At 30.7% G+C, this 144,179-nt stretch overlaps 1 protein-coding gene across 1 annotated transcript in view; it reads right to left on the bottom strand.

Moving 5' to 3' along the window:
• Nucleotides 1-140,315: 140,315 nt before the first annotated feature.
• Nucleotides 140,316-144,179, bottom strand: part of LOC140359131 (dnaJ homolog subfamily C member 10-like) — an 18,439-nt gene continuing 14,575 nt past the window's right edge. The window contains exons 6-7 of the mRNA XM_072443999.1: nt 141,742-141,852; nt 140,316-140,511 (exon numbers count right to left, since the gene is read on the bottom strand). Of these exons, the coding sequence (XP_072300100.1) occupies nt 140,500-140,511; nt 141,742-141,852 (123 nt within the window). The 3' untranslated portion in view covers nt 140,316-140,499. The remainder of the gene's footprint in view (nt 140,512-141,741; nt 141,853-144,179) is intronic.

Genomic DNA, 144,179 nt, shown 5'->3' with positions numbered 1-144,179 from the left:
TTATGTGTAATAATGTCATGTGTAATAATGTCAAATTCATGTGTAATAATGTCACATTCATGTGCAATAATGTCAAATTCATGTGTAATAATGTCACATTCATGTGCAATAATGTCATGTGTAATAATGTCACATTCATGTGCAATAATGTCACATTCATGTGCAATAATGTCACATTCATGTGTAATAATGTCACATTCATGTGCAATAATGTCATGTGTAATAATGTCACATTCATGTGCAATAATGTCATGTGTAATAATGTCACATTCATGTGCAATAATGTCACATTCATGTGTAATAATGTCACATTCATGTGTAATAATGTCACATTCATGTGCAATAATGTCACATTCATGTGCAATAATGTCACATTCATGTGTAATAATGTCACATTCATGTCCAATAATGTCACATTCTTGTTCAATAATGTCACATTTATGTGTAATAATGTCATGTGTAATAATGTCATATTCATGTGTAATAATGTCACATTCATGTGCAATAATGTCAAATTCATGTGTAATAATGTCACATTCATGTGCAATAATGTCATGTGTAATAATGTCACATTCATGTGCAATAATGTCATTCATGTGTAATAATGTCACATTCATGTGTAATAATGTCACATTCATGTGCAATAATGTCATGTGTAATAATGTCACATTCATGTGCAATAATGTCATTCATTTGTAATAATGTCACATTCATGTGTAATAATGTCACATTCATGTGCAATAATGTCACATTCATGTGCAATAATGTCAAATTCATGTGTAATAATGTCACATTCATGTGCAATAATGTCATGTGTAATAATGTCACATTCATGTGTAATAATGTCACATTCATGTGCAATAATGTCACATTCATGTGTAATAATGTCACATTCATGTGTAATAATGTCACATTCATGTGTAATAATGTCACATTCATGTGCAATAATGTCACATTCATGTGCAATAATGTCATATTCATGTGTAATAATGTCACATTCATGTGCAATAATGTCACATTCATGTGTAATAACGTCACATTCATGTGCAATAATGTCACATTCATGTGTAATAATGTCACATTCATGTGTAATAATGTCACATTAATGTGTAATAATGTCACATTCATGTGCAATAATGTCACATTCATGTGCAATAATGTCACATTCATGTGTAATAATGTCACATTAATGTGTAATAATGTCACATTCATGTGCAATAATGTCACATTCATGTGCAATAATGTCACATTAATGTGTAATAATGTCACATTCATGTGCAATAATGTCACATTCATGTGCAATAATGTCACATTCATGTGCAATAATGTCACATTCATGTGCAATAATGTCATATTCATGTGTAATAATGTCACATTCATGTGCAATAATGTCACATTCATGTGCAATAATGTCACATTCATGTGTAATAATGTCACATTAATGTGTAATAATGTCACATTCATGTGCAATAATGTCACATTCATGTGCAATAATGTCACATTAATGTGTAATAATGTCACATTCATGTGCAATAATGTCACATTCATGTGCAATAATGTCACATTCATGTGCAATAATGTCATATTCATGTGTAATAATGTCACATTCATGTGCAATAATGTCACATTCATGTGTAATAACGTCACATTCATGTGCAATAATGTCACATTCATGTGTAATAATGTCACATTCATGTGTAATAATGTCACATTAATGTGTAATAATGTCACATTCATGTGCAATAATGTCACATTCATGTGCAATAATGTCACATTCATGTGCAATAATGTCACATTCATGTCCAATAATGTCACATTCTTGTTCAATAATGTCACATTCATGTGCAATAATGTCATATTCATGTGTAATAATGTCTCATTCATGTGCAATAATGTCACATTCATGTGTAATAACGTCACATTCATGTGCAATAATGTCACATTCATGTGTAATAATGTCACATTCATGTGTAATAATGTCACATTAATGTGTAATAATGTCACATTCATGTGCAATAATGTCACATTCATGTGCAATAATGTCACATTCATGTGCAATAATGTCACATTCATGTCCAATAATGTCACATTCTTGTTCAATAATGTCATATTCATGTGCAATAATGTCATATTCATGTGTAATAATGTCACATTCATGTGCAATAATATCACATTCATGTGCAATAATGTCATATTCATGTGCAATAATGTCACATTCATGTGCAATGTCACATTCATGTGTAATAAAGTCACATTCATGTGCAATAATATCACATTCATGTGCAATAATGTCATATTCATGTGCAATAATGTCATATTCATGTGTAATAATGTCACATTCATGTGCAATAATATCACATTCATGTGCAATAATGTCATATTCATGTGCAATAATGTCACATTCATGTGCAATGTCACATTCATGTGTAATAAAGTCACATTCATGTGCAATAATATCACATTCATGTGCAATAATATCACATTCATGTGCAATAATGTCATATTCATGTGCAATAATGTCACATTCATGTGCAATGTCACATTCATGTGTAATAAAGTCACATTCATGTGTAATAATGTCACATTCATGTGCAATAATGTCACATTCATGTGCAATAATGTCATATTCATGTGTAATAATGTCACATTCATGTGCAATAATGTCATTCATGTGTAATAAGGTCACATTCATGTGTAATAATGTCACATTCATGTGTAATAATGTCACATTCATGTGCAATAATGTCACATTCATGTGTAATAATGCCACATTCATGTGCAATAATGTCACATTCATGAGCAATAATGTCACATTCATGTGCAATAATGTCACATTCATGTGTAATAATGTCACATTCATGTGTAATAATGTCACATTTATGTGCAATAATGTCACATTCATGTGTAATAATGTCACATTCATGTCCAATAATTTCACATTCTTGTTCAATAATGTCACATTTATGTGTAATAATGTCATGTGTAATAATGTCATATTCATGTGTAATAATGTCACATTCATGTGCAATAATGTCATTCATGTGTAATAATGTCACATTCATGTGTAATAATGTCACATTCATGTGCAATAATGTCACATTCATGTGCAATAATGTCAAATTCATGTGTAATAATGTCACATTCATGTGCAATAATGTCATGTGTAATAATGTCACATTCATGTGTAATAATGTCACATTCATGTGTAATAATGTCACATTCATGTGTAATAATGTCACATTCATGTGTAATAATGTCACATTCATGTGTAATAATGTCACATTCATGTGCAATAATGTCACATTCATGTGCAATGTCACATTCATGTGTAATAATGTCACATTCATGTGCAATAATATCACATTCATGTGCAACAATGTCACATTCATGTGCAATAATGTCACATTCATGTGTAATAATGTCACATTCATGTGTAATAATGTCAAATTCATGTGCAATAATGTCACATTCATGTGCAATAATGTCACATTCATGTGCAATAATGTCACATTCATGTGCAATAATGTCACATTCATGTGTAATAATGTCACATTCATGTGCAATAATGTCACATTCATGTGTAATAATGTCACATTAATGTGTAATAATGTAATATTCATGTGTAATAATGTCACATTCATGTGCAATAATGTCACATTCATGTGCAATAATGTCACATTCATGTGTAATAATGTCACATTCATGTGCAATAATGTCATATTCATGTGCAATAATGTCACATTCATGTGCAATAATGTCACATTCATGTGCAATGTCACATTCATGTGTAATAATGTCACATTCATGTGCAATAATATCACATTCATGTGCAATAATGTCATATTCATGTGCAATAATGTCATATTCATGTGTAATAATGTCACATTCATGTGTAATAATGTCATGTGTAATAATGTCACATTCATGTGTAATAATGTCACATTCATGGTTAATAATGTCACATTCATGTGCAATAATGTCACATTCATGTGCAATAATGTCATATTCATGTGTAATAATGTCACATTCATGTGCAATAATGTCATTCATGTGTAATAAGGTCACATTCATGTGTAATAATGTCACATTCATGTGTAATAATGTCACATTCATGTGTAATAATGTCACATTAATGTGTAATAATGTCACATTCATGTGCAATAATGTCACATTCATGTGTAATAATGCCACATTCATGTGCAATAATGTCACATTCATGAGCAATAATGTCACATTCATGTGTAATAATGTCACATTCATGTGCAATAATGTCATGTGTAATAATGTCACATTCATGTGCAATAATGTCAAATTCATGTGTAATAATGTCACATACATGTGCAATAATGTCATGTGTAATAATGTCACATTCATGTGTAATAATGTCACATTCATGTGCAATAATATCACATTCATGTGTAATAATGTCACATTCATGTGTAATAATGTCACATTCATGTGTAATAATGTCACATTCATGTGTAATAATGTCACATTCATGTGCAATAATGTCACATTCATGTGCAATGTCACATTCATGTGTAATAATGTCACATTCATGTGCAATAATATCACATTCATGTGCAACAATGTCACATTCATGTGCAATAATGTCACATTCATGTGTAATAATGTCACATTCATGTGTAATAATGTCAAATTCATGTGCAATAATGTCACATTCATGTGCAATAATGTCACATTCATGTGCAATAATGTCACATTCATGTGCAATAATGTCACATTCATGTGTAATAATGTCACATTCATGTGCAATAATGTCACATTCATGTGTAATAATGTCACATTAATGTGTAATAATGTAATATTCATGTGTAATAATGTCACATTCATGTGCAATAATGTCACATTCATGTGCAATAATGTCACATTCATGTGTAATAATGTCACATTCATGTGCAATAATGTCATATTCATGTGCAATAATGTCACATTCATGTGCAATAATGTCACATTCATGTGCAATGTCACATTCATGTGTAATAATGTCACATTCATGTGCAATAATATCACATTCATGTGCAATAATGTCATATTCATGTGCAATAATGTCATATTCATGTGTAATAATGTCACATTCATGTGTAATAATGTCATGTGTAATAATGTCACATTCATGTGTAATAATGTCACATTCATGGTTAATAATGTCACATTCATGTGCAATAATGTCACATTCATGTGCAATAATGTCATATTCATGTGTAATAATGTCACATTCATGTGTAATAATGTCACATTCATGTGCAATAATGTCACATTCATGTGTAATAATGTCACATTAATGTGTAATAATGTAATATTCATGTGTAATAATGTCACATTCATGTGCAATAATGTCACATTCATGTGCAATAATGTCACATTCATGTGTAATAATGTCACATTCATGTGCAATAATGTCATATTCATGTGCAATAATGTCACATTCATGTGCAATAATGTCACATTCATGTGCAATGTCACATTCATGTGTAATAATGTCACATTCATGTGCAATAATATCACATTCATGTGCAATAATGTCATATTCATGTGCAATAATGTCATATTCATGTGTAATAATGTCACATTCATGTGTAATAATGTCATGTGTAATAATGTCACATTCATGTGTAATAATTTCACATTCATGGTTAATAATGTCACATTCATGTGCAATAATGTCACATTCATGTGCAATAATGTCATATTCATGTGTAATAATGTCACATTCATGTGCAATAATGTCATTCATGTGTAATAAGGTCACATTCATGTGTAATAATGTCACATTCATGTGTAATAATGTCACATTAATGTGTAATAATGTCACATTCATGTGCAATAATGTCACATTCATGTGTAATAATGCCACATTCATGTGCAATAATGTCACATTCATGAGCAATAATGTCACATTCATGTGTAATAATGTCACATTCATGTGCAATAATGTCATGTGTAATAATGTCACATTCATGTGCAATAATGTCAAATTCATGTGTAATAATGTCACATACATGTGCAATAATGTCATGTGTAATAATGTCACATTCATGTGTAATAATGTCACATTCATGTGCAATAATATCACATTCATGTGTAATAATGTCACATTCATGTGTAATAATGTCACATTCATGTGTAATAATGTCACATTCATGTGTAATAATGTCACATTCATGTGCAATAATGTCACATTCATGTGCAATGTCACATTCATGTGTAATAATGTCACATTCATGTGCAATAATATCACATTCATGTGCAACAATGTCACATTCATGTGCAATAATGTCACATTCATGTGTAATAATGTCACATTCATGTGTAATAATGTCAAATTCATGTGCAATAATGTCACATTCATGTGCAATAATGTCACATTCATGTGCAATAATGTCACATTCATGTGCAATAATGTCACATTCATGTGTAATAATGTCACATTCATGTGCAATAATGTCACATTCATGTGTAATAATGTCACATTAATGTGTAATAATGTAATATTCATGTGTAATAATGTCACATTCATGTGCAATAATGTCACATTCATGTGCAATAATGTCACATTCATGTGTAATAATGTCACATTCATGTGCAATAATGTCATATTCATGTGCAATAATGTCACATTCATGTGCAATAATGTCACATTCATGTGCAATGTCACATTCATGTGTAATAATGTCACATTCATGTGCAATAATATCACATTCATGTGCAATAATGTCATATTCATGTGCAATAATGTCATATTCATGTGTAATAATGTCACATTCATGTGTAATAATGTCATGTGTAATAATGTCACATTCATGTGTAATAATGTCACATTCATGGTTAATAATGTCACATTCATGTGCAATAATGTCACATTCATGTGCAATAATGTCATATTCATGTGTAATAATGTCACATTCATGTGTAATAATGTCACATTCATGTGCAATAATGTCACATTCATGTGTAATAATGTCACATTAATGTGTAATAATGTAATATTCATGTGTAATAATGTCACATTCATGTGCAATAATGTCACATTCATGTGCAATAATGTCACATTCATGTGTAATAATGTCACATTCATGTGCAATAATGTCATATTCATGTGCAATAATGTCACATTCATGTGCAATAATGTCACATTCATGTGCACTGTCACATTCATGTGTAATAATGTCACATTCATGTGCAATAATATCACATTCATGTGCAATAATGTCATATTCATGTGCAATAATGTCATATTCATGTGTAATAATGTCACATTCATGTGTAATAATGTCATGTGTAATAATGTCACATTCATGTGTAATAATGTCACATTCATGGTTAATAATGTCACATTCATGTGCAATAATGTCACATTCATGTGTAATAATGTCACATTAATGTGTAATAATGTAATATTCATGTGTAATAATGTCACATTCATGTGTAATAATGTCACATTCATGGTTAATAATGTCACATTCATGTGCAATAATGTCACATTCATGTGTAATAATGTCACATTAATGTGTAATAATGTCACATTCATGTGCAATAATGTCACATTCATGTGCAATAATGTCACATTCATGTGCAATAATGTCACATTCATGTCCAATAATGTCACATTCTTGTTCAATAATGTCACATTCATGTGCAATAATGTCATATTCATGTGTAATAATGTCTCATTCATGTGCAATAATGTCACATTCATGTGTAATAACGTCACATTCATGTGCAATAATGTCACATTCATGTGTAATAATGTCACATTCATGTGTAATAATGTCACATTAATGTGTAATAATGTCACATTCATGTGCAATAATGTCACATTCATGTGCAATAATGTCACATTCATGTGCAATAATGTCACATTCATGTCCAATAATGTCACATTCTTGTTCAATAATGTCATATTCATGTGCAATAATGTCATATTCATGTGTAATAATGTCACATTCATGTGCAATAATATCACATTCATGTGCAATAATGTCATATTCATGTGCAATAATGTCACATTCATGTGCAATGTCACATTCATGTGTAATAAAGTCACATTCATGTGCAATAATATCACATTCATGTGCAATAATGTCATATTCATGTGCAATAATGTCATATTCATGTGTAATAATGTCACATTCATGTGCAATAATATCACATTCATGTGCAATAATGTCATATTCATGTGCAATAATGTCACATTCATGTGCAATGTCACATTCATGTGTAATAAAGTCACATTCATGTGCAATAATATCACATTCATGTGCAATAATATCACATTCATGTGCAATAATGTCATATTCATGTGCAATTATGTCACATTCATGTGCAATGTCACATTCATGTGTAATAAAGTCACATTCATGTGTAATAATGTCACATTCATGTGCAATAATGTCACATTCATGTGCAATAATGTCATATTCATGTGTAATAATGTCACATTCATGTGCAATAATGTCATTCATGTGTAATAAGGTCACATTCATGTGTAATAATGTCACATTCATGTGTAATAATGTCACATTCATGTGCAATAATGTCACATTCATGTGTAATAATGCCACATTCATGTGCAATAATGTCACATTCATGAGCAATAATGTCACATTCATGTGCAATAATGTCACATTCATGTGTAATAATGTCACATTCATGTGTAATAATGTCACATTTATGTGCAATAATGTCACATTCATGTGTAATAATGTCACATTCATGTCCAATAATTTCACATTCTTGTTCAATAATGTCACATTTATGTGTAATAATGTCATGTGTAATAATGTCATATTCATGTGTAATAATGTCACATTCATGTGCAATAATGTCATTCATGTGTAATAATGTCACATTCATGTGTAATAATGTCACATTCATGTGCAATAATGTCACATTCATGTGCAATAATGTCAAATTCATGTGTAATAATGTCACATTCATGTGCAATAATGTCATGTGTAATAATGTCACATTCATGTGTAATAATGTCACATTCATGTGCAATAATGTCACATTCATGTGTAATAATGTCACATTCATGTGTAATAATGTCACATTCATGTGTAATAATGTCACATTCATGTGTAATAATGTCACATTCATGTGCAATAATGTCACATTCATGTGCAATGTCACATTCATGTGTAATAATGTCACATTCATGTGCAATAATATCACATTCATGTGCAACAATGTCACATTCATGTGCAATAATGTCACATTCATGTGTAATAATGTCACATTCATGTGTAATAATGTCAAATTCATGTGCAATAATGTCACATTCATGTGCAATAATGTCACATTCATGTGCAATAATGTCACATTCATGTGCAATAATGTCACATTCATGTGTAATAATGTCACATTCATGTGCAATAATGTCACATTCATGTGTAATAATGTCACATTAATGTGTAATAATGTAATATTCATGTGTAATAATGTCACATTCATGTGCAATAATGTCACATTCATGTGCAATAATGTCACATTCATGTGTAATAATGTCACATTCATGTGCAATAATGTCATATTCATGTGCAATAATGTCACATTCATGTGCAATAATGTCACATTCATGTGCAATGTCACATTCATGTGTAATAATGTCACATTCATGTGCAATAATATCACATTCATGTGCAATAATGTCATATTCATGTGCAATAATGTCATATTCATGTGTAATAATGTCACATTCATGTGTAATAATGTCATGTGTAATAATGTCACATTCATGTGTAATAATGTCACATTCATGGTTAATAATGTCACATTCATGTGCAATAATGTCACATTCATGTGCAATAATGTCATATTCATGTGTAATAATGTCACATTCATGTGCAATAATGTCATTCATGTGTAATAAGGTCACATTCATGTGTAATAATGTCACATTCATGTGTAATAATGTCACATTAATGTGTAATAATGTCACATTCATGTGCAATAATGTCACATTCATGTGTAATAATGCCACATTCATGTGCAATAATGTCACATTCATGAGCAATAATGTCACATTCATGTGTAATAATGTCACATTCATGTGCAATAATGTCATGTGTAATAATGTCACATTCATGTGCAATAATGTCAAATTCATGTGTAATAATGTCACATACATGTGCAATAATGTCATGTGTAATAATGTCACATTCATGTGTAATAATGTCACATTCATGTGCAATAATATCACATTCATGTGTAATAATGTCACATTCATGTGTAATAATGTCACATTCATGTGTAATAATGTCACATTCATGTGTAATAATGTCACATTCATGTGCAATAATGTCACATTCATGTGCAATGTCACATTCATGTGTAATAATGTCACATTCATGTGCAATAATATCACATTCATGTGCAACAATGTCACATTCATGTGCAATAATGTCACATTCATGTGTAATAATGTCACATTCATGTGTAATAATGTCAAATTCATGTGCAATAATGTCACATTCATGTGCAATAATGTCACATTCATGTGCAATAATGTCACATTCATGTGCAATAATGTCACATTCATGTGTAATAATGTCACATTCATGTGCAATAATGTCACATTCATGTGTAATAATGTCACATTAATGTGTAATAATGTAATATTCATGTGTAATAATGTCACATTCATGTGCAATAATGTCACATTCATGTGCAATAATGTCACATTCATGTGTAATAATGTCACATTCATGTGCAATAATGTCATATTCATGTGCAATAATGTCACATTCATGTGCAATAATGTCACATTCATGTGCAATGTCACATTCATGTGTAATAATGTCACATTCATGTGCAATAATATCACATTCATGTGCAATAATGTCATATTCATGTGCAATAATGTCATATTCATGTGTAATAATGTCACATTCATGTGTAATAATGTCATGTGTAATAATGTCACATTCATGTGTAATAATGTCACATTCATGGTTAATAATGTCACATTCATGTGCAATAATGTCACATTCATGTGCAATAATGTCATATTCATGTGTAATAATGTCACATTCATGTGCAATAATGTCATTCATGTGTAATAAGGTCACATTCATGTGTAATAATGTCACATTCATGTGTAATAATGTCACATTAATGTGTAATAATGTCACATTCATGTGCAATAATGTCACATTCATGTGTAATAATGCCACATTCATGTGCAATAATGTCACATTCATGAGCAATAATGTCACATTCATGTGTAATAATGTCACATTCATGTGCAATAATGTCATGTGTAATAATGTCACATTCATGTGTAATAATGTCACATTCATGTGTAATAATGTCACATTCATGTGCAATAATGTCACATTCATGTGCAATAATGTCATATTCATGTGTAATAATGTCACATTCATGTGCAATAATGTCACATTCATGTGTAATAACGTCACATTCATGTGCAATAATGTCACATTCATGTGTAATAATGTCACATTCATGTGTAATATTGTCACATTAATGTGTAATAATGTCACATTCATGTGCAATAATGTCACATTCATGTGCAATAATGTCACATTCATGTGTAATAATGTCACATTCATGTGTAATATTGTCACATTAATGTGTAATAATGTCACATTCATGTCCAATAATGTCACATTCTTGTTCAATAATGTCACATTTATGTGTAATAATGTCATGTGTAATAATGTCATATTCATGTGTAATAATGTCACATTCATGTGCAATAATGTCATTCATGTGTAATAATGTAACATTCATGTGTAATAATGTCACATTCATGTGCAATAATGTCACATTCATGTGTAATAATGTCACATTCATGTGCAATAACGTCACATTCATGTGTAATAATGTCACATTCATGTGTAATAATGTCACATTAATGTGTAATAATGTCACATTCATGTGCAATAATGTCACATTCATGTGCAATAATGTCAAATTCATGTGTAATAATGTCACATTCATGTGCAATAATGTCACATTCTTGTGCAATAATGTCATGTGTAATAATGTCATATTCATGTGTAATAATGTCACATTCATGTGCAATAATGTCACATTCATGTGCAATAATGTCATATTCATGTGTAATAATGTCACATTCATGTGCAATAATGTCACATTCATGTGTAAGAATGTCACATTCATGTGCAATAATGTCACATTCATGTGCAATAATGTCATATTCATGTGCAATAATGTCATATTCATGTGCAATAATGTCAAATTCATGTGTAATAATGTCACATTCATGTGCAATAATGTCATGTGTAATAATGTCACATTCATGTGTAATAATGTCACATTCATGTGTAATAATGTCACATTCATGTGCAATAATGTCACATTCATGTGCAATAATGTCATATTCATGTGTAATAACGTCACATTCATGTGCAATAATGTCACATTCATGTGTAATAATGTCACATTCATGTGTAATATTGTCACATTAATGTGTAATAATGTCACATTCATGTGCAATAATGTCACATTAATGTGTAATAATGTCACATTCATGTGCAATAATGTCACATTCATGTGTAATAATGCCACATTCATGTGCAATAATGTCACATTCATGAGCAATAATGTCACATTCATGTGTAATAATGTCACATTCATGTGCAATAATGTCATGTGTAATAATGTCACATTCATGTGTAATAATGTCACATTCATGTGTAATAATGTCACATTCATGTGCAATAATGTCACATTCATGTGCAATAATGTCATATTCATGTGTAATAATGTCACATTCATGTGCAATAATGTCACATTCATGTGTAATAACGTCACATTCATGTGCAATAATGTCACATTCATGTGCAATAATGTCACATTCATGTGTAATAATGTCACATTCATGTGCAATAATGTCACATTCATGTGTAATAATGTCACATTAATGTGTAATAATGTAATATTCATGTGTAATAATGTCACATTCATGTGCAATAATGTCACATTCATGTGCAATAATGTCACATTCATGTGTAATAATGTCACATTCATGTGCAATAATGTCATATTCATGTGCAATAATGTCACATTCATGTGCAATAATGTCACATTCATGTGCAATGTCACATTCATGTGTAATAATGTCACATTCATGTGCAATAATATCACATTCATGTGCAATAATGTCATATTCATGTGCAATAATGTCATATTCATGTGTAATAATGTCACATTCATGTGTAATAATGTCATGTGTAATAATGTCACATTCATGTGTAATAATGTCACATTCATGGTTAATAATGTCACATTCATGTGCAATAATGTCACATTCATGTGCAATAATGTCATATTCATGTGTAATAATGTCACATTCATGTGCAATAATGTCATTCATGTGTAATAAGGTCACATTCATGTGTAATAATGTCACATTCATGTGTAATAATGTCACATTAATGTGTAATAATGTCACATTCATGTGCAATAATGTCACATTCATGTGTAATAATGCCACATTCATGTGCAATAATGTCACATTCATGAGCAATAATGTCACATTCATGTGTAATAATGTCACATTCATGTGCAATAATGTCATGTGTAATAATGTCACATTCATGTGTAATAATGTCACATTCATGTGTAATAATGTCACATTCATGTGCAATAATGTCACATTCATGTGCAATAATGTCATATTCATGTGTAATAATGTCACATTCATGTGCAATAATGTCACATTCATGTGTAATAACGTCACATTCATGTGCAATAATGTCACATTCATGTGTAATAATGTCACATTCATGTGTAATATTGTCACATTAATGTGTAATAATGTCACATTCATGTGCAATAATGTCACATTCATGTGCAATAATGTCACATTCATGTGTAATAATGTCACATTCATGTGTAATATTGTCACATTAATGTGTAATAATGTCACATTCATGTCCAATAATGTCACATTCTTGTTCAATAATGTCACATTTATGTGTAATAATGTCATGTGTAATAATGTCATATTCATGTGTAATAATGTCACATTCATGTGCAATAATGTCATTCATGTGTAATAATGTAACATTCATGTGTAATAATGTCACATTCATGTGCAATAATGTCACATTCATGTGTAATAATGTCACATTCATGTGCAATAACGTCACATTCATGTGTAATAATGTCACATTCATGTGTAATAATGTCATGTGTAATAATGTCATATTCATGTGTAATAATGTCACATTCATGTGCAATAATGTCACATTCATGTGTAATAATGTCACATTCATGTGCAATAATGTCACATTCATGTGTAACAATGTCACATTCATGTGTAATAATGTCACATTAATGTGTAATAATGTCACATTCATGTGCAATAATGTCACATTCATGTGCAATAATGTCAAATTCATGTGTAATAATGTCACATTCATGTGCAATAATGTCACATTCTTGTGCAATAATGTCATGTGTAATAATGTCATATTCATGTGTAATAATGTCACATTCATGTGCAATAATGTCACATTCATGTGCAATAATGTCATATTCATGTGTAATAATGTCACATTCATGTGCAATAATGTCACATTCATGTGTAAGAATGTCACATTCATGTGCAATAATGTCACATTCATGTGCAATAATGTCATATTCATGTGCAATAATGTCATATTCATGTGCAATAATGTCAAATTCATGTGTAATAATGTCACATTCATGTGCAATAATGTCATGTGTAATAATGTCACATTCATGTGTAATAATGTCACATTCATGTGTAATAATGTCACATTCATGTGCAATAATGTCACATTCATGTGCAATAATGTCATATTCATGTGTAATAACGTCACATTCATGTGCAATAATGTCACATTTATGTGTAATAATGTCACATTCATGTGTAATATTGTCACATTAATGTGTAATAATGTCACATTCATGTGCAATAATGTCACATTCATGTGCAATAATGTCACATTCATGTGTAATAATGTCACATTCATGTGTAATAACGTCACATTCATGTGCAATAATGTCACATTCATGTGTAATAATGTCACATTCATGTGTAATATTGTCACATTAATGTGTAATAATGTCACATTCATGTGCAATAATGTCACATTCATGTGCAATAATGTCACATTCATGTGTAATAATGTCACATTCATGTGTAATATTGTCACATTAATGTGTAATAATGTCACATTCATGTCCAATAATGTCACATTCTTGTTCAATAATGTCACATTTATGTGTAATAATGTCATGTGTAATAATGTCATATTCATGTGTAATAATGTCACATTCATGTGCAATAATGTCATTCATGTGTAATAATGTAACATTCATGTGTAATAATGTCACATTCATGTGCAATAATGTCACATTCATGTGTAATAATGTCACATTCATGTGCAATAACGTCACATTCATGTGTAATAATGTCACATTCATGTGTAATAATGTCATGTGTAATAATGTCATATTCATGTGTAATAATGTCACATTCATGTGCAATAATGTCACATTCATGTGTAATAATGTCACATTCATGTGCAATAATGTCACATTCATGTGTAACAATGTCACATTCATGTGTAATAATGTCACATTAATGTGTAATAATGTCACATTCATGTGCAATAATGTCACATTCATGTGCAATAATGTCAAATTCATGTGTAATAATGTCACATTCATGTGCAATAATGTCACATTCTTGTGCAATAATGTCATGTGTAATAATGTCATATTCATGTGTAATAATGTCACATTCATGTGCAATAATGTCACATTCATGTGCAATAATGTCATATTCATGTGTAATAATGTCACATTCATGTGCAATAATGTCACATTCATGTGTAAGAATGTCACATTCATGTGCAATAATGTCACATTCATGTGCAATAATGTCATATTCATGTGCAATAATGTCACATTCATGTGTAATAATGTCACATTCATGTGCAATAATGTCACATTCATGTGTAATAATGTCACATTAATGTGTAATAATGTAATATTCATGTGTAATAATGTCACATTCATGTGCAATAATGTCACATTCATGTGCAATAATGTCACATTCATGTGTAATAATGTCACATTCATGTGCAATAATGTCATATTCATGTGCAATAATGTCACATTCATGTGCAATAATGTCACATTCATGTGCAATGTCACATTCATGTGTAATAATGTCACATTCATGTGCAATAATATCACATTCATGTGCAATAATGTCATATTCATGTGCAATAATGTCATATTCATGTGTAATAATGTCACATTCATGTGTAATAATGTCATGTGTAATAATGTCACATTCATGTGTAATAATGTCACATTCATGGTTAATAATGTCACATTCATGTGCAATAATGTCACATTCATGTGCAATAATGTCATATTCATGTGTAATAATGTCACATTCATGTGCAATAATGTCATTCATGTGTAATAAGGTCACATTCATGTGTAATAATGTCACATTCATGTGTAATAATGTCACATTAATGTGTAATAATGTCACATTCATGTGCAATAATGTCACATTCATGTGTAATAATGCCACATTCATGTGCAATAATGTCACATTCATGAGCAATAATGTCACATTCATGTGTAATAATGTCACATTCATGTGCAATAATGTCATGTGTAATAATGTCACATTCATGTGTAATAATGTCACATTCATGTGTAATAATGTCACATTCATGTGCAATAATGTCACATTCATGTGCAATAATGTCATATTCATGTGTAATAATGTCACATTCATGTGCAATAATGTCACATTCATGTGTAATAACGTCACATTCATGTGCAATAATGTCACATTCATGTGTAATAATGTCACATTCATGTGTAATATTGTCACATTAATGTGTAATAATGTCACATTCATGTGCAATAATGTCACATTCATGTGCAATAATGTCACATTCATGTGTAATAATGTCACATTCATGTGTAATATTGTCACATTAATGTGTAATAATGTCACATTCATGTCCAATATTGTCACATTCTTGTTCAATAATGTCACATTTATGTGTAATAATGTCATGTGTAATAATGTCATATTCATGTGTAATAATGTCACATTCATGTGCAATAATGTCATTCATGTGTAATAATGTAACATTCATGTGTAATAATGTCACATTCATGTGCAATAATGTCACATTCATGTGTAATAATGTCACATTCATGTGCAATAACGTCACATTCATGTGTAATAATGTCACTTTCATGTGTAATAATGTCATGTGTAATAATGTCATATTCATGTGTAATAATGTCACATTCATGTGCAATAATGTCACATTCATGTGTAATAATGTCACATTCATGTGCAATAATGTCACATTCATGTGTAACAATGTCACATTCATGTGTAATAATGTCACATTAATGTGTAATAATGTCACATTCATGTGCAATAATGTCACATTCATGTGCAATAATGTCAAATTCATGTGTAATAATGTCACATTCATGTGCAATAATGTCACATTCTTGTGCAATAATGTCATGTGTAATAATGTCATATTCATGTGTAATAATGTCACATTCATGTGCAATAATGTCACATTCATGTGCAATAATGTCATATTCATGTGTAATAATGTCACATTCATGTGCAATAATGTCACATTCATGTGTAAGAATGTCACATTCATGTGCAATAATGTCACATTCATGTGCAATAATGTCATATTCATGTGCAATAATGTCATATTCATGTGCAATAATGTCAAATTCATGTGTAATAATGTCACATTCATGTGCAATAATGTCATGTGTAATAATGTCACATTCATGTGTAATAATGTCACATTCATGTGTAATAATGTCACATTCATGTGCAATAATGTCACATTCATGTGCAATAATGTCATATTCATGTGTAATAATGTCACATTCATGTGCAATAATGTCACATTCATGTGTAATAACGTCACATTCATGTGCAATAATGTCACATTCATGTGTAATAATGTCACATTCATGTGTAATATTGTCACATTAATGTGTAATAATGTCACATTCATGTGCAATAATGTCACATTCATGTGCAATAATGTCACATTCATGTGTAATAATGTCACATTCATGTGTAATATTGTCACATTAATGTGTAATAATGTCACATTCATGTCCAATAATGTCACATTCTTGTTCAATAATGTCACATTTATGTGTAATAATGTCATGTGTAATAATGTCATATTCATGTGTAATAATGTCACATTCATGTGCAATAATGTCATTCATGTGTAATAATGTAACATTCATGTGTAATAATGTCACATTCATGTGCAATAATGTCACATTCATGTGTAATAATGTCACATTCATGTGCAATAACGTCACATTCATGTGTAATAATGTCACATTCATGTGTAATAATGTCATGTGTAATAATGTCATATTCATGTGTAATAATGTCACATTCATGTGCAATAATGTCACATTCATGTGTAATAATGTCACATTCATGTGCAATAATGTCACATTCATGTGTAACAATGTCACATTCATGTGTAATAATGTCACATTAATGTGTAATAATGTCACATTCATGTGCAATAATGTCACATTCATGTGCAATAATGTCAAATTCATGTGTAATAATGTCACATTCATGTGCAATAATGTCACATTCTTGTGCAATAATGTCATGTGTAATAATGTCATATTCATGTGTAATAATGTCACATTCATGTGCAATAATGTCACATTCATGTGCAATAATGTCATATTCATGTGTAATAATGTCACATTCATGTGCAATAATGTCACATTCATGTGTAAGAATGTCACATTCATGTGCAATAATGTCACATTCATGTGCAATAATGTCATATTCATGTGCAATAATGTCATATTCATGTGCAATAATGTCAAATTCATGTGTAATAATGTCACATTCATGTGCAATAATGTCATGTGTAATAATGTCACATTCATGTGTAATAATGTCACATTCATGTGCAATAATGTCACATTCATGTTCAATGTCACATTAATGTGTAATAATGTCACATTCCTGTGCAATAATGTCACATTCATGTGCAATAATGTCACATTCATGTGTAATAATGTCACATTCATGTCCAATAATGTCACATTCTTGTTCAATAATGTCACATTTATGTGTAATAATGTCATGTGTAATAATGTCATATTCATGTGTAATAATGTCACATTCATGTGCAATAATGTCATTCATGTGTAATAATGTCACATTCATGTGTAATAATGTCACATTCATGTGCAATAATGTCACATTCATGTGTAATAATGTCACATTCATGTGTAATAATGTCACATTCATGTGCAATAATGTCACATTCATGTGTAATAATGTCACATTCATGTCCAATAATGTCACATTCTTGTTCAATAATGTCACATTCATGTGTAATAATGTCATATTCATGTGTAATAATGTCACATTCATGTGCAATAATGTCATTCATGTGTAATAATGTCACATTCATGTGTAATAATGTCACATTCATGTGCAATAATGTCACATTCATGTGCAATAATGTCAAATTCATGTGTAATAATGTCACATTCATGTGCAATAATGTCATGTGTAATAATGTCACATTCATGTGTAATAATGTCACATTCATGTGTAATAATGTCACATTAATGTGTAATAATGTCACATTCATGTGCAATAATGTCACATTCATGTGTAATAATGCCACATTCATGTGTAATAATGTCACATTAATGTGTAATAATGTCACATTCATGTGCAATAATGTCACATTCATGTGTAATAATGCCACATTCATGTGCAATAATGTCACATTCATGAGCAATAATGTCACATTCATGTGTAATAATGTCACATTCATGTGCAATAATGTCATGTGTAATAATGTCACATTCATGTGTAATAATGTCACATTCATGTGTAATAATGTCACATTCATGTGCAATAATGTCACATTCATGTGCAATAATGTCATATTCATGTGTAATAATGTCACATTCATGTGCAATAATGTCACATTCATGTGTAATAACGTCACATTCATGTGCAATAATGTCACATTCATGTGTAATAATGTCACATTCATGTGTAATATTGTCACATTAATGTGTAATAATGTCACATTCATGTGCAATAATGTCACATTCATGTGCAATAATGTCACATTCATGTGTAATAATGTCACATTCATGTGTAATATTGTCACATTAATGTGTAATAATGTCACATTCATGTCCAATAATGTCACATTCTTGTTCAATAATGTCACATTTATGTGTAATAATGTCATGTGTAATAATGTCATATTCATGTGTAATAATGTCACATTCATGTGCAATAATGTCATTCATGTGTAATAATGTAACATTCATGTGTAATAATGTCACATTCATGTGCAATAATGTCACATTCATGTGTAATAATGTCACATTCATGTGCAATAACGTCACATTCATGTGTAATAATGTCACATTCATGTGTAATAATGCCATGTGTAATAATGTCATATTCATGTGTAATAATGTCACATTCATGTGCAATAATGTCACATTCATGTGTAATAATGTCACATTCATGTGCAATAATGTCACATTCATGTGTAACAATGTCACATTCATGTGTAATAATGTCACATTAATGTGTAATAATGTCACATTCATGTGCAATAATGTCACATTCATGTGCAATAATGTCAAATTCATGTGTAATAATGTCACATTCATGTGCAATAATGTCACATTCTTGTGCAATAATGTCATGTGTAATAATGTCATATTCATGTGTAATAATGTCACATTCATGTGCAATAATGTCACATTCATGTGCAATAATGTCATATTAATGTGTAATAATGTCACATTCATGTGCAATAATGTCACATTCATGTGTAAGAATGTCACATTCATGTGCAATAATGTCACATTCATGTGCAATAATGTCATATTCATGTGCAATAATGTCATATTCATGTGCAATAATGTCAAATTCATGTGTAATAATGTCACATTCATGTGCAATAATGTCATGTGTAATAATGTCACATTCATGTGTAATAATGTCACATTCATGTGCAATAATGTCACATTCATGTTCAATGTCACATTAATGTGTAATAATGTCACATTCATGTGCAATAATGTCACATTCATGTGCAATAATGTCACATTCATGTGTAATAATGTCACATTCATGTCCAATAATGTCACATTCTTGTTCAATAATGTCACATTTATGTGTAATAATGTCATGTGTAATAATGTCATATTCATGTGTAATAATGTCACATTCATGTGCAATAATGTCATTCATGTGTAATAATGTCACATTCATGTGTAATAATGTCACATTCATGTGCAATAATGTCACATTCATGTGTAATAATGTCACATTCATGTGTAATAATGTCACATTCATGTGCAATAATGTCACATTCATGTGTAATAATGTCACATTCATGTCCAATAATGTCACATTCTTGTTCAATAATGTCACATTCATGTGTAATAATGTCATATTCATGTGTAATAATGTCACATTCATGTGCAATAATGTCATTCATGTGTAATAATGTCACATTCATGTGTAATAATGTCACATTCATGTGCAATAATGTCACATTCATGTGCAATAATGTCAAATTCATGTGTAATAATGTCACATTCATGTGCAATAATGTCATGTGTAATAATGTCACATTCATGTGTAATAATGTCACATTCATGTGCAATAATGTCACATTCATGTGTAATAATGTCACATTCATGTGTAATAATGTCACATTCATGTGTAATAATGTCACATTCATGTGTAATAATGTCACATTCATGTGTAATAATGTCACATTCATGTGCAATAGTGTCACATTCATGTGCAATGTCACATTCATGTGTAATAATGTCACATTCATGTGCAATAATATCACATTCATGTGCAATAATGTCACATTCATGTGCAATAATGTCACATTCATGTGTAATAATGTCACATTCATGTGTAATAATGTCAAATTCATGTGCAATAATGTCACATTCATGTGCAATAATGTCACATTCATGTGCAATAATGTCACTTTCATGTGTAATAATGTCACATTCATGTGCAATAATGTCACATTCATGTGTAATAATGTCACATTCATGTGCAATAATGTCACATTCATGTGTAATAATGTCACATTAATGTGTAATAATGTAATATTCATGTGTAATAATGTCACATTCATGTGCAATAATGTCACATTCATGTGCAATAATGTCACATTCATGTGTAATAATGTCACATTCATGTGCAATAATGTCATATTCATGTGCAATAATGTCACATTCATGTGCAATAATGTCACATTAATGTGTAATAATGTCACATTCATGTGCAATAATGTCACATTCATGTGCAATAATGTCACATTCATGTGTAATAATGTCACATTCATGTCCAATAATGTCACATTCTTGTTCAATAATGTCACATTCATGTGCAATGTCACATTCATGTGTAATAATGTCACATTCATGTGCAATAATATCACATTCATGTGCAATAATGTCATATTCATGTGCAATAATGTCACATTCATGTGCAATGTCACATTCATGTGTAATAATGTCACATTCATGTGCAATAATATCACATTCATGTGCAATAATGTGATATTCATGTGCAATAATGTCATATTCATGTATAATAATGTCACATTCATGTGTAATAATGTCATGTGTAATAATGTCACATTCATGTGTAATAATGTCACATTCATGTGTAATAATGTCACATTCATGTGCAATAATGTCACATTCATGTGCAATAATGTCATATTCATGTGTAATAATGTCACATTCATGTGCAATAATGTCATTCATGTGTAATAAGGTCACATTCATGTGTAATAATGTCACATTCATGTGTAATAATGTCACATTAATGTGTAATAATGTCACATTCATGTGCAATAATGTCACATTCATGTGTAATAATGCCACATTCATGTGCAATAATGTCACATTCATGAGCAATAATGTCACATTCATGTGCAATAATGTCACATTCATGTGTAATAATGTCACATTCATGTGTAATAATGTCACATTCATGTGCAATAATGTCACATTCTTGTTCAATAATGTCACATTCATGTGCAATGTCACATTCATGTGTAATAATGTCACATTCATGTGCAATAATATCACATTCATGTGCAATAATGTCATATTCATGTGCAATAATGTCACATTCATGTGCAATGTCACATTCATGTGTAATAATGTCACATTCATGTGCAATAATATCACATTCATGTGCAATAATGTCATATTCATGTGCAATAATGTCATATTCATGTGTAATAATGTCACATTTATGTGTAATAATGTCATGTGTAATAATGTCACATTCATGTGTAATAATGTCACATTCATGTGTAATAATGTCACATTCATGTGCAATAATGTCACATTCATGTGCAATAATGTCATATTCATGTGTAATAATGTCACATTCATGTGCAATAATGTCATTCATGTGTAATAAGGTCACATTCATGTGTAATAATGTCACATTCATGTGTAATAATTTCACATTAATGTGTAATAATGTCACATTCATGTGCAATAATGTCACATTCATGTGTAATAATGCCACATTCATGTGCAATAATGTCACATTCATGAGCAATAATGTCACATTCATGTGCAATAATGTCACATTCATGTGTAATAATGTCACATTCATGTGTAATAATGTCACATTCATGTGCAATAATGTCACATTCATGTGTAATAATGTCATATTCATGTGTAATAATGTCACATTCATGTGCAATAATGTCACATTCATGTGTAATAATGTCACATTCATGTGCAATAATGTCACATTCATGTGTAACAATGTCACATTCATGTGTAATAATGTCACATTAATGTGTAATAATGTCACATTCATGTGCAATAATGTCACATTCATGTGCAATAATGTCAAATTCATGTGTAATAATGTCACATTCATGTGCAATAATGTCACATTCTTGTGCAATAATGTCATGTGTAATAATGTCATATTCATGTGTAATAATGTCACATTCATGTGCAATAATGTCACATTCATGTGCAATAATGTCATATTCATGTGTAATAATGTCACATTCATGTGCAATAATGTCACATTCATGTGTAAGAATGTCACATTCATGTGCAATAATGTCACATTCATGTGCAATAATGTCATATTCATGTGCAATAATGTCAAATTCATGTGTAATAATGTCACATTCATGTGCAATAATGTCATGTGTAATAATGTCACATTCATGTGTAATAATGTCACATTCATGTGCAATAATGTCACATTCATGTGCAATGTCACATTAATGTGTAATAATGTCACATTCATGTGCAATAATGTCACATTCATGTGCAATAATGTCACATTCATGTGTAATAATGTCACATTCATGTCCAATACTGTCACATTCTTGTTCAATAATGTCACATTTATGTGTAATAATGTCATGTGTAATAATGTCATATTCATGTGTAATAATGTCACATTCATGTGCAATAATGTCATTCATGTGTAATAATGTCACATTCATGTGTAATAATGTCACATTAATGTGTAATAATGTCACATTCATGTGCAATAATGTCACATTCATGTGCAATAATGTCAAATTCATGTGTAATAATGTCACATTCATGTGCAATAATGTCACATTCTTGTGCAATAATGTCATGTGTAATAACGTCATATTCATGTGTAATAATGTCACATTCATGTGCAATAATGTCACATTCATGTGCAATAATGTCATATTCATGTGTAATAATGTCACATTCATGTGCAATAATGTCACATTCATGTGTAAGAATGTCACATTCATGTGCAATAATGTCACATTCATGTGCAATAATGTCATATTCATGTGCAATAATGTCAAATTCATGTGTAATAATGTCACATTCATGTGCAATAATGTCATGTGTAATAATGTCACATTCATGTGTAATAATGTCACATTCATGTGCAATAATGTCACATTCATGTGCAATGTCACATTAATGTGTAATAATGTCACATTCATGTGCAATAATGTCACATTCATGTGCAATAATGTCACATTCATGTGTAATAATGTCACATTCATGTCCAATACTGTCACATTCTTGTTCAATAATGTCACATTTATGTGTAATAATGTCATGTGTAATAATGTCATATTCATGTGTAATAATGTCACATTCATGTGCAATAATGTCATTCATGTGTAATAATGTCACATTCATGTGTAATAATGTCACATTCATGTGCAATAATGTCACATTCATGTGTAATAATGTCACATTCATGTGTAATAATGTCACATTCATGTGCAATAATGTCACATTCATGTGTAATAATGTCACATTCATGTCCAATAATGTCACATTCTTGTTCAATAATGTCACATTCATGTGTAATGATGTCATATTCATGTGTAATAATGTCACATTCATGTGCAATAATGTCATTCATGTGTAATAATGTCACATTCATGTGTAATAATGTCACATTCATGTGCAATAATGTCACATTCATGTGCAATAATGTCAAATTCATGTGCAATAATGTCACATTCATGTGCAATAATGTCATGTGTAATAATGTCACATTCATGTGTAATAATGTCACATTCATGTGCAATAATGTCACATTCATGTGTAATAATGTCACATTCATGTGTAATAATGTCACATTCATGTGTAATAATGTCACATTCATGTGTAATAATGTCACATTCATGTGCAATAGTGTCACATTCATGTGCAATGTCACATTCATGTGTAATAATGTCACATTCATGTGCAATAATATCACATTCATGTGCAATAATGTCACATTCATGTGCAATAATGTCACATTCATGTGTAATAATGTCACATTCATGTGTAATAATGTCAAATTCATGTGCAATAATGTCACATTCATGTGCAATAATGTCACATTCATGTGCAATAATGTCACTTTCATGTGTAATAATGTCACATTCATGTGCAATAATGTCACATTCATGTGTAATAATGTCACATTCATGTGCAATAATGTCACATTCATGTGTAATAATGTCACATTAATGTGTAATAATGTAATATTCATGTGTAATAATGTCACATTCATGTGCAATAATGTCACATTCATGTGCAATAATGTCACATTCATGTGTAATAATGTCACATTCATGTGCAATAATGTCATATTCATGTGCAATAATGTCACATTCATGTGCAATAATGTCACATTCATGTGTAATAATGTCACATTCATGTGCAATAATGTCACATTCATGTGCAATAATGTCACATTCATGTGTAATAATGTCACATTCATGTCCAATAATGTCACATTCTTGTTCAATAATGTCACATTCATGTGCAATGTCACATTCATGTGTAATAATGTCACATTCATGTGCAATAATATCACATTTATGTGCAATAATGTCATATTCATGTGCAAAATGTCATATTAATGTGTAATAATGTCACATTCATGTGTAATAATGTCATGTGTAATAATGTCACATTCATGTGTAATAATGTCACATTCATGTGTAATAATGTCACATTCATGTGCAATAATGTCACATTCATGTGCAATAATGTCATATTCATGTGTAATAATGTCACATTCATGTGCAATAATGTCATTCATGTGTAATAAGGTCACATTCATGTGTAATAATGTCACATTCATGTGTAATAATGTCACATTAATGTGTAATAATGTCACATTCATGTGCAATAATGTCACATTCATGTGTAATAATGCCACATTCATGTGCAATAATGTCACATTCATGAGCAATAATGTCACATTCATGTGCAATAATGTCACATTCATGTGTAATAATGTCACATTCATGTGTAATAATGTCACATTCATGTGCAATAATGTCACATTCTTTTTCAATAATGTCACATTCATGTGCAATGTCACATTCATGTGTAATAATGTCACATTCATGTGCAATAATATCACATTCATGTGCAATAATGTCATATTCATGTGCAATAATGTCACATTCATGTGCAATGTCACATTCATGTGTAATAATGTCACATTCATGTGCAATAATATCACATTCATGTGCAATAATGTCATATTCATGTGCAATAATGTCATATTCATGTGTAATAATGTCACATGCATGTGTAATAATGTCATGTGTAATAATGTCACATTCATGTGTAATAATGTCACATTCATGTGTAATAATGTCACATTCATGTGCAATAATGTCACATTCATGTGCAATAATGTCATATTCATGTGTAATAATGTCACATTCATGTGCAATAATGTCATTCATGTGTAATAAGGTCACATTCATGTGTAATAATGTCACATTCATGTGTAATAATGTCACATTAATGTGTAATAATGTCACATTCATGTGCAATAATGTCACATTCATGTGTAATAATGCCACATTCATGTGCAATAATGTCACATTCATGAGCAATAATGTCACATTCATGTGCAATAATGTCACATTCATGTGTAATAATGTCACATTCATGTGTAATAATGTCACATGCATGTGCAATAATGTCACATTCATGTGTAATAATGTCATATTCATGTGTAATAATGTCACATTCATGTGCAATAATGTCACATTCATGTGTAATAACGTCACATTAATGTGCAATAATGTCACATTCATGTGTAATAATGTCACATTCATGTGTAATAATGTCACATTAATGTGTAATAATGTCACATTCATGTGTAATAATGTCACATTCATGTCCAATAATTTCACATTCTTGTTCAATAATGTCACATTTATGTGTAATAATATCATGTGTAATAATGTCATATTCATGTGTAATAATGTCACATTCATGTGCAATAATGTCATTCATGTGTAATAATGTCACATTCATGTGTAATAATGTCACATTCATGTGCAATAATGTCACATTCATGTGTAATAATGCCACATTCATGTGTAATAATGTCACATTCATGTGCAATAATGTCACATTCATGTGCAATAATGTCACATTCATGTGTAATAATGTCACATTCATGTCCAATAATGTCACATTCTTGTTCAATAATGTCACATTTATGTGTAATAATGTCATGTGTAATAATGTCACATTAATGTGTAATAATGTCACATTCATGTGCAATAATGTCACATTCATGTGTAATAATGCCACATTCATGTGCAATAATGTCACATTCATGAGCAATAATGTCACATTCATGTGCAATAATGTCACATTCATGTGTAATAATGTCACATTCATGTGTAATAATGTCACATTCATGTGCAATAATGTCACATTCTTGTTCAATAATGTCACATTCATGTGCAATGTCACATTCATGTGTAATAATGTCACATTCATGTGCAATAATATCACATTCATGTGCAATAATGTCATATTCATGTGCAATAATGTCACATTCATGTGCAATGTCACATTCATGTGTAATAATGTCACATTCATGTGCAATAATATCACTTTCATGTGCAATAATGTCATATTCATGTGCAATAATGTCATATTCATGTGTAATAATGTCACATTCATGTGTAATAATGTCATGTGTAATAATGTCACATTCATGTGTAATAATGTCACATTCATGTGTAATAATGTCACATTCATGTGCAATAATGTCACATTCATGTGCAATAATGTCATATTCATGTGTAATAATGTCACATTCATGTGCAATAATGTCATTCATGTGTAATAAGGTCACATTCATGTGTAATAATGTCACATTCATGTGTAATAATGTCACATTAATGTGTAATAATGTCACATTCATGTGCAATAATGTCACATTCATGTGTAATAATGCCACATTCATGTGCAATAATGTCACATTCATGAGCAATAATGTCACATTCATGTGCAATAATGTCACATTCATGTGTAATAATGTCACATTCATGTGTAATAATGTCACATTCATGTGCAATAATGTCACATTCATGTGTAATAATGTCATATTCATGTGTAATAATGTCACATTCATGTGCAATAATGTCACATTCATGTGTAATAACGTCACATTCATGTGCAATAATGTCACATTCATGTGTAATAATGTCACATTCATGTGTAATAATGTCACATTAATGTGTAATAATGTCACATTCATGTGTAATAATGTCACATTCATGTCCAATAATTTCACATTCTTGTTCAATAATGTCACATTTATGTGTAATAATGTCATGTGTAATAATGTCATATTCATGTGTAATAATGTCACATTCATGTGCAATAATGTCATTCATGTGTAATAATGTCACATTCATGTGTAATAATGTCACATTCATGTGCAATAATGTCACATTCATGTGTAATAATGCCACATTCATGTGTAATAATGTCACATTCATGTGCAATAATGTCACATTCATGTGCAATAATGTCACATTCATGTGTAATAATGTCACATTCATGTCCAATAATGTCACATTCTTGTTCAATAATGTCACATTTATGTGTAATAATGTCATGTGTAATAATGTCATATTCATGTGTAATAATGTCACATTCATGTGCAATAATGTCATTCATGTGTAATAATGTCAAATTCATGTGTAATAATGTCACATTCATGTGCAATAATGTCATGTGTAATAATGTCACATTCATGTGTAATAATGTCACATTCATGTGCAATAATGTCACATTCATGTGTAATAATGTCACATTCATGTGTAATAATGTCACATTCATGTGTAATAATGTCACATTCATGTGTAATAATGTCACATTCATGTGCTATAATGTCACATTCATGTGCAATAATGTCAAATTCATGTGTAATAATGTCACATTCATGTGTAATAATGTCACATTCATGTGTAATAATGTCACATTCATGTGCAATAATGTCACATTCATGTGTAATAATGTCACATTCATGTGTAATAATGTCACATTCATGTGTAATAATGTCACATTCATGTGTAATAATGTCACATTCATGTGCAATAATGTCACATTCATGTGCAATGTCACATTCATGTGTAATAATGTCACATTCATGTGCAATAATATCACATTCATGTGCAATAATGTCACATTCATGTGCAATAATGTCACATTCATGTGTAATAATGTCACATTCATGTGTAATAATGTCAAATTCATGTGCAATAATGTCACATTCATGTGCAATAATGTCACATTCATGTGCAATAATGTCACTTTCATGTGTAATAATGTCACATTCATGTGCAATAATGTCACATTCATGTGTAATAATGTCACATTCATGTGTAATAATGTCACATTAATGTGTAATAATGTAATATTCATGTGTAATAATGTCACATTCATGTGCAATAATGTCACATTCATGTGCAATAATGTCACATTCATGTGTAATAATGTCACATTCATGTGCAATAATGTCATATTCATGTGCAATAATGTCACATTCATGTGCAATAATGTCACATTAATGTGTAATAATGTCACATTCATGTGCAATAATGTCACATTCATGTGCAATAATGTCACATTCATGTGTAATAATGTCACATTCATGTCCAATAATGTCACATTCTTGTTCAATAATGTCACATTCATGTGCAATGTCACATTCATGTGTAATAATGTCACATTCATGTGCAATAATATCACATTCATGTGCAATAATGTCATATTCATGTGCAATAATGTCACATTCATGTGCAATGTCACATTCATGTGCAATAATATCACATTCATGTGCAATAATGTGATATTCATGTGCAATAATGTCATATTCATGTGTAATAATGTCACATTCATGTGTAATAATGTCATGTGTAATAATGTCACATTCATGTGTAATAATGTCACATTCATGTGTAATAATGTCACATTCATGTGCAATAATGTCACATTCATGTGCAATAATGTCATATTCATGTGTAATAATCTCACATTCATGTGCAATAATGTCATTCATGTGTAATAAGGTCACATTCATGTGTAATAATGTCACATTCATGTGTAATAATGTCACATTAATGTGTAATAATGTCACATTCATGTGCAATAATGTCACATTCATGTGTAATAATGCCACATTCATGTGCAATAATGTCACATTCATGAGCAATAATGTCACATTCATGTGCAATAATGTCACATTCATGTGTAATAATGTCACATTCATGTGTAATAATGTCACATTCATGTGCAATAATGTCACATTCTTGTTCAATAATGTCACATTCATGTGCAATGTCACATTCATGTGTAATTATGTCACATTCATGTGCAATAATATCACATTCATGTGCAATAATGTCATATTCATGTGCAATAATGTCACATTCATGTGCAATGTCACATTCATGTGTAATAATGTCACATTCATGTGCAATAATATCACATTCATGTGCAATAATGTCATATTCATGTGCAATAATGTCATATTCATGTGTAATAATGTCACATTCATGTGTAATAATGTCATGTGTAATAATGTCACATTCATGTGTAATAATGTCACATTAATGTGTAATAATGTCACATTCATGTGTAATAATGTCACATTCATGTCCAATAATTTCACATTCTTGTTCAATAATGTCACATTTATGTGTAATAATGTCATGTGTAATAATGTCATATTCATGTGTAATAATGTCACATTCATGTGCAATAATGTCATTCATGTGTAATAATGTCACATTCATGTGTAATAATGTCACATTCATGTGCAATAATGTCACATTCATGTGTAATAATGCCACATTCATGTGTAATAATGTCACATTCATGTGCAATAATGTCACATTCATGTGCAATAATGTCACATTCATGTGTAATAATGTCACATTCATGTCCAATAATGTCACATTCTTGTTCAATAATGTCACATTTATGTGTAATAATGTCATGTGTAATAATGTCATATTCATGTGTAATAATGTCACATTCATGTGCAATAATGTCATTCATGTGTAATAATGTCAAATTCATGTGTAATAATGTCACATTCATGTGCAATAATGTCATGTGTAATAATGTCACATTCATGTGTAATAATGTCACATTCATGTGCAATAATGTCACATTCATGTGTAATAATGTCACATTCATGTGTAATAATGTCACATTCATGTGTAATAATGTCACATTCATGTGTAATAATGTCACATTCATGTGCTATAATGTCACATTCATGTGCAATAATGTCAAATTCATGTGTAATAATGTCACATTCATGTGCAATAATGTCATGTGTAATAATGTCACATTCATGTGTAATAATGTCACATTCATGTGCAATAATGTCACATTCATGTGTAATAATGTCACATTCATGTGTAATAATGTCACATTCATGTGTAATAATGTCACATTCATGTGTAATAATGTCACATTCATGTGCAATAATGTCACATTCATGTGCAATGTCACATTCATGTGTAATAATGTCACATTCATGTGCAATAATATCACATTCATGTGCAATAATGTCACATTCATGTGCAATAATGTCACATTCATGTGTAATAATGTCACATTCATGTGTAATAATGTCAAATTCATGTGCAATAATGTCACATTCATGTGCAATAATGTCACATTCATGTGTAATAATGTCACATTCATGTGCAATAATGTCACATTCATGTAAAATAATGTCACATTCATGTGTAATAATGTCACATTAATGTGTAATAATGTAATATTCATGTGTAATAATGTCACATTCATGTGCAATAATGTCACATTCATGTGCAATAATGTCACATTCATGTGTAATAATGTCACATTCATGTGCAATAATGTCATATTCATGTGCAATAATGTCACATTCATGTGCAATAATGTCACATTAATGTGTAATAATGTCACATTCATGTGCAATAATGTCACATTCATGTGCAATAATGTCACATTCATGTGTAATAATGTCACATTCATGTCCAATAATGTCACATTCTTGTTCAATAATGTCACATTCATGTGCAATGTCACATTCATGTGTAATAATGTCACATTCATGTGCAATAATATCACATTCATGTGCAATAATGTCATATTCATGTGCAATAATGTCACATTCATGTGCAATGTCACATTCATGTGCAATAATATCACATTCATGTGCAATAATGTGATATTCATGTGCAATAATGTCATATTCATGTGTAATAATGTCACATTCATGTGTAATAATGTCATGTGTAATAATGTCACATTCATGTGTAATAATGTCACATTCATGTGTAATAATGTCACATTCATGTGCAATAATGTCACATTCATGTGCAATAATGTCATATTCATGTGTAATAATCTCACATTCATGTGCAATAATGTCATTCATGTGTAATAAGGTCACATTCATGTGTAATAATGTCACATTCATGTGTAATAATGTCACATTAATGTGTAATAATGTCACATTCATGTGCAATAATGTCACATTCATGTGTAATAATGCCACATTCATGTGCAATAATGTCACATTCATGAGCAATAATGTCACATTCATGTGCAATAATGTCACATTCATGTGTAATAATGTCACATTCATGTGTAATAATGTCACATTCATGTGCAATAATGTCACATTCTTGTTCAATAATGTCACATTCATGTGCAATGTCACATTCATGTGTAATAATGTCACATTCATGTGCAATAATATCACATTCATGTGCAATAATGTCATATTCATGTGCAATAATGTCACATTCATGTGCAATGTCACATTCATGTGTAATAATGTCACATTCATGTGCAATAATATCACATTCATGTGCAATAATGTCATATTCATGTGCAATAATGTCATATTCATGTGTAATAATGTCACATTCATGTGTAATAATGTCATGTGTAATAATGTCACATTCATGTGTAATAATGTCACATTCATGTGTAATAATGTCACATTCATGTGCAATAATGTCACATTCATGTGCAATAATGTCATATTCATGTGTAATAATGTCACATTCATGTGCAATAATGTCATTCATGTGTAATAAGGTCACATTCATGTGTAATAATGTCACATTCATGTGTAATAATTTCACATTAATGTGTAATAATGTCACATTCATGTGCAATAATGTCACATTCATGTGTAATAATGCCACATTCATGTGCAATAATGTCACATTCATGAGCAATAATGTCACATTCATGTGCAATAATGTCACATTCATGTGTAATAATGTCACATTCATGTGTAATAATGTCACATTCATGTGCAATAATGTCACATTCATGTGTAATAATGTCATATTCATGTGTAATAATGTCACATTCATGTGCAATAATGTCACATTCATGTGTAATAATGTCACATTCATGTGCAATAATGTCACATTCATGTGTAACAATGTCACATTCATGTGTAATAATGTCACATTAATGTGTAATAATGTCACATTCATGTGCAATAATGTCACATTCATGTGCAATAATGTCAAATTCATGTGTAATAATGTCACATTCATGTGCAATAATGTCAAATTCTTGTGCAATAATGTCATGTGTAATAATTTCATATTCATGTGTAATAATGTCACATTCATGTGCAATAATGTCACATTCATGTGCAATAATGTCATATTCATGTGTAATAATGTCACATTCATGTGCAATAATGTCACATTCATGTGTAAGAATGTCACATTCATGTGCAATAATGTCACATTCATGTGCAATAATGTCATATTCATGTGCAATAATGTCAAATTCATGTGTAATAATGTCACATTCATGTGCAATAATGTCATGTGTAATAATGTCATATTCATGTGTAATAATGTCACATTCATGTGCAATAATGTCATTCATGTGTAATAATGTCAAATTCATGTGTAATAATGTCACATTCATGTGCAATAATGTCATGTGTAATAATGTCACATTCATGTGTAATAATGTCACATTCATGTGCAATAATGTCACATTCATGTGTAATAATGTCACATTCATGTGTAATAATGTCACATTCATGTGTAATAATGTCACATTCATGTGTAATAATGTCACATTCATGTGCTATAATGTCACATTCATGTGCAATAATGTCAAATTCATGTGTAATAATGTCACATTCATGTGCAATAATGTCATGTGTAATAATGTCACATTCATGTGTAATAATGTCACATTCATGTGTAATAATGTCACATTCATGTGCAATAATGTCACATTCATGTGTAATAATGTCACATTCATGTGTAATAATGTCACATTCATGTGTAATAATGTCACATTCATGTGTAATAATGTCACATTCATGTGCAATAATGTCACATTCATGTGCAATGTCACATTCATGTGTAATAATGTCACATTCATGTGCAATAATATCACATTCATGTGCAATAATGTCACATTCATGTGCAATAATGTCACATTCATGTGTAATAATGTCACATTCATGTGTAATAATGTCAAATTCATGTGCAATAATGTCACATTCATGTGCAATAATGTCACATTCATGTGCAATAATGTCACTTTCATGTGTAATAATGTCACATTCATGTGCAATAATGTCACATTCATGTGTAATAATGTCACATTCATGTGTAATAATGTCACATTCATGTGTAATAATGTCACATTCATGTGTAATAATGTCACATTCATGTGCTATAATGTCACATTCATGTGCAATAATGTCAAATTCATGTGTAATAATGTCACATTCATGTGCAATAATGTCATGTGTAATAATGTCACATTCATGTGTAATAATGTCACATTCATGTGCAATAATGTCACATTCATGTGTAATAATGTCACATTCATGTGTAATAATGTCACATTCATGTGTAATAATGTCACATTCATGTGTAATAATGTCACATTCATGTGCAATAATGTCACATTCATGTGCAATGTCACATTCATGTGTAATAATGTCACATTCATGTGCAATAATATCACATTCATGTGCAATAATGTCACATTCATGTGCAATAATGTCACATTCATGTGTAATAATGTCACATTCATGTGTAATAATGTCAAATTCATGTGCAATAATGTCACATTCATGTGCAATAATGTCACATTCATGTGCAATAATGTCACTTTCATGTGTAATAATGTCACATTCATGTGCAATAATGTCACATTCATGTGTAATAATGTCACATTCATGTGTAATAATGTCACATTAATGTGTAATAATGTAATATTCATGTGTAATAATGTCACATTCATGTGCAATAATGTGACATTCATGTGCAATAATGTCACATTCATGTGTAATAATGTCACATTCATGTGCAATAATGTCATATTCATGTGCAATAATGTCACATTCATGTGCAATAATGTCACATTAATGTGTAATAATGTCACATTCATGTGCAATAATGTCACATTCATGTGCAATAATGTCACATTCATGTGTAATAATGTCACATTCATGTCCAATAATGTCACATTCTTGTTCAATAATGTCACATTCATGTGCAATGTCACATTCATGTGTAATAATGTCACATTCATGTGCAATAATATCACATTCATGTGTAATAATGTCACATTCATGTGCAATAATATCACATTCATGTGCAATAATGTCATATTCATGTGCAATAATGTCACATTCATGTGCAATGTCACATTCATGTGCAATAATATCACATTCATGTGCAATAATGTGATATTCATGTGCAATAATGTCATATTCATGTGTAATAATGTCACATTCATGTGTAATAATGTCATGTGTAATAATGTCACATTCATGTGTAATAATGTCACATTCATGTGTAATAATGTCACATTCATGTGCAATAATGTCACATTCATGTGCAATAATGTCATATTCATGTGTAATAATCTCACATTCATGTGCAATAATGTCATTCATGTGTAATAAGGTCACATTCATGTGTAATAATGTCACATTCATGTGTAATAATGTCACATTAATGTGTAATAATGTCACATTCATGTGCAATAATGTCACATTCATGTGTAATAATGCCACATTCATGTGCAATAATGTCACATTCATGAGCAATAATGTCACATTCATGTGCAATAATGTCACATTCATGTGTAATAATGTCACATTCATGTGTAATAATGTCACATTCATGTGCAATAATGTCACATTCTTGTTCAATAATGTCACATTCATGTGCAATGTCACATTCATGTGTAATAATGTCACATTCATGTGCAATAATATCACATTCATGTGCAATAATGTCATATTCATGTGCAATAATGTCACATTCATGTGCAATGTCACATTCATGTGTAATAATGTCACATTCATGTGCAATAGTATCACATTCATGTGCAATAATGTCATATTCATGTGCAATAATGTCATATTCATGTGTAATAATGTCACATTCATGTGTAATAATGTCATGTGTAATAATGTCACATTCATGTGTAATAATGTCACATTCATGTGTAATAATGTCACATTCATGTGCAATAATGTCACATTCATGTGCAATAATGTCATATTCATGTGTAATAATGTCACATTCATGTGCAATAATGTCATTCATGTGTAATAAGGTCACATTCATGTGTAATAATGTCACATTCATGTGTAATAATTTCACATTAATGTGTAATAATGTCACATTCATGTGCAATAATGTCACATTCATGTGTAATAATGCCACATTCATGTGCAATAATGTCACATTCATGAGCAATAATGTCACATTCATGTGCAATAATGTCACATTCATGTGTAATAATGTCACATTCATGTGTAATAATGTCACATTCATGTGCAATAATGTCACATTCATGTGTAATAATGTCATATTCATGTGTAATAATGTCACATTCATGTGCAATAATGTCACATTCATGTGTAATAATGTCACATTCATGTGCAATAATGTCACATTCATGTGTAACAATGTCACATTCATGTGTAATAATGTCACATTAATGTGTAATAATGTCACATTCATGTGCAATAATGTCACATTCATGTGCAATAATGTCAAATTCATGTGTAATAATGTCACATTCATGTGCAATAATGTCACATTCTTGTGCAATAATGTCATGTGTAATAATGTCATATTCATGTGTAATAATGTCACATTCATGTGCAATAATGTCACATTCATGTGCAATAATGTCATATTCATGTGTAATAATGTCACATTCATGTGCAATAATGTCACATTCATGTGTAAGAATGTCACATTCATGTGCAATAATGTCACATTCATGTGCAATAATGTCATATTCATGTGCAATAATGTCAAATTCATGTGTAATAATGTCACATTCATGTGCAATAATGTCATGTGTAATAATGTCACATTCATGTGTAATAATGTCACATTCATGTGCAATAATGTCACATTCATGTGCAATGTCACATTAATGTGTAATAATGTCACATTCATGTGCAATAATGTCACATTCATGTGCAATAATGTCACATTCATGTGTAATAATGTCACATTCATGTCCAATACTGTCACATTCTTGTTCAATAATGTCACATTTATGTGTAATAATGTCATGTGTAATAATGTCATATTCATGTGTAATAATGTCACATTCATGTGCAATAATGTCATTCATGTGTAATAATGTCACATTCATGTGTAATAATGTCACATTCATGTGCAATAATGTCACATTCATGTGTAATAATGTCACATTCATGTGTAATAATGTCACATTCATGTGCAATAATGTCACATTCATGTGTAATAATGTCACATTCATGTCCAATAATGTCACATTCTTGTTCAATAATGTCACATTCATGTGTAATGATGTCATATTCATGTGTAATAATGTCACATTCATGTGCAATAATGTCATTCATGTGTAATAATGTCACATTCATGTGTAATAATGTCACATTCATGTGCAATAATGTCACATTCATGTGCAATAATGTCAAATTCATGTGCAATAATGTCACATTCATGTGCAATAATGTCATGTGTAATAATGTCACATTCATGTGTAATAATGTCACATTCATGTGCAATAATGTCACATTCATGTGTAATAATGTCACATTCATGTGTAATAATGTCACATTCATGTGTAATAATGTCACATTCATGTGTAATAATGTCACATTCATGTGCAATAGTGTCACATTCATGTGCAATGTCACATTCATGTGTAATAATGTCACATTCATGTGCAATAATATCACATTCATGTGCAATAATGTCACATTCATGTGCAATAATGTCACATTTATGTGTAATAATGTCACATTCATGTGTAATAATGTCAAATTCATGTGCAATAATGTCACATTCATGTGCAATAATGTCACATTCATGTGCAATAATGTCACTTTCATGTGTAATAATGTCACATTCATGTGCAATAATGTCACATTCATGTGTAATAATGTCACATTCATGTGCAATAATGTCACATTCATGTGTAATAATGTCACATTAATGTGTAATAATGTAATATTCATGTGTAATAATGTCACATTCATGTGCAATAATGTCACATTCATGTGCAATAATGTCACATTCATGTGTAATAATGTCACATTCATGTGCAATAATGTCATATTCATGTGCAATAATGTCACATTCATGTGCAATAATGTCACATTCATGTGTAATAATGTCACATTCATGTGCAATAATGTCACATTCATGTGCAATAATGTCACATTCATGTGTAATAATGTCACATTCATGTCCAATAATGTCACATTCTTGTTCAATAATGTCACATTCATGTGCAATGTCACATTCATGTGTAATAATGTCACATTCATGTGCAATAATATCACATTTATGTGCAATAATGTCATATTCATGTGCAATAATGTCATATTAATGTGTAATAATGTCACATTCATGTGTAATAATGTCATGTGTAATAATGTCACATTCATGTGTAATAATGTCACATTCATGTGTAATAATGTCACATTCATGTGCAATAATGTCACATTCATGTGCAATAATGTCATATTCATGTGTAATAATGTCACATTCATGTGCAATAATGTCATTCATGTGTAATAAGGTCACATTCATGTGTAATAATGTCACATTCATGTGTAATAATGTCACATTAATGTGTAATAATGTCACATTCATGTGCAATAATGTCACATTCATGTGTAATAATGCCACATTCATGTGCAATAATGTCACATTCATGAGCAATAATGTCACATTCATGTGCAATAATGTCACATTCATGTGTAATAATGTCACATTCATGTGTAATAATGTCACATTCATGTGCAATAATGTCACATTCTTTTTCAATAATGTCACATTCATGTGCAATGTCACATTCATGTGTAATAATGTCACATTCATGTGCAATAATATCACATTCATGTGCAATAATGTCATATTCATGTGCAATAATGTCACATTCATGTGCAATGTCACATTCATGTGTAATAATGTCACATTCATGTGCAATAATATCACATTCATGTGCAATAATGTCATATTCATGTGCAATAATGTCATAATCATGTGTAATAATGTCACATTCATGTGTAATAATGTCATGTGTAATAATGTCACATTCATGTGTAATAATGTCACATTCATGTGTAATAATGTCACATTCATGTGCAATAATGTCACATTCATGTGCAATAATGTCATATTCATGTGTAATAATGTCACATTCATGTGCAATAATGTCATTCATGTGTAATAAGGTCACATTCATGTGTAATAATGTCACATTCATGTGTAATAATGTCACATTAATGTGTAATAATGTCACATTCATGTGCAATAATGTCACATTCATGTGTAATAATGCCACATTCATGTGCAATAATGTCACATTCATGAGCAATAATGTCACATTCATGTGCAATAATGTCACATTCATGTGTAATAATGTCACATTCATGTGTAATAATGTCACATTCATGTGCAATAATGTCACATTCATGTGTAATAATGTCATATTCATGTGTAATAATGTCACATTCATGTGCAATAATGTCACATTCATGTGTAATAACGTCACATTCATGTGCAATAATGTCACATTCATGTGTAATAATGTCACATTCATGTGTAATAATGTCACATTAATGTGTAATAATGTCACCTTCATGTGTAATAATGTCACATTCATGTCCAATAATTTCACATTCTTGTTCAATAATGTCACATTTATGTGTAATAATGTCATGTGTAATAATGTCATATTCATGTGTAATAATGTCACATTCATGTGCAATAATGTCATTCATGTGTAATAATGTCACATTCATGTGTAATAATGTCACATTCATGTGCAATAATGTCACATTCATGTGTAATAATGCCACATTCATGTGTAATAATGTCACATTCATGTGCAATAATGTCACATTCATGTGCAATAATGTCACATTCATGTGTAATAATGTCACATTCATGTCCAATAATGTCACATTCTTGTTCAATAATGTCACATTTATGTGTAATAATGTCATGTGTAATAATGTCATATTCATGTGTAATAATGTCACATTCATGTGCAATAATGTCATTCATGTGTAATAATGTCAAATTCATGTGTAATAATGTCACATTCATGTGCAATAATGTCATGTGTAATAATGTCACATTCATGTGTAATAATGTCACATTCATGTGCAATAATGTCACATTCATGTGTAATAATGTCACATTCATGTGTAATAATGTCACATTCATGTGTAATAATGTCACATTCATGTGTAATAATGTCACATTCATGTGCTATAATGTCACATTCATGTGCAATAATGTCAAATTCATGTGTAATAATGTCACATTCATGTGCAATAATGTCATGTGTAATAATGTCACATTCATGTGTAATAATGTCACATTCATGTGCAATAATGTCACATTCATGTGTAATAATGTCACATTCATGTGTAATAATGTCACATTCATGTGTAATAATGTCACATTCATGTGTAATAATGTCACATTCATGTGCAATAATGTCACATTCATGTGCAATGTCACATTCATGTGTAATAATGTCACATTCATGTGCAATAATATCACATTCATGTGCAATAATGTCACATTCATGTGCAATAATGTCACATTCATGTGTAATAATGTCACATTCATGTGTAATAATGTCAAATTCATGTGCAATAATGTCACATTCATGTGCAATAATGTCACATTCATGTGCAATAATGTCACTTTCATGTGTAATAATGTCACATTCATGTGCAATAATGTCACATTCATGTGTAATAATGTCACATTCATGTGCAATAATGTCACATTCATGTGTAATAATGTCACATTAATGTGTAATAATGTAATATTCATGTGTAATAATGTCACATTCATGTGCAATAATGTCACATTCATGTGCAATAATGTCACATTCATGTGTAATAATGTCATATTCATGTGCAATAATGTCATTCATGTGCAATAATGTCACATTCATGTGCAATAATGTCACATTCATGTGCAATGTCACATTCATGTGTAATAATGTCACATTCATGTGCAATAATATCACATTCATGTGCAATAATGTCATATTCATGTGCAATAATGTCATATTCATGTGTAATAATGTCACATTCATGTGTAATAATGTCATGTGTAATAATGTCACATTCATGTGTAATAATGTCACATTCATGTGTAATAATGTCACATTCATGTGCAATAATGTCACATTCATGTGCAATAATGTCATATTCATGTGTAATAATGTCACATTGTTGTGCAATAATGTCATTCATGTGTAATAAGGTCACATTCATGTGTAATAATGTCACATTAATGTGTAATAATGTCACATTAATGTGTAATAATGTCACATTCATGTGCAATAATGTCACATTCATGTGTAATAATGCCACATTCATGTGCAATAATGTCACATTCATGAGCAATAATGTCACATTCATGTGTAATAATGTCACATTCATGTGCAATAATGTCATGTGTAATAATGTCACATTCATGTGTAATAATGTCACATTAATGTGTAATAATGTCACATTCATGTGCAATAATGTCACATTCATGTGCAATAATGTCAAATTCATGTGTAATAATGTCACATTCATGTGTAATAATGTCACATTCATGTGCAATAATGTCACATTCATGTGTAATAATGTCACATTCATGTGCAATAATTTCATTCATGTGTAATAATGTAACATTCATGTGTAATAATGTCACATTCATGTGCAATAATGTCACATTCATGTGTAATAATGTCACATTCATGTGCAATAATGTCATATTCATGTGTAATAATGTCACATTCATGTGTAATAATGTCATGTGTAATAATGTCATATTCATGTGTAATAATGTCACATTCATGTGCAATAATGTCACATTCATGTGTAATAATGTCACATTCATGTGCAATAATGTCACATTCATGTGTAACAATGTCACATTCATGTGTAATAATGTCACATTAATGTGTAATAATGTCACATTCATGTGCAATAATGTCACATTCATGTGCAATAATGTCAAATTCATGTGTAATAATGTCACATTCATGTGCAATAATGTCACATTCTTGTGCAATAATGTCATGTGTAATAATGTCATATTCATGTGTAATAATGTCACATTCATGTGCAATAATGTCACATTCATGTGCAATAATGTCATATTCATGTGTAATAATGTCACATTCATGTGCAATAATGTCACATTCATGTGTAAGAATGTCACATTCATGTGCAATAATGTCACATTCATGTGCAATAATGTCATATTCATGTGCAATAATGTCATATTCATGTGCAATAATGTCAAATTCATGTGTAATAATGTCACATTCATGTGCAATAATGTCATGTGTAATAATGTCACATTCATGTGTAATAATGTCACATTCATGTGCAATAATGTCACATTCATGTGCAATGTCACATTAATGTGTAATAATGTCACATTCATGTGCAATAATGTCACATTCATGTGCAATAATGTCACATTCATGTGTAATAATGTCACATTCATGTCCAATAATGTCACATTCTTGTTCAATAATGTCACATTTATGTGTAATAATGTCATGTGTAATAATGTCATATTCATGTGTAATAATGTCACATTCATGTGCAATAATGTCATTCATGTGTAATAATGTCACATTCATGTGTAATAATGTCACATTCATGTGCAATAATGTCACATTCATGTGCAATAATGTCAAATTCATGTGTAATAATGTCACATTCATGTGCAATAATGTCATGTGTAATAATGTCATATTCATGTGTAATAATGTCACATTCATGTGTAATAATGTCACATTCATGTGCAATAATGTCACATTCATGTGTAATAATGTCACATTCATGTGTAATAATGTCACATTCATGTGTAATAATGTCACATTCATGTGCAATAATGTCACATTCATGTGTAATAATGTCACATTCATGTGTAATAATGTCACATTCATGTGTAATAATGTCACATTCATGTGCAATAGTGTCACATTCCTGTGCAATGTCACATTCATGTGTAATAATGTCACATTCATGTGCAATAATATCACATTCATGTGCAATAATGTCACATTCATGTGCAATAATGTCACATTCATGTGTAATAATGTCACATTCATGTGTAATAATGTCAAATTCATGTGTAATAATGTCACATTCATGTGCAATAATGTCACATTCATGTGCAATAATGTCACTTTCATGTGTAATAATGTCACATTCATGTGCAATAATGTCACATTCATGTGTAATAATGTCACATTCATGTGCAATAATGTCACATTCATGTGTAATAATGTCACATTAATGTGTAATAATGTAATATTCATGTGTAATAATGTCACATTCATGTGCAATAATGTCACATTCATGTGCAATAATGTCACATTCATGTGTAATAATGTCACATTCATGTGCAATAATGTCATATTCATGTGCAATAATGTCACATTCATGTGCAATAATGTCACATTCATATGCAATGTCACATTCATGTGTAATAATGTCACATTCATGTGCAATAATATCACATTCATGTGCAATAATGTCATATTCATGTGCAATAATGTCATATTCATGTTTAATAATGTCACATTCATGTGTAATAATGTCATGTGTAATAATGTCACATTCATGTGCAATAATGTCACATTCATGTGCAATAATGTCATATTCATGTGTAATAATGTCACATTCATGTGCAATAATGTCATTCATGTGTAATAAGGTCACATTCATGTGCAATAATGTCACATTCATGTGTAATAATGTCACATTCATGTGCAATAATGTCACATTCATGAGCAATAATGTCACATTCATGTGTAATAATGTCACATTCATGTGTAATAATGTCACATTCATGTGCAATAATGTCACATTCATGTGCAATAATGTCATATTCATGTGTAATAATGTCACATTCATGTGCAATAATGTCACATTCATGTGTAATAACGTCACATTCATGTGCAATAATGTCACATTCATGTGTAATAATGTCACATTCATGTGTAATAATGTCACATTAATGTGGAATAATGTCACATTCATGTGCAATAATGTCACATTCATGTGCAATAATGTCACATTCATGTGTAATAATGTCACATTCATGTCCAATAATGTCACATTCTTGTTCAATAATGTCACATTTATGTGTAATAATGTCATGTGTAATAATGTCACATTCATGTGTAATAATGTCACATTCATGTGCAATAATGTCACATTCATGTGCAATAATGTCACATTCATGTGCAATAATGTCACATTCATGTGCAATAATGTCAAATTCATGTGTAATAATGTCACATTCATGTGCAATAATGTCACATTCTTGTGCAATAATGTCATGTGTAATAATGTCATATTCATGTGTAATAATGTCACATTCATGTGCAATAATGTCACATTCATGTGCAATAATGTCATATTCATGTGTAATAATGTCACATTCATGTGCAATAATGTCACATTCATGTGTAATAATGTCACATTCATGTGCAATAATGTCACATTCATGTGCAATAATGTCATATTCATGTGCAATAATGTCAAATTCATGTGTAATAATGTCATGTGTAATAATGTCACATTCATGTGTAATAATGTCACATTCATGTGCAATAATGTCATGTGTAATAATGTCACATTCATGTGTAATAATGTCACATTCATGTGCAATAATGTCACATTCATGTGTAATAATGTCACATTCATGTGTAATAATGTCACATTCATGTGTAATAATGTCAAATTCATGTGTAATAATGTCACATTCATGTGCAATAATGTCATGTGTAATAATGTCACATTCATGTGTAATAATGTCACATTCATGTGCAATAATGTCACATTCATGTGTAATAATGTCACATTCATGTGTAATAATGTCACATTCATGTGTAATAATGTCACAATCATGTGTAATAATGTCACATTCATGTGCAATAATGTCACATTCATGTGCAATGTCACATTCATGTGTAATAATGTCACATTCATGTGCAATAATGTCACATTCATGTGCAATAATGTCACATTCATGTGCATTAATGTCACATTCATGTGCAATAATGTCACATTCATGTGTAATAATGTCACATTCATGTGCAATAATGTCACATTCATGTGCAATGTCACATTCATGTGTAATAATGTCACATTCATGTGCAATAATATCACATTCATGTGGAATAATGTCACATTCATGTGTAATAATGTCACATTCATCTGTAATAATGTCAAATTCATGTGCAATAATGTCACATTCATGTGCAATAATGTCACATTCATGTGCAATAATGTCACATTCATGTGTAATAATGTCACATTCATGTGTAATAATGTCACATTCATGTGCAATAATGTCACATTCATGTGCAATGTCACATTCATGTGTAATAATGTCACATTCATGTGCAATAATATCACATTCATGTGTAATAATGTCACATTCATGTGTAATAATGTCAAATTCATGTGCAATAATGTCACATTCATGTGCAATAATGTCACATTCATGTGCAATAATGTCACATTCATGTGTAATAATGTCACATTAATGTGTAATAATGTCATATTCATGTGTAATAATGTCACATTCATGTGCAATAATGTCACATTCATGTGTAATAATGTCACATTCATGTGCAATAATGTCATATTCATGTGCAATAATGTCACATTCATGTGCAATAATGTCACATTCATGTGCAATGTCACATTCATGTGTAATAATGTCACATTCATGTGCAATAATATCACATTCATGTGCAATAATGTCACATTCATGTGCAATAATGTCACATTCATGTGTAATAATGTCACATTCATGTGCAATAATGTCATATTCATGTGCAATAATGTCACATTCATGTGCAATAATGTCACATTCATGTGCAATGTCACATTCATGTGTAATAATGTCACATTCATGTGCAATAATATCACATTCATGTGCAATAATGTCATTCATGTGCAATAATGTCATATTCATGTGTAATAATGTCACATTCATGTGTAATAATGTCACATTCATCTGTAATAATGTCACATTCATGTGTAATAATGTCACATTCATGTGCAATAATGTCACATTCATGTGTAATAATGTCACATTCATGTGTAATAATGTCACATTCATGTGTAATAATGTCATGTGTAATAATGTCACATTCATGTGCAATAATGTCACATTCATGTGTAATAATGTCATATTCATGTGTAATAATGTCACATTCATGTGCAATAATGTCATTCATGTGTAATAATGTCACATTCATGTGTAATAATGTCACATTCATGTGCAATAATGTCACATTCATGTGTAATAATGTCACATTCATGTGTAATAATGTCACATTCATGTGCAATAATGTCACATTCATGTGCAATAATGTCACATTCATGTGTAATAATGTCACATTCATGTCCAATAATGTCACATTCTTGTTCAATAATGTCACATTCATGTGTAATAATGTCATATTCATGTGTAATAATGTCACATTCATGTGCAATAATGTCATTCATGTGTAATAATGTCACATTCATGTGTAATAATGTCACATTCATGTGCAATAATGTCACATTCATGTGCAATAATGTCAAATTCATGTGTAATAATGTCACATTCATGTGTAATAATGTCACATTCATGTGCAATAATGTCACATTCATGTGTAATAATGTCACATTCATGTGTAATAATGTCACATTCATGTGTAATAATGTCACATTCATGTGTAATAATGTCACATTCATGTGCAATAGTGTCACATTCATGTGCAATGTCACATTCATGTGTAATAATGTCACATTCATGTGCAATAATATCACATTCATGTGCAATAATGTCACATTCATGTGCAATAATGTCACATTCATGTGTAATAATGTCACATTCATGTGTAATAATGTCAAATTCATGTGCAATAATGTCACATTCATGTGCAATAATGTCACATTCATGTGCAATAATGTCACTTTCATGTGTAATAATGTCACATTCATGTGCAATAATATCACATTCATGTGTAATAATGTCACATTCATGTGCAATAATGTCACATTCATGTGTAATAATGTCACATTAATGTGTAATAATGTAATATTCATGTGTAATAATGTCACATTCATGTGCAATAATGTCACATTCATGTGCAATAATGTCACATTCATGTGTAATAATGTCACATTCATGTGCAATAATGTCATATTCATGTGCAATAATGTCACATTCATGTGCAATAATGTCACATTCATGTGCAATGTCACATTCATGTGTAATAATGTCACATTCATGTGCAATAATGTCATATTCATGTGTAATAATGTCACATTCATGTGTAATAATGTCATGTGTAATAATGTCACATTCATGTGCAATAATGTCACATTCATGTGCAATAATGTCTTTCATGTGTAATAAGGTCACATTCATGTGTAATAATGTCACATTCATGTGTAATAATGTCACATTCATGTGTAATAATGTCATGTGTAATAATGTCATATTCATGTGTAATAATGTCACATTCATGTGCAATAATGTCATTCATGTGTAATAAGGTCACATTCATGTGTAATAATGTCACATTCATGTGTAATAATGTCACATTAATGTGTAATAATGTCACATTCATGTGCAATAATGTCACATTCATGTGTAATAATGCCACATTCATGTGCAATAATGTCACATTCATGAGCAATAATGTCACATTCATGTGTAATAATGTCACATTCATGTGCAATAATGTCATGTGTAATAATGTCACATTCATGTGTAATAATGTCACATTCATGTGCAATAATGTCACATTCATGTGCAATAATGTCACATTCATGTGTAATAATGTCACATTCATGTGCAATAATGTCATATTCATGTGTAATAATGTCACATTCATGTGTAATAATGTCACATTAATGTGTAATAATGTCACATTAATGTGCAATAATGTCACATTCATGTGCAATAATGTCACATTCATGTGTAATAATGTCACATTCATGTCCAATAATGTCACATTCTTGTTCAATAATGTCACATTTATGTGTAATAATGTCATGTGTAATAATGTCACATTCATGTGTAATAATGTCACATTCATGTGCAATAATGTCATTCATGTGTAATAATGTCACATTCATGTGTAATAATGTCACATTCATGTGCAATAATGTCACATTCATGTGTAATAATGTCACATTCATGTGCAATAATGTCACATTCATGTGCAATAATGTCACATTCATGTGCAATAATGTCAAATTCATGTGTAATAATGTCACATTCATGTGCAATAATGTCACATTCATGTGCAATAATGTCATGTGTAATAATGTCACATTCATGTGTAATAATGTCACATTCATGTGCAATAATGTCACATTCATGTGTAATAATGTCACATTCATGTGTAATAATGTCACATTCATGTGTAATAATGTCACATTCATGTGCAATAATGTCACATTCATGTGCAATGTCACATTCATGTGTAATAATGTCACATTCATGTGCAATAATATCACATTCATGTGCAATAATGTCACATTCATGTGCAATAATGTCACATTCATGTGTAATAATGTCACATTCATGTGTAATAATGTCAAATTCATGTGCAATAATGTCACATTCATGTGCAATAATGTCACATTCATGTGCAATAATGTCACTTTCATGTGTAATAATGTCACATTCATGTGCAATAATGTCACATTCATGTGTAATAATGTCACATTCATGTGCAATAATGTCACATTCATGTGTAATAATGTCACATTAATGTGTAATAATGTAATATTCATGTGTAATAATGTCATGTGTAATAATGTCATATTCATGTGTAATAATGTCACATTCATGTGCAATAATGTCATTCATGTGTAATAAGGTCACATTCATGTGTAATAATGTCACATTCATGTGTAATAATGTCACATTAATGTGTAATAATGTCACATTCATGTGCAATAATGTCACATTCATGTGTAATAATGCCACATTCATGTGCAATAATGTCACATTCATGAGCAATAATGTCACATTCATGTGTAATAATGTCACATTCATGTGCAATAATGTCATGTGTAATAATGTCACATTCATGTGTAATAATGTCACATTCATGTGCAATAATGTCACATTCATGTGCAATAATGTCACATTCATGTGTAATAATGTCACATTCATGTGCAATAATGTCATATTCATGTGTAATAATGTCACATTCATGTGTAATAATGTCACATTAATGTGTAATAATGTCACATTAATGTGCAATAATGTCACATTCATGTGCAATAATGTCACATTCATGTGTAATAATGTCACATTCATGTCCAATAATGTCACATTCTTGTTCAATAATGTCACATTTATGTGTAATAATGTCATGTGTAATAATGTCATATTCATGTGTAATAATGTCATTCATGTGTAATAATGTCACATTCATGTGTAATAATGTCACATTCATGTGCAATAATGTCACATTCATGTGTAATAATGTCACATTCATGTGCAATAATGTCAAATTCATGTGCAATAATGTCACATTCATGTGCAATAATGTCAAATTCATGTGTAATAATGTCACATTCATGTGCAATAATGTCACATTCATGTGCAATAATGTCATGTGTAATAATGTCACATTCATGTGTAATAATGTCACATTCATGTGCAATAATGTCACATTCATGTGTAATAATGTCACATTCATGTGTAATAATGTCACATTCATGTGTAATAATGTCACATTCATGTGTAATAATGTCACATTCATGTGCAATAATGTCACATTCATGTGCAATGTCACATTCATGTGTAATAATGTCACATTCATGTGCAATAATGTCACATTCATGTGTAATAATGTCACATTCATGTGCAATAATGTCACATTCATGTGCAATAATGTCACATTCATGTGCAATAATGTCAAATTCATGTGTAATAATGTCACATTCATGTGCAATAATGTCACATTCATGTGCAATAATGTCATGTGTAATAATGTCACATTCATGTGTAATAATGTCACATTCATGTGCAATAATGTCTCATTCATGTGTAATAATGTCACATTCATGTGTAATAATGTCACATTCATGTGTAATAATGTCACATTCATGTGTAATAATGTCACATTCATGTGCAATAATGTCACATTCATGTGCAATGTCACATTCATGTGTAATAATGTCACATTCATGTGCAATAATATCACATTCATGTGCAATAATGTCACATTCATGTGCAATAATGTCACATTCATGTGTAATAATGTCACATTCATGTGTAATAATGTCAAATTCATGTGCAATAATGTCACATTCATGTGCAATAATGTCACATTCATGTGCAATAATGTCACTTTCATGTGTAATAATGTCACATTCATGTGCAATAATGTCACATTCATGTGTAATAATGTCACATTCATGTGTAATAATGTCATATTCATGTGTAATAATGTCACATTCATGTGCAATAATGTCATTCATGTGTAATAAGGTCACATTCATGTGTAATAATGTCACATTCATGTGTAATAATGTCACATTAATGTGTAATAATGTCACATTCATGTGCAATAATGTCACATTCATGTGTAATAATGCCACATTCATGTGCAATAATGTCACATTCATGAGCAATAATGTCACATTCATGTGTAATAATGTCACATTCATGTGCAATAATGTCATGTGTAATAATGTCACATTCATGTGTAATAATGTCACATTCATGTGCAATAATGTCACATTCATGTGCAATAATGTCACATTCATGTGTAATAATGTCACATTCATGTGCAATAATGTCATATTCATGTGTAATAATGTCACATTCATGTGTAATAATGTCACATTAATGTGTAATAATGTCACATTAATGTGCAATAATGTCACATTCATGTGCAATAATGTCACATTCATGTGTAATAATGTCACATTCATGTCCAATAATGTCACATTCTTGTTCAATAATGTCACATTTATGTGTAATAATGTCATGTGTAATAATGTCACATTCATGTGTAATAATGTCACATTCATGTGCAATAATGTCATTCATGTGTAATAATGTCACATTCATGTGTAATAATGTCACATTCATGTGCAATAATGTCACATTCATGTGTAATAATGTCACATTCATGTGCAATAATGTCACATTCATGTGCAATAATGTCACATTCATGTGCAATAATGTCAAATTCATGTGTAATAATGTCACATTCATGTGCAATAATGTCACATTCATGTGCAATAATGTCATGTGTAATAATGTCACATTCATGTGTAATAATGTCACATTCATGTGCAATAATGTCACATTCATGTGTAATAATGTCACATTCATGTGTAATAATGTCACATTCATGTGTAATAATGTCACATTCATGTGTAATAATGTCACATTCATGTGCAATAATGTCACATTCATGTGCAATGTCACATTCATGTGTAATAATGTCACATTCATGTGCAATAATATCACATTCATGTGCAATAATGTCACATTCATGTGCAATAATGTCACATTCATGTGTAATAATGTCACATTCATGTGTAATAATGTCAAATTCATGTGCAATAATGTCACATTCATGTGCAATAATGTCACATTCATGTGCAATAATGTCACTTTCATGTGTAATAATGTCACATTCATGTGCAATAATGTCACATTCATGTGTAATAATGTCACATTCATGTGCAATAATGTCACATTCATGTGTAATAATGTCACATTAATGTGTAATAATGTAATATTCATGTGTAATAATGTCATGTGTAATAATGTCATATTCATGTGTAATAATGTCACATTCATGTGCAATAATGTCATTCATGTGTAATAAGGTCACATTCATGTGTAATAATGTCACATTCATGTGTAATAATGTCACATTAATGTGTAATAATGTCACATTCATGTGCAATAATGTCACATTCATGTGTAATAATGCCACATTCATGTGCAATAATGTCACATTCATGAGCAATAATGTCACATTCATGTGTAATAATGTCACATTCATGTGCAATAATGTCATGTGTAATAATGTCACATTCATGTGTAATAATGTCACATTCATGTGCAATAATGTCACATTCATGTGCAATAATGTCACATTCATGTGTAATAATGTCACATTCATGTGCAATAATGTCATATTCATGTGTAATAATGTCACATTCATGTGTAATAATGTCACATTAATGTGTAATAATGTCACATTAATGTGCAATAATGTCACATTCATGTGCAATAATGTCACATTCATGTGTAATAATGTCACATTCATGTCCAATAATGTCACATTCTTGTTCAATAATGTCACATTTATGTGTAATAATGTCATGTGTAATAATGTCATATTCATGTGTAATAATGTCATTCATGTGTAATAATGTCACATTCATGTGTAATAATGTCACATTCATGTGCAATAATGTCACATTCATGTGTAATAATGTCACATTCATGTGCAATAATGTCACATTCATGTGCAATAATGTCACATTCATGTGCAATAATGTCAAATTCATGTGTAATAATGTCACATTCATGTGCAATAATGTCACATTCATGTGCAATAATGTCATGTGTAATAATGTCACATTCATGTGTAATAATGTCACATTCATGTGCAATAATGTCACATTCATGTGTAATAATGTCACATTCATGTGTAATAATGTCACATTCATGTGTAATAATGTCACATTCATGTGTAATAATGTCACATTCATGTGCAATAATGTCACATTCATGTGCAATGTCACATTCATGTGCAATAATGTCACATTCATGTGCAATAATGTCACATTCATGTGTAATAATGTCACATTCATGTGCAATAATGTCACATTCATGTGCAATAATGTCACATTCATGTGCAATAATGTCAAATTCATGTGTAATAATGTCACATTCATGTGCAATAATGTCACATTCATGTGCAATAATGTCATGTGTAATAATGTCACATTCATGTGTAATAATGTCACATTCATGTGCAATAATGTCTCATTCATGTGTAATAATGTCACATTCATGTGTAATAATGTCACATTCATGTGTAATAATGTCACATTCATGTGTAATAATGTCACATTCATGTGCAATAATGTCACATTCATGTGCAATGTCACATTCATGTGTAATAATGTCACATTCATGTGCAATAATATCACATTCATGTGCAATAATGTCACATTCATGTGCAATAATGTCACATTCATGTGTAATAATGTCACATTCATGTGTAATAATGTCAAATTCATGTGCAATAATGTCACATTCATGTGCAATAATGTCACATTCATGTGCAATAATGTCACTTTCATGTGTAATAATGTCACATTCATGTGCAATAATGTCACATTCATGTGTAATAATGTCACATTCATGTGCAATAATGTCACATTCATGTGTAATAATGTCACATTAATGTGTAATAATGTAATATTCATGTGTAATAATGTCACATTCATGTGCAATAATGTCACATTCATGTGCAATAATGTCACATTCATGTGTAATAATGTCATATTCATGTGCAATAATGTCATATTCATGTGCAATAATGTCATATTCATGTGTAATAATGTCACATTCATGTGTAATAATGTCATGTGTAATAATGTCACATTCATGTGTAATAATGTCACATTCATGTGTAATAATGTCACATTCATGTGCAATAATGTCACATTCATGTGCAATAATGTCATATTCATGTGTAATAATGTCACATTCATGTGCAATAATGTCATTAATGTGTAATAAGGTCACATTCATGTGTAATAATGTCACATTAATGTGTAATAATGTCACATTAATGTGTAATAATGTCACATTCATGTGCAATAATGTCACATTTATGTGTAATAATGCCACATTCATGTGCAATAATGTCACATTCATGAGCAATAATGTCACATTCATGTGTAATAATGTCACATTCATGTGCAATAATGTCATGTGTAATAATGTCACATTCATGTGTAATAATGTCACATTCATGTGCAATAATGTCACATTCATGTGCAATAATGTCAAATTCATGTGTAATAATGTCACATTCATGTGTAATAATGTCACATTCATGTGCAATAATGTCACATTCTTGTTCAATAATGTCACATTCATGTGTAATAATGTCATATTCATGTGTAATAATGTCACATTCATGTGCAATAATGTCATTCATGTGTAATAATGTAACATTCATGTGTAATAATGTCACATTCATGTGCAATAATGTCACATTCATGTGTAATAATGTCACATTCATGTGCAATAATGTCACATTCATGTGTAATAATGTCACATTCATGTGTAATAATGTCATGTGTAATAATGTCATATTCATGTGTAATAATGTCACATTCATGTGCAATAATGTCACATTAATGTGTAATAATGTCACATTCATGTGCAATAATGTCACATTCATGTGCAATAATGTCAAATTCATGTGTAATAATGTCACATTCATGTGCAATAATGTCACATTCTTGTGCAATAATGTCATGTGTAATAATGTCATATTCATGTGTAATAATGTCACATTCATGTGCAATAATGTCACATTCATGTGCAATAATGTCATATTCATGTGTAATAATGTCACATTCATGTGCAATAATGTCACATTCATGTGTAAGAATGTCACATTCATGTGCAATAATGTCACATTCATGTGCAATAATGTCATATTCATGTGCAATAATGTCATATTCATGTGCAATAATGTCAAATTCATGTGTAATAATGTCACATTCATGTGCAATAATGTCATGTGTAATAATGTCACATTCATGTGTAATAATGTCACATTCATGTGCAATAATGTCACATTCATGTGCAATGTCACATTAATGTGTAATAATGTCACATTCATGTGCAATAATGTCACATTCATGTGCAATAATGTCACATTCATGTGTAATAATGTCACATTCATGTCCAATAATGTCACATTCTTGTTCAATAATGTCACATTTATGTGTAATAATGTCATGTGTAATAATGTCATATTCATGTGTAATAATGTCACATTCATGTGCAATAATGTCATTCATGTGTAATAATGTCACATTCATGTGTAATAATGTCACATTCATGTGCAATAATGTCACATTCATGTGTAATAATGTCACATTCATGTGTAATAATGTCACATTCATGTGCAATAATGTCACATTCATGTGCAATAATGTCACATTCATGTGCAATAATGTCACATTCATGTCCAATAATGTCACATTCATGTGTAATAATGTCACATTCATGTGCAATAATGTCACATTCATGTGCAATAATGTCATATTCATGTGCAATAATGTCAAATTCATGTGTAATAATGTCATGTGTAATAATGTCACATTCATGTGTAATAATGTCACATTCATGTGCAATAATGTCATGTGTAATAATGTCACATTCATGTGTAATAATGTCACATTCATGTGCAATAATGTCACATTCATGTGTAATAATGTCACATTCATGTGTAATAATGTCACATTCATGTGTAATAATGTCAAATTCATGTGTAATAATGTCACATTCATGTGCAATAATGTCATGTGTAATAATGTCACATTCATGTGTAATAATGTCACATTCATGTTTAATAATGTCACATTCATGTGTAATAATGTCACATTCATGTGTAATAATGTCACATTCATGTGTAATAATGTCACAATCATGTGTAATAATGTCACATTCATGTGCAATAATGTCACATTCATGTGCAATGTCACATTCATGTGTAATAATGTCACATTCATGTGCAATAATGTCACATTCATGTGCAATAATGTCACATTCATGTGCATTAATGTCACATTCATGTGCAATAATGTCACATTCATGTGTAATAATGTCACATTCATGTGCAATAATGTCACATTCATGTGCAATGTCACATTCATGTGTAATAATGTCACATTCATGTGCAATAATATCACATTCATGTGGAATAATGTCACATTCATGTGTAATAATGTCACATTCATCTGTAATAATGTCAAATTCATGTGCAATAATGTCACATTCATGTGCAATAATGTCACATTCATGTGCAATAATGTCACATTCATGTGTAATAATGTCACATTCATGTGTAATAATGTCACATTCATGTGCAATAATGTCACATTCATGTGCAATGTCACATTCATGTGTAATAATGTCACATTCATGTGCAATAATATCACATTCATGTGTAATAATGTCACATTCATGTGTAATAATGTCAAATTCATGTGCAATAATGTCACATTCATGTGCAATAATGTCACATTCATGTGCAATAATGTCACATTCATGTGTAATAATGTCACATTAATGTGTAATAATGTCATATTCATGTGTAATAATGTCACATTCATGTGCAATAATGTCACATTCATGTGTAATAATGTCACATTCATGTGCAATAATGTCATATTCATGTGCAATAATGTCACATTCATGTGCAATAATGTCACATTCATGTGCAATGTCACATTCATGTGTAATAATGTCACATTCATGTGCAATAATATCACATTCATGTGCAATAATGTCACATTCATGTGCAATAATGTCACATTCATGTGTAATAATGTCACATTCATGTGCAATAATGTCATATTCATGTGCAATAATGTCACATTCATGTGCAATAATGTCACATTCATGTGCAATGTCACATTCATGTGTAATAATGTCACATTCATGTGCAATAATATCACATTCATGTGCAATAATGTCATTCATGTGCAATAATGTCATATTCATGTGTAATAATGTCACATTCATGTGTAATAATGTCACATTCATCTGTAATAATGTCACATTCATGTGTAATAATGTCACATTCATGTGCAATAATGTCACATTCATGTGTAATAATGTCACATTCATGTGTAATAATGTCACATTCATGTGTAATAATGTCATGTGTAATAATGTCACATTCATGTGCAATAATGTCACATTCATGTGTAATAATGTCATATTCATGTGTAATAATGTCACATTCATGTGCAATAATGTCATTCATGTGTAATAATGTCACATTCATGTGTAATAATGTCACATTCATGTGCAATAATATCACATTCATGTGCAATAATGTCACATTCATGTGCAATAATGTCACATTCATGTGTAATAATGTCACATTCATGTGTAATAATGTCACATTCATGTGCAATAATGTCACATTCATGTGCAATAATGTCACATTCATGTGTAATAATGTCACATTCATGTCCAATAATGTCACATTCTTGTTCAATAATGTCACATTCATGTGTAATAATGTCATATTCATGTGTAATAATGTCACATTCATGTGCAATAATGTCATTCATGTGTAATAATGTCACATTCATGTGTAATAATGTCACATTCATGTGCAATAATGTCACATTCATGTGCAATAATGTCAAATTCATGTGTAATAATGTCACATTCATGTGTAATAATGTCACATTCATGTGCAATAATGTCACATTCATGTGTAATAATGTCACATTCATGTGTAATAATGTCACATTCATGTGTAATAATGTCACATTCATGTGTAATAATGTCACATTCATGTGCAATAGTGTCACATTCATGTGCAATGTCACATTCATGTGTAATAATGTCACATTCATGTGCAATAATATCACATTCATGTGCAATAATGTCACATTCATGTGCAATAATGTCACATTCATGTGTAATAATGTCACATTCATGTGTAATAATGTCAAATTCATGTGCAATAATGTCACATTCATGTGCAATAATGTCACATTCATGTGCAATAATGTCACTTTCATGTGTAATAATGTCACATTCATGTGCAATAATGTCACATTCATGTGTAATAATGTCACATTCATGTGCAATAATGTCACATTCATGTGTAATAATGTCACATTAATGTGTAATAATGTAATATTCATGTGTAATAATGTCACATTCATGTGCAATAATGTCACATTCATGTGCAATAATGTCACATTCATGTGTAATAATGTCACATTCATGTGCAATAATGTCATATTCATGTGCAATAATGTCACATTCATGTGCAATAATGTCACATTCATGTGCAATGTCACATTCATGTGTAATAATGTCACATTCATGTGCAATAATGTCATATTCATGTGTAATAATGTCACATTCATGTGTAATAATGTCATGTGTAATAATGTCACATTCATGTGCAATAATGTCACATTCATGTGCAATAATGTCTTTCATGTGTAATAAGGTCACATTCATGTGTAATAATGTCACATTCATGTGTAATAATGTCACATTCATGTGTAATAATGTCATGTGTAATAATGTCATATTCATGTGTAATAATGTCACATTCATGTGCAATAATGTCATTCATGTGTAATAAGGTCACATTCATGTGTAATAATGTCACATTCATGTGTAATAATGTCACATTAATGTGTAATAATGTCACATTCATGTGCAATAATGTCACATTCATGTGTAATAATGCCACATTCATGTGCAATAATGTCACATTCATGAGCAATAATGTCACATTCATGTGTAATAATGTCACATTCATGTGCAATAATGTCATGTGTAATAATGTCACATTCATGTGTAATAATGTCACATTCATGTGCAATAATGTCACATTCATGTGCAATAATGTCACATTCATGTGTAATAATGTCACATTCATGTGCAATAATGTCATATTCATGTGTAATAATGTCACATTCATGTGTAATAATGTCACATTAATGTGTAATAATGTCACATTAATGTGCAATAATGTCACATTCATGTGCAATAATGTCACATTCATGTGTAATAATGTCACATTCATGTCCAATAATGTCACATTCTTGTTCAATAATGTCACATTTATGTGTAATAATGTCATGTGTAATAATGTCACATTCATGTGTAATAATGTCACATTCATGTGCAATAATGTCATTCATGTGTAATAATGTCACATTCATGTGTAATAATGTCACATTCATGTGCAATAATGTCACATTCATGTGTAATAATGTCACATTCATGTGCAATAATGTCACATTCATGTGCAATAATGTCACATTCATGTGCAATAATGTCAAATTCATGTGTAATAATGTCACATTCATGTGCAATAATGTCACATTCATGTGCAATAATGTCATGTGTAATAATGTCACATTCATGTGCAATAATGTCACATTCATGTGTAATAATGTCACATTCATGTGCAATAATATCACATTCATGTGCAATAATGTCACATTCATGTGCAATAATGTCACATTCATGTGTAATAATGTCACATTCATGTGTAATAATGTCAAATTCATGTGCAATAATGTCACATTCATGTGCAATAATGTCACATTCATGTGCAATAATGTCACTTTCATGTGTAATAATGTCACATTCATGTGCAATAATGTCACATTCATGTGTAATAATGTCACATTCATGTGCAATAATGTCACATTCATGTGTAATAATGTCACATTAATGTGTAATAATGTAATATTCATGTGTAATAATGTCATGTGTAATAATGTCATATTCATGTGTAATAATGTCACATTCATGTGCAATAATGTCATTCATGTGTAATAAGGTCACATTCATGTGTAATAATGTCACATTCATGTGTAATAATGTCACATTAATGTGTAATAATGTCACATTCATGTGCAATAATGTCACATTCATGTGTAATAATGCCACATTCATGTGCAATAATGTCACATTCATGAGCAATAATGTCACATTCATGTGTAATAATGTCACATTCATGTGCAATAATGTCATGTGTAATAATGTCACATTCATGTGTAATAATGTCACATTCATGTGCAATAATGTCACATTCATGTGCAATAATGTCACATTCATGTGTAATAATGTCACATTCATGTGCAATAATGTCATATTCATGTGTAATAATGTCACATTCATGTGTAATAATGTCACATTAATGTGTAATAATGTCACATTAATGTGCAATAATGTCACATTCATGTGCAATAATGTCACATTCATGTGTAATAATGTCACATTCATGTCCAATAATGTCACATTCTTGTTCAATAATGTCACATTTATGTGTAATAATGTCATGTGTAATAATGTCATATTCATGTGTAATAATGTCATTCATGTGTAATAATGTCACATTCATGTGTAATAATGTCACATTCATGTGCAATAATGTCACATTCATGTGTAATAATGTCACATTCATGTGCAATAATGTCAAATTCATGTGCAATAATGTCACATTCATGTGCAATAATGTCAAATTCATGTGTAATAATGTCACATTCATGTGCAATAATGTCACATTCATGTGCAATAATGTCATGTGTAATAATGTCACATTCATGTGTAATAATGTCACATTCATGTGCAATAATGTCACATTCATGTGTAATAATGTCACATTCATGTGTAATAATGTCACATTCATGTGTAATAATGTCACATTCATGTGTAATAATGTCACATTCATGTGCAATAATGTCACATTCATGTGCAATGTCACATTCATGTGTAATAATGTCACATTCATGTGCAATAATGTCACATTCATGTGTAATAATGTCACATTCATGTGCAATAATGTCACATTCATGTGCAATAATGTCACATTCATGTGCAATAATGTCAAATTCATGTGTAATAATGTCACATTCATGTGCAATAATGTCACATTCATGTGCAATAATGTCATGTGTAATAATGTCACATTCATGTGTAATAATGTCACATTCATGTGCAATAATGTCTCATTCATGTGTAATAATGTCACATTCATGTGTAATAATGTCACATTCATGTGTAATAATGTCACATTCATGTGTAATAATGTCACATTCATGTGCAATAATGTCACATTCATGTGCAATGTCACATTCATGTGTAATAATGTCACATTCATGTGCAATAATATCACATTCATGTGCAATAATGTCACATTCATGTGCAATAATGTCACATTCATGTGTAATAATGTCACATTCATGTGTAATAATGTCAAATTCATGTGCAATAATGTCACATTCATGTGCAATAATGTCACATTCATGTGCAATAATGTCACTTTCATGTGTAATAATGTCACATTCATGTGCAATAATGTCACATTCATGTGTAATAATGTCACATTCATGTGTAATAATGTCATATTCATGTGTAATAATGTCACATTCATGTGCAATAATGTCATTCATGTGTAATAAGGTCACATTCATGTGTAATAATGTCACATTCATGTGTAATAATGTCACATTAATGTGTAATAATGTCACATTCATGTGCAATAATGTCACATTCATGTGTAATAATGCCACATTCATGTGCAATAATGTCACATTCATGAGCAATAATGTCACATTCATGTGTAATAATGTCACATTCATGTGCAATAATGTCATGTGTAATAATGTCACATTCATGTGTAATAATGTCACATTCATGTGCAATAATGTCACATTCATGTGCAATAATGTCACATTCATGTGTAATAATGTCACATTCATGTGCAATAATGTCATATTCATGTGTAATAATGTCACATTCATGTGTAATAATGTCACATTAATGTGTAATAATGTCACATTAATGTGCAATAATGTCACATTCATGTGCAATAATGTCACATTCATGTGTAATAATGTCACATTCATGTCCAATAATGTCACATTCTTGTTCAATAATGTCACATTTATGTGTAATAATGTCATGTGTAATAATGTCACATTCATGTGTAATAATGTCACATTCATGTGCAATAATGTCATTCATGTGTAATAATGTCACATTCATGTGTAATAATGTCACATTCATGTGCAATAATGTCACATTCATGTGTAATAATGTCACATTCATGTGCAATAATGTCACATTCATGTGCAATAATGTCACATTCATGTGCAATAATGTCAAATTCATGTGTAATAATGTCACATTCATGTGCAATAATGTCACATTCATGTGCAATAATGTCATGTGTAATAATGTCACATTCATGTGTAATAATGTCACATTCATGTGCAATAATGTCACATTCATGTGTAATAATGTCACATTCATGTGTAATAATGTCACATTCATGTGTAATAATGTCACATTCATGTGTAATAATGTCACATTCATGTGCAATAATGTCACATTCATGTGCAATGTCACATTCATGTGTAATAATGTCACATTCATGTGCAATAATATCACATTCATGTGCAATAATGTCACATTCATGTGCAATAATGTCACATTCATGTGTAATAATGTCACATTCATGTGTAATAATGTCAAATTCATGTGCAATAATGTCACATTCATGTGCAATAATGTCACATTCATGTGCAATAATGTCACTTTCATGTGTAATAATGTCACATTCATGTGCAATAATGTCACATTCATGTGTAATAATGTCACATTCATGTGCAATAATGTCACATTCATGTGTAATAATGTCACATTAATGTGTAATAATGTAATATTCATGTGTAATAATGTCATGTGTAATAATGTCATATTCATGTGTAATAATGTCACATTCATGTGCAATAATGTCATTCATGTGTAATAAGGTCACATTCATGTGTAATAATGTCACATTCATGTGTAATAATGTCACATTAATGTGTAATAATGTCACATTCATGTGCAATAATGTCACATTCATGTGTAATAATGCCACATTCATGTGCAATAATGTCACATTCATGAGCAATAATGTCACATTCATGTGTAATAATGTCACATTCATGTGCAATAATGTCATGTGTAATAATGTCACATTCATGTGTAATAATGTCACATTCATGTGCAATAATGTCACATTCATGTGCAATAATGTCACATTCATGTGTAATAATGTCACATTCATGTGCAATAATGTCATATTCATGTGTAATAATGTCACATTCATGTGTAATAATGTCACATTAATGTGTAATAATGTCACATTAATGTGCAATAATGTCACATTCATGTGCAATAATGTCACATTCATGTGTAATAATGTCACATTCATGTCCAATAATGTCACATTCTTGTTCAATAATGTCACATTTATGTGTAATAATGTCATGTGTAATAATGTCATATTCATGTGTAATAATGTCATTCATGTGTAATAATGTCACATTCATGTGTAATAATGTCACATTCATGTGCAATAATGTCACATTCATGTGTAATAATGTCACATTCATGTGCAATAATGTCACATTCATGTGCAATAATGTCACATTCATGTGCAATAATGTCAAATTCATGTGTAATAATGTCACATTCATGTGCAATAATGTCACATTCATGTGCAATAATGTCATGTGTAATAATGTCACATTCATGTGTAATAATGTCACATTCATGTGCAATAATGTCACATTCATGTGTAATAATGTCACATTCATGTGTAATAATGTCACATTCATGTGTAATAATGTCACATTCATGTGTAATAATGTCACATTCATGTGCAATAATGTCACATTCATGTGCAATGTCACATTCATGTGTAATAATGTCACATTCATGTGCAATAATGTCACATTCATGTGTAATAATGTCACATTCATGTGCAATAATGTCACATTCATGTGCAATAATGTCACATTCATGTGCAATAATGTCAAATTCATGTGTAATAATGTCACATTCATGTGCAATAATGTCACATTCATGTGCAATAATGTCATGTGTAATAATGTCACATTCATGTGTAATAATGTCACATTCATGTGCAATAATGTCTCATTCATGTGTAATAATGTCACATTCATGTGTAATAATGTCACATTCATGTGTAATAATGTCACATTCATGTGTAATAATGTCACATTCATGTGCAATAATGTCACATTCATGTGCAATGTCACATTCATGTGTAATAATGTCACATTCATGTGCAATAATATCACATTCATGTGCAATAATGTCACATTCATGTGCAATAATGTCACATTCATGTGTAATAATGTCACATTCATGTGTAATAATGTCAAATTCATGTGCAATAATGTCACATTCATGTGCAATAATGTCACATTCATGTGCAATAATGTCACTTTCATGTGTAATAATGTCACATTCATGTGCAATAATGTCACATTCATGTGTAATAATGTCACATTCATGTGCAATAATGTCACATTCATGTGTAATAATGTCACATTAATGTGTAATAATGTAATATTCATGTGTAATAATGTCACATTCATGTGCAATAATGTCACATTCATGTGCAATAATGTCACATTCATGTGTAATAATGTCATATTCATGTGCAATAATGTCATATTCATGTGCAATAATGTCATATTCATGTGTAATAATGTCACATTCATGTGTAATAATGTCATGTGTAATAATGTCACATTCATGTGTAATAATGTCACATTCATGTGTAATAATGTCACATTCATGTGCAATAATGTCACATTCATGTGCAATAATGTCATATTCATGTGTAATAATGTCACATTCATGTGCAATAATGTCATTAATGTGTAATAAGGTCACATTCATGTGTAATAATGTCACATTAATGTGTAATAATGTCACATTAATGTGTAATAATGTCACATTCATGTGCAATAATGTCACATTTATGTGTAATAATGCCACATTCATGTGCAATAATGTCACATTCATGAGCAATAATGTCACATTCATGTGTAATAATGTCACATTCATGTGCAATAATGTCATGTGTAATAATGTCACATTCATGTGTAATAATGTCACATTCATGTGCAATAATGTCACATTCATGTGCAATAATGTCAAATTCATGTGTAATAATGTCACATTCATGTGTAATAATGTCACATTCATGTGCAATAATGTCACATTCTTGTTCAATAATGTCACATTCATGTGTAATAATGTCATATTCATGTGTAATAATGTCACATTCATGTGCAATAATGTCATTCATGTGTAATAATGTAACATTCATGTGTAATAATGTCACATTCATGTGCAATAATGTCACATTCATGTGTAATAATGTCACATTCATGTGCAATAATGTCACATTCATGTGTAATAATGTCACATTCATGTGTAATAATGTCATGTGTAATAATGTCATATTCATGTGTAATAATGTCACATTCATGTGCAATAATGTCACATTAATGTGTAATAATGTCACATTCATGTGCAATAATGTCACATTCATGTGCAATAATGTCAAATTCATGTGTAATAATGTCACATTCATGTGCAATAATGTCACATTCTTGTGCAATAATGTCATGTGTAATAATGTCATATTCATGTGTAATAATGTCACATTCATGTGCAATAATGTCACATTCATGTGCAATAATGTCATATTCATGTGTAATAATGTCACATTCATGTGCAATAATGTCACATTCATGTGTAAGAATGTCACATTCATGTGCAATAATGTCACATTCATGTGCAATAATGTCATATTCATGTGCAATAATGTCATATTCATGTGCAATAATGTCAAATTCATGTGTAATAATGTCACATTCATGTGCAATAATGTCATGTGTAATAATGTCACATTCATGTGTAATAATGTCACATTCATGTGCAATAATGTCACATTCATGTGCAATGTCACATTAATGTGTAATAATGTCACATTCATGTGCAATAATGTCACATTCATGTGCAATAATGTCACATTCATGTGTAATAATGTCACATTCATGTCCAATAATGTCACATTCTTGTTCAATAATGTCACATTTATGTGTAATAATGTCATGTGTAATAATGTCATATTCATGTGTAATAATGTCACATTCATGTGCAATAATGTCATTCATGTGTAATAATGTCACATTCATGTGTAATAATGTCACATTCATGTGCAATAATGTCACATTCATGTGTAATAATGTCACATTCATGTGTAATAATGTCACATTCATGTGCAATAATGTCACATTCATGTGCAATAATGTCACATTCATGTGCAATAATGTCACATTCATGTCCAATAATGTCACATTCTTGTTCAATAATGTCACATTTATGTGTAATAATGTCATATTCATGTGTAATAATGTCACATTCATGTGCAATGTCATTCATGTGTAATAATGTCACATTCATGTGTAATAATGTCACATTCATGTGCAATAATGTCACATTCATGTGCAATAATGTCAAATTCATGTGTAATAATGTCACATTCATGTGCAATAATGTCATGTGTAATAATGTCATATTCATGTGTAATAATGTCACATTCATGTGTAATAATGTCACATCCATGTGCAATAATGTCACATTCATGTGTAATAATGTCACATTCATGTGTAATAATGTCACATTCATGTGTAATAATGTCACATTCATGTGCAATAATGTCACATTCATGTGTAATAATGTCACATTCATGTGTAATAATGTCACATTCATGTGTAATAATGACACATTCATGTGTAATAATGTCACATTCATGTGCAATAGTGTCACATTCCTGTGCAATGTCACATTCATGTGTAATAATGTCACATTCATGTGCAATAATATCACATTCATGTGCAATAATGTCACATTCATGTGCAATAATGTCACATTCATGTGTAATAATGTCACATTCATGTGTAATAATGTCAAATTCATGTGCAATAATGTCACATTCATGTGCAATAATGTCACATTCATGTGCAATAATGTCACTTTCATGTGTAATAATGTCACATTCATGTGCAATAATGTCACATTCATGTGTAATAATGTCACATTCATGTGCAATAATGTCACATTCATGTGTAATAATGTCACATTAATGTGTAATAATGTAATATTCATGTGTAATAATGTCACATTCATGTGCAATAATGTCACATTCATGTGCAATAATGTCACATTCATGTGTAATAATGTCACATTCATGTGCAATAATGTCATATTCATTAGCAATAATGTCACATTCATGTGCAATAATGTCACATTCATGTGCAATGTCACATTCATGTGTAATAATGTCACATTCATGTGCAATAATATCACATTCATGTGCAATAATGTCATATTCATGTGCAATAATGTCATATTCATGTGTAATAATGTCACATTCATGTGTAATAATGTCATGTGTAATAATGTCACATTCATGTGCAATAATGTCACATTCATGTGCAATAATGTCATATTCATGTGTAATAATGTCACATTCATGTGCAATAATGTCATTCATGTGTAATAAGGTCACATTCATGTGCAATAATGTCACATTCATGTGTAATAATGTCACATTCATGTGCAATAATGTCACATTCATGAGCAATAATGTCACATTCATGTGTAATAATGTCACATTCATGTGTAATAATGTCACATTCATGTGCAATAATGTCACATTCATGTGCAATAATGTCATATTCATGTGTAATAATGTCACATTCATGTGCAATAATGTCACATTCATGTGTAATAACGTCACATTCATGTGCAATAATGTCACATTCATGTGTAATAATGTCACATTCATGTGTAATAATGTCACATTAATGTGTAATAATGTCACATTCATGTGCAATAATGTCACATTCATGTGCAATAATGTCACATTCATGTGTAATAATGTCACATTCATGTCCAATAATGTCACATTCTTGTTCAATAATGTCACATTTATGTGTAATAATGTCATGTGTAATAATGTCACATTCATGTGTAATAATGTCACATTCATGTGCAATAATGTCACATTCATGTGTAATAATGTCACATTCATGTGCAATAATGTCACATTCATGTGCAATAATGTCACATTCATGTGCAATAATGTCAAATTCATGTGTAATAATGTCACATTCATGTGCAATAATGTCACATTCTTGTGCAATAATGTCATGTGTAATAATGTCATATTCATGTGTAATAATGTCACATTCATGTGCAATAATGTCACATTCATGTGCAATAATGTCATATTCATGTGTAATAATGTCACATTCATGTGCAATAATGTCACATTCATGTGTAATAATGTCACATTCATGTGCAATAATGTCACATTCATGTGCAATAATGTCATATTCATGTGCAATAATGTCAAATTCATGTGTAATAATGTCATGTGTAATAATGTCACATTCATGTGTAATAATGTCACATTCATGTGCAATAATGTCACATTCATGTGTAATAATGTCACATTCATGTGCAATAATGTCACATTCATGTGCAATAATGTCATATTCATGTGCAATAATGTCAAATTCATGTGTAATAATGTCATGTGTAATAATGTCACATTCATGTGTAATAATGTCACATTCATGTGTAATAATGTCAAATTCATGTGTAATAATGTCACATTCATGTGCAATAATGTCATGTGTAATAATGTCACATTCATGTGCAATAATGTCACATTCATGTGCAATAATGTCACATTCATGTGTAATAATGTCACATTCATGTGTAATAATGTCACATTCATGTGCAATAATGTCACATTCATGTGCAATAGTGTCACATTCCTGTGCAATGTCACATTCATGTGTAATAATGTCACATTCATGTGCAATAATATCACATTCATGTGCAATAATGTCACATTCATGTGCAATAATGTCACATTCATGTGTAATAATGTCACATTCATGTGTAATAATGTCAAATTCATGTGCAATAATGTCACATTCATGTGCAATAATGTCACATTCATGTGCAATAATGTCACTTTCATGTGTAATAATGTCACATTCATGTGCAATAATGTCACATTCATGTGTAATAATGTCACATTCATGTGCAATAATGTCACATTCATGTGTAATAATGTCACATTAATGTGTAATAATGTAATATTCATGTGTAATAATGTCACATTCATGTGCAATAATGTCACATTCATGTGCAATAATGTCACATTCATGTGTAATAATGTCACATTCATGTGCAATAATGTCATATTCATTAGCAATAATGTCACATTCATGTGCAATAATGTCACATTCATGTGCAATGTCACATTCATGTGTAATAATGTCACATTCATGTGCAATAATATCACATTCATGTGCAATAATGTCATATTCATGTGCAATAATGTCATATTCATGTGTAATAATGTCACATTCATGTGTAATAATGTCATGTGTAATAATGTCACATTCATGTGCAATAATGTCACATTCATGTGCAATAATGTCATATTCATGTGTAATAATGTCACATTCATGTGCAATAATGTCATTCATGTGTAATAAGGTCACATTCATGTGCAATAATGTCACATTCATGTGTAATAATGTCACATTCATGTGCAATAATGTCACATTCATGAGCAATAATGTCACATTCATGTGTAATAATGTCACATTCATGTGTAATAATGTCACATTCATGTGCAATAATGTCACATTCATGTGCAATAATGTCATATTCATGTGTAATAATGTCACATTCATGTGCAATAATGTCACATTCATGTGTAATAACGTCACATTCATGTGCAATAATGTCACATTCATGTGTAATAATGTCACATTCATGTGTAATAATGTCACATTAATGTGTAATAATGTCACATTCATGTGCAATAATGTCACATTCATGTGCAATAATGTCACATTCATGTGTAATAATGTCACATTCATGTCCAATAATGTCACATTCTTGTTCAATAATGTCACATTTATGTGTAATAATGTCATGTGTAATAATGTCACATTCATGTGTAATAATGTCACATTCATGTGCAATAATGTCACATTCATGTGTAATAATGTCACATTCATGTGCAATAATGTCACATTCATGTGCAATAATGTCACATTCATGTGCAATAATGTCAAATTCATGTGTAATAATGTCACATTCATGTGCAATAATGTCACATTCTTGTGCAATAATGTCATGTGTAATAATGTCATATTCATGTGTAATAATGTCACATTCATGTGCAATAATGTCACATTCATGTGCAATAATGTCATATTCATGTGTAATAATGTCACATTCATGTGCAATAATGTCACATTCATGTGTAATAATGTCACATTCATGTGCAATAATGTCACATTCATGTGCAATAATGTCATATTCATGTGCAATAATGTCAAATTCATGTGTAATAATGTCATGTGTAATAATGTCACATTCATGTGTAATAATGTCACATTCATGTGCAATAATGTCACATTCATGTGTAATAATGTCACATTCATGTGCAATAATGTCACATTCATGTGCAATAATGTCATATTCATGTGCAATAATGTCAAATTCATGTGTAATAATGTCATGTGTAATAATGTCACATTCATGTGTAATAATGTCACATTCATGTGTAATAATGTCAAATTCATGTGTAATAATGTCACATTCATGTGCAATAATGTCATGTGTAATAATGTCACATTCATGTGCAATAATGTCACATTCATGTGCAATAATGTCACATTCATGTGTAATAATGTCACATTCATGTGTAATAATGTCACATTCATGTGTAATAATGTCACATTCATGTGCAATAATGTCACATTCATGTGCAATAATGTCACATTCATGTGCATTAATGTCACATTCATGTGCAATAATGTCACATTCATGTGTAATAATGTCACATTCATGTGCAATAATGTCACATTCATGTGCAATGTCACATTCATGTGTAATAATGTCACATTCATGTGCAATAATATCACATTCATGTGCAATAATGTCACATTCATGTGTAATAATGTCACATTCATCTGTAATAATGTCACATTCATGTGCAATAATGTCACATTCATGTGCAATAATGTCACATTCATGTGTAATAATGTCACATTCATGTGTAATAATGTCACATTCATGTGCAATAATGTCACATTCATGTGCAATGTCACATTCATGTGTAATAATGTCACATTCATGTGCAATAATATCACATTCATGTGCAATAATGTCATATTCATGTGCAATAATGTCACATTCATGTGTAATAATGTCACATTCATGTGTAATAATGTCAAATTCATGTGCAATAATGTCACATTCATGTGCAATAATGTCACATTCATGTGATATAATGTCACATTCATGCGTAATAATGTCACATTAATGTGTAATAATGTCATATTCATGTGTAATAATGTCACATTCATGTGCAATAATGTCACATTCATGTGCAATAATGTCACATTCATGTGTAATAATGTCACATTCATGTGCAATAATGTCATATTCATGTGCAATAATGTCACATTCATGTGCAATAATGTCACATTCATGTGTAATAATGTCACATTCATGTCCAATAATGTCACATTCTTGTTCAATAATGTCACATTTATGTGTAATAATGTCATGTGTAATAATGTCACATTCATGTGTAATAATGTCACATTCATGTGCAATAATGTCACATTCATGTGTAATAATGTCACATTCATGTGCAATAATGTCACATTCATGTGCAATAATGTCACATTCATGTGCAATAATGTCAAATTCATGTGTAATAATGTCACATTCATGTGCAATAATGTCACATTCTTGTGCAATAATGTCATGTGTAATAATGTCATATTCATGTGTAATAATGTCACATTCATGTGCAATAATGTCACATTCATGTGCAATAATGTCATATTCATGTGTAATAATGTCACATTCATGTGCAATAATGTCACATTCATGTGTAATAATGTCACATTCATGTGCAATAATGTCACATTCATGTGCAATAATGTCATATTCATGTGCAATAATGTCAAATTCATGTGTAATAATGTCATGTGTAATAATGTCACATTCATGTGTAATAATGTCACATTCATGTGCAATAATGTCACATTCATGTGTAATAATGTCACATTCATGTGCAATAATGTCACATTCATGTGCAATAATGTCATATTCATGTGCAATAATGTCAAATTCATGTGTAATAATGTCATGTGTAATAATGTCACATTCATGTGTAATAATGTCACATTCATGTGTAATAATGTCAAATTCATGTGTAATAATGTCACATTCATGTGCAATAATGTCACATTCATGTGTAATAATGTCACATGCATGTGTAATAATGTCACATTCATGTGCAATAATGTCACATTCATGTGTAATAATGTCACATTCATGTGCAATAATGTCACATTCATGTGTAATAATGTCACATTCATGTGCAATAATGTCACATTCATGTGCAATAATGTCATATTCATGTGCAATAATGTCAAATTCATGTGTAATAATGTCATGTGTAATAATGTCACATTCATGTGTAATAATGTCACATTCATGTGTAATAATGTCAAATTCATGTGTAATAATGTCACATTCATGTGCAATAATGTCATGTGTAATAATGTCACATGCATGTGTAATAATGTCACATTCATGTGCAATAATGTCACATTCATGTGTAATAATGTCACATGCATGTGTAATAATGTCACATTCATGTGCAATAATGTCACATTCATGTGTAATAATGTCACATTCATGTGTAATAATGTCACATTCATGTGTAATAATGTCACATTCATGTGCAATAATGTCACATTCATGTGCAATAATGTCACATTCATGTGCATTAATGTCACATTCATGTGCAATAATGTCACATTCATGTGTAATAATGTCACATTCATGTGCAATAATGTCACATTCATGTGCAATGTCACATTCATGTGTAATAATGTCAAATTCATGTGCAATAATGTCACATTCATGTGCAATAATGTCACATTCATGCGTAATAATGTCACATTAATGTGTAATGATGTCATATTCATGTGTAATAATGTCACATTCATGTGCAATAATGTCATATTCATGTGCAATAATGTCAAATTCATGTGTAATAATGTCATGTGTAATAATGTCACATTCATGTGTAATAATGTCACATTCATGTGCAATAATGTCACATTCATGTGTAATAATGTCACATTCATGTGCAATAATGTCACATTCATGTGCAATAATGTCATATTCATGTGCAATAATGTCAAATTCATGTGTAATAATGTCATGTGTAATAATGTCACATTCATGTGTAATAATGTCACATTCATGTGTAATAATGTCAAATTCATGTGTAATAATGTCACATTCATGTGCAATAATGTCATGTGTAATAATGTCACATGCATGTGTAATAATGTCACATTCATGTGCAATAATGTCACATTCATGTGTAATAATGTCACATGCATGTGTAATAATGTCACATTCATGTGCAATAATGTCACATTCATGTGTAATAATGTCACATTCATGTGTAATAATGTCACATTCATGTGTAATAATGTCACATTCATGTGCAATAATGTCACATTCATGTGCAATAATGTCACATTCATGTGCATTAATGTCACATTCATGTGCAATAATGTCACATTCATGTGTAATAATGTCACATTCATGTGCAATAATGTCACATTCATGTGCAATGTCACATTCATGTGTAATAATGTCACATTCATGTGCAATAATATCACATTCATGTGCAATAATGTCACATTCATGTGTAATAATGTCACATTCATCTGTAATAATGTCACATTCATGTGCAATAATGTCACATTCATGTGCAATAATGTCACATTCATGTGTAATAATGTCACATTCATGTGTAATAATGTCACATTCATGTGCAATAATGTCACATTCATGTGCAATGTCACATTCATGTGTAATAATGTCACATTCATATGCAATAATATCACATTCATGTGCAATAATGTCATATTCATGTGCAATAATGTCACATTCATGTGTAATAATGTCACATTCATGTGTAATAATGTCAAATTCATGTGCAATAATGTCACATTCATGTGCAATAATGTCACATTCATGTGCAATAATGTCACATTCATGTGCAATAATGTCAAATTCATGTGTAATAATGTCACATTCATGTGCAATAATGTCACATTCTTGTGCAATAATGTCATGTGTAATAATGTCATATTCATGTGTAATAATGTCACATTCATGTGCAATAATGTCACATTCATGTGCAATAATGTCATATTCATGTGTAATAATGTCACATTCATGTGCAATAATGTCACATTCATGTGTAATAATGTCACATTCATGTGCAATAATGTCACATTCATGTGCAATAATGTCATATTCATGTGCAATAATGTCAAATTCATGTGTAATAATGTCATGTGTAATAATGTCACATTCATGTGTAATAATGTCACATTCATGTGCAATAATGTCACATTCATGTGTAATAATGTCACATTCATGTGCAATAATGTCACATTCATGTGCAATAATGTCATATTCATGTGCAATAATGTCAAATTCATGTGTAATAATGTCATGTGTAATAATGTCACATTCATGTGTAATAATGTCACATTCATGTGTAATAATGTCAAATTCATGTGTAATAATGTCACATTCATGTGCAATAATGTCATGTGTAATAATGTCACATGCATGTGTAATAATGTCACATTCATGTGCAATAATGTCACATTCATGTGTAATAATGTCACATTCATGTGTAATAATGTCACATTCATGTGTAATAATGTCACATTCATGTGCAATAATGTCACATTCATGTGCAATAATGTCACATTCATGTGCATTAATGTCACATTCATGTGCAATAATGTCACATTCATGTGTAATAATGTCACATTCATGTGCAATAATGTCACATTCATGTGCAATGTCACATTCATGTGTAATAATGTCACATTCATGTGCAATAATATCACATTCATGTGCAATAATGTCACATTCATGTGCAATAATGTCACATTCATGTGTAATAATGTCACATTCATCTGTAATAATGTCACATTCATGTGCAATAATGTCACATTCATGTGCAATAATGTCACATTCATGTGTAATAATGTCACATTCATGTGTAATAATGTCACATTCATGTGCAATAATGTCACATTCATGTGCAATGTCACATTCATGTGTAATAATGTCACATTCATGTGCAATAATATCACATTCATGTGCAATAATGTCATATTCATGTGCAATAATGTCACATTCATGTGTAATAATGTCACATTCATGTGTAATAATGTCAAATTCATGTGCAATAATGTCACATTCATGTGCAATAATGTCACATTCATGTGCAATAATGTCACATTCATGCGTAATAATGTCACATTAATGTGTAATAATGTCATATTCATGTGTAATAATGTCACATTCATGTGCAATAATGTCACATTCATGTGCAATAATGTCACATTCATGTGTAATAATGTCACATTCATGTGCAATAATGTCATATTCATGTGCAATAATGTCACATTCATGTGCAATAATGTCACATTCATGTGCAATGTCACATTCATGTGTAATAATGTCACATTCATGTGCAATAATATCACATTCATGTGCAATAATGTAACATTCATGTGCAATAATGTCACATTCATGTGTAATAATGTCACATTCATGTGCAATAATGTCATATTCATGTGCAATAATGTCACATTCATGTGCAATAATGTCACATTCATGTGCAATGTCACATTCATGTGTAATAATGTCACATTCATGTGCAATAATATCACATTCATGTGCAATAATGTCATATTCATGTGCAATAATGTCATATTCATGTGTAATAATGTCACATTCATGTGTAATAATGTCATGTGTAATAATGTCACATTCATGTGTAATAATGTCACATTCATGTGTAATAATGTCACATTCATGTGCAATAATGTCATATTCATGTGTAATAATGTCATATTCATGTGTAATAATGTCACATTCATGTGCAATAATGTCATTCATGTGTAATAATGTCACATTCATGTGTAATAATGTCACATTCATGTGCAATAATGTCACATTCATGTGTAATAATGTCACATTCATGTGTAATAATGTCACATTCATGTGCAATAATGTCACATTCATGTGCAATAATGTCACATTCATGTGTAATAATGTCACATTCATGTCCAATAATGTCACATTCTTGTTCAATAATGTCACATTCATGTGTAATAATGTCATATTCATGTGTAATAATGTCACATTCATGTGCAATAATGTCATTCATGTGTAATAATGTCACATTCATGTGTAATAATGTCACATTCATGTGCAATAATGTCACATTCATGTGCAATAATGTCAAATTCATGTGTAATAATGTCACATTCATGTGCAATAATGTCATGTGTAATAATGTCACATTCATGTGTAATAATGTCACATTCATGTGCAATAATGTCACATTCATGTGTAATAATGTCACATTCATGTGTAATAATGTCACATTCATGTGTAATAATGTCACATTCATGTGTAATAATGTCACATTCATGTGCAATAGTGTCACATTCATGTGCAATGTCACATTCATGTGTAATAATGTCACATTCATGTGCAATAATATCACATTCATGTGCAATAATGTCACATTCATGTGCAATAATGTCACATTCATGTGTAATAATGTCACATTCATGTGTAATAATGTCAAATTCATGTGCAATAATGTCACATTCATGTGCAATAATGTCACATTCATGTGCAATAATGTCACTTTCATGTGTAATAATGTCACATTCATGTGCAATAATGTCAGATTCATGTGTAATAATGTCACATTCATGTGCAATAATGTCACATTCATGTGTAATAATGTCACATTAATGTGTAATAATGTAATATTCATGTGTAATAATGTCACATTCATGTGCAATAATGTCACATTCATGTGCAATAATGTAACATTCATGTGTAATAATGTCACATTCATGTGCAATAATGTCATATTCATGTGCAATAATGTCACATTCATGTGCAATAATGTCACATTCATGTGCAATGTCACATTCATGTGTAATAATGTCACATTCATGTGCAATAATGTCATATTCATGTGTAATAATGTCACATTCATGTGTAATAATGTCATGTGTAATAATGTCACATTCATGTGCAATAATGTCACATTCATGTGCAATAATGTCATATTCATGTGTAATAATGTCACATTCATGTGCAATAATGTCATTCATGTGTAATAAGGTCACATTCATGTGTAATAATGTCACATTCATGTGTAATAATGTCACATTAATGTGTAATAATGTCACATTCTTTTGCAATAATGTCACATTCATGTGTAATAATGCCACATTCATGTGCAATAATGTCACATTCATGAGCAATAATGTCACATTCATGTGTAATAATGTCACATTCATGTGCAATAATGTCATGTGTAATAATGTCACATTCATGTGTAATAATGTCACATTCATGTGCAATAATGTCACATTCATGTGCAATAATGTCACATTCATGTGTAATAATGTCACATTCATGTGCAATAATGTCATATTCATGTGTAATAATGTCACATTCATGTGTAATAATGTCACATTAATGTGTAATAATGTCACATTAATGTGCAATAATGTCACATTCATGTGCAATAATGTCACATTCATGTGTAATAATGTCACATTCATGTCCAATAATGTCACATTCTTGTTCAATAATGTCACATTTATGTGTAATAATGTCATGTGTAATAATGTCATATTCATGTGTAATAATGTCACATTCATGTGCAATAATGTCATTCATGTGTAATAATGTCATATTCATGTGTAATAATGTCACATTCATGTGTAATAATGTCATGTGTAATAATGTCACATTCATGTGCAATAATGTCACATTCATGTGCAATAATGTCACATTCATGTGCAATAATGTCAAATTCATATGTAATAATGTCACATTCATGTGCAATAATGTCACATTCTTGTGCAATAATGTCATGTGTAATAATGTCATATTCATGTGTAATAATGTCACATCCATGTGCAATAATGTCACATTCATGTGCAATAATGTCATATTCATGCGTAATAATGTCACATTCATGTGCAATAATGTCACATTCATGTGCAATGTCACATTCATGTGCAATAATGTCACATTCATGTGCAATAATGTCACATTCATGTGCAATAATGTCACATTCATGTGTAATAATGTCACATTCATGTGTAATAATGTCACATTCATGTGCAATAATATCACATTCATGTGCAATAATGTCATATTCATGTGCAATAATGTCATATTCATGTGTAATAATGTCACATTCATGTGTAATAATGTCATGTGTAATAATGTCACATTCATGTGCAATAATGTCACATTCATGTGTAATAATGTCACATTCATGTGCAATAATGTCACATTCATGTGTAATAATGTCACATTAATGTGTAATAATGTCATATTCATGTGTAATAATGTCACATTCATGTGCAATAATGTCACATTCATGTGCAATAATGTCACATTCATGTGTAATAATGTCACATTCATGTGCAATAATGTCATATTCATGTGCAATAATGTCACATTCATGTGCAATAATGTCACATTCATGTGCAATGTCACATTCATGTGTAATAATGTCACATTCATGTGCAATAATATCACATTCATGTGCAATAATGTCACATTCATGTGCAATAATGTCACATTCATGTGTAATAATGTCACATTCATGTGCAATAATGTCATATTCATGTGCAATAATGTCACATTCATGTGCAATAATGTCACATTCATGTGCAATAATGTCATTCATGTGTAATAATGTCACATTCATGTGTAATAATGTCACATTCATGTGCAATAATGTCACATTCATGTGTAATAATGTCACATTCATGTGTAATAATGTCACATTCATGTGCAATAATGTCACATTCATGTGCAATAATGTCACATTCATGTGTAATAATGTCACATTCATGTCCAATAATGTCACATTCTTGTTCAATAATGTCACATTCATGTGTAATAATGTCATATTCATGTGTAATAATGTCACATTCATGTGCAATAATGTCATTCATGTGTAATAATGTCACATTCATGTGTAATAATGTCACATTCATGTGCAATAATGTCACATTCATGTGCAATAATTTCAAATTCATGTGTAATAATGTCACATTCATGTGCAATAATGTCATTTGTAATAATGTCACATTCATGTGTAATAATGTCACATTCATGTGCAATAATGTCAGATTCATGTGTAATAATGTCACATTCATGTGCAATAATGTCACATTCATGTGTAATAATGTCACATTAATGTGTAATAATGTAATATTCATGTGTAATAATGTCACATTCATGTGCAATAATGTCACATTCATGTGCAATAATGTAACATTCATGTGTAATAATGTCACATTCATGTGCAATAATGTCATATTCATGTGCAATAATGTCACATTCATGTGCAATAATGTCACATTCATGTGCAATGTCACATTCATGTGTAATAATGTCACATTCATGTGCAATAATGTCATATTCATGTGTAATAATGTCACATTCATGTGTAATAATGTCATGTGTAATAATGTCACATTCATGTGCAATAATGTCACATTCATGTGCAATAATGTCATATTCATGTGTAATAATGTCACATTCATGTGCAATAATGTCATTCATGTGTAATAAGGTCACATTCATGTGTAATAATGTCACATTCATGTGTAATAATGTCACATTAATGTGTAATAATGTCACATTCTTTTGCAATAATGTCACATTCATGTGTAATAATGCCACATTTATGTGCAATAATGTCACATTCATGAGCAATAATGTCACATTCATGTGTAATAATGTCACATTCATGTGCAATAATGTCATGTGTAATAATGTCACATTCATGTGTAATAATGTCACATTCATGTGCAATAATGTCACATTCATGTGCAATAATGTCACATTCATGTGTAATAATGTCACATTCATGTGCAATAATGTCATATTCATGTGTAATAATGTCACATTCATGTGTAATAATGTCACATTAATGTGTAATAATGTCACATTAATGTGCAATAATGTCACATTCATGTGCAATAATGTCACATTCATGTGTAATAATGTCACATTCATGTCCAATAATGTCACATTCTTGTTCAATAATGTCACATTTATGTGTAATAATGTCATGTGTAATAATGTCATATTCATGTGTAATAATGTCACATTCATGTGCAATAATGTCATTCATGTGTAATAATGTCACATTCATGTGTAATAATGTCACATTCATGTGTAATAATGTCACATTCATGTGCAATAATGTCACATTCATGTGCAATAATGTCACATTCATGTGCAATAATGTCAAATTCATGTGTAATAATGTCACATTCATGTGCAATAATGTCACATTCTTGTGCAATAATGTCATGTGTAATAATGTCATATTCATGTGTAATAATGTCACATTCATGTGCAATAATGTCACATTCATGTGCAATAATGTCATATTCATGTGTAATAATGTCACATTCATGTGCAATAATGTCACATTCATGTGCAATGTCACATTCATGTGCAATAATGTCACATTCATGTGCAATAATGTCACATTCATGTGCAATAATGTCACATTCATGTGTAATAATGTCACATTCATGTGTAATAATGTCACATTCATGTGCAATAATATCACATTCATGTGCAATAATGTCATATTCATGTGCAATAATGTCATATTCATGTGTAATAATGTCACATTCATGTGTAATAATGTCATGTGTAATAATGTCACATTCATGTGCAATAATGTCACATTCATGTGTAATAATGTCACATTCATGTGCAATAATGTCACATTCATGTGTAATAATGTCACATTAATGTGTAATAATGTCATATTCATGTGTAATAATGTCACATTCATGTGCAATAATGTCACATTCATGTGCAATAATGTCACATTCATGTGTAATAATGTCACATTCATGTGCAATAATGTCATATTCATGTGCAATAATGTCACATTCATGTGCAATAATGTCACATTCATGTGCAATGTCACATTCATGTGTAATAATGTCACATTCATGTGCAATAATATCACATTCATGTGCAATAATGTCACATTCATGTGCAATAATGTCACATTCATGTGTAATAATGTCACATTCATGTGCAATAATGTCATATTCATGTGCAATAATGTCACATTCATGTGCAATAATGTCACATTCATGTGCAATGTCACATTCATGTGTAATAATGTCACATTCATGTGCAATAATATCACATTCATGTGCAATAATGTCATATTCATGTGCAATAATGTCATATTCATGTGTAATAATGTCACATTCATGTGTAATAATGTCATGTGTAATAATGTCACATTCATGTGTAATAATGTCACATTCATGTGTAATAATGTCACATTCATGTGCAATAATGTTATATTCATGTGTAATAATGTCATATTCATGTGTAATAATGTCACATTCATGTGCAATAATGTCATTCATGTGTAATAATGTCACATTCATGTGTAATAATGTCACATTCATGTGCAATAATGTCACATTCATGTGTAATAATGTCACATTCATGTGTAATAATGTCACATTCATTTGCAATAATGTCATATTCATGTGCAATAATGTCATATTCATGTGTAATAATGTCACATTCATGTGTAATAATGTCATGTGTAATAATGTCACATTCATGTGTAATAATGTCACATTCATGTGTAATAATGTCACATTCATGTGCAATAATGTCATATTCATGTGTAATAATGTCATATTCATGTGTAATAATGTCACATTCATGTGCAATAATGTCATTCATGTGTAATAATGTCACATTCATGTGTAATAATGTCACATTCATGTGCAATAATGTCACATTCATGTGTAATAATGTCACATTCATGTGTAATAATGTCACATTCATGTGCAATAATGTCACATTCATGTGCAATAATGTCACATTCATGTGTAATAATGTCACATTCATGTCCAATAATGTCACATTCTTGTTCAATAATGTCACATTCATGTGTAATAATGTCATATTCATGTGTAATAATGTCACATTCATGTGCAATAATGTCATTCATGTGTAATAATGTCACATTCATGTGTAATAATGTCACATTCATGTGCAATAATGTCACATTCATGTGCAATAATGTCAAATTCATGTGTAATAATGTCACATTCATGTGCAATAATGTCATGTGTAATAATGTCACATTCATGTGTAATAATGTCACATTCATGTGCAATAATGTCACATTCATGTGTAATAATGTCACATTCATGTGTAATAATGTCACATTCATGTGTAATAATGTCACATTCATGTGTAATAATGTCACATTCATGTGCAATAGTGTCACATTCATGTGCAATGTCACATTCATGTGTAATAATGTCACATTCATGTGCAATAATATCACATTCATGTGCAATAATGTCACATTCATGTGCAATAATGTCACATTCATGTGTAATAATGTCACATTCATGTGTAATAATGTCAAATTCATGTGCAATAATGTCACATTCATGTGCAATAATGTTACATTCATGTGCAATAATGTCACTTTCATGTGTAATAATGTCACATTCATGTGCAATAATGTCACATTCATGTGTAATAATGTCACATTCATGTGCAATAATGTCACATTCATGTGTAATAATGTCACATTAATGTGTAATAATGTAATATTCATGTGTAATAATGTCACATTCATGTGCAATAATGTCACATTCATGTGCAATAATGTCACATTCATGTGTAATAATGTCACATTCATGTGCAATAATGTCATATTCATGTGCAATAATGTCACATTCATGTGCAATAATGTCACATTCATGTGCAATAATGTCATGTGTAATAATGTCACATTCATGTGCAATAATGTCACATTCATGTGCAATAATGTCATATTCATGTGTAATAATGTCACATTCATGTGCAATAATGTCATTCATGTGTAATAAGGTCACATTCATGTGTAATAATGTCACATTCATGTGCAATAATGTCACATTCATGTGCAATAATGTCAAATTCATGTGTAATAATGTCACATTCATGTGCAATAATGTCACATTCTTGTGCAATAATGTCATGTGTAATAATGTCATATTCATGTGTAATAATGTCACATTCATGTGCAATAATGTCACATTCATGAGCAATAATGTCACATTCATGTGCAATAATGTCATGTGTAATAATGTCACATTCATGTGTAATAATGTCACATTCATGTGCAATAATGTCACATTCATGTGCAATAATGTCACATTCATGTGTAATAATGTCACATTCATGTGCAATAATGTCATATTCATGTGCAATAATGTCACATTCATGTGTAATAATGTCACATGCATGTCCAATAATGTCACATTCTTGTTCAAAAATGTCACATTCATGTGTAATAATGTCATATTCATGTGTAATAATGTCACATTCATGTGCAATAATGTCACATTCATGTGTAATAATGTCACATTCATGTGCAATAATGTCACATTCATGTGCAATAATGTCACATTCATGTGCAATATTGTCACATTCATGTGTAATAATGTCACATTCATGTGCAATAATATCACATTCATGTCCAATAATGTCACATTCTTGTTCAATAATGTCACATTCATGTGTAATAATGTCATATTCATGTGTAATAATGTCACATTCATGTGCAATAATGTCATTCATGTGTAATAATGTCACATTCATGTGTAATAATGTCACATTCATGTGCAATAATGTCACATTCATGTGCAATAATGTCAAATTCATGTGTAATAATGTCACATTCATGTGCAATAATGTCATGTGTAATAATGTCACATTCATGTGTAATAATGTCACATTCATGTGCAATAATGTCACATTCATGTGTAATAATGTCACATTCATGTGTAATAATGTCACATTCATGTGTAATAATGTCACATTCATGTGTAATAATGTCACATTCATGTGCAATAGTGTCACATTCATGTGCAATGTCACATTCATGTGTAATAATGTCACATTCATGTGCAATAAAATCACATTCATGTGCAATAATGTCACATTCATGTGCAATAATGTCACATTCATGTGTAATAATGTCACATTCATGTGTAATAATGTCAAATTCATGTGCAATAATGTCACATTCATGTGCAATAATGTCCCATTCATGTGCAATAATGTCACTTTCATGTGTAATAATGTCACATTCATGTGCAATAATGTCACATTCATGTGTAATAATGTCACATTCATGTGCAATAATGTCACATTCATGTGTAATAATGTCACATTAATGTGTAATAATGTAATATTCATGTGTAATAATGTCACATTCATGTGCAATAATGTCACATTCATGTGCAATAATGTCACATTCATGTGTAATAATGTCACATTCATGTGCAATAATGTCATATTCATGTGCAATAATGTCACATTCATGTGCAATAATGTCACATTCATGTGCAATGTCACATTCATGTGTAATAATGTCACATTCATGTGCAATAATATCACATTCATGTGCAATAATGTCATATTCATGTGCAATAATGTCATATTCATGTGTAATAATGTCACATTCATGTGTAATAATGTCATGTGTAATAATGTCACATTCATGTGCAATAATGTCACATTCATGTGCAATAATGTCATATTCATGTGTAATAATGTCACATTCATGTGCAATAATGTCATTCATGTGTAATAAGGTCACATTCATGTGTAATAATGTCACATTCATGTGTAATAATGTCACATTAATGTGTAATAATGTCACATTCATGTGCAATAATGTCACATTCATGTGTAATAATGCCACATTCATGTGCAATAATGTCACATTCATGAGCAATAATGTCACATTCATGTGTAATAATGTCACATTCATGTGCAATAATGTCATGTGTAATAATGTCACATTCATGTGTAATAATGTCACATTCATGTGCAATAATGTCACATTCATGTGCAATAATGTCACATTCATGTGTAATAATGTCACATTCATGTGCAATAATGTCATAATCATGTGCAATAATGTCACATTCATGTGCAATAATGTCACATTCATGTGCAATGTCACATTCATGTGTAATAATGTCACATTCATGTGCAATAATATCACATTCATGTGCAATAATGTCATATTCATGTGCAATAATGTCATATTCATGTGTAATAATGTCACATTCATGTGTAATAATGTCATGTGTAATAATGTCACATTCATGTGCAATAATGTCACATTCATGTGCAATAATGTCATATTCATGTGTAATAATGTCACATTCATGTGCAATAATGTCATTCATGTGTAATAAGGTCACATTCATGTGCAATAATGTCACATTCATGTGTAATAATGTCACATTCATGTGCAATAATGTCACATTCATGAGCAATAATGTCACATTCATGTGTAATAATGTCACATTCATGTGCAATAATGTCATGTGTAATAATGTCACATTCATGTGTAATAATGTCACATTCATGTGTAATAATGTCACATTCATGTGCAATAATGTCACATTCATGTGCAATAATGTCATATTCATGTGTAATAATGTCACATTCATGTGCAATAATGTCACATTCATGTGTAATAACGTCACATTCATGTGCAATAATGTCACATTCATGTGTAATAATGTCACATTCATGTGTAATAATGTAACATTAATGTGTAATAATGTCACATTAATGTGCAATAATGTCACATTCATGTGCAATAATGTCACATTCATGTGTAATAATGTCACATTCATGTCCAATAATGTCACATTCTTGTTCAATAATGTCACATTTATGTGTAATAATGTCATGTGTAATAATGTCATATTCATGTGTAATAATGTCACATTCATGTGCAATAATGTCATTCATGTGTAATAATGTCACATTCATGTGTAATAATGTCACATTCATGTGTAATAATGTCACATTCATGTGCAATAATGTCACATTCATGTGTAATAATGTCACATTCATGTGCAATAATGTCACATTCATGTGCAATAATGTCACATTCATGTGCAATAATGTCAAATTCATGTGTAATAATGTCACATTCATGTGCAATAATGTCACATTCTTGTGCAATAATGTCATGTGTAATAATGTCATATTCATGTGTAATAATGTCACATTCATGTGCAATAATGTCACATTCATGTGCAATAATGTCATATTCATGTGTAATAATGTCACATTCATGTGCAATAATGTCACATTCATGTGCAATGTCACATTCATGTGCAATAATGTCACATTCATGTGCAATAATGTCACATTCATGTGCAATAATGTCACATTCATGTGTAATAATGTCACATTCATGTGTAATAATGTCACATTCATGTGCAATAATGTCACATTCATGTGCAACGTCACATTCATGTGTAATAATGTCACATTCATGTGCAATAATATCACATTCATGTGCAATAATGTCATATTCATGTGCAATAATGTCACATTCATGTGTAATAATGTCACATTCATGTGTAATAACTTCAAATTCATCTGCAATAATGTCACATTCATGTGCAATAATGTCACATTCATGTGCAATAATGTCACATTCATGTGCAATAATGTCACATTCATGTGTAATAATGTCACATTAATGTGTAATAATGTCATATTCATGTGTAATAATGTCACATTCATGTGCAATAATGTCACATTCATGTGCAATAATGTCATATTCATGTGTAATAATGTCACATTCATGTGCAATAATGTCACATTCATGTGCAATGTCACATTCATGTGCAATAATGTCACATTCATGTGCAATAATGTCACATTCATGTGCAATAATGTCACATTCATGTGTAATAATGTCACATTAATGTGTAATAATGTCATATTCATGTGTAATAATGTCACATTCATGTGTAATAATGTCACATACATGTGCAATAATGTCACATTCATGTGTAATAATGTCACATTAATGTGTAATAATGTCACATTCATGTGTAATAATGTCACATTCATGTGCAATAATGTCACATTCATGTGCAATAATGTCACATTCATGTGTAATAATGTCACATTCATGTGCAATAATGTCATATTCATGTGCAATAATGTCACATTCATGTGCAATAATGTCACATTCATGTGCAATGTCACATTCATGTGTAATAATGTCACATTCATGTGCAATAATATCACATTCATGTGCAATAATGTCACATTCATGTGCAATAATGTCACATTCATGTGTAATAATGTCACATTCATGTGCAATAATGTCATATTTATGTGCAATAATGTCACATTCATGTGCAATAATGTCACATTCATGTGCAATGTCACATTCATGTGTAATAATGTCACATTCATGTGCAATAATATCACATTCATGTGCAACAATGTCATATTCATGTGCAATAATGTCATATTCATGTGTAATAATGTCACATTCATGTGTAATAATGTCATGTGTAATAATGTCACATTCATGTGTAATAATGTCACATTCATGTGTAATAATGTCACATTCATGTGCAATAATGTCATATTCATGTGTAATAATGTCATATTCATGTGTAATAATGTCACATTCATGTGCAATAATGTCATTCATGTGTAATAATGTCACATTCATGTGTAATAATGTCACATTCATGTGCAATAATGTCACATTCATGTGTAATAATGTCACATTCATGTGTAATAATGTCACATTCATGTGCAATAATGTCACATTCATGTGTAATAATGTCACATTCATGTCCAATAATGTCACATTTATGTGTAATAATGTCACATTCATGTGTAATAATGTCACATTCATGTGCAATAGTGTCACATTCATGTGCAATGTCACATTCATGTGTAATAATGTCTCATTCATGTGCAATAATATCACATTCATGTGCAATAATGTCACATTCATGTGCAATAATGTCACATTCATGTGTAATAATGTCACATTCATGTGTAATAATGTCAAATTCATGTGCAATAATGTCACATTCATGTGCAATAATGTCACATTCATGTGCAATAATGTCACTTTCATGTGTAATAATGTCACATTCATGTGCAATAATGTAACATTCATGTGTAATAATGTCACATTCATGTGCAATAATGTCACATTCATGTGTAATAATGTCACATTAATGTGTAATAATGTAATATTCATGTGTAATAATGTCACATTCATGTGCAATAATGTCACATTCATGTGCAATAATGTCACATTCATGTGTAATAATGTCACATTCATGTGCAATAATGTCATATTCATGTGCAATAATGTCACATTCATGTGCAATAATGTCACATTCATGTGCAATGTCACATTCATGTGTAATAATGTCACATTCATGTGCAATAATATCACATTCATGTGCAATAATGTCATATTCATGTGCAATAATATCATATTCATGTGTAATAATGTCACATTCATGTGTAATAATGTCATGTGTAATAATGTCACATTCATGTGCAATAATGTCACATTCATGTGCAATAATGTCATATTCATGTGTAATAATGTCACATTCATGTGCAATAATGTCATTCATGTGTAATAAGGTCACATTCATGTGTAATAATGTCACATTCATGTGTAATAATGTCACATTAATGTGTAATAATGTCACATTCATGTGCAATAATGTCACATTCATGTGTAATAATGCCACATTCATGTGCAATAATGTCACATTCATGAGCAATAATGTCACATTCATGTGTAATAATGTCACATTCATGTGCAATAATGTCATGTGTAATAATGTCACATTCATGTGTAATAATGTCACATTCATGTGCAATAATGTCACATTCATGTACAATAATGTCACATTCATGTGTAATAATGTCACATTCATGTGCAATAATGTCATAATCATGTGCAATAATGTCACATTCATGTGCAATAATGTCACATTCATGTGCAATGTCACATTCATGTGTAATAATGTCACATTCATGTGCAATAATATCACATTCATGTGCAATAATGTCATATTCATGTGCAATAATGTCATATTCATGTGTAATAATGTCACATTCATGTGTAATAATGTCATGTGTAATAATGTCACATTCATGTGCAATAATGTCACATTCATGTGCAATAATGTCATATTCATGTGTAATAATGTCACATTCATGTGCAATAATGTCATTCATGTGTAATAAGGTCACATTCATGTGCAATAATGTCACATTCATGTGTAATAATGTCACATTCATGTGCAATAATGTCACATTCATGAGCAATAATGTCACATTCATGTGTAATAATGTCACATTCATGTGCAATAATGTCATGTGTAATAATGTCACATTCATGTGTAATAATGTCACATTCATGTGTAATAATGTCACATTCATGTGCAATAATGTCACATTCATGTGCAATAATGTCATATTCATGTGTAATAATGTCACATTCATGTGCAATAATGTCACATTCATGTGTAATAACGTCACATTCATGTGCAATAATGTCACATTCATGTGTAATAATGTCACATTCATGTGTAATAATGTAACATTAATGTGTAATAATGTCACATTAATGTGCAATAATGTCACATTCATGTGCAATAATGTCACATTCATGTGTAATAATGTCACATTCATGTCCAATAATGTCACATTCTTGTTCAATAATGTCACATTTATGTGTAATAATGTCATGTGTAATAATGTCATATTCATGTGTAATAATGTCACATTCATGTGCAATAATGTCATTCATGTGTAATAATGTCACATTCATGTGTAATAATGTCACATTCATGTGTAATAATGTCACATTCATGTGCAATAATGTCACATTCATGTGTAATAATGTCACATTCATGTGCAATAATGTCACATTCATGTGCAATAATGTCACATTCATGTGCAATAATGTCAAATTCATGTGTAATAATGTCACATTCATGTGCAATAATGTCACATTCTTGTGCAATAATGTCATGTGTAATAATGTCATATTCATGTGTAATAATGTCACATTCATGTGCAATAATGTCACATTCATGTGCAATAATGTCATATTCATGTGTAATAATGTCACATTCATGTGCAATAATGTCACATTCATGTGCAATGTCACATTCATGTGCAATAATGTCACATTCATGTGCAATAATGTCACATTCATGTGCAATAATGTCACATTCATGTGTAATAATGTCACATTCATGTGTAATAATGTCACATTCATGTGCAATAATGTCACATTCATGTGCAACGTCACATTCATGTGTAATAATGTCACATTCATGTGCAATAATATCACATTCATGTGCAATAATGTCATATTCATGTGCAATAATGTCATTCATGTGTAATAAGGTCACATTCATGTGCAATAATGTCACATTCATGTGTAATAATGTCACATTCATGTGCAATAATGTCACATTCATGAGCAATAATGTCACATTCATGTGTAATAATGTCACATTCATGTGCAATAATGTCATGTGTAATAATGTCACATTCATGTGTAATAATGTCACATTCATGTGTAATAATGTCACATTCATGTGCAATAATGTCACATTCATGTGCAATAATGTCATATTCATGTGTAATAATGTCACATTCATGTGCAATAATGTCACATTCATGTGTAATAACGTCACATTCATGTGCAATAATGTCACATTCATGTGTAATAATGTCACATTCATGTGTAATAATGTAACATTAATGTGTAATAATGTCACATTAATGTGCAATAATGTCACATTCATGTGCAATAATGTCACATTCATGTGTAATAATGTCACATTCATGTCCAATAATGTCACATTCTTGTTCAATAATGTCACATTTATGTGTAATAATGTCATGTGTAATAATGTCATATTCATGTGTAATAATGTCACATTCATGTGCAATAATGTCATTCATGTGTAATAATGTCACATTCATGTGTAATAATGTCACATTCATGTGTAATAATGTCACATTCATGTGCAATAATGTCACATTCATGTGTAATAATGTCACATTCATGTGCAATAATGTCACATTCATGTGCAATAATGTCACATTCATGTGCAATAATGTCAAATTCATGTGTAATAATGTCACATTCATGTGCAATAATGTCACATTCTTGTGCAATAATGTCATGTGTAATAATGTCATATTCATGTGTAATAATGTCACATTCATGTGCAATAATGTCACATTCATGTGCAATAATGTCATATTCATGTGTAATAATGTCACATTCATGTGCAATAATGTCACATTCATGTGCAATGTCACATTCATGTGCAATAATGTCACATTCATGTGCAATAATGTCACATTCATGTGCAATAATGTCACATTCATGTGTAATAATGTCACATTCATGTGTAATAATGTCACATTCATGTGCAATAATGTCACATTCATGTGCAACGTCACATTCATGTGTAATAATGTCACATTCATGTGCAATAATATCACATTCATGTGCAATAATGTCATATTCATGTGCAATAATGTCACATTCATGTGTAATAATGTCACATTCATGTGTAATAACTTCAAATTCATCTGCAATAATGTCACATTCATGTGCAATAATGTCACATTCATGTGCAATAATGTCACATTCATGTGCAATAATGTCACATTCATGTGTAATAATGTCACATTAATGTGTAATAATGTCATATTCATGTGTAATAATGTCACATTCATGTGCAATAATGTCACATTCATGTGCAATAATGTCATATTCATGTGTAATAATGTCACATTCATGTGCAATAATGTCACATTCATGTGCAATGTCACATTCATGTGCAATAATGTCACATTCATGTGCAATAATGTCACATTCATGTGCAATAATGTCACATTCATGTTTAATAATGTCACATTAATGTGTAATAATGTCATATTCATGTGTAATAATGTCACATTCATGTGTAATAATGTCACATACATGTGCAATAATGTCACATTCATGTGTAATAATGTCACATTAATGTGTAATAATGTCATATTCATGTGTAATAATGTCACATTCATGTGCAATAATGTCACATTCATGTGCAATAATGTCACATTCATGTGTAATAATGTCACATTCATGTGCAATAATGTCATATTCATGTGCAATAATGTCACATTCATGTGCAATAATGTCACATTCATGTGCAATGTCACATTCATGTGTAATAATGTCACATTCATGTGCAATAATATCACATTCATGTGCAATAATGTCACATTCATGTGCAATAATGTCACATTCATGTGTAATAATGTCACATTCATGTGCAATAATGTCATATTTATGTGCAATAATGTCACATTCATGTGCAATAATGTCACATTCATGTGCAATGTCACATTCATGTGTAATAATGTCACATTCATGTGCAATAATATCACATTCATGTGCAACAATGTCATATTCATGTGCAATAATGTCATATTCATGTGTAATAATGTCACATTCATGTGTAATAATGTCATGTGTAATAATGTCACATTCATGTGTAATAATGTCACATTCATGTGTAATAATGTCACATTCATGTGCAATAATGTCATATTCATGTGTAATAATGTCATATTCATGTGTAATAATGTCACATTCATGTGCAATAATGTCATTCATGTGTAATAATGTCACATTCATGTGTAATAATGTCACATTCATGTGCAATAATGTCACATTCATGTGTAATAATGTCACATTCATGTGTAATAATGTCACATTCATGTGCAATAATGTCACATTCATGTGTAATAATGTCACATTCATGTCCAATAATGTCACATTTATGTGTAATAATGTCACATTCATGTGTAATAATGTCACATTCATGTGCAATAGTGTCACATTCATGTGCAATGTCACATTCATGTGTAATAATGTCACATTCATGTGCAATAATATCACATTCATGTGCAATAATGTCACATTCATGTGCAATAATGTCACATTCATGTGTAATAATGTCACATTCATGTGTAATAATGTCAAATTCATGTGCAATAATGTCACATTCATGTGCAATAATGTCACATTCATGTGCAATAATGTCACTTTCATGTGTAATAATGTCACATTCATGTGCAATAATGTAACATTCATGTGTAATAATGTCACATTCATGTGCAATAATGTCACATTCATGTGTAATAATGTCACATTAATGTGTAATAATGTAATATTCATGTGTAATAATGTCACATTCATGTGCAATAATGTCACATTCATGTGCAATAATGTCACATTCATGTGTAATAATGTCACATTCATGTGCAATAATGTCATATTCATGTGCAATAATGTCACATTCATGTGCAATAATGTCACATTCATGTGCAATGTCACATTCATGTGTAATAATGTCACATTCATGTGCAATAATATCACATTCATGTGCAATAATGTCATATTCATGTGCAATAATATCATATTCATGTGTAATAATGTCACATTCATGTGTAATAATGTCATGTGTAATAATGTCACATTCATGTGCAATAATGTCACATTCATGTGCAATAATGTCATATTCATGTGTAATAATGTCACATTCATGTGTAATAACGTCACATTCATGTGTAATAATGTCACATTCATGTGTAATAATGTCACATTCATGTGCAATAATGTCACATTCATGTGCAATAATGTCATATTCATGTGTAATAATGTCACATTCATGTGCAATAATGTCACATTCATGTGTAATAATGTCACATTCATGTCCAATAATGTCACATTCTTGTTCAATAATGTCACATTTATGTGTAATAATGTCATGTGTAATAATGTCATATTCATGTGTAATAATGTCACATTCATGTGCAATAATGTCATTCATGTGTAATAATGTCACATTCATGTGTAATAATGTCACATTCATGTGCAATAATGTCACATTCATGTGTAATAATGTCACATTCATGTGCAATAATGTCACATTCATGTGCAATAATGTCAAATTCATGTGTAATAATGTCACATTCATGTGTAATAATGTAATATTCATGTGTAATAATGTCACATTCATGTGCAATAATGTCACATTCATGTGCAATAATGTCACATTCATGTGCAATAATGTCACATTCATGCGTAATAATGTCACATTAATGTGTAATAATGTCATATTCATGTGTAATAATGTCACATTCATGTGCAATAATGTCACATTCATGTGCAATAATGTCTTATTCATGTGTAATAATGTCACATTCATGTGCAATAATGTCATATTCATGTGCAATAATGTCACATTCATGTGCAATAATGTCACATTCATGTGCAATGTCACATTCATGTGTAATAATGTCACATTCATGTGCAATAATATCACATTCATGTGCAATAATGTAACATTCATGTGCAATAATGTCACATTCATGTGTAATAATGTCACATTCATGTGCAATAATGTCATATTCATGTGCAATAATGTCACATTCATGTGCAATAATGTCACATTCATGTGCAATGTCACATTCATGTGTAATAATGTCACATTCATGTGCAATAATATCACATTCATGTGCAATAATGTCATATTCATGTGCAATAATGTCATATTCATGTGTAATAATGTCACATTCATGTGTAATAATGTCATGTGTAATAATGTCACATTCATGTGTAATAATGTCACATTCATGTGTAATAATGTCACATTCATGTGCAATAATGTCATATTCATGTGTAATAATGTCATATTCATGTGTAATAATGTCACATTCATGTGCAATAATGTCATTCATGTGTAATAATGTCACATTCATGTGTAATAATGTCACATTCATGTGCAATAATGTCACATTCATGTGTAATAATGTCACATTCATGTGTAATAATGTCACATTCATGTGCAATAATGTCACATTCATGTGCAATAATGTCACATTCATGTGTAATAATGTCACATTCATGTCCAATAATGTCACATTCTTGTTCAATAATGTCACATTCATGTGTAATAATGTCATATTCATGTGTAATAATGTCACATTCATGTGCAATAATGTCATTCATGTGTAATAATGTCACATTCATGTGTAATAATGTCACATTCATGTGCAATAATGTCACATTCATGTGCAATAATGTCAAATTCATGTGTAATAATGTCACATTCATGTGCAATAATGTCATGTGTAATAATGTCACATTCATGTGTAATAATGTCACATTCATGTGCAATAATGTCACATTCATGTGTAATAATGTCACATTCATGTGTAATAATGTCACATTCATGTGTAATAATGTCACATTCATGTGTAATAATGTCACATTCATGTGCAATAGTGTCACATTCATGTGCAATGTCACATTCATGTGTAATAATGTCACATTCATGTGCAATAATATCACATTCATGTGCAATAATGTCACATTCATGTGCAATAATGTCACATTCATGTGTAATAATGTCACATTCATGTGTAATAATGTCAAATTCATGTGCAATAATGTCACATTCATGTGCAATAATGTCACATTCATGTGCAATAATGTCACTTTCATGTGTAATAATGTCACATTCATGTGCAATAATGTCACATTCATGTGTAATAATGTCACATTCATGTGCAATAATGTCACATTCATGTGTAATAATGTCACATTAATGTGTAATAATGTAATATTCATGTGTAATAATGTCACATTCATGTGCAATAATGTCACATTCATGTGCAATAATGTCACATTCATGTGTAATAATGTCACATTCATGTGCAATAATGTCATATTCATGTGCAATAATGTCACATTCATGTGCAATAATGTCACATTCATGTGCAATGTCACATTCATGTGTAATAATGTCACATTCATGTGCAATAATGTCATATTCATGTGTAATAATGTCACATTCATGTGTAATAATGTCATGTGTAATAATGTCACATTCATGTGCAATAATGTCACATTCATGTGCAATAATGTCATATTCATGTGTAATAATGTCACATTCATGTGCAATAATGTCATTCATGTGTAATAAGGTCACATTCATGTGTAATAATGTCACATTCATGTGTAATAATGTCACATTAATGTGTAATAATGTCACATTCTTTTGCAATAATGTCACATTCATGTGTAATAATGCCACATTCATGTGCAATAATGTCACATTCATGAGCAATAATGTCACATTCATGTGTAATAATGTCACATTCATGTGCAATAATGTCATGTGTAATAATGTCACATTCATGTGTAATAATGTCACATTCATGTGCAATAATGTCACATTCATGTGCAATAATGTCACATTCATGTGTAATAATGTCACATTCATGTGCAATAATGTCATATTCATGTGTAATAATGTCACATTCATGTGTAATAATGTCACATTAATGTGTAATAATGTCACATTAATGTGCAATAATGTCACATTCATGTGCAATAATGTCACATTCATGTGTAATAATGTCACATTCATGTCCAATAATGTCACATTCTTGTTCAATAATGTCACATTTATGTGTAATAATGTCATGTGTAATAATGTCATATTCATGTGTAATAATGTCACATTCATGTGCAATAATGTCATTCATGTGTAATAATGTCACATTCATGTGTAATAATGTCACATTCATGTGCAATAATGTCACATTCATGTGTAATAATGTCACATTCATGTGCAATAATGTCACATTCATGTGCAATAATGTCACATTCATGTGCAATAATGTCAAATTCATGTGTAATAATGTCACATTCATGTGCAATAATGTCACATTCTTGTGCAATAATGTCATGTGTAACAATGTCATATTCATGTGTAATAATGTCACATCCATGTGCAATAATGTCACATTCATGTGCAATAATGTCATATTCATGCGTAATAATGTCACATTCATGTGCAATAATGTCACATTCATGTGCAATGTCACATTCATGTGCAATAATGTCACATTCATGTGCAATAATGTCACATTCATGTGCAATAATGTCACATTCATGTGTAATAATGTCACATTCATGTGTAATAATGTCACATTCATGTGCAATAATATCACATTCATGTGCAATAATGTCATATTCATGTGCAATAATGTCATATTCATGTGTAATAATGTCACATTCATGTGTAATAATGTCATGTGTAATAATGTCACATTCATGTGCAATAATGTCACATTCATGTGTAATAATGTCACATTCATGTGCAATAATGTCACATTCATGTGTAATAATGTCACATTAATGTGTAATAATGTCATATTCATGTGTAATAATGTCACATTCATGTGCAATAATGTCACATTCATGTGCAATAATGTCACATTCATGTGTAATAATGTCACATTCATGTGCAATAATGTCATATTCATGTGCAATAATGTCACATTCATGTGCAATAATGTCACATTCATGTGCAATATCACATTCATGTGTAATAATGTCACATTCATGTGCAATAATATCACATTCATGTGCAATAATGTCACATTCATGTGCAATAATGTCACATTCATGTGTAATAATGTCACATTCATGTGCAATAATGTCATATTCATGTGCAATAATGTCACATTCATGTGCAATAATGTCACATTCATGTGCAATAATGTCATTCATGTGTAATAATGTCACATTCATGTGTAATAATGTCACATTCATGTGCAATAATGTCACATTCATGTGTAATAATGTCACATTCATGTGTAATAATGTCACATTCATGTGCAATAATGTCACATTCATGTGCAATAATGTCACATTCATGTGTAATAATGTCACATTCATGTCCAATAATGTCACATTCTTGTTCAATAATGTCACATTCATGTGTAATAATGTCATATTCATGTGTAATAATGTCACATTCATGTGCAATAATGTCATTCATGTGTAATAATGTCACATTCATGTGTAATAATGTCACATTCATGTGCAATAATGTCACATTCATGTGCAATAATGTCAAATTCATGTGTAATAATGTCACATTCATGTGCAATAATGTCATGTGTAATAATGTCACATTCATGTGTAATAATGTCACATTCATGTGCAATAATGTCAGATTCATGTGTAATAATGTCACATTCATGTGCAATAATGTCACATTCATGTGTAATAATGTCACATTAATGTGTAATAATGTAATATTCATGTGTAATAATGTCACATTCATGTGCAATAATGTCACATTCATGTGCAATAATGTAACATTCATGTGTAATAATGTCACATTCATGTGCAATAATGTCATATTCATGTGCAATAATGTCACATTCATGTGCAATAATGTCACATTCATGTGCAATGTCACATTCATGTGTAATAATGTCACATTCATGTGCAATAATGTCATATTCATGTGTAATAATGTCACATTCATGTGTAATAATGTCATGTGTAATAATGTCACATTCATGTGCAATAATGTCACATTCATGTGCAATAATGTCATATTCATGTGTAATAATGTCACATTCATGTGCAATAATGTCATTCATGTGTAATAAGGTCACATTCATGTGTAATAATGTCACATTCATGTGTAATAATGTCACATTAATGTGTAATAATGTCACATTCTTTTGCAATAATGTCACATTCATGTGTAATAATGCCACATTTATGTGCAATAATGTCACATTCATGAGCAATAATGTCACATTCATGTGTAATAATGTCACATTCATGTGCAATAATGTCATGTGTAATAATGTCACATTCATGTGTAATAATGTCACATTCATGTGCAATAATGTCACATTCATGTGCAATAATGTCACATTCATGTGTAATAATGTCACATTCATGTGCAATAATGTCATATTCATGTGTAATAATGTCACATTCATGTGTAATAATGTCACATTAATGTGTAATAATGTCACATTAATGTGCAATAATGTCACATTCATGTGCAATAATGTCACATTCATGTGTAATAATGTCACATTCATGTCCAATAATGTCACATTCTTGTTCAATAATGTCACATTTATGTGTAATAATGTCATGTGTAATAATGTCATATTCATGTGTAATAATGTCACATTCATGTGCAATAATGTCATTCATGTGTAATAATGTCACATTCATGTGTAATAATGTCACATTCATGTGCAATAATGTCACATTCATGTGTAATAATGTCATATTCATGTGTAATAATGTCACATTCATGTGCAATAATGTCATTCATGTGTAATAATGTCACATTCATGTGTAATAATGTCACATTCATGTGCAATAATGTCACATTCATGTGTAATAATGTCACATTCATGTGCAATAATGTCACATTCATGTGCAATAATGTCACATTCATGTGCAATAATGTCAAATTCATGTGTAATAATGTCACATTCATGTGCAATAATGTCATATTCATGTGTAATAATGTCACATTCATGTGCAATAATGTCATATTCATGTGTAATAATGTCACATTCATGTGCAATAATGTCACATTCATGTGCAATAATGTCATATTCATGTGTAATAATGTCACATTCATGTGCAATAATGTCACATTCATGTGCAATGTCACATTCATGTGCAATAATGTCACATTCATGTGCAATAATGTCACATTCATGTGCAATAATGTCACATTCATGTGTAATAATGTCACATTCATGTGTAATAATGTCACATTCATGTGCAATAATATCACATTCATGTGCAATAATGTCATATTCATGTGCAATAATGTCATATTCATGTGTAATAATGTCACATTCATGTGTAATAATGTCATGTGTAATAATGTCACATTCATGTGCAATAATGTCACATTCATGTGTAATAATGTCACATTCATGTGCAATAATGTCACATTCATGTGTAATAATGTCACATTAATGTGTAATAATGTCATATTCATGTGTAATAATGTCACATTCATGTGCAATAATGTCACATTCATGTGCAATAATGTCACATTCATGTGTAATAATGTCACATTCATGTGCAATAATGTCATATTCATGTGCAATAATGTCACATTCATGTGCAATAATGTCACATTCATGTGCAATGTCACATTCATGTGTAATAATGTCACATTCATGTGCAATAATATCACATTCATGTGCAATAATGTCACATTCATGTGCAATAATGTCACATTCATGTGTAATAATGTCACATTCATGTGCAATAATGTCATATTCATGTGCAATAATGTCACATTCATGTGCAATAATGTCACATTCATGTGCAATGTCACATTCATGTGTAATAATGTCACATTCATGTGCAATAATATCACATTCATGTGCAATAATGTCATATTCATGTGCAATAATGTCATATTCATGTGTAATAATGTCACATTCATGTGTAATAATGTCATGTGTAATAATGTCACATTCATGTGTAATAATGTCACATTCATGTGTAATAATGTCACATTCATGTGCAATAATGTTATATTCATGTGTAATAATGTCATATTCATGTGTAATAATGTCACATTCATGTGCAATAATGTCATTCATGTGTAATAATGTCACATTCATGTGTAATAATGTCACATTCATGTGCAATAATGTCACATTCATGTGTAATAATGTCACATTCATGTGTAATAATGTCACATTCATTTGCAATAATGTCATATTCATGTGCAATAATGTCATATTCATGTGTAATAATGTCACATTCATGTGTAATAATGTCATGTGTAATAATGTCACATTCATGTGTAATAATGTCACATTCATGTGTAATAATGTCACATTCATGTGCAATAATGTCATATTCATGTGTAATAATGTCATATTCATGTGTAATAATGTCACATTCATGTGCAATAATGTCATTCATGTGTAATAATGTCACATTCATGTGTAATAATGTCACATTCATGTGCAATAATGTCACATTCATGTGTAATAATGTCACATTCATGTGTAATAATGTCACATTCATGTGCAATAATGTCACATTCATGTGCAATAATGTCACATTCATGTGTAATAATGTCACTTTCATGTCCAATAATGTCACATTCTTGTTCAATAATGTCACATTCATGTGTAATAATGTCATATTCATGTGTAATAATGTCACATTCATGTGCAATAATGTCATTCATGTGTAATAATGTCACATTCATGTGTAATAATGTCACATTCATGTGCAATAATGTCACATTCATGTGCAATAATGTCAAATTCATGTGTAATAATGTCACATTCATGTGCAATAATGTCATGTGTAATAATGTCACATTCATGTGTAATAATGTCACATTCATGTGCAATGTCACATTCATGTGTAATAATGTCACATTCATGTGCAATAATATCACATTCATGTGCAATAATGTCACATTCATGTGCAATAATGTCACATTCATGTGCAATAATATCACATTCATGTGCAATAATGTCACATTCATGTGCAATAATGTCACATTCATGTGTAATAATGTCACATTCATGTGTAATAATGTCAAATTCATGTGCAATAATGTCACATTCATGTGCAATAATGTCACATTCATGTGCAATAATGTCACATTCATGTGTAATAATGTCACATTCATGTGTAATAATGTCAAATTCATGTGCAATAATGTCACATTCATGTGCAATAATGTCACATTCATGTGCAATAATGTCACTTTCATGTGTAATAATGTCACATTCATGTGCAATAATGTCAAATTCATGTGTAATAATGTCACATTCATGTGCAATAATGTCACATTCATGTGTAATAATGTCACATTAATGTGTAATAATGTAATATTCATGTGTAATAATGTCACATTCATGTGCAATAATGTCACATTCATGTGCAATAATGTCACATTCATGTGTAATAATGTCACATTCATGTGCAATAATGTCATATTCATGTGCAATAATGTCACATTCATGTGCAATAATGTCACATTCATGTGCAATAATGTCATGTGTAATAATGTCACATTCATGTGCAATAATGTCACATTCATGTGCAATAATGTCATATTCATGTGTAATAATGTCACATTCATGTGCAATAATGTCATTCATGTGTAATAAGGTCACATTCATGTGTAATAATGTCACATTCATGTGCAATAATGTCACATTCATGTGCAATAATGTCAAATTCATGTGTAATAATGTCACATTCATGTGCAATAATGTCACATTCTTGTGCAATAATGTCATGTGTAATAATGTCATATTCATGTGTAATAATGTCACATTCATGTGCAATAATGTCACATTCATGAGCAATAATGTCACATTCATGTGCAATAATGTCATGTGTAATAATGTCACATTCATGTGTAATAATGTCACATTCATGTGCAATAATGTCACATTCATGTGCAATAATGTCACATTCATGTGTAATAATGTCACATTCATGTGCAATAATGTCATATTCATGTGCAATAATGTCACATTCATGTGTAATAATGTCACATTCATGTCCAATAATGTCACATTCTTGTTCAATAATGTCACATTCATGTGTAATAATGTCATATTCATGTGTAATAATGTCACATTCATGTGCAATAATGTCACATTCATGTGTAATAATGTCACATTCATGTGTAATAATGTCACATTCATGTGCAATAATGTCACATTCATGTGCAATATTGTCACATTCATGTGTAATAATGTCACATTCATGTGCAATAATGTCACATTCATGTCCAATAATGTCACATTCTTGTTCAATAATGTCACATTCATGTGTAATAATGTCATATTCATGTGTAATAATGTCACATTCATGTGCAATAATGTCATTCATGTGTAATAATGTCACATTCATGTGTAATAATGTCACATTCATGTGCAATAATGTCACATTCATGTGCAATAATGTCAAATTCATGTGTAATAATGTCACATTCATGTGCAATAATGTCATGTGTAATAATGTCACATTCATGTGTAATAATGTCACATTCATGTGCAATAATGTCACATTCATGTGTAATAATGTCACATTCATGTGTAATAATGTCACATTCATGTGTAATAATGTCACATTCATGTGTAATAATGTCACATTCATGTGCAATAGTGTCACATTCATGTGCAATGTCACATTCATGTGTAATAATGTCACATTCATGTGCAATAAAATCACATTCATGTGCAATAATGTCACATTCATGTGCAATAATGTCACATTCATGTGTAATAATGTCACATTCATGTGTAATAATGTCAAATTCATGTGCAATAATGTCACATTCATGTGCAATAATGTCCCATTCATGTGCAATAATGTCACTTTCATGTGTAATAATGTCACATTCATGTGCAATAATGTCACATTCATGTGTAATAATGTCACATTCATGTGCAATAATGTCACATTCATGTGTAATAATGTCACATTAATGTGTAATAATGTAATATTCATGTGTAATAATGTCACATTCATGTGCAATAATGTCACATTCATGTGCAATAATGTCACATTCATGTGTAATAATGTCACATTCATGTGCAATAATGTCATATTCATGTGCAATAATGTCACATTCATGTGCAATAATGTCACATTCATGTGCAATGTCACATTCATGTGTAATAATGTCACATTCATGTGCAATAATATCACATTCATGTGCAATAATGTCATATTCATGTGCAATAATGTCATATTCATGTGTAATAATGTCACATTCATGTGTAATAATGTCATGTGTAATAATGTCACATTCATGTGCAATAATGTCACATTCATGTGCAATAATGTCATATTCATGTGTAATAATGTCACATTCATGTGCAATAATGTCATTCATGTGTAATAAGGTCACATTCATGTGTAATAATGTCACATTCATGTGTAATAATGTCACATTAATGTGTAATAATGTCACATTCATGTGCAATAATGTCACATTCATGTGTAATAATGCCACATTCATGTGCAATAATGTCACATTCATGAGCAATAATGTCACATTCATGTGTAATAATGTCACATTCATGTGCAATAATGTCATGTGTAATAATGTCACATTCATGTGTAATAATGTCACATTCATGTGCAATAATGTCACATTCATGTGCAATAATGTCACATTCATGTGTAATAATGTCACATTCATGTGCAATAATGTCATATTCATGTGCAATAATGTCACATTCATGTGCAATAATGTCACATTCATGTGCAATGTCACATTCATGTGTAATAATGTCACATTCATGTGCAGTAATATCACATTCATGTGCAATAATGTCATATTCATGTGCAATAATGTCATATTCATGTGTAATAATGTCACATTCATGTGTAATAATGTCATGTGTAATAATGTCACATTCATGTGCAATAATGTCACATTCATGTGCAATAATGTCATATTCATGTGTAATAATGTCACATTCATGTGCAATAATGTCATTCATGTGTAATAAGGTCACATTCATGTGCAATAATGTCACATTCATGTGTAATAATGTCACATTCATGTGCAATAATGTCACATTCATGAGCAATAATGTCACATTCATGTGTAATAATGTCACATTCATGTGCAATAATGTCATGTGTAATAATGTCACATTCATGTGTAATAATGTCACATTCATGTGTAATAATGTCACATTCATGTGCAATAATGTCACATTCATGTGCAATAATGTCATATTCATGTGTAATAATGTCACATTCATGTGCAATAATGTCACATTCATGTGTAATAACGTCACATTCATGTGCAATAATGTCACATTCATGTGTAATAATGTCACATTCATGTGTAATAATGTAACATTAATGTGTAATAATGTCACATTAATGTGCAATAATGTCACATTCATGTGCAATAATGTCACATTCATGTGTAATAATGTCACATTCATGTCCAATAATGTCACATTCTTGTTCAATAATGTCACATTTATGTGTAATAATGTCATGTGTAATAATGTCATATTCATGTGTAATAATGTCACATTCATGTGCAATAATGTCATTCATGTGTAATAATGTCACATTCATGTGTAATAATGTCACATTCATGTGTAATAATGTCACATTCATGTGCAATAATGTCACATTCATGTGTAATAATGTCACATTCATGTGCAATAATGTCACATTCATGTGCAATAATGTCACATTCATGTGCAATAATGTCAAATTCATGTGTAATAATGTCACATTCATGTGCAATAATGTCACATTCTTGTGCAATAATGTCATGTGTAATAATGTCATATTCATGTGTAATAATGTCACATTCATGTGCAATAATGTCACATTCATGTGCAATAATGTCATATTCATGTGTAATAATGTCACATTCATGTGCAATAATGTCAAATTCATGTGCAATGTCACATTCATGTGCAATAATGTCACATTCATGTGCAATAATGTCACATTCATGTGCAATAATGTCACATTCATGTGTAATAATGTCACATTCATGTGTAATAATGTCACATTCATGTGCAATAATGTCACATTCATGTGCAACGTCACATTCATGTGTAATAATGTCACATTCATGTGCAATAATATCACATTCATGTGCAATAATGTCATATTCATGTGCAATAATGTCACATTCATGTGTAATAATGTCACATTCATGTGTAATAACTTCAAATTCATCTGCAATAATGTCACATTCATGTGCAATAATGTCACATTCATGTGCAATAATGTCACATTCATGTGCAATAATGTCACATTCATGTGTAATAATGTCACATTAATGTGTAATAATGTCATATTCATGTGTAATAATGTCACATTCATGTGCAATAATGTCACATTCATGTGCAATAATGTCATATTCATGTGTAATAATGTCACATTCATGTGCAATAATGTCACATTCATGTGCAATGTCACATTCATGTGCAATAATGTCACATTCATGTGCAATAATGTCACATTCATGTGCAATAATGTCACATTCATGTGTAATAATGTCACATTAATGTGTAATAATGTCATATTCATGTGTAATAATGTCACATTCATGTGTAATAATGTCACATACATGTGCAATAATGTCACATTCATGTGTAATAATGTCACATTAATGTGTAATAATGTCATATTCATGTGTAATAATGTCACATTCATGTGCAATAATGTCACATTCATGTGCAATAATGTCACATTCATGTGTAATAATGTCACATTCATGTGCAATAATGTCATATTCATGTGCAATAATGTCACATTCATGTGCAATAATGTCACATTCATGTGCAATGTCACATTCATGTGTAATAATGTCACATTCATGTGCAATAATATCACATTCATGTGCAATAATGTCACATTCATGTGCAATAATGTCACATTCATGTGTAATAATGTCACATTCATGTGCAATAATGTCATATTTATGTGCAATAATGTCACATTCATGTGCAATAATGTCACATTCATGTGCAATGTCACATTCATGTGTAATAATGTCACATTCATGTGCAATAATATCACATTCATGTGCAACAATGTCATATTCATGTGCAATAATGTCATATTCATGTGTAATAATGTCACATTCATGTGTAATAATGTCATGTGTAATAATGTCACATTCATGTGTAATAATGTCACATTCATGTGTAATAATGTCACATTCATGTGCAATAATGTCATATTCATGTGTAATAATGTCATATTCATGTGTAATAATGTCACATTCATGTGCAATAATGTCATTCATGTGTAATAATGTCACATTCATGTGTAATAATGTAACATTCATGTGCAATAATGTCACATTCATGTGTAATAATGTCACATTCATGTGTAATAATGTCACATTCATGTGCAATAATGTCACATTCATGTGTAATAATGTCACATTCATGTCCAATAATGTCACATTTATGTGTAATAATGTCACATTCATGTGTAATAATGTCACATTCATGTGCAATAGTGTCACATTCATGTGCAATGTCACATTCATGTGTAATAATGTCACATTCATGTGCAATAATATCACATTCATGTGCAATAATGTCACATTCATGTGCAATAATGTCACATTCATGTGTAATAATGTCACATTCATGTGTAATAATGTCAAATTCATGTGCAATAATGTCACATTCATGTGCAATAATGTCACATTCATGTGCAATAATGTCACTTTCATGTGTAATAATGTCACATTCATGTGCAATAATGTCACATTCATGTGTAATAATGTCACATTCATGTGCAATAATGTCACATTCATGTGTAATAATGTCACATTAATGTGTAATAATGTAATATTCATGTGTAATAATGTCACATTCATGTGCAATAATGTCACATTCATGTGCAATAATGTCACATTCATGTGTAATAATGTCACATTCATGTGCAATAATGTCATATTCATGTGCAATAATGTCACATTCATGTGCAATAATGTCACATTCATGTGCAATGTCACATTCATGTGTAATAATGTCACATTCATGTGCAATAATATCACATTCATGTGCAATAATGTCATATTCATGTGCAATAATCTCATATTCATGTGTAATAATGTCACATTCATGTGTAATAATGTCATGTGTAATAATGTCACATTCATGTGCAATAATGTCACATTCATGTGCAATAATGTCATATTCATGTGTAATAATGTCACATTCATGTGCAATAATGTCATTCATGTGTAATAAGGTCACATTCATGTGTAATAATGTCACATTCATGTGTAATAATGTCACATTAATGTGTAATAATGTCACATTCATGTGCAATAATGTCACATTCATGTGTAATAATGCCACATTCATGTGCAATAATGTCACATTCATGAGCAATAATGTCACATTCATGTGTAATAATGTCACATTCATGTGCAATAATGTCATGTGTAATAACGTCACATTCATGTGTAATAATGTCACATTCATGTGTAATAATGTCACATTCATGTGCAATAATGTCACATTCATATGCAATAATGTCATATTCATGTGTAATAATGTCACATTCATGTGCAATAATGTCACATTCATGTGTAATAATGTCACATTCATGTCCAATAATGTCACATTCTTGTTCAATAATGTCACATTTATGTGTAATAATGTCATGAGTAATAATGTCATATTCATGTGTAATAATGTCACATTCATGTGCAATAATGTCATTCATGTGTAATAATGTCACATTCATGTGTAATAATGTCACATTCATGTGCAATAATGTCACATTCATGTGTAATAATGTCACATTCATGTGCAATAATGTCACATTCATGTGCAATAATGTCAAATTCATGTGTAATAATGTCACATTCATGTGTAATAATGTAATATTCATGTGTAATAATGTCACATTCATGTGCAATAATGTCACATTCATGTGCAATAATGTCACATTCATGTGTAATAATGTCACATTCATGTGCAATAATGTCATATTCATGTGCAATAATGTCACATTCATGTGCAATAATGTCACATTCATGTGCAATGTCACATTCATGTGTAATAATGTCACATTCATGTGCAATAATATCACATTCATGTGCAATAATGTCATATTCATGTGCAATAATATCATATTCATGTGTAATAATGTCACATTCATGTGTAATAATGTCATGTGTAATAATGTCACATTCATGTGCAATAATGTCACATTCATGTGCAATAATGTCATATTCATGTGTAATAATGTCACATTCATGTGCAATAATGTCATTCATGTGTAATAAGGTCACATTCATGTGTAATAATGTCACATTCATGTGTAATAATGTCACATTAATGTGTAATAATGTCACATTCATGTGCAATAATGTCACATTCATGTGTAATAATGCCACATTCATGTGCAATAATGTCACATTCATGAGCAATAATGTCACATTCATGTGTAATAATGTCACATTCATGTGCAATAATGTCATGTGTAATAACGTCACATTCATGTGTAATAATGTCACATTCATGTGTAATAATGTCACATTCATGTGCAATAATGTCACATTCATGTGCAATAATGTCATATTCATGTGTAATAATGTCATGTGTAATAACGTCACATTCATGTGTAATAATGTCACATTCATGTGTAATAATGTCACATTCATGTGCAATAATGTCACATTCATGTGCAATAATGTCATATTCATGTGTAATAATGTCACATTCATGTGCAATAATGTCACATTCATGTGTAATAATGTCACATTCATGTCCAATAATGTCACATTCTTGTTCAATAATGTCACATTTATGTGTAATAATGTCATGTGTAATAATGTCATATTAATGTGTAATAATGTCACATTCATGTGCAATAATGTCATTCATGTGTAATAATGTCACATTCATGTGTAATAATGTCACATTCATGTGCAATAATGTCACATTCATGTGTAATAATGTCACATTCACATGCAATAATGTCACATTCATGTGCAATAATGTCAAATTCATGTGTAATAATGTCACATTCATGTGCAATTATGTCACATTCTTGTGCAATAATGTCATGTGTAATAATGTCATATTCATGTGTAATAATGTCACATTCATGTGCAATAATGTCACATTCATGTGCAATAATGTCATATTCATGTGTAATAATGTCACATTCATGTGTAATAATGTCACATTCATGTGCAATAATGTCATGTGTAATAATGTCACATTCATGTGCAATAATGTCACATTCATGTGCAATAATGTCATATTCATGTGCAATAATGTCAAATTCATGTGTAATAATGTCACATTCATGTGCAATAATGTCATGTGTAATAATGTCACATTCATGTGTAATAATGTCACATTCATGTGCAATAATGTCACATTCATGTGTAATAATGTCACATTCATGTGTAATAATGTCACATTCATGTGCAATGTCACATTCATGTGTAATAATGTCACATTCATGTGTAATAATGTCACATTCATGTGCAATAATGTCACATTCATGTGCAATGTCACATTCATGTGTAATAATGTCACATTCATGTGTAATAATGTCACATTAATGTGTAATATTGTCACATTCATGTGCAATAATGTCACATTCATGTGCAATAATGTCACATTCATGTGCAATAATGTCACATTCATGTGTAATAATGTCATGTGTAATAATGTCACATTCATGTGTAATAATGTCACATTCATGTGTAATAATGTCACATTCATGTGTAATAATGTCACATTCATGTGCAATAATGTCACATTCATGTGCAATGTCACATTCATGTGTAATAATGTCACATTCATGTGCAATAATGTCACATTCATGTGCAATAATGTCACATTCATGTGCATTAATGTCACATTCATGTGCAATAATGTCACATTCATGTGTAATAATGTCACATTCATGTGTAATAATGTCACATTCATGTGCAATGTCACATTCATGTGTAATAATGTCACATTCATGTGCAATAATATCACATTCATGTGCAATAATGTCACATTCATGTGTAATAATGTCACATTCATCTGTAATAATGTCAAATTCATGTGCAATAATTTCACATTCATGTGCAATAATGTCACATTCATGTGCAATAATGTCACATTCATGTGCAATAATGTCACATTCATGTGTAATAATGTCACATTCATGTGTAATAATGTCACATTCATGTGCAATAATGTCACATTCATGTGCAATGTCACATTCATGTGTAATAATGTCACATTCATGTGCAATAATGTCACATTCATGTGCAATAATATCACATTCATGTGCAATAATGTCACATTCTTGTTCAATAATGTCACATTTATGTGCAATAATGTCATTCATGTGTAATAATGTCACATTCATGTGTAATAATGTCACATTCATGTGCAATAATGTCACATTCATGTGTAATAATGTCACATTCATGTGTAATAATGTCATGTGTAATAATGTCACATTCATGTGTAATAATGTCACATTCATGTGTAATAATGTCACATTCATGTGTAATAATGTCACATTCATGTGCAATAATGTCACATTCATGTGCAATGTCACATTCATGTGTAATAATGTCACATTCATGTGCAATAATGTCACATTCATGTGCAATAATGTCACATTCATGTGCATTAATGTCACATTCATGTGCAATAATGTCACATTCATGTGTAATAATGTCACATTCATGTGTAATAATGTCACATTCATGTGCAATGTCACATTCATGTGTAATAATGTCACATTCATGTGCAATAATATCACATTCATGTGCAATAATGTCACATTCATGTGTAATAATGTCACATTCATCTGTAATAATGTCAAATTCATGTGCAATAATTTCACATTCATGTGCAATAATGTCACATTCATGTGCAATAATGTCACATTCATGTGCAATAATGTCACATTCATGTGTAATAATGTCACATTCATGTGTAATAATGTCACATTCATGTGCAATAATGTCACATTCATGTGCAATGTCACATTCATGTGTAATAATGTCACATTCATGTGCAATAATGTCACATTCATGTGCAATAATATCACATTCATGTGCAATAATGTCATATTCATGTGCAATAATGTCATATTCATGTGTAATAATGTCACATTCATGTGTAATAATGTCACATTCATGTGTAATAATGTCACATTCATGTGTAATAATGTCACATTCATGTGCAATAATGTCATGTGTAATAATGTCACATTCATGTGTAATAATGTCACATTCATGTGCAATAATGTCACATTCATGTGTAATAATGTCACATTCATGTGTAATAATGTCACATTCATGTGTAATAATGTCACATTCATGTGCAATAATGTCACATTCATGTGCAATAATGTCACATTCATGTGCAATAATGTCACATTCATGTGTAATAATGTCACATTCATGTCCAATAATGTCACATTCTTGTTCAATAATGTCACATTTATGTGCAATAATGTCATTCATGTGTAATAATGTCACATTCATGTGTAATAATGTCACATTCATGTGCAATAATGTCACATTCATGTGTAATAATGTCACATTCATGTGTAATAATGTCATGTGTAATAATGTCACATTCATGTGTAATAATGTCACATTCATGTGTAATAATGTCACATTCATGTGTAATAATGTCACATTCATGTGCAATAATGTCACATTCATGTGCAATGTCACATTCATGTGTAATAATGTCACATTCATGTGCAATAATGTCACATTCATGTGCAATAATGTCACATTCATGTGCATTAATGTCACATTCATGTGCAATAATGTCACATTTATGTGTAATAATGTCACATTCATGTGTAATAATGTCACATTCATGTGCAATGTCACATTCATGTGTAATAATGTCACATTCATGTGCAATAATATCACATTCATGTGCAATAATGTCACATTCATGTGTAATAATGTCACATTCATCTGTAATAATGTCAAATTCATGTGCAATAATTTCACATTCATGTGCAATAATGTAACATTCATGTGCAATAATGTCACATTCATGTGCAATAATGTCACATTCATGTGTAATAATGTCACATTCATGTGCAATAATGTCACATTCATGTGCAATGTCACATTCATGTGCAATGTCACATTCATGTGTAATAATGTCACATTCATGTGCAATAATATCACATTCATGTGCAATAATGTCATATTCATGTGCAATAATGTCATATTCATGTGTAATAATGTCACATTCATGTGTAATAATGTCACATTCATGTGTAATAATGTCACATTCATGTGTAATAATGTCACATTCATGTGCAATAATGTCACATTCATGTGCAATAATGTCATTCATGTGTAATAAGGTCACATTCATGTGTAATAATGTCATATTCATGTGCAATAATGTCACATTCATGTGTAATAATGTCAAATTCATGTGCAATAATGTCACATTCATGAGCAATAATGTCACATTCATGTGTAATAATGTCACATTCATGTGCAATAATGTCATGTGTAATAATGTCACATTCATGTGTAATAATGTCACATTCATGTGTAATAATGTAACATTAATGTGTAATAATGTCACATTAATGTGCAATAATGTCACATTCATGTGCAATAATGTCACATTCTTGTTCAATAATGTCACATTTATGTGTAATAATGTCATGTGTAATAATGTCATATTCATGTGTAATAATGTCACATTCATGTGCAATAATGTCATTCATGTGTAATAATGTCACATTCATGTGCAATAATGTCATTCATCTGTAATAATGTCACATTCATGTGTAATAATGTCACATTCATGTGCAATAATGTCACATTCATGTGTAATAATGTCACATTCATGTGTAATAATGTCACATTCATGTGCAATAATGTCACATTCATGTGTAATAATGTCACATTCATGTCCAATAATGTCACATTCTTGTTCAATAATGTCACATTCATGTGTAATAATGTCATATTCATGTGTAATAATGTCACATTCATGTGCAATAATGTCATTCATGTGTAATAATGTCACATTCATGTGTAATAATGTCACATTCATGTGTAATAATGTCACATTCATGTGCAATAATGTCACATTCATGTGCAATAATGTCAAATTCATGTGTAATAATGTCACATTCATGTGCAATAATGTCATGTGTAATAATGTCACATTCATGTGTAATAATGTCACATTCATGTGCAATAATGTCACATTCATGTGTAATAATGTCACATTCATGTGTAATAATGTCACATTCATGTGTAATAATGTCACATTCATGTGTAATAATGTCACATTCATGTGCAATAGTGTCACATTCATGTGCAATGTCACATTCATGTGTAATAATGTCACATTCATGTGCAATAATATCACATTCATGTGCAATAATGTCACATTCATGTGCAATAATGTCACATTCATGTGTAATAATGTCACATTCATGTGTAATAATGTCAAATTCATGTGCAATAATGTCACATTCATGTGCAATAATGTCACATTCATGTGCAATAATGTCACTTTCATGTGTAATAATGTCACATTCATGTGCAATAATGTCACATTCATGTGTAATAATGTCACATTCATGTGCAATAATGTCACATTCATGTGTAATAATGTCACATTAATGTGTAATAATGTAATATTCATGTGTAATAATGTCACATTCATGTGCAATAATGTCACATTCATGTGCAATAATGTCACATTCATGTGTAATAATGTCACATTCATGTGCAATAATGTCATATTCATGTGCAATAATGTCACATTCATGTGCAATAATGTCACATTCATGTGCAATGTCACATTCATGTGTAATAATGTCACATTCATGTGCAATAATATCACATTCATGTGCAATAATGTCATATTCATGTGCAATAATATCATATTCATGTGTAATAATGTCACATTCATGTGTAATAATGTCATGTGTAATAATGTCACATTCATGTGCAATAATGTCACATTCATGTGCAATAATGTCATATTCATGTGTAATAATGTCACATTCATGTGCAATAATGTCATTCATGTGTAATAAGGTCACATTCATGTGTAATAATGTCACATTCATGTGTAATAATGTCACATTAATGTGTAATAATGTCACATTCATGTGCAATAATGTCACATTCATGTGTAATAATGCCACATTCATGTGCAATAATGTCACATTCATGAGCAATAATGTCACATTCATGTGTAACAATGTCACATTCATGTGCAATAATGTCATGTGTAATAACGTCACATTCATGTGTAATAATGTCACATTCATGTGTAATAATGTCACATTCATGTGCAATAATGTCACATTCATGTGCAATAATGTCATATTCATGTGTAATAATGTCACATTCATGTGCAATAATGTCACATTCATGTGTAATAATGTCACATTCATGTCCAATAATGTCACATTCTTGTTCAATAATGTCACATTTATGTGTAATAATGTCATGTGTAATAATGTCATATTCATGTGTAATAATGTCACATTCATGTGCAATAATGTCATTCATGTGTAATAATGTCACATTCATGTGTAATAATGTCACATTCATGTGCAATAATGTCACATTCATGTGTAATAATGTCACATTCATGTGCAATAATGTCACATTCATGTGCAATAATGTCAAATTCATGTGTAATAATGTCACATTCATGTGTAATAATGTAATATTCATGTGTAATAATGTCACATTCATGTGCAATAATGTCACATTCATGTGCAATAATGTCACATTCATGTGTAATAATGTCACATTCATGTGCAATAATGTCATATTCATGTGCAATAATGTCACATTCATGTGCAATAATGTCACATTCATGTGCAATGTCACATTCATGTGTAATAATGTCACATTCATGTGCAATAATATCACATTCATGTGCAATAATGTCATATTCATGTGCAATAATATCATATTCATGTGTAATAATGTCACATTCATGTGTAATAATGTCATGTGTAATAATGTCACATTCATGTGCAATAATGTCACATTCATGTGCAATAATGTCATATTCATGTGTAATAATGTCACATTCATGTGCAATAATGTCATTCATGTGTAATAAGGTCACATTCATGTGTAATAATGTCACATTCATGTGTAATAATGTCACATTAATGTGTAATAATGTCACATTCATGTGCAATAATGTCACATTCATGTGTAATAATGCCACATTCATGTGCAATAATGTCACATTCATGAGCAATAATGTCACATTCATGTGTAATAATGTCACATTCATGTGCAATAATGTCATGTGTAATAACGTCACATTCATGTGTAATAATGTCACATTCATGTGTAATAATGTCACATTCATGTGCAATAATGTCACATTCATGTGCAATAATGTCATATTCATGTGTAATAATGTCACATTCATGTGCAATAATGTCACATTCATGTGTAATAATGTCACATTCATGTCCAATAATGTCACATTCTTGTTCAATAATGTCACATTCATGTGCAATAATGTCACATTCATGTGTAATAATGTCACATTCATGTGTAATAATGTCACATTCATGTGCAATAATGTCACATTCATGTGCAATGTCACATTCATGTGTAATAATGTCACATTCATGTGCAATAATGTCACATTCATGTGCAATAATATCACATTCATGTGCAATAATGTCACATTCTTGTTCAATAATGTCACATTTATGTGCAATAATGTCATTCATGTGTAATAATGTCACATTCATGTGTAATAATGTCACATTCATGTGCAATAATGTCACATTCATGTGTAATAATGTCACATTCATGTGTAATAATGTCATGTGTAATAATGTCACATTCATGTGTAATAATGTCACATTCATGTGTAATAATGTCACATTCATGTGTAATAATGTCACATTCATGTGCAATAATGTCACATTCATGTGCAATGTCACATTCATGTGTAATAATGTCACATTCATGTGCAATAATGTCACATTCATGTGCAATAATGTCACATTCATGTGCATTAATGTCACATTCATGTGCAATAATGTCACATTCATGTGTAATAATGTCACATTCATGTGTAATAATGTCACATTCATGTGCAATGTCACATTCATGTGTAATAATGTCACATTCATGTGCAATAATATCACATTCATGTGCAATAATGTCACATTCATGTGTAATAATGTCACATTCATCTGTAATAATGTCAAATTCATGTGCAATAATTTCACATTCATGTGCAATAATGTCACATTCATGTGCAATAATGTCACATTCATGTGCAATAATGTCACATTCATGTGTAATAATGTCACATTCATGTGTAATAATGTCACATTCATGTGCAATAATGTCACATTCATGTGCAATGTCACATTCATGTGTAATAATGTCACATTCATGTGTAATAATGTCACATTCATGTGCAATAATGTCACATTCATGTGCAATGTCACATTCATGTGTAATAATGTCACATTCATGTGTAATAATGTCACATTAATGTGTAATATTGTCACATTCATGTGCAATAATGTCACATTCATGTGTAATAATGTCACATTCATGTGCAATAATGTCACATTCATGTGCAATAATGTCAAATTCATGTGTAATAATGTCACATTCATGTGCAATAATGTCACATTCTTGTGCAATAATGTCATGTGTAATAATGTCATATTCATGTGTAATAATGTCACATTCATGTGCAATAATGTCACATTCATGTGCAATAATGTCATATTCATGTGTAATAATGTCACATTCATGTGTAATAATGTCACATTCATGTGCAATAATGTCATGTGTAATAATGTCACATTCATGTGCAATAATGTCACATTCATGTGCAATAATGTCATATTCATGTGCAATAATGTCAAATTCATGTGTAATAATGTCACATTCATGTGCAATAATGTCATGTGTAATAATGTCACATTCATGTGTAATAATGTCACATTCATGTGCAATAATGTCACATTCATGTGTAATAATGTCACATTCATGTGTAATAATGTCACATTCATGTGCAATGTCACATTCATGTGTAATAATGTCACATTCATGTGTAATAATGTCACATTCATGTGCAATAATGTCACATTCATGTGCAATGTCACATTCATGTGTAATAATGTCACATTCATGTGTAATAATGTCACATTAATGTGTAATATTGTCACATTCATGTGCAATAATGTCACATTCATGTGCAATAATGTCACATTCATGTGCAATAATGTCACATTCATGTGTAATAATGTCATGTGTAATAATGTCACATTCATGTGTAATAATGTCACATTCATGTGTAATAATGTCACATTCATGTGTAATAATGTCACATTCATGTGCAATAATGTCACATTCATGTGCAATGTCACATTCATGTGTAATAATGTCACATTCATGTGCAATAATGTCACATTCATGTGCAATAATGTCACATTCATGTGCATTAATGTCACATTCATGTGCAATAATGTCACATTCATGTGTAATAATGTCACATTCATGTGTAATAATGTCACATTCATGTGCAATGTCACATTCATGTGTAATAATGTCACATTCATGTGCAATAATATCACATTCATGTGCAATAATGTCACATTCATGTGTAATAATGTCACATTCATCTGTAATAATGTCAAATTCATGTGCAATAATTTCACATTCATGTGTAATAATGTCACATTCATGTGCAATAATGTCACATTCATGTGCAATAATGTCACATTCATGTGTAATAATGTCACATTCATGTGTAATAATGTCACATTCATGTGCAATAATGTCACATTCATGTGCAATGTCACATTCATGTGTAATAATGTCACATTCATGTGTAATAATGTCACATTCATGTGCAATAATGTCACATTCTTGTGCAATAATGTCATGTGTAATAATGTCATATTCATGTGTAATAATGTCACATTCATGTGTAATAATGTCACATTCATGTGCAATAATGTCACATTCTTGTGCAATAATGTCATGTGTAATAATGTCATATTCATGTGTAATAATGTCACATTCATGTGCAATAATGTCACATTCATGTGCAATAATGTCATATTCATGTGTAATAATGTCACATTCATGTGTAATAATGTCACATTCATGTGCAATAATGTCATGTGTAATAATGTCACATTCATGTGCAATAATGTCACATTCATGTGCAATAATGTCACATTCATGTGCAATAATGTCATATTCATGTGCAATAATGTCACATTCATGTGTAATAATGTCACATTCATGTCCAATAATGTCACATTTATGTGTAATAATGTCACATTCATGTGTAATAATGTCACATTCATGTGCAATAGTGTCACATTCATGTGCAATGTCACATTCATGTGTAATAATGTCACATTCATGTGCAATAATATCACATTCATGTGCAATAATGTCACATTCATGTGCAATAATGTCACATTCATGTGTAATAATGTCACATTCATGTGTAATAATGTCAAATTCATGTGCAATAATGTCACATTCATGTGCAATAATGTCACATTCATGTGCAATAATGTCACTTTCATGTGTAATAATGTCACATTCATGTGCAATAATGTCACATTCATGTGTAATAATGTCACATTCATGTGCAATAATGTCACATTCATGTGTAATAATGTCACATTAATGTGTAATAATGTAATATTCATGTGTAATAATGTCACATTCATGTGCAATAATGTCACATTCATGTGCAATAATGTCACATTCATGTGTAATAATGTCACATTCATGTGCAATAATGTCATATTCATGTGCAATAATGTCACATTCATGTGCAATAATGTCACATTCATGTGCAATGTCACATTCATGTGTAATAATGTCACATTCATGTGCAATAATATCACATTCATGTGCAATAATGTCATATTCATGTGCAATAATATCATATTCATGTGTAATAATGTCACATTCATGTGTAATAATGTCATGTGTAATAATGTCACATTCATGTGTAATAATGTCACATTAATGTGTAATAATGTCACATTCATGTGCAATAATGTCACATTCATGTGTAATAATGCCACATTCATGTGCAATAATGTCACATTCATGAGCAATAATGTCACATTCATGTGTAATAATGTCACATTCATGTGCAATAATGTCATGTGTAATAACGTCACATTCATGTGTAATAATGTCACATTCATGTGTAATAATGTCACATTCATGTGCAATAATGTCACATTCATGTGCAATAATGTCATATTCATGTGTAATAATGTCACATTCATGTGCAATAATGTCACATTCATGTGTAATAATGTCACATTCATGTCCAATAATGTCACATTCTTGTTCAATAATGTCACATTTATGTGTAATAATGTCATGAGTAATAATGTCATATTCATGTGTAATAATGTCACATTCATGTGCAATAATGTCATTCATGTGTAATAATGTCACATTCATGTGTAATAATGTCACATTCATGTGCAATAATGTCACATTCATGTGTAATAATGTCACATTCATGTGCAATAATGTCACATTCATGTGCAATAATGTCAAATTCATGTGTAATAATGTCACATTCATGTGTAATAATGTAATATTCATGTGTAATAATGTCACATTCATGTGCAATAATGTCACATTCATGTGCAATAATGTCACATTCATGTGTAATAATGTCACATTCATGTGCAATAATGTCATATTCATGTGCAATAATGTCACATTCATGTGCAATAATGTCACATTCATGTGCAATGTCACATTCATGTGTAATAATGTCACATTCATGTGCAATAATATCACATTCATGTGCAATAATGTCATATTCATGTGCAATAATATCATATTCATGTGTAATAATGTCACATTCATGTGTAATAATGTCATGTGTAATAATGTCACATTCATGTGCAATAATGTCACATTCATGTGCAATAATGTCATATTCATGTGTAATAATGTCACATTCATGTGCAATAATGTCATTCATGTGTAATAAGGTCACATTCATGTGTAATAATGTCACATTCATGTGTAATAATGTCACATTAATGTGTAATAATGTCACATTCATGTGCAATAATGTCACATTCATGTGTAATAATGCCACATTCATGTGCAATAATGTCACATTCATGAGCAATAATGTCACATTCATGTGTAATAATGTCACATTCATGTGCAATAATGTCATGTGTAATAACGTCACATTCATGTGTAATAATGTCACATTCATGTGTAATAATGTCACATTCATGTGCAATAATGTCACATTCATGTGCAATAATGTCATATTCATGTGTAATAATGTCACATTCATGTGCAATAATGTCACATTCATGTGTAATAATGTCACATTCATGTCCAATAATGTCACATTCTTGTTCAATAATGTCACATTTATGTGTAATAATGTCATGTGTAATAATGTCATATTAATGTGTAATAATGTCACATTCATGTGCAATAATGTCATTCATGTGTAATAATGTCACATTCATGTGTAATAATGTCACATTCATGTGCAATAATGTCACATTCATGTGTAATAATGTCACATTCACATGCAATAATGTCACATTCATGTGCAATAATGTCAAATTCATGTGTAATAATGTCACATTCATGTGCAATAATGTCACATTCTTGTGCAATAATGTCATGTGTAATAATGTCATATTCATGTGTAATAATGTCACATTCATGTGCAATAATGTCACATTCATGTGCAATAATGTCATATTCATGTGTAATAATGTCACATTCATGTGTAATAATGTCACATTCATGTGCAATAATGTCATGTGTAATAATGTCACATTCATGTGCAATAATGTCACATTCATGTGCAATAATGTCATATTCATGTGCAATAATGTCAAATTCATGTGTAATAATGTCACATTCATGTGCAATAATGTCATGTGTAATAATGTCACATTCATGTGTAATAATGTCACATTCATGTGCAATAATGTCACATTCATGTGTAATAATGTCACATTCATGTGTAATAATGTCACATTCATGTGCAATGTCACATTCATGTGTAATAATGTCACATTCATGTGTAATAATGTCACATCCATGTGCAATAATGTCACATTCATGTGCAATGTCACATTCATGTGTAATAATGTCACATTCATGTGTAATAATGTCACATTAATGTGTAATATTGTCACATTCATGTGCAATAATGTCACATTCATGTGCAATAATGTCACATTCATGTGCAATAATGTCACATTCATGTGTAATAATGTCATGTGTAATAATGTCACATTCATGTGTAATAATGTCACATTCATGTGTAATAATGTCACATTCATGTGTAATAATGTCACATTCATGTGCAATAATGTCACATTCATGTGCAATGTCACATTCATGTGTAATAATGTCACATTCATGTGCAATAATGTCACATTCATGTGCAATAATGTCACATTCATGTGTAATAATGTCACATTCATCTGTAATAATGTCAAATTCATGTGCAATAATTTCACATTCATGTGCAATAATGTCACATTCATGTGCAATAATGTCACATTCATGTGCAATAATGTCACATTCATGTGTAATAATGTCACATTCATGTGTAATAATGTCACATTCATGTGCAATAATGTCACATTCATGTGCAATGTCACATTCATGTGTAATAATGTCACATTCATGTGCAATAATGTCACATTCATGTGCAATAATATCACATTCATGTGCAATAATGTCACATTCTTGTTCAATAATGTCACATTTATGTGCAATAATGTCATTCATGTGTAATAATGTCACATTCATGTGTAATAATGTCACATTCATGTGCAATAATGTCACATTCATGTGTAATAATGTCACATTCATGTGTAATAATGTCATGTGTAATAATGTCACATTCATGTGTAATAATGTCACATTCATGTGTAATAATGTCACATTCATGTGTAATAATGTCACATTCATGTGCAATAATGTCACATTCATGTGCAATGTCACATTCATGTGTAATAATGTCACATTCATGTGCAATAATGTCACATTCATGTGCAATAATGTCACATTCATGTGCATTAATGTCACATTCATGTGCAATAATGTCACATTCATGTGTAATAATGTCACATTCATGTGTAATAATGTCACATTCATGTGCAATGTCACATTCATGTGTAATAATGTCACATTCATGTGCAATAATATCACATTCATGTGCAATAATGTCACATTCATGTGTAATAATGTCACATTCATCTGTAATAATGTCAAATTCATGTGCAATAATTTCACATTCATGTGCAATAATGTCACATTCATGTGCAATAATGTCACATTCATGTGCAATAATGTCACATTCATGTGTAATAATGTCACATTCATGTGTAATAATGTCACATTCATGTGCAATAATGTCACATTCATGTGCAATGTCACATTCATGTGTAATAATGTCACATTCATGTGCAATAATGTCACATTCATGTGCAATAATATCACATTCATGTGCAATAATGTCATATTCATGTGCAATAATGTCATATTCATGTGTAATAATGTCACATTCATGTGTAATAATGTCACATTCATGTGTAATAATGTCACATTCATGTGTAATAATGTCACATTCATGTGCAATAATGTCATGTGTAATAATGTCACATTCATGTGTAATAATGTCACATTCATGTGCAATAATGTCACATTCATGTGTAATAATGTCACATTCATGTGTAATAATGTCACATTCATGTGTAATAATGTCACATTCATGTGCAATAATGTCACAATCATGTGCAATAATGTCACATTCATGTGCAATAATGTCACATTCATGTGTAATAATGTCACATTCATGTCCAATAATGTCACATTCTTGTTCAATAATGTCACATTTATGTGCAATAATGTCATTCATGTGTAATAATGTCACATTCATGTGTAATAATGTCACATTCATGTGCAATAATGTCACATTCATGTGTAATAATGTCACATTCATTTGTAATAATGTCATGTGTAATAATGTCACATTCATGTGTAATAATGTCACATTCATGTGTAATAATGTCACATTCATGTGTAATAATGTCACATTCATGTGCAATAATGTCACATTCATGTGCAATGTCACATTCATGTGTAATAATGTCACATTCATGTGCAATAATGTCACATTCATGTGCAATAATGTCACATTCATGTGCATTAATGTCACATTCATGTGCAATAATGTCACATTTATGTGTAATAATGTCACATTCATGTGTAATAATGTCACATTCATGTGCAATGTCACATTCATGTGTAATAATGTCACATTCATGTGCAATAATATCACATTCATGTGCAATAATGTCACATTCATGTGTAATAATGTCACATTCATCTGTAATAATGTCAAATTCATGTGCAATAATTTCACATTCATGTGCAATAATGTAACATTCATGTGCAATAATGTCACATTCATGTGCAATAATGTCACATTCATGTGTAATAATGTCACATTCATGTGCAATAATGTCACATTCATGTGCAATGTCACATTCATGTGCAATGTCACATTCATGTGTAATAATGTCACATTCATGTGCAATAATATCACATTCATGTGCAATAATGTCATATTCATGTGCAATAATGTCATATTCATGTGTAATAATGTCACATTCATGTGTAATAATGTCACATTCATGTGTAATAATGTCACATTCATGTGTAATAATGTCACATTCATGTGCAATAATGTCACATTCATGTGCAATAATGTCATTCATGTGTAATAAGGTCACATTCATGTGTAATAATGTCATATTCATGTGCAATAATGTCACATTCATGTGTAATAATGTCACATTCATGTGCAATAATGTCACATTCATGAGCAATAATGTCACATTCATGTGTAATAATGTCACATTCATGTGCAATAATGTCATGTGTAATAATGTCACATTCATGTGTAATAATGTCACATTCATGTGTAATAATGTAACATTAATGTGTAATAATGTCACATTAATGTGCAATAATGTCACATTCATGTGCAATAATGTCACATTCTTGTTCAATAATGTCACATTTATGTGTAATAATGTCATGTGTAATAATGTCATATTCATGTGTAATAATGTCACATTCATGTGCAATAATGTCATTCATGTGTAATAATGTCACATTCATGTGCAATAATGTCATTCATCTGTAATAATGTCACATTCATGTGTAATAATGTCACATTCATGTGCAATAATGTCACATTCATGTGTAATAATGTCACATTCATGTGTAATAATGTCACATTCATGTGCAATAATGTCACATTCATGTGTAATAATGTCACATTCATGTCCAATAATGTCACATTCTTGTTCAATAATGTCACATTCATGTGTAATAATGTCACATTCATGTGTAATAATGTCACATTCATGTGCAATAATGTCATTCATGTGTAATAATGTCACATTCATGTGTAATAATGTCACATTCATGTGTAATAATGTCACATTCATGTGCAATAATGTCACATTCATGTGCAATAATGTCAAATTCATGTGTAATAATGTCACATTCATGTGCAATAATGTCACATTCATGTGTAATAATGTCACATTCATGTGCAATAATGTCACATTCATGTGTAATAATGTCACATTCATGTGTAATAATGTCACATTCATGTGTAATAATGTCACATTCATGTGTAATAATGTCACATTCATGTGCAATAGTGTCACATTCATGTGCAATGTCACATTCATGTGTAATAATGTCACATTCATGTGCAATAATATCACATTCATGTGCAATAATGTCACATTCATGTGCAATAATGTCACATTCATGTGTAATAATGTCACATTCATGTGTAATAATGTCAAATTCATGTGCAATAATGTCACATTCATGTGCAATAATGTCACATTCATGTGCAATAATGTCACTTTCATGTGTAATAATGTCACATTCATGTGCAATAATGTCACATTCATGTGTAATAATGTCACATTCATGTGCAATAATGTCACATTCATGTGTAATAATGTCACATTAATGTGTAATAATGTAATATTCATGTGTAATAATGTCACATTCATGTGCAATAATGTCACATTCATGTGCAATAATGTCACATTCATGTGTAATAATGTCACATTCATGTGCAATAATGTCATATTCATGTGCAATAATGTCACATTCATGTGCAATAATGTCACATTCATGTGCAATGTCACATTCATGTGTAATAATGTCACATTCATGTGCAATAATATCACATTCATGTGCAATAATGTCATATTCATGTGCAATAATATCATATTCATGTGTAATAATGTCACATTCATGTGTAATAATGTCATGTGTAATAATGTCACATTCATGTGCAATAATGTCACATTCATGTGCAATAATGTCATATTCATGTGTAATAATGTCACATTCATGTGCAATAATGTCATTCATGTGTAATAAGGTCACATTCATGTGTAATAATGTCACATTCATGTGTAATAATGTCACATTAATGTGTAATAATGTCACATTCATGTGCAATAATGTCACATTCATGTGTAATAATGCCACATTCATGTGCAATAATGTCACATTCATGAGCAATAATGTCACATTCATGTGTAATAATGTCACATTCATGTGCAATAATGTCATGTGTAATAACGTCACATTCATGTGTAATAATGTCACATTCATGTGTAATAATGTCACATTCATGTGCAATAATGTCACATTCATGTGCAATAATGTCATATTCATGTGTAATAATGTCACATTCATGTGCAATAATGTCACATTCATGTGCAATAATGTCACATTCATGTCCAATAATGTCACATTCTTGTTCAATAATGTCACATTTATGTGTAATAATGTCATGTGTAATAATGTCATATTCATGTGTAATAATGTCACATTCATGTGCAATAATGTCATTCATGTGTAATAATGTCACATTCATGTGTAATAATGTCACATTCATGTGCAATAATGTCACATTCATGTGTAATAATGTCACATTCATGTGCAATAATGTCACATTCATGTGCAATAATGTCAAATTCATGTGTAATAATGTCACATTCATGTGTAATAATGTAATATTCATGTGTAATAATGTCACATTCATGTGCAATAATGTCACATTCATGTGCAATAATGTCACATTCATGTGTAATAATGTCACATTCATGTGCAATAATGTCATATTCATGTGCAATAATGTCACATTCATGTGCAATAATGTCACATTCATGTGCAATGTCACATTCATGTGTAATAATGTCACATTCATGTGCAATAATATCACATTCATGTGCAATAATGTCATATTCATGTGCAATAATATCATATTCATGTGTAATAATGTCACATTCATGTGTAATAATGTCATGTGTAATAATGTCACATTCATGTGCAATAATGTCACATTCATGTGCAATAATGTCATATTCATGTGTAATAATGTCACATTCATGTGCAATAATGTCATTCATGTGTAATAAGGTCACATTCATGTGTAATAATGTCACATTCATGTGTAATAATGTCACATTAATGTGTAATAATGTCACATTCATGTGCAATAATGTCACATTCATGTGTAATAATGCCACATTCATGTGCAATAATGTCATGTGTAATAACGTCACATTCATGTGTAATAATGTCACATTCATGTGTAATAATGTCACATTCATGTGCAATAATGTCACATTCATGTGCAATAATGTCATATTCATGTGTAATAATGTCACATTCATGTGCAATAATGTCACATTCATGTGTAATAATGTCACATTCATGTCCAATAATGTCACATTCTTGTTCAATAATGTCACATTCATGTGCAATAATGTCACATTCATGTGTAATAATGTCACATTCATGTGTAATAATGTCACATTCATGTGCAATAATGTCACATTCATGTGCAATGTCACATTCATGTGTAATAATGTCACATTCATGTGCAATAATGTCACATTCATGTGCAATAATATCACATTCATGTGCAATAATGTCACATTCTTGTTCAATAATGTCACATTTATGTGCAATAATGTCATTCATGTGTAATAATGTCACATTCATGTGTAATAATGTCACATTCATGTGCAATAATGTCACATTCATGTGTAATAATGTCACATTCATGTGTAATAATGTCATGTGTAATAATGTCACATTCATGTGTAATAATGTCACATTCATGTGTAATAATGTCACATTCATGTGCAATAATGTCACATTCATGTGCAATGTCACATTCATGTGTAATAATGTCACATTCATGTGCAATAATGTCACATTCATGTGCAATAATGTCACATTCATGTGCATTAATGTCACATTCATGTGCAATAATGTCACATTCATGTGTAATAATGTCACATTCATGTGTAATAATGTCACATTCATGTGCAATGTCACATTCATGTGTAATAATGTCACATTCATGTGCAATAATATCACATTCATGTGCAATAATGTCACATTCATGTGTAATAATGTCACATTCATCTGTAATAATGTCAAATTCATGTGCAATAATTTCACATTCATGTGCAATAATGTCACATTCATGTGCAATAATGTCACATTCATGTGCAATAATGTCACATTCATGTGTAATAATGTCACATTCATGTGCAATAATGTCACATTCATGTGCAATGTCACATTCATGTGTAATAATGTCACATTCATGTGTAATAATGTCACATTCATGTGCAATAATGTCACATTCATGTGCAATGTCACATTCATGTGTAATAATGTCACATTCATGTGTAATAATGTCACATTAATGTGTAATATTGTCACATTCATGTGCAATAATGTCACATTCATGTGTAATAATGTCACATTCATGTGCAATAATGTCACATTCATGTGCAATAATGTCAAATTCATGTGTAATAATGTCACATTCATGTGCAATAATGTCACATTCTTGTGCAATAATGTCATGTGTAATAATGTCATATTCATGTGTAATAATGTCACATTCATGTGCAATAATGTCACATTCATGTGCAATAATGTCATATTCATGTGTAATAATGTCACATTCATGTGTAATAATGTCACATTCATGTGCAATAATGTCATGTGTAATAATGTCACATTCATGTGCAATAATGTCACATTCATGTGCAATAATGTCATATTCATGTGCAATAATGTCAAATTCATGTGTAATAATGTCACATTCATGTGCAATAATGTCATGTGTAATAATGTCACATTCATGTGTAATAATGTCACATTCATGTGCAATAATGTCACATTCATGTGTAATAATGTCACATTCATGTGTAATAATGTCACATTCATGTGCAATGTCACATTCATGTGTAATAATGTCACATTCATGTGTAATAATGTCACATTCATGTGTAATAATGTCACATTCATGTGCAATAATGTCACATTCATGTGCAATGTCACATTCATGTGTAATAATGTCACATTCATGTGTAATAATGTCACATTAATGTGTAATATTGTCACATTCATGTGCAATAATGTCACATTCATGTGCAATAATGTCACATTCATGTGCAATAATGTCACATTCATGTGTAATAATGTCATGTGTAATAATGTCACATTCATGTGTAATAATGTCACATTCATGTGTAATAATGTCACATTCATGTGTAATAATGTCACATTCATGTGCAATAATGTCACATTCATGTGCAATGTCACATTCATGTGTAATAATGTCACATTCATGTGCAATAATGTCACATTCATGTGCAATAATGTCACATTCATGTGCATTAATGTCACATTCATGTGCAATAATGTCACATTCATGTGTAATAATGTCACATTCATGTGTAATAATGTCACATTCATGTGCAATGTCACATTCATGTGTAATAATGTCACATTCATGTGCAATAATATCACATTCATGTGCAATAATGTCACATTCATGTGTAATAATGTCACATTCATCTGTAATAATGTCAAATTCATGTGCAATAATTTCACATTCATGTGCAATAATGTCACATTCATGTGCAATAATGTCACATTCATGTGCAATAATGTCACATTCATGTGTAATAATGTCACATTCATGTGTAATAATGTCACATTCATGTGCAATAATGTCACATTCATGTGCAATGTCACATTCATGTGTAATAATGTCACATTCATGTGTAATAATGTCACATTCATGTGCAATAATGTCACATTCTTGTGCAATAATGTCATGTGTAATAATGTCATATTCATGTGTAATAATGTCACATTCATGTGTAATAATGTCACATTCATGTGCAATAATGTCACATTCTTGTGCAATAATGTCATGTGTAATAATGTCATATTCATGTGTAATAATGTCACATTCATGTGCAATAATGTCACATTCATGTGCAATAATGTCATATTCATGTGTAATAATGTCACATTCATGTGTAATAATGTCACATTCATGTGCAATAATGTCATGTGTAATAATGTCACATTCATGTGCAATAATGTCACATTCATGTGCAATAATGTCATATTCATGTGCAATAATGTCAAATTCATGTGTAATAATGTCACATTCATGTGCAATAATGTCATGTGTAATAATGTCACATTCATGTGTAATAATGTCACATTCATGTGCAATAATGTCACATTCATGTGTAATAATGTCACATTCATGTGTAATAATGTCACATTCATGTGCAATGTCACATTCATGTGTAATAATGTCACATTCATGTGTAATAATGTCACATTCATGTGCAATAATGTCACATTCATGTGCAATGTCACATTCATGTGTAATAATGTCACATTCATGTGTAATAATGTCACATTAATGTGTAATATTGTCACATTCATGTGCAATAATGTCACATTCATGTGCAATAATGTCACATTCATGTGCAATAATGTCACATTCATGTGTAATAATGTCATGTGTAATAATGTCACATTCATGTGTAATAATGTCACATTCATGTGTAATAATGTCACATTCATGTGTAATAATGTCACATTCATGTGCAATAATGTCACATTCATGTGCAATGTCACATTCATGTGTAATAATGTCACATTCATGTGCAATAATGTCACATTCATGTGCAATAATGTCACATTCATGTGCATTAATGTCACATTCATGTGCAATAATGTCACATTCATGTGTAATAATGTCACATTCATGTGTAATAATGTCACATTCATGTGCAATGTCACATTCATGTGTAATAATGTCACATTCATGTGCAATAATATCACATTCATGTGCAATAATGTCACATTCATGTGTAATAATGTCACATTCATCTGTAATAATGTGAAATTCATGTGCAATAATTTCACATTCATGTGCAATAATGTCACATTCATGTGCAATAATGTCACATTCATGTGCAATAATGTCACATTCATGTGTAATAATGTCACATTCATGTGTAATAATGTCACATTCATGTGCAATAATGTCACATTCATGTGCAATGTCACATTCATGTGTAATAATGTCACATTCATGTGCAATAATGTCACATTCATGTGCAATAATATCACATTCATGTGCAATAATGTCACATTCTTGTTCAATAATGTCACATTTATGTGCAATAATGTCATTCATGTGTAATAATGTCACATTCATGTGTAATAATGTCACATTCATGTGCAATAATGTCACATTCATGTGTAATAATGTCACATTCATGTGTAATAATGTCATGTGTAATAATGTCACATTCATGTGTAATAATGTCACATTCATGTGTAATAATGTCACATTCATGTGTAATAATGTCACATTCATGTGCAATAATGTCACATTCATGTGCAATGTCACATTCATGTGTAATAATGTCACATTCATGTGCAATAATGTCACATTCATGTGCAATAATGTCACATTCATGTGCATTAATGTCACATTCATGTGCAATAATGTCACATTCATGTGTAATAATGTCACATTCATGTGTAATAATGTCACATTCATGTGCAATAATATCACATTCATGTGCAATAATATCACATTCATGTGCAATAATGTCACATTCATGTGTAATAATATCACATTCATGTGCAATAATGTCACATTCATGTGTAATAATGTCACATTCATGTGTAATAATGTCACATTCATGTGCAATAATATCACATTCATGTGCAATAATATCACATTCATGTGCAATAATGTCACATTCATGTGTAATAATGTCACATTCATGTGCAATAATATCACATTCATGTGCAATAATGTCACATTCATGTGTAATAATGTCACATTCATCTGTAATAATGTCAAATTCATGTGCAATAATTTCACATTCATGTGCAATAATGTCACATTCATGTGCAATAATGTCACATTCATGTGCAATAATGTCACATTCATGTGTAATAATGTCACATTCATGTGTAATAATGTCACATTCATGTGCAATAATGTCACATTCATGTGCAATGTCACATTCATGTGTAATAATGTCACATTCATGTGCAATAATGTCACATTCATGTGCAATAATATCACATTCATGTGCAATAATGTCATATTCATGTGCAATAATGTCATATTCATGTGTAATAATGTCACATTCATGTGTAATAATGTCACATTCATGTGTAATAATGTCACATTCATGTGTAATAATGTCACATTCATGTGCAATAATGTCATGTGTAATAATGTCACATTCATGTGTAATAATGTCACATTCATGTGCAATAATGTCACATTCATGTGTAATAATGTCACATTCATGTGTAATAATGTCACATTCATGTGTAATATTGTCACATTCATGTGCAATAATGTCACATTCATGTGCAATAATGTCACATTCATGTGCAATAATGTCACATTCATGTGTAATAATGTCACATTCATGTCCAATAATGTGACATTCTTGTTCAATAATGTCACATTTATGTGCAATAATGTCATTCATGTGTAATAATGTCACATTCATGTGTAATAATGTCACATTCATGTGCAATAATGTCACATTCATGTGTAATAATGTCACATTCATGTGTAATAATGTCATGTGTAATAATGTCACATTCATGTGTAATAATGTCACATTCATGTGTAATAATGTCACATTCATGTGTAATAATGTCACATTCATGTGCAATAATGTCACATTCATGTGCAATGTCACATTCATGTGTAATAATGTCAGATTCATGTGCAATAATGTCACATTCATGTGCAATAATGTCACATTCATGTGCATTAATGTCACATTCATGTGCAATAATGTCACATTTATGTGTAATAATGTCACATTCATGTGTAATAATGTCACATTCATGTGCAATGTCACATTCATGTGTAATAATGTCACATTCATGTGCAATAATATCACATTCATGTGCAATAATGTCACATTCATGTGTAATAATGTCACATTCATCTGTAATAATGTCAAATTCATGTGCAATAATTTCACATTCATGTGCAATAATGTCACATTCATGTGCAATAATGTCACATTCATGTGCAATAATGTCACATTCATGTGTAATAATGTCACATTCATGTGCAATAATGTCACATTCATGTGCAATGTCACATTCATGTGCAATGTCATATTCATGTGTAATAATGTCACATTCATGTGCAATAATATCACATTCATGTGCAATAATGTCATATTCATGTGCAATAATGTCATATTCATGTGTAATAATGTCACATTCATGTGTAATAATGTCACATTCATGTGTAATAATGTCACATTCATGTGTAATAATGTCACATTCATGTGCAATAATGTCACATTCATGTGCAATAATGTCATTCATGTGTAATAAGGTCACATTCATGTGTAATAATGTCACATTCATGTGCAATAATGTCACATTCATGTGTAATAATGTCACATTCATGTGCAATAATGTCACATTCATGAGCAATAATGTCACATTCATGTGTAATAATGTCACATTCATGTGCAATAATGTCATGTGTAATAATGTCACATTCATGTGTAATAATGTCACATTCATGTGTAATAATGTCACCTTCATGTGCAATAATGTCACATTCATGTGCAATAATGTCATATTCATGTGTAATAATGTCACATTCATGTGCAATAATGTCACATTCATGTGTAATAACGTCACATTCATGTGCAATAATGTCACATTCATGTGTAATAATGTCACATTCATGTGTAATAATGTCACATTAATGTGTAATAATGTCACATTCATGTGCAATAATGTCACATTCATGTGCAATAATGTCACATTCATGTGCAATAATGTCACATTCATGTGCAATAATGTCACATTCATGTGTAATAATGTCACATTCATGTCCAATAATGTCACATTCTTGTTCAATAATGTCACATTTATGTGTAATAATGTCATGTGTAATAATGTCATATTCATGTGTAATAATGTCACATTCATGTGCAATAATGTCATTCATGTGTAATAATGTCACATTCATGTGTAATAATGTCACATTCATGTGCAATAATGTCACATTCATGTGTAATAATGTCACATTCATGTGTAATAATGTCATGTGTAATAATGTCATATTCATGTGTAATAATGTCACATTCATGTGCAATAATGTCATTCATGTGTAATAATGTCACATTCATGTGTAATAATGTCACATTCATGTGCAATAATGTCACATTCATGTGTAATAATGTCACATTCATGTGCAATAATGTCACATTCATGTGTAATAATGTCACATTCATGTGTAATAATGTTACATTAATGTGTAATAATGTCACATTCATGTGCAATAATGTCACATTCATGTGCAATAATGTCACATTCATGTGTAATAATGTCACATTCATGTCCAATAATGTCACATTCTTGTGCAATAATGTCATGTGTAATAATGTCATATTCATGTGTAATAATGTCACATTCATGTGCAATAATGTCACATTCATGTGCAATAATGTCACATTCATGTGTAATAATGTCACATTCATGTGCAATAATGTCACATTCATGTGTAATAATGTCACATTCATGTGCAATAATGTCATGTGTAATAATGTCACATTCATGTGTAATAATGTCACATTCATGTGCAATAATGTCACATTCATGTGCAATAATGTCATATTCATGTGTAATAATGTCACATTCATGTGCAATAATGTCATTCATGTGTAATAATGTCACATTCATGTGTAATAATGTCACATTCATGTGTAATAATGTCACATTCATGTGTAATAATGTCACATTCATGTGCAATAATGTCACATTAATGTGTAATAATGTCATGTGTAATAATGTCACATTCATGTGTAATAATGTCACATTCATGTCCAATAATGTCACATTATTGTGCAATAATGTCACATTTGTGTAATAATGTCATGTGCAATAATGTCACATTCATGTGCAATAATCTCACATTCATGTGCAATAATGTCACATTCATGTGTAATAATGTCACATTCATGTGCAATAATGTCACATTCATGTGTAATAATGTCACATTCATGTGTAATAATGTCACATTCATGTGTAATAATGTCACATTCATGTGTAATAATGTCACATTCATGTGCAATAATGTCACATTCATGTGCAATAATGTCATATTCATGTGTAATAATGTCACATTCATGTGCAATAATGTCATTCATGTGTAATAAGGTCACATTCATGTGTAATAATGTCACATTCATGTGTAATAATGTCACATTCATGTGCAATAATGTCACATTCATGTGTAATAATGTCACATTCATGTGCAATAATGTCACATTCATGTGTAATAATGTCACATTCATGTGCAATAATTTCACATTCATGAGCAATAATGTCACATTCATGTGTAATAATGTCACATTCATGTGTAATAATGTCACATTCATGTGTAATAATGTCACATTCATGTGCAATAATGTCATGTGTAATAATGTCACATTCATGTGTAATAATGTCACATTCATGTGTAATAATGTCACATTCATGTGCAATAATGTCACATTCATGTGCAATAATGTCATATTCATGTGTAATAATGTCACATTCATGTGCAATGATGTCACATTCATGTGTAATAACGTCACATTCATGTGCAATAATGTCACATTCATGTGTAATAATGTCACATTCATGTGTAATAATGTCACATTAATGTGTAATAATGTCACATTCATGTGCAATAATGTCACATTCATGTGCAATAATGTCACATTCATGTGCAATAATGTCACATTCATGTGTAATAATGTCACATTCATGTGCAATAATGTCACATTCATGTTTAATAATGTCACATTCATGTGTAATAATGTCATGTGTAATAATGTCATATTCATGTGTAATAATGTCACATTCATGTGCAATAATGTCATTCATGTGTAATAATGTCACATTCATGTGTAATAATGTCACATTCATGTGCAATAATGTCACATTCATGTGTAATAATGTCACATTCATGTGTAATAATGTTACATTAATGTGTAATAATGTCACATTCATGTGCAATAATGTCACATTCATGTTTAATAATGTCACATTCATGTGTAATAATGTCATGTGTAATAATGTCATATTCATGTGTAATAATGTCACATTCATGTGCAATAATGTCATTCATGTGTAATAATGTCACATTCATGTGTAATAATGTCACATTCATGTGCAATAATGTCACATTCATGTCCAATAATGTCACATTCTTGTGCAATAATGTCACATTAATGTGTAATAATGTCATGTGTAATAATGTCACATTCATGTGTAATAATGTCACATTCATGTCCAATAATGTCACATTATTGTGCAATAATGTCACATTTATGTGTAATAATGTCATGTGCAATAATGTCACATTCATGTGCAATAATCTCACATTCATGTGCAATAATGTCACATTCATGTGCAATAATGTCACATTCATGTGTAATAATGTCACATTCATGTGTAATAATGTCACATTCATGTGCAATAATGTCACATTCATGTGCAATAATGTCACATTCATGTGTAATAATGTCACATTCATGTGCAATAATGTCACATTCATGTGTAATAATGTCACATTCATGTGCAATAATGTCACATTCATGTGTAATAATGTCACATTCATGTGCAATAATATCACATTCATGCGTAATAATGTCACATTCATGTGCAATAATGTCACATTCATGTGTAATAATGTCACATTCATGTGCAATAATATCATATTCATGTGTAATAATGTCACATTCATGTGTAATAATGTCACATTCATGTGTAATAATGTCACATTCATGTGTAATAATGTCACATTCATGTGCATTTAACTGATGAAAATAGAGTGTTTATTTTACCATTATTATTAGTATTATCTTGTCTTACGCTGTTTTTATTTTATTTTGTCTTTATTTTTCAACTCTTTCAACTCATCAAAGCTTATCAAATTATTCTCCTTTACAATCTGGAAAAATAAGTGACAAGCTTCTCAGCTCTTAAGTTATCTGTTCTCTTTACTTCTGCATCTACTTGTGCGTTGTAACACTGAAATTTCCCCACTGTGTGGACAAATAAAGGATTATCTCATCTTGTCCTTGTTCGTTTTTATTTATGATCTTAAATTGTGGTAAATTAAATAAGTACATCCTTAAATAGCCACTGAATTTCCCACAGACTACCCAGTATTATATATATGAAAAAGATGCATGTAAACAGGACTGGAAAAATAGAACAGTAAATAAATTATATATACATATATATATATATATATATACATACATATATATATATATATATGTATACATATATATGTATACATATATATGTATATACATATATATATCTAATACATCTATCTATATATATATATATATATATATATCGTCTGCCATCGGCTTCTGCACCGCCGCGCCGCAGAAAAGCTCAAAATTCCGCAAAAACGCAGGAGGTGCTCGACGGGCATTTACATAGACTTTGAATGTAAACTGGACGCTTTTGCCGCACCAGTCTGAACGGACCATTAGTCCTGCTTTAGTCCCGCTTTAGACCCGCTTTAGACCCGCTTTAGTCCTGCTTTAGACCTGCTTTAGTCCTGCTTTAGACCTGCTTTAGTCCTGCTTTAGACCTGCTTTAGTCCTGCTTTAGACCTGCTTTAGTCCTGCTTTAGACCTGCTTTAGACCCGCTTTAGACCTGCTTTAGACCCGCTTTAGACCCGCTTTAATCCCGCTTTAGTCCAGCTTTAGTCCTGCTTTAGACCTGCTTTAGTCCCGCTTTAGTCCCGCTTTAGTCCCGCTTTAGTCCCGCTTTAGACCCGCTTTAGACCCGCTATAGACCCGCTTTAGTCCCGCTTTAATCCCGCTTTAGTCCAGCTTTAGTCCTGCTTTAGACCTGCTTTAGACCTGCTTTAGTCCCGCTTTAGTCCCGCTTTAGACCCGCTTTAGACCCGCTATAGACCCGCTTTAGACCCGCTATAGACCCGCTTTAGTCCCGCTTTAATCCCGCTTTAGTCCAGCTTTAGTCCTGCTTTAGAGCTGCTTTAGTCCAGCTTTAGTCCCGCTTCAAACACTGGGTTTTAGTGTTTTTGTCCCGTTAAACATCTGGCCCCCTTGTTCTCGGTAGTTTTACGACACCATTACTTAACACCATTACTTAACACCATTACTTAACACCATTACTTAACACCATTACTTAACACCATTACTTACACCATTACTTAACACCATTACTTACACCATTACTTACACCAAAGCATCAAGGTTCATCAAAGCTGAACACGATGACTCATGAAGACCAGACGAGGCTTTAGAAGTTTAAAAACACTTTATTTGGGAAGTTTCAGCAGTTTCCAGAGAATCAAATGGCTTTTCTTGAACAGAGTTCCAGTGTCTTACATCACAGAGTAAATATGGCTCTGTGCAGTGTCCACACACCCGGGAGTGTTCAGGGAGTGTTCAGGAGGTGTTCAGGGGGTGTTCAGGGGGTGTTCAGGGGGTGTTCAGGGGGTGTTCAGGGAGTGTTCAGGAGGTGTTCAGGGGGTGTTCAGGGAGTGTTCAGGAGGTGTTCAGGGAGTGTTCAGGAGGTGTTCAGGGGGTGTTCAGGGAGTGTTCAGGGAGTGTTCAGGGAATGTTCAGGGGGTGTTCAGGAGGTGTTCAGGGAGTGTTCAGGAGGTGTTCAGGGGGTGTTCAGGGAGTGTTCAGGGGGTGTTCAGGGAATGTTCAGGGGGTGTTCAGGGAATGTTCAGGAGGTGTTCAGGGGGTGTTCAGGGAGTGTTCAGGGGGTGTTCAGGGAATGTTCAGGGGGTGTTCAGGGAATGTTCAGGGGGTGTTCAGGGAATGTTCAGGGGGTGTTCAGGGAATGTTCAGGGGGTGTTCAGGGGGTGTTCAGGGAGTGTTCAGGGAATGTTCAGGGGGTGTTCAGGGAATGTTCAGGGGGTGTTCAGGGAATGTTCAGGGGGTGTTCAGGGGGTGTTCAGGGAGTGTTCAGGGAATGTTCAGGGGGTGTTCAGGGAATGTTCAGGGGGTGTTCAGGGAATGTTCAGGGGGTGTTCAGGGGGTGTTCAGGGAGTGTTCAGGGAATGTTCAGGGGGTGTTCAGGGAGTGTCCAGGGAGTGTTCAGGGAGTGTTCACCGACTAGTCGCATCCTTAGGGCCGCAAACACTTCTCTTGGCTCATCATAGCTCATCCTGCAAAAGACAGGGGAGAGTGACAGGGGCAAGAGAATGACAGGGGCAAGAGAGAGAGTGACAGGGCGAGAGAGGGTGACGGGGGAGAGTTAACCCTAACCCTTAAGGGGTTATGTATGGGGTTAAGGGGTGTGTTTGGGGGGTTAGGGTTAGGGTCAGGGTCAGTCCAGGGTTAGGGTCATGGTTAGGGTCAGGGTCAGGGTCAGTCCAGGGTCAGGGTCATGGTTAGGGTCAGGGTCAGTCCAGGGTCAGGGTCATGGTTAGGGTCAGGGTTAGGGTCAGTCCAGGGTTAAGGTCATGGTTAGGGTCAGGGTTAGGGTCAGTCCAGGGTTAGGGTCATGGTTAGGGTCAGGGTCAGTCCAGGGTCAGGGTCAGGGTCATGGTTAGGGTCATGGTTAGGGTCAGGGTCATGGTTAGGGTCAGGGTCAGTCCAGGGTCAGGGTCATGGTTAGGGTCAGGGTTAGGGTCAGTCCAGGGTTAAGGTCATGGTTAGGGTCAGGGTTAGGGTCAGTCCAGGGTTAGGGTCATGGTTAGGGTCAGGGTCAGTCCAGGGTCAGGGTCAGGGTCATGGTTAGGGTCAGGGTCAGGGTCATGGTTAGGGTCAGGGTTAGGGTCAGTCCAGGGTTAAGGTCATGGTTAGGGTCAGGGTCAGTCCAGGGTTAGGGTCATGGTTAGGGTCAGGGTCAGTCCAGGGTCAGGGTCAGGGTCATGGTTAGGGTCATGGTTAGGGTCAGGGTCATGGTTAGGGTCAGGGTTAGGGTCAGTCCAGGGTTAAGGTCATGGTTAGGGTCAGGGTTAGGGTCAGTCCAGGGTTAGGGTCATGGTTAGGGTCAGGGTCAGTCCAGGGTCAGGGTCAGGGTCATGGTTAGGGTCATGGTTAGGGTCAGGGTCAGGGTCATGGTTAGGGTCAGGGTTAGGGTCAGTCCAGGGTTAAGGTCATGGTTAGGGTCAGGGTTAGGGTCAGTCCAGGGTTAGGGTCATGGTTAGGGTCAGGGTCAGTCCAGGGTCAGGGTCAGGGTCATGGTTAGGGTCATGGTTAGGGTCAGGGTCATGGTTAGGGTCAGGGTTAGGGTCAGTCCAGGGTTAAGGTCATGGTTAGGGTCAGGGTTAGGGTCAGTCCAGGGTTAGGGTCATGGTTAGGGTCAGGGTCAGTCCAGGGTCAGGGTCAGGGTCATGGTTAGGGTCATGGTTAGGGTCAGGGTCAGTCCAGGTCAGTGAAGCAGAACTGACCTTGGTTTTGCTGTTGAAGCCTGGAGGCTTCAGCTTGTCCAGTCTCTGTCTGATGATGTCAGCGATCACTTCTGCTTCTCGACTGTTCACGTCGTCTCCTCCGAACACCATCTGCAAAAGCAGCGTTCAGATCACATCAAAGCCTCGTCACTGTCAGTGGTACTTCAACTACAGAGTAAAGTACTAAACATGAAGTACTCAAACTACTACAGGCAACTTAAAGCCCCGCCCACATTAAAACACTGAACTAAAGCATTTCATTCACAAAAAGACCAAAACTATTTCCTTCAAGATATTATATAGATTAGGCTAAAAAGCCTGAGGCACTGATCACTTAAAAAACCCTTTGGGCGTTATTGAGAACTGAGGTCATTGCCGAGGGCGGTGTCCAGCTTGCCAGAGTGGAAGCAGATATAACGGCTATGGAAGTGGAAGAGTTGCAACAAGACAAGCAGCTGATAAACCACCAGGAGGATAACCAGGCTCATTCTTAGTCTCTAAAGACACCTCCAGATGAAAACCATACTTGTTTTTTAAGTATGTGGATTATATACAAAAACTTGGTCTCTATGTAAAGGTAAGTAAGTGGATTATATACATATATTATAGATTAGTGAGTGTCTGCGTCACGCAGGCACTATATGTTCTTGTATTGTGAGTGATGTCACCATTTTTTATTATTATGTTTTCCATTTAGCCAGTTTCAAATCCTTAACGCTTTAACCGATTTCAACATGTTATACCTCATTACGATCGCTTTCACAGTAGTACGTGTGCTATTACTTTTGACATTTGAACAACTTCTTTAGACTTTATTCTTTAGGCTTTTGTGACGGAGCCGAGCGAGAGAGAGAGAGGGAGACATACACACCTACACACACGGAAGGGGGAGAGGGAGGGAGAGACGCAGACACTCTAGCAATGGCTTCAGCCATTGCAAATTGTCTAGTATATATACTGTGTAAAGGTAAGTATGTGGATTATATATATATATATATATATATATATATATATATATATATATATATATATATATATATATTATAGATTATATATATATACTGTGTAAAGGTAAGTATGTGGATTATATATATAGATTATATATATATACTGTGTAAAGGTAAGTATGTGGATTATATATATAGATTATATATATATACTGTGTAAAGGTAAGTAAGTGGATTATGTATATATATATATATATATTATAGATTATATATATACTGTGTAAAGGTAAGTATGTGGATTATATACATATATTATAGATTATATATAAATACTGTGTAAAGGAAACATTCTCTATTTTGACCCTCAACAGTCAGAACTTCTCTAAGTCTGAATTAAAGTTATTTATGGTGGAACATCCACAGAAAAGGTTTTTCTTTATCCTGGCCTAAGTTTTGTTATAAAGTATAATAATATAATAATAATAATAATAATATAAAGAGGATATTTATAGCTGCTGTTTGTTTGTGAGGCCTGAAATACACAATGTCATTACAAAAACTACTTAAGCCACTTTAGTTTCTAATGTGAGATGATTATCTGTAGAAACAAGTATTTGACACACTTTGTGTAAAACTTTATCCAGACGTTGGATAAAAGAACCGTTTCCCTCGTCCAAATCCGTCCAAATCTGTCCAAATATGTCCAAATCTGACACATTTAGAAAACATGACTTTTGACTTCTTCAGCCGACACACATCATGAGGCTCCATAACAACTAGAGGAATCCACTTCTTTACACAGAGACACTATATTATGTTATTGAAATTCATATTCCAGAATTAAAAAACATTTTTCACCATCGCACGGCTCTAAAATACATATGACACATCCTCGTCTCCCATTGGCTGTTTGTCTGTAGCGTCAAACTCAGTCTGTAATCTAACTGGTTGGTTTAGCAAGGGCGGGACTTGTGCATAATTTGCATCTCTATGTGACACTTCATTGGCTTTACTGGGCCGTAGAACTGCCAAAAACCCTCCTGATTGGCTAATCTTGGTGTCAATCAAAAGCTAACACTTCCTGTTAGCTTCTGTAGCGAGGACATCGTGGTGAAAATTCGATTCTCTTTGATATGGGCAAAAGAAAAAGAAAAATCAAGTTGAGGGAGGTGAGGTTCTTGGGGGTCACCTTTGACGAGAGGCTTAGTTGGCGTCGGCACATTGATGAGGTCAGTGGTAAATGCAAAAGGGTGAATAACTTGCTTCGTTGTCTATCCGGCCAGGACTGGGGGGCCAGCAGAAGGTCGCTCCTGGGTATTTATCGGGCCGTCATGAGGGCGGCTATTGATTATGGCTGTATAGCCTACATGTCTGCGGCTGAGACTAACTTAAGGAAGCTTGATGTGGAGCAAGCCCAGGCCTTGCGCATCTGCTGTAGGGCTTTTAGGACCTCCCCTGTCTCGGCGCTGCAGGTTGAGTTGGGGGAATTGC

The sequence above is a fragment of the Eucyclogobius newberryi genome, unplaced genomic scaffold (assembly GCF_026437365.1).
Source record: "Eucyclogobius newberryi isolate DKJ021-1_F unplaced genomic scaffold, fEucNew1.0.hap1 SCAF_14, whole genome shotgun sequence".
Lineage (NCBI taxonomy): Eukaryota > Metazoa > Chordata > Actinopteri > Gobiiformes > Gobiidae > Eucyclogobius > Eucyclogobius newberryi.
Note: the sequence above shows the minus strand (reverse complement) of the source record. Positions and strands in the feature narration are given on the sequence as shown.